Here is a 144,179-nt window from a genome sequence, read left to right as displayed (position 1 = left end):
TTGGGACGTTTGAATTATATTGCCCGATTTATCTCCCACTTGACTGCTACCTGCAAACCCCTCTTCAAACTACTAAGGAAAAATCAAGAGATGAGATGGAATGATGAATGTCAAGAAGCTTTCGACAAAATCAAGGAGTATCTTCAAAAACCTCCCATTCTGATGCCACCAGTTGAAGGAAGACCTTTAATCATGTATTTGACCGTGTTAGAAAATTCAATGGGGTGTGTGTTGGGACAACATGACGAGTCTGGCCGAAAAGAGCATGCCATATACTACCTTAGCAAAAAGTTTACCGACTGTGAAACAAGATACTCACTGCTCGAGAAAACTTGCTGTGCTTTGGCCTGGGCTGCTCGCCGACTAAGACAATACATGTTGAATCATACCACTTTATTGATTTCTAAGATGGATCCTATCAAATACATATTTGAGAAACCTGCCCTCTCCGGAAAAATAGCAAGATGGCAGATGATTTTAACAGAGTATGACATCCAGTATACTACCCAGAAAGCAATCAAAGGAAGCGTGCTAGCCGATCATTTGGCTCATCAAGCGGTGAATGATTACCAATCTATGAATTTTGAGTTCCCGGATGAAGATGTCATGCTTGTTACTGATCAGGAAGAACATGGACCGGATGAAAGACCCGAACTTGGATCCCGATGGACTATGGTTTTCGATGGATCTTCTAATGCATTGGGCAACGGTGTTGGTGTTGTAATTATATCTCCCCGGGGTTGCCATACGCCCTTCACTGCCAGACTATGCTTTGATTGCACCAACAATATGGCTGAGTATGAAGCATGTATTTTGGGACTTAAGGCTGCTATAGACCTGAGAATCAAGTTTTTGAGGGTGTATGGAGACTCGGCCCTAGTAGTCAGTCAGATCAAAGGAGAATGGGACACTAAACATCCGAATCTCATCCCTTATCGAGAGCGGGTGTTAACATTAATCCCATACTTCGAAGAGATTACATTCGAACACATTCCACGAGAAGAGAATCAGTTGGCAGACGCATTGGCTACCATGTCATCTATGTTCAGAGTCAGATGGGGCAGCGAAGCTCCCATGATCACCATTGAACGGTTAGATGAACCAGCGTATTGTTATGAACTTAACGCTGATGAAGTAGAGGAGAAACCTTGGTTCCACGAAGTAAAAAGATATTTGGAAACTCAGGAATACCCTGAAGAGGCATCTATCAATGACAGAAAATTTCTGAGGAAGTTCTCCGCTAAATTCTTTTTGAGTAATGGATTATTATACAAACGTAATCATGATTCGACTTTGCTTCGCTGTGTGGATAAAAAGGAAGCAGAAAAGATTATGGAAGACATGCATGATGGTATTTTTGGGACTCATTCTAGTGGGCATACGATGGCCAAGAAGATTCTGAGATCAGGGTATTATTGGTCTACCATGGAAGTTGATTGCCATCATCACTCCAGAACCTGTCACAAGTGCCAGATATATGCGGATAAAGTACATGTGCCTCCTGCTCCATTGAACGTGTTGACAGCACCTTGGCCCTTTGCAATGTGGGGCATTGATATGATTGGAGAGATTAAACCTACTACTTCTAACGGGCATCGTTTCATCCTTGTTGCTATTGATTACTTTACAAAGTGGGTAGAGGCCGCCTCATTCGCTTCTGTCACCAAGAATGTGGTGGCACGATTCATCAAGAATAATCTCATTTGTCGATATGGTATCCCTGAAAGAATTATTACTGACAATGGTACTAATTTGAACAACAAGATGATTACTGAACTCTGCACGCAGTTCAAAATAAAACACCATAACTCTTCTCCGTACCGGCCAAAGATGAACGGTGCCGTGGAGGCTGCTAATAAGAATATCAAGAAGATCATACAAAAGATGACGGTGACGTACAAAGACTGGCATGAGATGTTACCGTTTGCTCTTCACGGTTATCGCACTTCAGTACGCACTTCGACAAGAGCAACTCCTTTCTCTTTAGTCTACGGAATGGAAGCCGTTTTACCAGTGGAAGTCCAGATTCCCTCTCTAAGAATCATAAAAGAGGCGGGCTTAGATGAAGATGAATGGATTCAGACTCGACTCGACCAGATAAACTTGATCGATGAGAAGAGACTTGCGGCTGTGTGTCATGGACAGATATATCAGAAGCGCATGACCCAGGCATTTAACAAAAGAGTCAAGAGACAGGTATATCGAATTGGCGATTTGGTAATAAAGCGTATCATTCTACCACAGGGTGATCCCAGAGGCAAATGGATTCCCACGTACGAAGGGCCGTTTGTAGTTAAGAAGGTATTCTCTGGTGGAGCCATGATACTTGCTACAATGGATGGCGAAGATTTCCCGCATCCCGTGAACGCAGACATAGTCAAAAAATACTACGCATAAAAGAGACCCGTTAGGTCGATGTACCTAGGCAAAAGTAAGGGCATCCCGGTTGTCGCATCCGCGAAAAAACAACCGGCGGGCTGAAACAAAAACACAACACAGAGCCGCCACTGCGCGTTATTTATCCCAAGATAGGGAAAGGAAACGCTCAGAGAAACCTGGAAAGGAAATGGTCTCGCGACCAAAGAGAAAGGGTAAGGGAGTCGGTTACGCAAGGGGAAGGTATTAGCACCCCTCACGTCCGTCGTACTCGACGGGATCCACGTTCTAAGAAAAGAAAAGGTTGCTAAAACATCACACACACACACCGAAGACAACACAGGTGGGGTTAAGAAGAAGAGAGCTCGATAGGACGTCGCATCCTATGCCTACGTATCTCGTCTGGAACGAGAATCAGAGCTGCCGTAGTTCGGCTCACGCACGCCAAACAAGCAAACGCAAACACAGGCAAACATGGAGCCTGAATGCCAATCACTGGACTTACATCAGCATCCGAACCAGAACACACACAAGGAGGCAAACGTGGAGCCCGACCGCCAATCACTGGACTTACGTCGGCATCCGAACCAAACACACAATCAAGAAGATAACAAGCAAACACACCCAAAAGAAAAAAAAGTGCCCGGAGAGACCTCGCACGGTCTCCTGCCTACATACCTCGTCTGGAACGAGGATCAGGGCGATGTAGTTCCCCTGAAAGGGAAAGAAAATCTAGCCAGAAACCAAGGGAAGACACACTACCAGGGAGCTGTACTCGAGCCTAGTGTTGTCATGCATCATTTCCCTACGTTGAGGTTTCTACCTACTTGCACAATTGCAAGCTAATCCTATCCAGGAAGAAAGCAAGCATACAAGCATACAAGCAAACAAATATTCACAAAGCACACACTATAACCAGTCAAGTGGGCTCAACCAATGGGTTTGACTGCCGAAGCAAGTCATCTGTACATGGGTAGTATTCGCTCTTAACCTTGCCATTGCGAGGCTAAGGTGAAGCAGATGAAGGGTGAGTGAAGGTTAGACTTCACAGCTCTTATCCCTGACCAGGGAGAGCTTCAGACAAAGGAGCGTGGGTCCAGAATGGAGGGACCCTTCTACGCTCAAAGACTCTGACTCGATTGTGCAACAGCACAAGATCTTGGGTTTGTGTCCCAATGCATCAACACACAGCCGTGTGAGCAGAGGGACGACTCACAGAATAGTGGGGGATAGATTTCATATCCCTTTGATCCACCAATTGCCTCATAGAGGTCTTTACCTGCTTGGCACAAATGTAAACAACCACAAACATCGCCTCTTAAGGAGGACTTCAGACAGTTGCCTGGCCAAGTAACAGGCCAGGTCTTCCAGACTACATGGAGAATAGAAGTCCTACCTCAAGTGGTTAAAAAACCAAGCAGCAGCAAGCAAGTTCTTAAAGAACTGTAAGCGACTAAATGTACCTGAAATCAATCAAGTATCATCAGTACTCAGACAAATCAACAGTAAACAGCAAATGTTAATCTATACAGACAACACAAGTTAATGCACATAAGTGCAAGCTATAAGCCCAAGCTCAAGCATCACAACCTACAAAACAAAGTCAAGTTAGTTTATAAACATCAACCAAACTCAATTCAAATTGCCTTGAAGCAATCTCCTTAAGCATTGTGCATTTCATCCTGAAAATCCACACCAAATGTGAGAAACTAGACCACTAGGCCAAGCCTAGGGTCCAAAAGGGAGAAAAAAATCTAAACAGCAAGCCAAACCAATCCAAAATCAAATTAAAACCATTCAAAAGCAAATGCAATTGGTCCCATGCTTATACCATTCACCAATATCAATTCATGTACAATATACCACAAACTAGGTCAAATATAACACCAAAAGTCCAAACAGAATGACTTCAATCAAAGGCATACCAAAACAATTCCAAAAATCCTCAAATAATTCACACCTAAACAGGACACAATCAACAAGTAGCATGTCAATTTTCAGCTCAATTGGACAAAATAAAGTAGGTCAATGAAAATCAAGAAATCCAGACACAATTATTCAAGCCAATTCATAGCATCAACACAAGCATGCACTTCAACAATTCATAAAACAGTGACAACAATTAAGAAATGAATGGTACCAAAATCATGATGTCCCACAATGTGTCTACAATCCACATATCAAATTTCATCTTCATCCAGTACCATATGAGAATTTCACAAGCAAAATGCCAACATGTGTCACACAAGGTTACCAAATGAGCATACATAGAAGAAAATTATCAATCAATTAGAAAATGACATCAAAAATTCCAGCAAAAATCACATGTTATCTTGACATATCAATGATCATTCACACAAAATTTCAGCTCAAACCAACATCCCTAAGCATTTTAAATAAAATCAGAAAGTTGACCTAGCTTGGTGTGACACAAATTGTCACACCTTAATCCAAAAATTCATATCTAATCAACCAAGTATCGAAAATTTACAAACTCTACATGAAAATCACCACCAGCATGTCCAGAATAAGCACACAAATTTTCATCCATTTCTTTGCAAGTATGAGCATCTCATGATGGTTTTGGCAAAACATATACAAATGTGACACATTCCACAAACCCTAAGCCAAATATTTTTCTATACATGCAAAAATTCCACAAAAATCATGATAAAATTCTACACATTTCAAGAAGAACAATGCAAAAAATCTCACCAAAATTGGATAAGAAACGAGTGAGATATGATTTTCCTAAGATCATGTAACAAAATGAAATAACACAAGAAAATAAAAACGAAATAATATAAATTAAATGTAGCAGTGGCAGTTTTGTAAATGTGGAGCAGTACGCCAAAACGACGTAGTACTCATTAATTTGCTGGCAGCGTGTGAGTGGTTAGAAGTGGAGGGAAACACGGATTTGAAAAGCAAGGCGCGGAAAGAAGATCAAACGAAGAAAATTTCCAGAAGCTCGCGTGTTCTTCCTCGTGTTCATGTTCTTCACTACCGGATGCGGTTACGAGATTTCCTCAACGAAATTGCACAAATGATATACCGTTGGAATCGTCTTAACATGTAGATTAAGGATATGTGATCAATTTTTCCTAACACTAAACACACAGCACGGATCGAGCATTTAAAGTTTCACATCCAAACATTCAAAGCATGATTTCTCACTCATCAGTTCACCAATTCAAAAACTACGCCTAGCATGTTGATCTACATTGAATGATCTTTCAAAAGCATGTGATAATTTAAGAAATCGTGAGATTCGAATTTTGGTACCTTGGAGATGGCAGTGATGATTCTTGATGATTCTTCAAGCCAAAACCGAAAACAGATGAAGAAGAAGGTATAGGAAGTTCAATGGAGCGATCAACCAAGCTCAATGCTGCTTTAATTGGAAGAAATTGCAAGATGCCATTGTTGAGCTCCTTATGAACAGTCACGAATCTTCAAGTTTCTTGCCACAAATCTCCAAAACAGTTGGAGAGGAAGGTTGATTGAAGATGAATAAAAAAGAATCGCTCAATTTCATCAAGAATTGATGAAGAAATCTTGAAAAAAAGCTTGATGAAAATTTGGAGAGTTTGAGAGAATTTTATGAATTGGAAGGAAAGTTTGTTATGAATTCTTGAGAATTGTGATTGTGATCAACATTTCAGTTATGATTAAAGCTTTATACTCTTGCTTAATCATCCTCTTAATCACCAATTAGCCAAATGAAATGTAATTAGCATAATGTGCAATTTGAGTGAAAGGGCAAAAATGACATTTCACCCTAGGCCTCATGACAGCTGTATGACAGCTCAGACATCTTCCAATTATCATTTGTGATGTGTTGGCTTTGGTTTCATAGCAATTGGCATTGTATTTCTCATTTTCCATATGTCATGCCAAAAAATGCATTTTAAATGAAGTTCAAAAGTGACCTAGCCAAATTTTGCACCTTGAAAACTTATGACCATTCAAACCATCTCTAATTGGCATATGTGAGGTGTTGCAAAAACTCCCATGCCAAAATTCCAATTATTTCTCCACTTGGACCATTTTGCCCTTGACTTTTTAATTGTACACTTGAAAATTGACCTTTTGCATTGACCATTTTTGATGAATTCCAATTATGCACCATGAAAGTACATGTCAAATGGAGTTTGCTCATAAAAAGATCACTCAATTTGGACACTCCATGTGGAAGTTATGCCACTTTGATTATGGGTCATTTTTGAAATTGAATGGACCATAACTTGTCAACCATACATGGGAATTTCAAGTTCTTGGACTTTTTGGGAAGGTGAGACCAAGATCTACAACTTTCATGTTGAACAAATTTTCATTTGAAGCTTCCTTGGACATGTAAATTTGTGGTCAAAAACTTTCCATTTTTGGAAACTTCCATTATAAGTCACTTTCTATTTTTGGCAATTTTTGTCCTGACTTTATTTTCTCCATTATTGAGCTTTGACATGTCAAATAACACTTGTTCCAACATGAATGAAGTATATCCAACTCTCTCCCACCTCCAAATCCATAAAATCAAGCACAGTTGACCACAGTTGACTTTTCAACTGATAGATGAATATGGTAATGCACTGATCAATCTGAGCCCCAATCTTCTGATGAAATGGCTCAAGGATGAAACCCTAGCCTCCATAAGCTCAATACAAACATGAAATGATCCCCATATCCATCATAGACCCCATCTCCTAGCCATGCCCTGATTGTCCCAATGCAATTGATTAGGGTTGACCAGTGGTCAAAACCCTAATCTCAAAGAATGTGCTCCAACACTTGATGATGACAAACCATGATGATGATGATGAATCATTTCAAACAAGATAAGGACCAATCTCCTTGAGAATCACAAAACCCTAATTCATAGCCCAATCCTCAGATGGCTAATGATCAGTCAATAAAACCCTAGGCTTGCATCTCCACCTCTTATCTTCTGACCAAGACTTATGAGGATGACCTGCACAATGTAACCACATGATATGCCATATGCAATGCCTAATGACCTAAAAATGTATGCAATATGTTAAGCTAGTCCCAAGAGAGGAGGGCAAATTTTGAGGTGTTACAGCTGCCCCTATTCAATCCACTGTGAACCTGTCGATATGAATAGCCTCGGCTTTCAGATGATCAGGATGAAGAGTGATTGAATACCAAGAACAGACGAACAATTTGCACTCTGATGGGAAAATAATTAACAATGCCTGTCCGAATCGGCGAAGAAACAGTCTCGAAAGAAAAATCCGTCTGGAACGGAGAAAGTCGGCCTAATCACCGAAACAACAACGTCGACCTGGATACCAAAATAAATGGTAACGCAGGGATAACCATGGTCTGAACACCCCATCCGCTCGGGATTATTATTCTCTCTTCTTTTTATGCTTTTCTTGAACCCCGAAATTTCTGATGATCGCTCTTTTTTCATTTTCTTGAACCCCGAAATTTTCTCTGCGCAAATGATCCTCAAATCACCGCATTTGAACCCCGTTCTCCTGTTTGCCAAAATAATGAACCCCGTTCTCCAGTTTGAACCCCAGTCGCCTGACGATAACTTGCGATCGCCAATGTGAACCCCATCTCCAAAAAATGCCGCAACATCTCCCTTTCTCCATTTGAACCCCGTCTCCAGAAAATGCCGCAACATCTCCCTTTCTCCGTTTGAACCCCGATCTCCAATCTCTCGTGATAATTCCGCTGGCAACGTCGGAAATAACACCAAACACCACTCTGAGGGCGACATGTCAGAGGGTATACCTTCACAAAAGGAAGGTAGCATGTGTATCTCTTCCTCAGAAGACACCTATAACGACCTCCATTGGTCTCAGCCAGAGTCTAAGGTGACACATGAACAGAAGATAATCCTAAGGACCTCATCCCGGATATAATCTTCAACTCCAATCTCCATTTGAACCCCAGAAAATGCCTCAGCATATACTCTTCTCTGGTTGAACCCCAATCTCCAGAAAATGTCGCAACACTTCCCTTTCTTCACCTGAACCCCATCTCCAGAAAATGCCTCAACATCTCCTTTTCTCCATTTGAACCCCGGAATCGCGCTGATCGCGTAACGTCCTCTGATATTATTTCCATCTCTGTCCGACGGAAACATTTCCTCCAATATCGCACTACTGGGGAACATTGCTGATCTGACGTCGTGATGCTGAACTCCTCGGAGTACCATCTTCACCATCTGATGAAACCAAATCTTCAAGCGGTAACCACGGCTTGAATCGCGCTGATCGCACAACATTTCCCATCTCTGCTCGACGGAAAACAATTACTCCAGTATCGCACTACTGGGGAAAACCTTTGATTCAATCACGATGTTGAACTCCTCGGAGTGACATCTGGCTTTGCGGATAACACCACCTCTCAAACAGTAACCACGGTTTGAGACTAGCTTATGCTTGCAATATGATGCATGATTGATTTTTCTGTGTAATGCTCCATGATTATGGAAATGCTACGCGATTTATTATTTTTCTATGCAACATGCTATGCTATTTTTCATGATGAATGTATAAAAAGTATCCCCTTCAAGGGATTCTGCTGAGGAGCACGAGACACTCTGCTGAGGAACTCGTCAATACTCCGATCTCCACCCTGCTGGGGAATACCACTGCTGCCGGGAAAAGGTAACCCTTGCTGGGGAAGAACCTCCTTTGCACCCAATCCGCTCGGGAAACTGCTGGGGATAAGAACCACCAACATTCTGTGGGGATACAACAGTTTTCTGACTTGCTGGGGATGTCAATCCCGACTCCGCTTGGAGAACCCTCACAGATACCTGCCGACTTCACTGGGGAAATGCTCACAGATAGCTCTGCTGGGAAACAGCCACCTCCAGGCCTGGCAACTGGGGAAGCATCGATCTAACACCTGCTGGGGATAACCATCCTGACCCTGCTAGGGAAAACGAATGCTACTCCGCTAGGGACAACCCATGCAATCCACACGTAGGATACACTCAGCTGGGGATGCAGATATCAGTCTGCTACGGAAAATTATCTGATCCACTGGTAGGATGAACACTGCTGGAGATATATTTCATTGAAACCCGCTCCACTCGGGGATAACAACCTTCGGACCTGACTGCCGAGGAAACACCGTTTTCAACCTGCCGGGGATAACCATCCTGACCCTGCTAGGGGAACCATAGACCTTGGATCTGCTGGGGAGTTAGTCCTCACAACTCTGCTTGGGAATATAGCTGGGGAAATGAGAAAAGTTGGTACAGAACACCCGTTGACTCGTCGAACCACGGTATCCACCCCCCAATCTCGCATCAGCTTTCCACTTTTGAGAACTCCCAGACTCGTCTGGACCTTTTCTGCTCCATCATCTTGTACTCCCAATCGCTTCGTGCTCGACGGAAAGCGAACTCCTGGGATTTATACATACTTTTCAATCTTCCGACTTTGAAGAGTCTTCTTGATTAATTCCAAAGGTCGTCGGACGTCTCTCGTCGTCTTTTCACCGTCTTCCAACTTACTTGTCCCTGATCGGACTCTGCGGGGAACTTCTACAAACTTTCAAGTCTTCCGACTTTGAAGAGTCTTCTTGATATCATTCAAGGATCATCGTACGTCTCAACGTCTCTTCGTCATTCCTTCATATTCATTCGTCCCTGATCGGACTCCATGGGGATTTGTTTTTATCAAAAGCTTCCACATCACAACCTGCAAGTGAGTGAAAATACCTAACAATTCCTGCCAAAGAGATCGTTAGATAAAACCGTGCCCCAGGCGTGTCAAGATTTCAACACTTGGGTCACTCAACTTTCCGAATAAGATTTCAAGCTTTCAATCTTATAGGCATGCATTGGAAGGGACCTGTATGTCTTAAAATGCAAGATTCTTTATCAAAAATATCTGGATGTTTTTGCAATCAAAGCGGTAATGAAAACAAAAAACAAAATTATTTGACTGAATATGCATTTTATTGATTGGAAAAGTGTGGCTCAAATTGAGCAATACAAAGGAAGCAATTCCTGAAAAGAGGTAATTGCGCACAAAAGGAAAAATCTATCCTAATGGCAATGTGAAACCCGCAATCTCATCGAGTTCCAACTCGGTCACACCCCATATGTCCTCAGACTCTCCGTGCTTTCTGCCTTCTGAAAAAGACGATTCCGATTGATCCCTACCGGGTATTATCCATGATGCTTTAACCAAAGCGCGAACGATCATGCTAGACGCAGTTGTTCGTTTCAATCCCTCTTTTGCCTGGACCGCCCTTTCGGGTTTTCAGTCCACCGGGATACCCTTTTTTGCCCAAGTCGCCTTCACAGGTTTTCAACTTGCCGGGTGTACAGTTTTTCATTCTATCCCTAATTTTTGCCCGAACCTTTCTTTCTGTTTTTTTTCGGTTCGCCGGGATGCCCTTTTTTGCCTGGACTCTCTTATTCTTTTTGTCCAGCGGGTCTCTTTTTTCCACGAAGTATCTTTTAACTGCGTCCGCCCTCAGGGGACAGAAAATCCTCACCATCCATGGTCGTTAACAACAAGGCTCTGCCAGAGAAAACCTTCTTGACCACGAATGGACCTTCATAATTCGGTGTCCATTTGCCCCTTCGATCGTTTTGAGGAGGAAGGATCCTTTTCAGCACCATATCACCTACGTGATATACCCGAGGTCGCACCTTCTTGTCAAAAGCACGCTTCATCCTTTGCTGGTATAACTGCCCATGACAGATGGCTGCCAGCCTCTTTTCCTCTATCAGACTCAATTCTTCATATTGGGTCCTTACCCATTCAGCCTCTTGCAACTTCACGTCCATCAGGACTCTCAAAGAGGGAATTTGAACCTCAACCGGTAGCACCGCTTCTATTCATACACCAACGAGAAAGGCGTTGCCCCAGTAGGCGCACCGAGGTTCGATACCCATGTAATGCAAACGGCAACATCTCATGCCAGTCTCTGTAGGTTACCACCATTTTCTGCACAATCGCACCGTCGGTGCATTCAAACGTTATCCGGGCAACAAAAGCTTATTCACCTTAACTTCCCCATCAGACATCAAAATCCGTTCGGATTCGGGGTCAGGCCCCTCCTCCGGGATCAGTTACTCCCAATCTTTCGATCAGAGCACCTCAAGATGTCCTCATCAGGGAACTCAAACTTCTTTGGTTGATGACCCCCAATGGGTTGCGGAGCGATGTAATCAGACAATACACCCCTTGATTGCTTTCTGAGAGTATCCCAAATCAGTCAACATTCTTTTGCTCTTTCGCAACCCGTCCGGTCATAGCTGGCTCTTTCAGAAATCTACCTGATCAGATCCATCTCGAAATCCACAAAGTGGTATGAACCAGCATATACTGTCTCAGTCGGCGAGCAGCCTATGCCAAAGTACATCAAGTTCTCCGAGCAGTGAATGTATTGTTTCACAGTCGGTAAACTTTTTGCTAAGGTAAATTGCATGCTCTTTTCGACAAGACTCGTCATGCTGACCCAATACACCTCGTAGACCCCTCGAAGACTGTCAAGTACCAGATTAACAATCGCTCCTTCCACAGGAGGTATCAGAATCAGAGGTTCCTGCAACTTATTCTTTTATTTTTCAATGCCCCTTGGCAATCATTATTTCACCTGACCGTTTGATCTTTTTTCTCGAATGGTTCCCACGTGGCTGTTAGGTGAGATGTGAACCATGACATGTAGTTCAATCTACCCAGGAGACCACGAACCTCTTTCTTTATTCTCGGTTCAGGCGTTTTTTTTTTTTTAGCAGGATCAACTTCGATTCCTCTCTTACAATGAACCCCCAACATCTTACCGGACTGCACTCTGATAGTGCACTTTACTTGAATTCAACCTCAGTCTGAGTTATCTCCACTGGTCAAACGACTTGCCCTGGTCTGCCAGATGCCCCTCTCCTGCTTGGGACTTTGCTATCATGTCATAGCATTTGATTTCATGACGAATCATATCATGAAACAAAGTCACCATAGCTCTCTGATAAGTAGCACCGGCGTTCCGCTTCTCTAGAGGACAGTCTTCTCTCCATGGTAGCTTGTGCACAACGATATCGGTGTTCAACCCTGGCATAGTCTGACATGACCAGGCGAAAGTATCCACATACTCCTTCAACAAGGCTACCATTCTACTCTCGACTTGCCTCTGAAGCGGCCCTAATTTCACTTCCTTCCTGACCTCGGCGGTGCTTGGAATAACAATCTCAATCCGCTCCGCATGCGGCTGAATCACCCTCTCCTCTTGTTTCAACAACCTGGCTAATTCCAGCAGATCACAATCTTCTTCGTCTTCTTCTTCAGCAAGATAGATTGGATTGTCGAAGTCATATGAGGTGTAACCAAATTGTTATCAACGAGATCCGGAGAATTATTTTTCGACTTTGGGACGAGACAAATCAAAAAAGAAAAATAAAAACAAACATTGCCATTTTATTTGTTTTTAAACTGCAAAAATAAATGAAAAACAGGGAACACCGCTTTTTTGACTGAAAAACATCCATTTATTTATGATGCAGAAATGTTGCAAATTATGAACATGAGATGGCCCTTACAATGAACCATTACGTGTCGGGCAACACGTATGGCTTTCATGCAAATAAAATTGAGAAACAAGAAACATTACTCTTCCGGATGAGTGACAGTGCTGATTTTTTAGCCTTCCAGTTCCCTGGTACGCACGATTTTATCCACGATTCCAGTTCGCGGTCGCTGTCACTCTCTCCACCCATTGCACAGGCGTGATCCGAATCTTCAGCAATTGCACTCACCATCGCCTGACCATGCGCCGGGATGGGATTAGCATTGACATTCGGTGATGGCGCAAAATTGATGGCGCAAAATTGATGGCCTTGGAGTCTACCAGATCCTGGACCACATGCTTAAAAGCTTTGCAATCCTCAACATGATGTCCGGGTGCCCCAGCATGGAACTCACACCTGACATTCTCATCGTAACTGGCAACCCTCTGATCCGGTTTCCCTGGAACCAATATCCTCGGCTGCACCAACCCAAGATCTTTCAACCTTTTAAACAGAGAGGCGTAAGTCACGGGCGGCTTATTGAAATGACGGTCTGTCGTCCTTCTTCTTACTTGGCTCCCAGCTCTTTGTGTCCTCTGTTGAGGTGACTGTTGCCGCTGTGGTGCAGATGAATCACCAACAGGAATGGTTACGGTGGCAGCATAAGGGTGGTAACGATCCTTACCGCATTCTCTTTTAATCTGCGCACCACCTGATTCAACCTTCTTCTTGGGCTGACCACTGTCACGGGATTTCTTCGCTACAAAGCCAGAGGGATTTGTTACTTCGGATGACGGAGCCTTTCCCTGAACTTTCTCTTTGATCATCCAGCCCTCAATCCTTTCCAATCTCTCGGCCATGGCTTTCTGCCCCAAGGCAAGCCCTTGCACAACACTGAACAAATCCCTCACCATCTCTTTCAGTTCGAGGATGTCGGCGTTGGGAGAATCCATCAGTTTGGATTTGTTGCCCCTAGCAGGATATCTGAGCAAACAAGCTATGCGCACCGGTTGACACCTACAAAACAGCAAATGGGTTAATATGCATGAATGCAACGTCTATCCATATGAGGAAGATTCTGTCTTTTGATCCTGGCTTCATCGAGACAGATAACATTTTGACATCCACATTCTGAAATTCAAGATGTCTCTCAACCAGATTCTCAATCAATAATACTCCCCATATGGCTAGACGTAGGTTTAATGCAGATGAATGCAAAATGAGAATGATGCAGATGTATGAATGCACTGGGCCATCCTCCAAGTCCTCTGATCATCAACTGCTCTGAATCACAGCCCTGATTTCTGAACCGATCACAACCATCTGAGGAAATATGTAACCACAAATCCGACTCAAGGGTTCCGAAATAAACGGAAGACAAATACATCATCATCATCATCAAACCATCTCTTGGCAGATACCCATAACCATCTGAATCGGCCCGGGGAATCCTGAAATAAACGGATCCCCACTGATAAAATCGGCCCGGGGAATCCTGAAATAAACGGATCCCCACTGATAAATACCACGGACAGCACTCCGGCGTCACGACAATAAACGACCATAAATCCGACTTATAAATACGGCTCTGATCAACGGAACCAAAAGTCACCATCAAAATCACCATCTGTACCTGTGATAAAGATCATTCCCTCCCCACTCACGGGTGTCATCTAGGCCAGGGTAAGGACGAGAGAAACGCAGCATAAATAACCTTTCGCAGAATACCATCATATACACACCCGAAGTATGTAACGATAATATCCCACCAGGGTCTGAACTGCTCGTGATGTCAATGTTCCGCTAAGTGGCGCATACCACCCGCTTCCCATGAATCACTCTATTCCTAGGTTTCCTAGATTGCACTCATAGCCTGGGTATTGGGCCTTTTACCTCGAGTAACTCCCACCCCAAACAGAGAGATCACAGCACAGCCAGATGAACAGATGAATATAACATGAATGCAAACATAAATGCAAACAATAAATGCAAACAATAAACTATGAATGCAATAAATAACAGCACAAAGCAACCAAAACCCCAACCTAGAGCGCTAGGAGAGACTCGCTTAGGGAAGATGGACCAGCACAGGTCAACATCTTGGAATCTTCCCCAGCAGAGTCGCCAGCTGTCGCATCTGCGAAAAAACAACCGGCGGGCTGAAACAAAAACACAACACAGAGCCGCCACTGCGCGTTATTTATCCCAAGATAGGGAAAGGAAACGCTCAGAGAAACCTGGAAAGGAAATGGTCTCGCGACCAAAGAGAAAGGGTAAGGGAGTCGGTTACGCAAGGGGAAGGTATTAGCACCCCTCACGTCCGTCGTACTCGACAAGATCCACGTTCTAAGAAAAGAAAAGGTTGCTAAAACATCACACACACACACCGAAGACAACACAGGTGGGGTTAAGAAGAAGAGAGCTCGATAGGACGTCGCATCCTATGCCTACGTATCTCGTCTGGAACGAGAATCAGAGCTGCCGTAGTTCGGCTCACGCACGCCAAATAAGCAAACGCAAACACAGGCAAACATGGAGCCTGAATGCCAATCACTGGACTTACATCAGCATCCGAACCAGAACACACACAAGGAGGCAAACGTGGAGCCCGACCGCCAATCACTGGACTTACGTCGGCATCCGAACCAAACACACAATCAAGAAGATAACAAGCAAACACACCCAAAAGAAAAAAAAGTGCCCGGAGAGACCTCGCACGGTCTCCTGCCTACATACCTCGTCTGGAACGAGGATCAGGGCGATGTAGTTCCCCTGAAAGGGAAAGAAAATCTAGCCAGAAACCAAGGGAAGACACACTACCAGGGAGCTGTACTCGAGCCTAGTGTTGTCATGCATCATTTCCCTACGTTGAGGTTTCTACCTACTTGCACAATTGCAAGCTAATCCTATCCAGGAAGAAAGCAAGCATACAAGCATACAAGCAAACAAATATTCACAAAGCACACACTATAACCAGTCAAGTGGGCTCAACCAATGGGTTTGACTGCCGAAGCAAGTCATCTGTACATGGGTAGTATTCGCTCTTAACCTTGCCATTGCGAGGCTAAGGTGAAGCAGATGAAGGGTGAGTGAAGGTTAGACTTCACAGCTCTTATCCCTGACCAGGGAGAGCTTCAGACAAAGGAGCGTGGGTCCAGAATGGAGGGACCCTTCTACGCTCAAAGACTCTGACTCGATTGTGCAACAGCACAAGATCTTGGGTTTGTGTCCCAATGCATCAACACACAGCCGTGTGAGCAGAGGGACGACTCACAGAATAGTGGGGGATAGATTTCATATCCCTTTGATCCACCAATTGCCTCATAGAGGTCTTTACCTGCTTGGCACAAATGTAAACAACCACAAACATCGCCTCTTAAGGAGGACTTCAGACAGTTGCCTGGCCAAGTAACAGGCCAGGTCTTCCAGACTACATGGAGAATAGAAGTCCTACCTCAAGTGGTTAAAAAACCAAGCAGCAGCAAGCAAGTTCTTAAAGAACTGTAAGCGACTAAATGTACCTGAAATCAATCAAGTATCATCAGTACTCAGACAAATCAACAGTAAACAGCAAATGTTAATCTATACAGACAACACAAGTTAATGCACATAAGTGCAAGCTATAAGCCCAAGCTCAAGCATCACAACCTACAAAACAAAGTCAAGTTAGTTTATAAACATCAACCAAACTCAATTCAAATTGCCTTGAAGCAATCTCCTTAAGCATTGTGCATTTCATCCTGAAAATCCACACCAAATGTGAGAAACTTGACCACTAGGCCAAGCCTAGGGTCCAAAAGGGAGAAAAAAATCTAAACAGCAAGCCAAACCAATCCAAAATCAAATTAAAACCATTCAAAAGCAAATGCAATTGGTCCCATGCTTATACCATTCACCAATATCAATTCATGTACAATATACCACAAACTAGGTCAAATACAACACCAAAAGTCCAAACAGAATGACTTCAATCAAAGGAATACCAAAACAATTCCAAAAATCCTCAAATAATTCACACCTAAACAGGACACAATCAATAAGTAGCATGTCAATTTTCAGCTCAATTGGACAAAATAAAGTAGGTCAATGAAAATCAAGAAATCCAGACACAATTATTCAAGCCAATTCATAGCATCAACACAAGCATGCACTTCAACAATTCATAAAACAGTGACAACAATTAATAAATGAATGGGACCAAAAGCATGATGTCCCACAATGTGTCTACAATCCACATATCAAATTTCATCTTCATCCAGTACCATATGAGAATTTCACAAGCAAAATGCCAACATGTGTCACACAAGGTTACCAAATGAGCATACAGAGAAGAAAATTATCAATCAATTAGAAAATGACATCAAAAATTCCAGCAAAAATCACATGTTATCTTGACATATCAATGATCATTCACACAAAATTTCAGCTCAAACCAACAACCCTAAGCATTTTAAATAAAATCAGAAAGTTGACCTAGCTTGGTGTGACACAAATTGTCACACCTTAATCCAAAAATTTATATCTAATCAACCAAGTATCCAAAATTTACAAACTCTACATGAAAATCACCACCAGCATGTCCAGAATAAGCACAAACATTTTCATCCATTTCTTTGCAAGTATGAGCATTTCATGATGGTTTTGGCAAAACATATACAAATGTGACACATTCCACAAACCCTAAGCCAATTATTTTTCTATACATGCAAAAATTCCACAAAAATCATGATAAAGTTCTACACATTTCAAGAAGAACAATGCAAAAAATCTCACCAAAATTGGATAAGAAACGAGTGAGATATGATTTTCCTAAGATCATGTAACAAAATGAAATAACACAAGAAAATAAAAACGAAATAATATAAATTAAATGTAACAGTGGCAGTTTTGTAAATGTGGAGCAGTACGCCAAAACGACGTAGTACTCATTAATTTGCTGGCAGCGTGTGAGTGGTTAGAAGTGGAGGGAAACACGGATTTGAAAAGCAAGGCGCGGAAAGAAGATCAAACGAAGAAAATTTCCAGAAGCTCGCGTGTTCTTCCTCGTGTTCATGTTCTTCACTACCGGATGCGGTTACGAGATTTCCTCAACGAAATTGCACAAATGATATACCGTTGGAATCGTCTTAACATGTAGATTAAGGATATGTGATCAATTTTTCCTAACACTAAACACACAGCACGGATCGAGCATTTAAAGTTTCACATCCAAACATTCAAAGCATGATTTCTCACTCATCAGTTCACCAATTCAAAAACTACGCCTAGCATGTTGATCTACATTGAATGATCTTTCAAAAGCATGTGATAATTTAAGAAATCGTGAGATTCGAATTTTGGTACCTTGGAGATGGCAGTGATGATTCTTGATGATTCTTCAAGCCAAAACCGAAAACAGATGAAGAAGAAGGTATAGGAAGTTCAATGGAGCGATCAACCAAGCTCAATGCTGCTTTAATTGGAAGAAATTGCAAGATGCCATTGTTGAGCTCCTTATGAACAGTCACGAATCTTCAAGTTTCTTGCCACAAATCTCCAAAACAGTTGGAGAGGAAGGTTGATTGAAGATGAATAAAAAAGAATCGCTCAATTTCATCAAGAATTGATGAAGAAATCTTGAAAAAAAGCTTGATGAAAATTTGGAGAGTTTGAGAGAATTTTATGAATTGGAAGGAAAGTTTGTTATGAATTCTTGAGAATTGTGATTGTGATCAACATTTCAGTTATGATTAAAGCTTTATACTCTTGCTTAATCATCCTCTTAATCACCAATTAGCCAAATGAAATGTAATTAGCATAATGTGCAATTTGAGTGAAAGGGCAAAAATGACATTTCACCCTAGGCCTCATGACAGCTGTATGACAGCTCAGACATCTTCCAATTATCATTTGTGATGTGTTGGCTTTGGTTTCATAGCAATTGGCATTGTATTTCTCATTTTCCATATGTCATGCCAAAAAATGCATTTTAAATGAAGTTCAAAAGTGACCTAGCCAAATTTTGCACCTTGAAAACTTATGACCATTCAAACCATCTCTAATTGGCATATGTGAGGTGTTGCAAAAACTCCCATGCCAAAATTCCAATTATTTCTCCACTTGGACCATTTTGCCCTTGACTTTTTAATTGTACACTTGAAAATTGACCTTTTGCATTGACCATTTTTGATGAATTCCAATTATGCACCATGAAAGTACATGTCAAATGGAGTTTGCTCATAAAAAGATCACTCAATTTGGACACTCCATGTGGAAGTTATGCCACTTTGATTATGGGTCATTTTTGAAATTGAATGGACCATAACTTGTCAACCATACATGGGAATTTCAAGTTCTTGGACTTTTTGGGAAGGTGAGACCAAGATCTACAACTTTCATGTTGAACAAATTTTCATTTGAAGCTTCCTTGGACATGTAAATTTGTGGTCAAAAACTTTCCATTTTTGGAAACTTCCATTATAAGTCACTTTCTATTTTTGGTAATTTTTGTCCTGACTTTATTTTCTCCATTATTGAGCTTTGACATGTCAAATAACACTTGTTCCAACATGAATGAAGTATATCCAACTCTCTCCCACCTCCAAATCCATAAAATCAAGCACAGTTGACCACAGTTGACTTTTCAACTGATAGATGAATTTGGCAATGCACTGATCAATCTGAGCCCCAATCTTCTGATGAAATGGCTCAAGGATGAAACCCTAGCCTCCATAAGCTCAATACAAACATGAAATGATCCCCATATCCGTCATAGACCCCATCTCCTAGCCATGCCCTGATTGTCCCAATGCAATTGATTAGGGTTGACCAGTGGTCAAAACCCTAACCTCAAAGAATGTGCTCCAACACTTGATGATGACAAACCATGATGATGATGATGAATCATTTCAAACAAGATAAGGACCAATCTCCTTGAGAATCACAAAACCCTAATTCATAGCCCAATCCTCAGATGGCTAATGATCAGTCAATAAAACCCTAGGCTTGCATCTCCACCTCTTATCTTCTGACCAAGACTTACGAGGATGACCTGCACAATGTAACCACATGATATGCCATATGCAATGCCTAATGACCTAAAAATGTATGCAATATGTTAAGCTAGTCCCAAGAGAGGAGGGCAAATTTTGAGGTGTTACACCGGCGAACCAAAAGGGTTCGGGCAAAAATTAGGGATAAACATAAAAAAATGTGCACCCGGCAAGTCGAAAACCTGAAAAGGCGGCTTGGGCAAAAAGGGGTATCCTGGTGGATTGAAAACCTGAAAAGGCGGTCCAGGCAAAAATTAGGGATCAAAGCGTATGACTATGTCCCGTTCTCAGACAGCTTCATCCAAGTTCAAAGGACTGAACAAGCTAATCACTTCTATCCGACAGCAGGAGATGAGAGGCTTGAAGACATAATGGCAGTAGGGGAATTAAAGTCAATAGGACGTTTTCGGCATAACTTTCTCTTTGTTTTCTTGACAATTTCCTCTTACTAGGATTTCTGTCTCCTTGTACACAAATTGCCTGTTTATAGGCCCTCTTTCGAAATCAATATAATTTTAGTTTCAAAAAAAATGCTTTTGTTTTACTTTCTCTGTTTTGTTTGCATAAGCGTCCATTGATTTAATTCGAATTAATATATGCATTTGGATATGATCGATGTTTACCAAAAATGCGTGCATAAAATAGAAATAGCGATTACTACTAGACTCCAGGATCGAGGAGAAGGTCTAATCATGCTTTCCAATGAATCCGTTGCTAATCCTATCCCCCAGCAAAGCCAGTCATTCCCAGAAGAGAGTGGCATTACTAGACAAATGGGTTATCTCTTCCACCCCCAGCCAGGCTTCTGTTGAACATTTCTACCATCAGACAGAAATCAAGCATCCCCGGCTAAGAAAGGGTCATCGATACCAGTATCTCCTAACCAGAAGATTGAGATTTGTTTTCCCCAGTAGAGTCCTCTGGAAGAACTTTTCAGATGCATAATTCATTCATTACATCATTTCACAGCATACGCATGCATACATCGTTCGCAGTTATTTTCGAAAGCATAAAACATCTCATGCATCATGACATGGCATGAAGCTAACTTTATTTTTCAGGTTAATTATTCCCCTGATACAGTCAAAACAAAGGTCCATTCAGACGGACATCCTCATCAATTACGTTCAGGATTCAACTACATCTTTCAGATATAATCCATGTCAACATTCATTCTGACATCCTCCTAACGATGGCATCTATAAGCCCATCCCAGACATTTATTGCAAATACAACATATACAAATACTATCAGATATAGCCTAGCGTACGGTTCATTCTGATTCAGCTCAACATATGACTCTTTCAACTCAGATGCGATCTAACGTACGATCCATTCCGACCTTCAACAACTCCAATACGGTCTAGCATACGACCCATTTGGACCTTCAAGGCCTCAAATGCTACCTAGCGTACGGTACATTCTGAAGTGTAGTCTGGCGTATGACTACCCCCTTCATCATCAGGTACAGCCTAACGGACGGCTCAGTCTACAACTCAGATACGATCTAGCATACGATCCATTCTGATCCTTCACCCCCAGTAACGATACAGCCTAACGGACGGCTCGTTCCGCAACTCAGATACGATCTAGCGTACGATCCATTCTGATCCTTTATCCCCAGCAGTGTATGACTCATTCGGATTCTTATCTCATTTTGATTCGGCACAACATATTACTCCTCCAACAATACGGTCTAGCGTACGACCCATTCGGATCTTCATTCCTCAGATACTACCTAGCGTACGGTACATCCCGAGGTGTAGTCTAGCGTACGACTACTTTTCGTCAGATACAGCCTAACAGACGGCCCATTCTGCAACTCATATACGATCTAGCGTATGATCCATTCTGATCTGTTATCCCCAGCGGCGTATGACCCATTCTAACTCCCCAGTGAAGTCGACGGCCTAATGAATGGCTCACTATACGGTCTAGCGTATGACCCAGTGACACCCATGACTTCAGATATCTTCTAACGTACGACGTACTCTGAAGCTCTCATCATCAAACTTCCTAGATGGCATCTTTAAACCCATCTCCATCAAGACTAACTAATTGACAAGTGCAAATTTTTGGGGCATCCTAAGTGTTCAATAATCTTCCACCTCCAGACCACGAATGGCGTACATACCATTCTGACTCTCTCGGTTCAAGAATATTGAACAGGGGCAGCTGTCATACCCCAAAATTTGCCCATTAATATTTCAAGACATTTTTCAGGGCACTCCGACTCATTTTTATGACACTGATCTTAAAGGAACAAAGGCCCAGCTCACGAGTGGCCCAATCCAGAAAATGGCCCAAACTGGCCTGCTCGCTAGGCGAGCAAATCCTTCGCCTAGCGAACGTTCGCTGCACGCTCGCCTAGCGAACGTTCGCTACACGCTCGCCTAGCGAAGCTGGCAGATAACAGAAAATTCTGGGCTTCACTCTGAGCCCATTAGGTCATGGAAAAAGGCATTATAAATACCACAACTCCAGTCAGAAAAAGGGAGGACGAAAGGAGGACCCTAACAAGCAAACCCTAGCGCTCACAGACGGAAAATCCTGGAGGTTAACCCTGAGAATTCCGAGTAACCCTAAAGGAAACCCTGAAGGAAAAGCCGGCGGCGGCAAGGTCACTTCCGCTCAATTCGATCCGATCGGCCAATTCAAGGTTACAATTCGATTACAAACAGGTTGGCATTGCTATTACTACCTTATGTTCTTAATTTGCACATGGTATCATGATTGAATTTATGAAACTATCTTAAGTTTTACATATGAATTTAAGTATGCATGAACATCTGAATGTCTAACCACATAATCTCTGTAATGAATGCTATAAGGCGTGAAGCTTGCTGCCATTATATCGTTATTAAAACCGGAATCCGCAGCCGCTCGCTAGCACATCGCTAAGCGAGCATGCAACGAGTGTTCGCTAAGACTTCGCTAGGCGAAGCAGGAGCGAACGCGACAGCAGCCGACTTTTCTGTTCTGACTTTTGCCCACCTGTCATGTTTTTATCATAGCCATGCATTGTTTATCTGACCCTACTGCTGTTCTGGTTTCTTTTGTGGTGTAATTCTCGATTGCACCCTGATTTGGTATGCTGACATGTTTGCTGAGTTTTGCAAAGGTTCACACATCGCCGGGAAAGCTAGCTAGATAGGTATTCCACTTTATTTGTGGGATGCCCTTTGTGGAGTTTCACCCTAAATTACCTAATTAATTTTAATGTATTAATTTTAATGTGGAGATTCACCCTCAATTACTTAGCTGATTTTAATGTATTGATTTTAATGTGGAGATTCATCCTAATTGCCTAATTGATTGTAAAATACGACCTTTAAATATGTGATCTTGGACCTCTCTTTGTTGCCCTACGGTATTACGGTATAACGGTCGTGACCCGCGAATGTAGGGATACACTTAGCAAAGACCCTTCGGTTAAATCATCATAAAATAAATCATGGTCCCTCGGATGTTGCCTTCGAAAATACGATTTTGTCCCTCGATGACCCTTCGGTGTAGCCTACGGTTAAATGATGATTGTCCCTTCGAATGCTAAGGTATCCTTACAACTGTTGCCTTCAATGACCTATCGATGACCCTACAATGACCCTTTTACATCCAAAGGATAAAACTACTTACTTCTCAATAGTAAGGACAGTTTTACCCTCATAAGGATAGGAAATGCCCATAACGACCTTAGGAAGGTATAACTCTCAATTACTGGATCATAACCTAAAACATTTTCCACCCCTCACACTTTGCAAGTCCTAGAAAATCACCACTTGGTATACATTCATACTAGAATCATTACCAAGTTATATTTTTCTAAACTGTTTTTCAAAATCAAACGAGATAAATACTTTGTATACATTCATACGAGAATCATTACAAAGTTAAACTCTCTTTTCGAAACATTTTTAAACAATTCACCAACACTTTTCAGACAAAAATATAAGTGATCCAGCAATTAAGAGCCCATGGATAACCATGGATACAAAGGGTGTTAATACCTTCCCTTTGTATAATGTACCTCCCGAACCCAAAATCTATTGAGGTCTTTCCTGTTCTTTTCCACCTTTCCTTATTGGATAAAAGAAAAGTCGGTGGCGACTCTTGCTATCCGCGACATTGCGATAAAAAGCAAAATACCCCAAGTCAGTTCACCGTATGACAGATCTCCACAACAAGCCTGTGGATCATCACTACACAACAACAAAGCAATAAGTAAAGGGAGGAGCAAAAATCAGGACTCAGCCTCCTGTGTACAAACCATAAGGACTGCTCCTCACTTCAGCCAGCAATGCTACCGTGTCTGGATGATCTGGGAATTCTTTCAAACACCGGATAAGCAGATTCCTCTGGTGAATAACTCCATCCAACTCGTTGATGTGCTCTCTGTAGTAATTCCCATCATCTTCTCCGAATACCTCTTCAAGTCTGGATTTCTTCAAACCTGCCAACACCTTAAGTTCTTCAATTTGTCCTCGAGCCTCATTGAGTTGATCGGTGATGTAACCATTGGTAGAACGGGCGCACAGAAGCTCATTGTTCTTCTCCTTCAGCAAAGTCTTCAATTTCTCCATCTGACCAGTCAGTTCGGTCACCATCTCCTCCTCCTTCGCCTTCCGAGAAGTTGAAAATGCATCCCATTGCGCTTGCCACCCTGCCAATTTACCATGAGCATCCATTAATTGTTGCTTGACTCGCTTCAACTCAGAAATGGATGATCCCAAGGCCTTGTCGGTCTTCCTGAAGAAATCCACCTCCACAGCTAATTTCCTTTCTGCTTCCCCATGCAATCTGACGGCTTCCCCCTTCTGATATTCTGCCTCATGGAATTGATGCATATAGTCTTGCAACTTCACACTTAACTCCGAGTTTTCAATTTGAAGCTCCTCCATGGCTTTCTTCAATTTGTCATACTCCTCTTGGCTCCCCATTGTTGACTGCGCAGGAGTAGGTGGATACAAAGGTTCTTCTATAGGAAACGGCAGACCCAACTCTTCGACTCTTCCTTGAAGCCACTCTCCATACTGAGGGTAAGTTCTACAATCTCCTTTTCCAAGCACAGTTCTTCCTCTCTTGATCACCTTGAGCCAGGCCTCAGCTGCCTTACGGGATACAGTCAAATCAGGCGAAGAATGGAAAAACAGTGATTCTTCCACGTCTTTTTCCAAAGGCGAGGTTCTTAAAGCATATCCAAACTGTCTGACTGCTAGAGAAGGATTATAGTTGATTCCTCCTCTTCTTCCTACCAACGGTACATTTGGGAAGTTCCCACAACTGTGAATAATATCCGCCAGAAGCAAGCTCCGGTCAGACCTCCAAGAAATATCTTCAGCTCTCAACCCCATCAATCTCTTCGACCAACTCAACGAGTCCTCGACATCAATGAACGCTCCTGATTTGGGTAGGTGAGAACTGAACCACTTATAAAACAAAGGCGCACAACAATTCAACAATCCTCCCTTTCTATTCTCATTCCTGTGGTGCACCGAATGAAAGAAATCTCCTAGCAAGGTCGGCACTGGATTTTCCAACACGAAGAGGCGTATTGCGTCCATGTCCACAAATTTGGCAACATTAGGGAACAGGACAATCCCATACACACAAAGAGCCAACACAGCATTGAAACCCCTCTTGTCACCATCTTCGAGTTTCTTCTTTGCTTCTCCCAGTAAGAAACTCAAATGAAAACCACTGACTCCTCCCTTCTGACACATATTAGCCTTCAAGACTGATTTCCCCAAATATGTGGCCGAAGCAACCATGCTGAGATCGGGCAGAAACTCAGAACTATAGAACAACAACTGTGACTTGATAGGAACTCTGAGAAAACTGGCAATCTCCTCCAAAGTAGGGACCAAAATATAATCCGGGAATGTGAAACACCTCAATGGAGGGTCATAGAACTGCAGCAGTGTGAATAGAGCATCATGTTGATCCTTGGAAAGAACCGTGACGAAACTTAGAATCAAACCGTAATCCTTTCGGAATCCTTCTAGAGAATCAGGATCCATTAACTTCATCAATTGTTGAATAGGATCCAGACAGACCACCGGAAACTTGTAGGAGACATGTCTCTTTCTGCCAATATCCATCTCTAGAGAACCAGAAAAACCCGACCAGAATCAAGAAGAAGATGTAAACCCCCTAGAAATGGATAAACATGTGTTAAATGATATGAATGCAGAATGATGTGATGCAATGCAGTGTCATGGGAATCAAGATTGCTGTATCTGCTTGAACATCTGTCGGGTTGCACTGTCTGAAGAGAAACCCACTGAGGAATGTAATACAAGATCAAAACTCTGCTCCAGAAAACCGGGTTGGTTGGAGGTTAAGGTTTCCTGAATTTAGCCCGCCCCTTACTGGTAGGTTCTAAGAACAGAAGTTTGTCAGCTTTAGCCCTTCAGTCGAGAATAATACGTTTACCACTGAAGGTTTGGCATTATTACGGGATAAAAAACCTCTCCTGACTCCCCTCAACAGGATATCCTAAAGCAAGTTCCCAGTCTCGGGGTCCTCGGATTGAGCAGCGAGAATGCGCCCACCGGAGCTAACATAATCACGTCTCGGAGGAGAGGCCTCGACTGAGTTCTCGGGAAATGGTCACCAGAGTCGACGATTTCTAAAGGAATATCTGTCGTTATGGAACACCCATAGGACAAAATATATCCAACAGAAACCTCGTCTGGAATGTGGGTCTCATGAACGACTTAACGTAGCAACATACCACGCAAGCCTCATAACTATCCACTCTAACACCTATGTGTACACTCAAGCCTGGGTAGTGGGCTTATCTCTCATAGAACAGTCCCAACCCAACAAACAAACAACCCACAGATACAGCAAGCATATGTACATGAATGCAATAAGGTAAAGCAGGTAAATGCTGAAAATAAATAACTGTACAAAAGAATAAACACCCAACAAACAAGAAACCTACAAAAGCTAGGAGGGACTCGCTTAGGGAAACCGGGTCCCCAGCAAAGTCGCCAGCTGTCGCAACCTGAAAAATCTAGAGGTGCGAAAAAACAACCGGCGAGAAAGAAATGACAGAAGAGTCGCCACCGTGCGTTATTTATCCCAAAGGAGGGAAAGGAAACGCTCGAAGTAAACCTGAAGAGAGAAAAGGAAAAGACAAGGTCTCGCAACCAAATCTTGGGTTCGGGAGTCGATTATGCGAAGGGAAGGTATTAGCACCCCTACGCATCCGTAGTACTCTACGGGATCCACTCTTGTTGTTCTTGTCTAAAGGGTGTGTGATTATCTAATGTACTATTTACTAAAAGAAAGGGTCAAGAGAAAATGACTCGCACGGATGTCGCATCCATTGCATACGTATCTCATCTGAATATGAGAATCAGAGTCTTCGTAGCTCGGCTACCTAGGGGTTAAGGGTAATTGTGCTCGCTAAGACATCGCGTCTTATGCCTACGTATCTCATCTGGAATGAGAATCAGAGCAAAAACGTAGTTCAGCTAACTACGGGAACAAAGGGTCTCGATTGCAACTAGGGCAAGAGAAAGGGAAGGTCTCGATTGCAACGAGGGCGAGAGAAAGGATCGCAACAAGGGCGAAAGCAAACAAGGATTAGTTGTTAGTCGTTAGTCAAACTCGGCAAGACATCGCATCTTGTGCCTACGTATCTCATCTGAACATGAGAATCAGAGTTTCCGTAGTTCGGCTACATAGGGATTGCCATCTGAATATGGACTTACAAAAGGAGAACACCAGTTGTGTCAAAGGAGAGTGGGCAATGTGTTCACGTCCTAGCAGCAGGTGTCGCAGCTCGCTGAATCGAGTCTTAGGCAGTTACCTCTTTGCAATAGGACGGACTACATGCCACAAGATCGGAGACGCTCTGAAAGGTCTAAAGATGGGGAAGCTCTTCCCTAGAGTTGTCATGCAATATGTACTTAAGTGTTAGGATTTACAAATGGGACTATCTACCTAATGTTAGCATGCAAAGAATATGGGAATCCTACCTATGTTATCATACAAAAGGATATGGGAATCCTACCTATGTTATCATACAAAGGGTTCTATCACTACGCCAAATAAGGGAAAAGAGGGCGCTTTTTTTTGCCTATAACAGCGCTTTAAAGCGCCCTCTAATCTGGCGCTGGCATAGGTAAAGACAGCGCTTTTTTTCCTGGTGAAAGCGCTCTCTAAAGTGGCTCTTTAAGCCCTTTAAGGGCCACTTTAGAGGGCGCTTTTTAAAGAAAGCGCCCTCTAAAGTGGAAACTTTTAAGGGTTTAGAGGGCGTTTTTACTGGAAAGCGCCCTCTAAAGTGGAAACTTTTAAGGGTTTAGAGGGCGCTTTTACTGGAAAGCGCCCTCTAAAGTGGAAATTTAAAGGGTTTAGAGGGCGCTTATTTTGGAAAGCGCCCTCTAAAGTGGGTGGTTATTTAAAAAAAAATTTTAAAAAAACGCTATATTTATTTATTTATTTTAGACAACCTGTATATTGAAACAGTACACCTAAAACTGTATAATTTGAAGCCCTTTTTCACACATTGCATTCAACAAGCCTTATATACAACAATCCATACATATACAACAATCCACTGATATATAATCGTTTAACTTCTAAAGATTCTAAATATACAACCAATTCATAACTTAAAAAGAAATAAAACTAAGTAGCAAAAGCATCTCTGAGATGTATGTTTTTTTTGCTAGCCGCAGTCTTCTTAGCAACAACCTCTTTTTGTTCAATATCAATAGCATGAACCTAAAATATCATAAAATTAGTTAGGTGAAGTATAAGATCAAGAATTAACATTTTCTATGCATAAATATCATATAATTGTGTTTATACCTTTTTTTTTGATGCAACTGACTCGATTTGCTGTAATAAAAGCCATTTTACCTGTAATAAAGAAAACAATTAAAATCATTTGAGCTGTACCTTTTTCACTAAGTTCTCTTTCTTTTCTTGGTTGGAATATGTTCTACATGTCTCTTAACAACACGGACGGTTGGATTGATCCAAATACCCTCATTATGATCATTTCTAATATATGAATCATTTGATATAATATTCCTTCAGACAAACTTATAAATATACATCCTGCAGTAATTTCATAGCAAGGAGAAATACATATAACGAGATAACAACTATGGCAACAACCACAGTGACTCATTCTTATTGTCAGCAGCAGCAGTAAGAACAAATCATATACATAAGTTTATTGAATGAAATCTCCCTAAGAGATGTTGTATTTCTGTGTCTGGTTATTTACCGCAAAGGCGATAACATAGTTCTTCAGCCTGCTCGTCAGGGTTACGGTTTGACAGAGAAAAAATGCCACTTCTTCCATTGTTCAAACATGTCACGTTAAGTTTGTTTTCGATCTGGTAATCCTGCAGCATTACATCACAAAAATGTTAGCATCAGTAACATTTCAAGTTTCATTGTTGAACTTTTCAAGCATTAAATCATCATAAGAAAATTTGTTTGGCAAATAAATTAACCATATATGCAGAATCGAAACTGGTTCTTTTAATATGTGTCAACAGAACTAAAGATTAGTTATATCAGTTGTAATCACTTTTATGCCGGTGCTTCATAGAAGCTGCATAGATCAAGCAAATACATAAGGAAGTAGCATAGCAGCATCACTCACCTCACAAGAAATGTAGCCTGGTTTACAGCTCGGAGGGGCACAGGTTATATAATGGCACCAAGAGCAGTAATCATTCAAGTCCACCCCTTTAAAGAACAAGACGCCGCCGCCGACCAATCTGTAAACAACCACTTTCACATTGGAGACACTAGTACATAACAATGTAATTCACCTAACAGCAACAACAACAAAAAAAGGAGAGAGACACTACCCAACACTAAGTAGCACAAAAGAGATAATCCGAAGCGCATATTGATAAGATTCTTGCTTCTGGGAAGTATTAGACTTGTTTAGATTAAGCCAATGATGCTGACGGCGAGTCAAAATGACAAATCCAAGAAGAAATCCTGATGTAAACCCTCCAATGTTACTAAAATTACTTCCAAATGGAAAAGTTCCAAGAGCTAAGTCCAAAACAATGATCACAACAAGAATCAACATCTCATCAAACTGCAAAAAAATAACAAAAATATATCTATTAGACACCATCATTGAGCTTAATAACTTATAAACCTATTTATTTACCTTATGAGTATGCATTTTCCAATTTGTTAAAAGCTCTGATAGCATCACTCCTAGTAAGCCGAATATTGCACCAGATGCACCAACGTAGATGATTGAATGGAGGAATAAAACACACAGCAAATTTCCTCCCAAACCCGATATCACATACACCAATCCAATTCGAACTAAAAAAAGCAAGTAAAACAGTTATCATATTCAAAATTGGCACATAGAAGAAACCAGACGCCAATAACCAGAACCTTACCAAAACCAAATTTCTTCTCAAGAGGAATTTGAAGATTAGAAAATGAACAATAGCGAACGTCAGAAGAGAAACCAAGTAATATGAAGATTAGAAAAATACCTATGGTGTCAAAATCGAACAGCTAACAACGAATTAATAGAAGGAGGAAACGTCGTAGATCTAACAGAGGTGGAAGGAGAACGCCTTAGAAGTAGCGAAAATCGTAGCAGTGAGAACCCTAACGTGAAAAAGAACGAAAATAACAGAGAGTGAAATAACAAAACGCGCAGTATGTTATAATTTTAATGTTTACTAAAGGGGACCTTAGAGAGCGCTTGTGGAAAAAAAGCGCCCTCTAAAGGGGGCCTAAGAGGGCGATTATGAAAGCGCTCTCTAAGGCTTTCCAAAAGCGCTTTATAAACTGGAAATGCACATGGACTTATAGAGCGCTTTTTTAAAAGCGCCCTCTAAGGGTAACCTTAGAGGGCGCTTTCTAAAAAGCGCCCTGTATTGTTGTCCCTCTATCTCCTCCTTATTTTTTCGCTTCACCTTAGAGGGCGCTTTATTATAAAAGCGCCCTCTAAAGTGCGCTGTCTATTCCAGTTGTTCGCTCCTTATTTTTTCGCTTCACTTTAGAGTGCGCTTTTGTAATAAAGCGCCCTCTAAGGTGCGCTGTCTATTCCAGTTTTTGGCGTAGTGTATCTAATGGGTGCTACCTAAACGGAACAAGAATCGATGAATGGAGCAAGGAGAGGTGTTAGGGATAAGGGTAGATGGCGATGCATGAAGCAATTGACTTACAAGGTTGATGGCGATGCATAAAGCAATCGACTTACAAAAGGGTGGATGAATACATGCTGGTTCTGTTAGGTTTTGAAAAATGATTACTCGACGTTGGATCGAGGTTTTGATCTTGCTTTGAAATGGTTATCGAATGTTCATTTTAATTCTTGTATTAACAGATGAATAAAGAATGAAAGAATAAATATTATACATTTCATGGGAGAGGGATACATTTGTTATGAATGGGGGTTGACATGGCAATCAAGCAATATAAGTATATGCCTCATAAGTATATGCCTCATACACCATACAAGTAGGCCACAGTTAATCACACAAGTAAGATATAAACAAGTATATAATCAAATCAAATAATCAAAGAATGAAATGAATTAGCATTAAATAATGTATGAGAAGTATAAACATGTTAATCAATCAAACCAATAGAAACATGGATGAAAGAAACAAGTATAAAATATATCAAATTAAACAGACAAGTGAAACTATGCACACAAAGAATCAATGAACAATTTAATCGGGAAATGATGCAAGGATCAAACAAAATTGAGGTGAAAGGCCTCTAATACATGGCATATGGGATGGACAAGGGAGGATCAAAAGATCTCTTCAATTGCCTTAAGCAATCCCTAAGTCAAACATCAATCATACAAAAGTCAACCGAAAAATCAAGTCAACTTAAAAAATGTCAAATAAATAGTAAATTAATCACAAAAATTATGAAAAATTAAATTAAGTTAGGTGGGGTCAGGACATCATCATCCCCCAAAAAGATTTCAAAAATAATGAAAATTGGTTATTGAATTAATTGAATCAAAACAAAAGTCAAACCAAAAGTCAAACAACAAGACTAGGTTAGAAATAAATCAAAAATAAATTGAAAATGGGAAATAAAAATTCAATAGAAGGTCAAGTTGACCGTGAGACATTGGTCAACCATCATCCCAAAAGTCAGAAGTTAAAAATGATTCTAAGTCATGAGAATAAAATTAATGAAAAAAAGTGTGTTAAAATGGCCTATTTGAAACAAATAATCAAAATAAAATATTAACATAAAATAAAACGAAAATAAAAATTAAAATAAATTAAATAAGACAATAAGGAAAATAAAAAATATTTTTTTATATTTTTATGAATAAATAAAATATTTTAAAATAATTAAAATCTAAACAGAAAATAATATGGAAATAAAAAAGAGAATGAAAATAAATGTGAATAGAAAGATGTGAGTGGGCCAGCGCAGGGGGTGGGAACAGCAATGTGATACCAAAGCCCAGCCCACGGAATTGCCAGTGTTACAAAATAAAAAAAATGAATAGCAGTAATTTAACAACTTTCGTTTATGCCTTAGCGGATGAAACAAGGTGCTGGTAACGGGACAAACATGGGTTTGAAACATGTCTGTGCTATTTTTATACATAAATAAAATAAAATAAAATAAAAAAAAAATAAGTGTTCACTACGTGACAAAAACAACATGCAGCAAATAAATGCTCACTACAATACATGCAGTATACAACTTCCACTTCCAGCAAGAAAAAAAACAAAACCTCCATGCAAATGGCATGGTGTAAAAAGTAAAACTCAAGTATAAAATGAGTAGAATGCAATGGAGCTTTATTTTATACAAAATAATGACTTTATCATAAAGAAATATGGACCACAAGGTAGGCTCATGCAAAGATTTTCAGAAAAAATAAATGTCAAAAAAACTTAAAGTTTAAAAACAAGGCCTCATGGTGAGGGTTTCATAACAAGTATGGTATATTGTTAACATGGAAAATAAGTATGGTATGGCATGGTATAAATGAAAAAATAGCATGAAGTATATATGGTAGGCATGGAAGAAACAAGTGGTGAACAAGTATAATATTCATGAAATGACCAAGGCCATGGAAGAGAGTAGCAAATTTACCTAGTGGAGAAAGTCCACTGCTTCTTGTTGGAATGAGAGGAATGGAAAGGAATGCGATGCTCTTCAATGGTGCTTCAATGCTTGTGAGAGAGAAAGGAGTGAAACTTGAAATGAAACAAACTTGCCTTCCCCACAAAGTTCTGCAGCCACTAACCTTTTAGCTAGGGTTTAGAAGCTCTTAAATATGTAGGGTTTGAAGTGTGTAAATGGACTTGAAAGATTTGTTTTTGATTATGCGCATAATGAACCAAAAATGTGTAAAAGTGAGGTGTGGAAAGAAATGGCTAAATGTGGCAAAGCTTAAGTGAGTGAACCAAAAGCAAATGACCAAATGAGGTAAAAATCGGTGTGTTGGTCGTTTTTGGGGTTTGGGTTGGTTTTCTAGTGCAGCACAAAAAATGGCCCCAACAGGGTGACTTTAAGACATTGTAACTTGATGAATTCATGACCAAATGACAAGGCAATGCAAACAGTAGAAAGAGGGTAGGGAGCTTAACATCTTTCATGTTGAACACATCTTGAAATGGTGAGTGGAAAGAGGTGAAAAATGGCCATAAAGTTCAGGTCTCATGGCTGCAAAATGGTTGGGCCAGTTTGGCCAAAATGCTGTCAAAAAATTCAGCATATGATACCAACTTTAGATGAGTGTATCTTCCAAACCAATTATCCAAATGGGGTGGTTCCAAAAAGGTGTGAAAGAGGACATAACAAGGTACAATTGTCATGAAGAAAGTGTTTCCAAAAGATGCCTTGAAGTGCAAGAAATCTGGCCCATAAGTCTTGACAAATTTTGCAAATTCTGGACTTAGAAAATTTTCTAAGTGTCCTAAAACAAAGTCCTACTTTGACCAAGCATAACTTTCTCAATTTTAATCCAAATGAAACAAACTTTATATCTCTAGAAAGCTTGGAACAAGAGGATTAACTTTCATGTTGGAGAAATTTTCAAATGGAGCTTGCATCTTGATGGAATATAGGCTTAAAGTGGGTGCAAAAAACCATAAAACTTGCCTTAAATGGAAAGTCAACTATTTCCAAATTTGGTAACTTCTCCAACTCCTGATTAAATGATGAATCCATGATCCAACCTTGATCAAATTTCACATATAGGCTCCCTTAGGTATGAATTTTGATATTCCACTTTCAAAATGTCGGGAGTTGATTTTTCTGGCCCCACAGTTGACTTTTCCCAATCTGTCTGATTTCCGATTCCATTGATCAATTGAAGCACCTCTGACTCAAATAAAGAGCTTATTTTTTGCATGTAGATCCTTGTGGACATGTGGAGGACCATGGAAATGAGTTTCACTCAAGGAATCAGAAATAAACCGATTTTATACCAAATCCTAGTTTTAGGGCAAAAATGACTAGGATCTGATTGCACTGATTGCCAATGGGTCTTTCTGTGATAATTGTGGATCTTCTTAGGCCAAGATGCCTCTATAATCATGACATGAATGAACCCCTTCACTTCCAACCAAACCTTGCCTGTTGCAGGTAGCCATGAAACCCTGATTTTTTGATTAAATCTATATGCACACTCTGAGGGCTCTGAATCTTCCACTGATGAACTGAGACCATAATAGGACATATGGAACCCCTTGAGACCCTTGAGACTTGTATATTTGGAGAATGAAATTCAATTCTCAGTCTTTCTCTCTGTAGGCTCCTTCTGTTAAGGAGTGATCAATAAAACCCTAATTTCCCAAGTCGCTGATGCAATATGCAATGAGTATGACCTAGTATGATGCTAATGCAATGTGAAACACAATCTCATGCTTCCAAGAAAAATGAAGGGTAAATTTTGGGGTATTACAATAATGTCGAGTCTCTCAATACTTCTGATTTTTTCCCTTATGGTATTTTCCCATCTAACCAATGAACCAGCTCCTTCTTCAGTTGATCGAAAGTAGTGATGTTCCAAAAGAGCATCAACATCTGAGGTTTGTCTCTCGCATAAATCACCTTTCCATAGCGGCGACGAACACCAAACATGATTGCCAAATGATGAAATGAGATATGGAAAAATGATTCACACAACACCTCTATTTATAACAAAAAAAGTTGCATAATACACTGAGGTGTCAATCCAATTGGCACCTCCTTTGAAAAAATACACATGGGCGCCAATTGGATTGGCTGCACCGTGAGCCCTAGCCAATCCAATTGGCGCCTGCACTCTATTTTTAAGAGGAGTCACCAATTAGATTGGAGTCTCCTCCTAAAAATTGGTGTTTTTAAGTGTTCGGATTCAAAAATTCAAAGATTTCATATAGTCTATGAATGTTCTCAGTTTTCCTCTCACTCATGCATTTCTCTTTTCATCTTTAAATTCCCAAATTCGAAGCAACTTGAATTGCCTCATTTTCTATCAACTATTGTTTGAATAATCATCATGCAACCAACTATTTAACAACATGTTAGTACATACTTAAATCTTTGATTTATTGGTGCACTTTTTTCTAGTTAGATGCGTGTAATGTTTGGATTGTAGAATTTGAGGATGCGTCATGCCACCTGTTGAATTCTATAATCTAAAATTTAGCAGGTTGATTGTTTTTTTTAAATATATTTTTTATTTGTTGATTTGTCTGTGTGGTAATTTCTTGTGGTTGTGTTTGTCAACTTTCATTGGTGGATAAGAATGATATGTTGAGAAATTATGATAAGGAGAATAGAAACTCAGCCACTTCCTTCACTAGGCAGAAGTACCAACGTAAGACCCAAGCCAATAAAGTTGGAACATATGAGTCATATCATCAACCTTAAGAATATGGATTTCATGTTGAGGAAAATGCATCTTAGGAGGGAAATATAAACTTCATCTTAAGAATATGGATTTTTTTATCTCCCCTAAGAGATTCATTGTCCTCATAAAGTGTCAATATTGACGTGTCATATGGATTTCAAAGGAGATAAAAAATCAAATGAGTGATTTTATGGAAAATGCATCTTATCTCTCAAACACAATAAACTTCATCTTGTGGATGAAGGTCAATTCACCTAGAAAGTGTAACCTTGTTCGTGAGGAATTTATTAGATTTATAATGTGTGATTGAATGTTTCTATTTAAGAATTTGTTTTTGGCATTCTAGATGTGAATCTCCATAGAAGAAAAATAAGTGTCTTCTTCAAGGATCTAAGCATTTTGAGTAGAATTTTGAAGAAATTCATGTTGAAGTGAATGGTGAAGATCTTGAAGTTAAGATTAAGAAGACGAACATGAGTTGAAGCTTGGTTAGTCGAGTTGCAGATTAAAGAAGAACAAAAGAGATGACTAGATTGCTTAAGTGTTACGCATTTTTGAGTAATTTATGTGATATTGTTATTGTAACCAAACAATTGTGTATCAAAATTCAGAAATAGTATAAGAAAATTTATGATGGTTATCCATTAGAGACCGAATTAGATGCCAAGTGAGGACGAAGGCGTTTAATAAGTATAAATCGTGGTGCATTGATTCCCCTATCTCTCCCCCTCCCTCTCTAATTTCTTGTGTAGTTTTTGCATGTGATAGATCTCGTCCTTTTATTAGTTTGCATGTTTTAGGTTCTTTATCTTGTTCATAATGATTTAGTTCTTAAGTGTATGTCTGATTATACCTAATCTAGAAATTTATCTATTTGATGACTACTCAGTAAAATATGAAATATTAGTTTGGTTAATAACTTGATCTAAATTAGAATTTCTCCATTTGAATATAGGTAGATTGATATATAAATTGCTACTTCCTCGTCACTATTTTGAATTATTGTAGACAATACTTTCAATTGAGAAAAACATTATTTAAACGATTTATCGGTTAGCTTCCGTGAAATTAAATTTGTTTTTGAACTTCTAAAAAGGGGAGAAAGTCTATTAAACACCCATTCTAGTATGTTCTACCATCATATTTAACCAACAAGTGACATCATAAATTGGTCTTTTGATCTCGTTCTAACAACCTCAAAAGTTAATGAATATGATGAAGAATGATCCAAAAGGCATATACAACAGAGCTCCATAGGAGAAAATCTAAAGTATTTTCTTGGGTTTGAGATTTATAGGTCATCTCAAGGCATTTATTTATGCCAAATAAAATACACTTTAAATCTTCTTAAAGACTATGGTCTGTTGGCATCTAAACCAACCTCAACTCCCATGGAACCTGGTCACTCCTTGTAGACCAATATTGATAGTTTCCTTCCTCATCCTACAAATTTTCAAATCCTTATTGGTAAGCTTCTTTATTTAACCCACTCATGCCCTGACATAATCTTTTTTTGTTTGTAGATTGAGCCAACACCTATCTAAACCAAATGAATTGCACTTGAAAGCATCCTTCAAAATATCGAGATGCCTCAAAGCAACACCTGCTCTTGGACTTCTATTAAAAATGGACTTCACTCTCACTATAATAGGCTTTAATGACTCTTATTGGGTGCTTGCAAAGAAACCAGGAGATCAAATGTTGGATTTTATTTATATCTGACCCCCTCTATAGTTAGTTGGAAAAGTAATAAATAATAGGTATTTTCAAGATCCTCATTTGAGGCCGAATATATATATATATATATATATATATATATATATATATATATATATATATATATATATATATATATATATATATATATATATATATATATATATATATATATATATATATAAAAGTTGTCAACTCTTCTTGTGAAGCAGATGAGATTCTTTATTTGCTGATAGACTTGGGCATTCCTTAATGATAGCCTATCTCTATCTTTTGTGACATTAGAAGTACAACCTACATCGCAAATAATCACGTTTTCTATGAACCAGTTGATGAAATAAAAATTTTGAGACATGATTGGATCTCTCATTTATCTAACTGCATCTCATCCTGATAGGATGTTTGATGCTTGTATGTGTGCATGCTTTCAAGCATCCCTAAAAAAATCACATCTTAGCACCGACAAGCGCATTATGAGATCTATCACCGACATACAACAAATGGGTCTATGGTACCCCCGAAGGAGTAGATTGTAACTTAGTTGGGTACTTCGACTCCGGTTTTGCTGGGTGCATACTGGATACGAAAAGTACCAGCGATACGTGTCACTTACTTGGGAACTCACTTGTCTCATGGCATAACAAGAAACAAGCAAGTGTGGTACTATCCACAACTGAGGCAGAATATGTTGTTGCGGGAAGTTGTTGTGCTCAAAACATTTGGATGAAACAACAACTCAATGACTACGGTGTCAAACTTGGAGTTGTACCAATTAAATGCAACAACATCAGTGCCATAAACCTCACCAAAAATCCAATACTTCACTCTCAGGATAAACACATTGACGTTAGACACCACTTTATTAGAGATCACATTGAAAAAGGGGAATGTATGCTTGAATTTATAGACTCGTATAATTAACTTGTAGACATTTTTACTAAACCTCTCCCTAAAAGCAACTTATTTTTCAGAAGAACTGAACTAGGAATTTTAAACCAATCATACATGAACTAATATATGTGAATCTATGTGCTTATATTTTCACTTTTTGTCCTTTTTACCTTTTTAATTTCGACAAAGGGGGAGAAGTATACTCTCAGGGGGACTATGGTATACTCTCTAGCTAACTCACTGGGAGTTTAATCACTCTAAAATACTTTTATATGTTTTTACCACCTCCCCTAAGAGATTCATTGTCATCATAAAAAAGGGGGAGAATGTGGATCTATGTGCCTGCAGCTAACAAAGAATAACATTTGGAGTTTTGATGACGACAACACAAGGCAACAACCCTGATGATAACCAGAGATTCTTATAAGATAAATCAAGATCAAGTGATTATACAATCATATACTATCTAGCAAAGTCTTGAAGCTACTCTGATGAAAGGTTTTAAAGTTCGTCAGGTCATGTTTGTCGGTCTGTCTGAGTAAATCGAGTACTGTAAAAGTAAGGTAGTAAATTAAGAGTACTAAGGCAACTCGCACACACACACACACACTTCAAAATATTTTTCTACATTTAAAATGATTTTCTAATTCATAACCAAGATAATGTATGAAGAGTTGGATATAATGCTAGTAAGGCCAAATAGGAAGAATTGGCTATAGTGCTAGTAAGTCCAATTGATTGAATATTTCTTGTCACTTCCCCCTCTCTTCAGAAAAATATTTCTTGTCACTTCGAATTTCCTTAGTGCTAGTAAGTGAACCTTTACTTGTGATGAAGATATTTTTGTAAGTCATCATGATGGTCGTTTATATTCTTAAGGGTGTGATACCTTTAAGATATTGAGTTTGGTTCTTGAGATCAACCTTTATAAAATCCATGTTATTGGTTTATTAAGCTTTACCAAAAAAAGTCTTTGTTTTGATTATTGAGACCAATCATAAATCTCTAAACAACTTGATAGCTTAGCTTGGGTTAAAAGTTATCATTTGGTTGGGGATAATCCTATTAAAATCTGAAGATTATATTGTATTAAAGGTTCGTGGGCATAATCTTAGAAAGCTCAAAATTTATAGTGAAACTCCCAAGAAGGTCTCTTGGGGACAGGACTATGCTAATGTTCCGCCAAAACTGTATAAATCTCTAGTGTAATCTTTGTAACCTTTCTCTTTTATTTTTCTGTAATTTACTTTCAATATTTTATTTTTGCTGTAATTACTCATCTATAAATTTACTAATATGACCTTAAACGAGAAAGGTTTAAATTAATCAAAAAATTTGAATACCATAATTCACCCCTTGCCTCTTGTGCTTGAAGTCACTTGTCAATGGAGCAGTTGTGTGTATCCAAAGCATTACAATGTCATGAGTGGAGACAAGTTATGTTTGAAGAGTTCACCGCTCTCATGGCTAATGTTACTTGGTCTCTAGTTCCTAATCAACCACACCTCATTGTCATTGGTAACAAACGGGTGTTTCGGTTGAAAAGAAACGCAGATGGGTCCATTGCTCGTCACAAAGCAGGACTAGTCTCCAAAGGTGTTCATCAATGACCGGACATTGATTATAAAGACACCTTTAGTCATGTTATTAAACCTCAAACAATTAAAATGGTATTATGTATTTCTTTCTCCAAATGTCGGTCTCTAACTCAAATTGGTGTTAATAATGCATTATTTCATGGTCCGGTCTCTGGAGATGTTTACATGCACCAACCTAAAGGATTTATTCATCAAACATTCCCTAATCATGTATGCAAGCTCCATAAAGCTCTATATGGTTTGAAACAGGAACCTCGAGCTTGGTATCATGAATTGAAATCCTTTGTGGTTTTCTCTTAATTCTTTAACAACAAATTTGATCCTTCACTCTTCATTTATAAGAACGATTTACGATAATGTTATTGTCGTTTTTGTATATGTTGATGGCCTCTTTCTTACAGGAAATAATGAAAAATTCTTAAACAGTTTAAGGATGTTCTAGCTGCAAAATTTTCCCTCAAGAATCTTGGGAGCCCAAACCAATTTCTTGGTGTCGAACTCATCCTTATGTCCAAGGGAATTTTCTTGTCTCAACAATATTATATTTGAGGCACCTTGCAAAAAATAAATATGACTGATGCCAAACCAATAGGGACACTAATGTCCATTACTTACTCACTTGCCACAAATGATGATTCTTAAAGTTGTCACTCTTTTTTATTTCACAGTATCACTGGATCTTTGCATTACTTATCTCTCACGAGATCGGATGTGGCATTTTCTATCAACAAGTTATCTCAATACATGCAAGCATCGTCGACAATTCACATGTAAGATTTCAAGCGCGTCCTCAATCATCTAAAGCACACCATTTCCATGGTTTTCATCTTGTTGCAAAAAGAAAGTTTGAACTCACTGCATTTTATGATGTAGATTGAGGTTGTCATAGTGTTAGTCGAAAGTCCACTAGTGTATACATAGTTTATCTTGGTCCTAATGCAATTTTATGGTCATGCAAGAAATAACCCACAATTTTGTGATCTTCCACTGAAGCAGAATACCACACAATAGGATCCACCATATGTGAACTTTTGTGGCTATAATAACTGCCCATGGAGCTTGGCATTAAGCTAACCAATCCACCAAACATATTTTCAAATAATATTAGTTCTACCTATATTTGTGAAAATCCAATTTCTATTCACAAATGAAGCACTTATCCATTGTTTATCACTTTGTTTGTGACATTATTGCCAATGGTGAACTCAAAGTATCTCATGTCCCTTCAAGTCACCAACTCGCAGACTTACTCATAGAGCCTCTTTCAAGATCACGTCATGAAATCCTTGTCTCTAAGATTGGCGTTGTTTTCCACTCCTCTATCTTGCATGGGTGTATTGGTATATTAAGTGTTGATCCATAGTTATTGGCGTTGTCATTATGTTGATTATATGTATCATTATTGTCTAATTATTCCTTTTTCTAATTGGTGGTTCAGGTGATACGGCAAGTGCAGGGTGGTGCACAGTTTAAGCCATTCGGAAATAGAAGAGGATTCGAAATTTTAAGAGTTTCTACCGAATGAATCCACATGAATTAAGAAGAACCCTGAACCTTTAGTAGCACAAGAATGGATCACTAATAATTCGGCAATGAGGTGGTGGACCGGTGTCTCAGAATAAGTCTTGCAAGTAATTCCATGCAGTGAAAAGGAGAAGTAGTTTTTTCCGCTCATATGCTTCAAAGCTCAGCAGTGAGGTGGTGAACCGGTGTCTCAGAACGTATGGCCACCCAAAACGTCCCGGAGAAGTGGAACTGCTTCAAGAAAGTATGCTCAGAAAGGTACTTTCTTAATGGTTTGAAGGCTAGAAAGATTTTTGAGACTCTGAAACTTCATCAAGGGTCTATGGAGATGGCAGAGTATGTGGAAGGTTCGAAGACTTGACTGCTTACTCCAAGCGAGTCATCTATGCACTAGATGAAGGATAGAAGATAGACCAATTTGTGCTCAATCTTAAAAGGGAGATCGAGTTCAGGGTTGCTCAGTAGAAATCCAGTGTTAATGCGAGACTATTACGGAAATGTTGTATTTCCCAGGGAACAATTGAAGGAGATTCATGTTGGAAGGGAACCAAATGTAGAATGCGGAATCCATGTTACCCCAGTAGTGCAACAATTATAATAGGTTGCATTTTGGAAAATGCATAATGAAATCACGATGATGTTATCAATGCCAAGAGAATGGGTGTGTAGTAAAGTATTGTTCAAATCTGAAGATTCCTCGAGTACATGTGAAGTAGAGATAGTTATACCTTGAGTTCTAGGAAGGCATGTGATAGCAGTATCTTGGTCACAAGTATGTATTCTTAATTATTTTATGTTGTCATAGTTGTGGAGTGTTACACTCCTTTGTTCGAGCAGATATGTTATGTGTTTTTGGATTCCGGGTATGTGATGAGTAACCGAGAGTGAGCCATGCTTAGGTAAGGGAATAAGCATGGATTATGAAAGGGAATATATCGCGTTAACTCATAAGTAGGTGGAAAGGTTTGCAAGTCGTCCAGACATGTATCTCTGTGTGATGACGCGTATAGTGGATGTTAAGTCCAGAAGGGAATCCAAGTCGGATGACAGAATTGACCTTGAAATTCCTATGAGTGTGTTACGTAGCTGATCACCTGTAAAGATACCAAAGGAAGGTAGATGCTTGGTGAGCCATCCTATATGAACAGTACCCAGTGTGAGTAAGTCTCAGACATGTCACTCTTATGACTAATGAAAGCCATAAAAAGTGAAGCTGGAAGAGACTTATCGAGTGGTGATCTCGAGGAGATCAGTTTAGTATCTTGTTGGTGTGTCGATATGGTATGAGTGAGAATAGTCATAGTATGACACTTGGTCAGTTCACTCAGATACATAGCCTCGGAGGTGGACCCCCATGTAAGTAGTGTAACGCCCAGAATTTTCCGTTAATTATTTAATTGAATTTTTAATTGCTTTTATTTATTTATTTTTGAGTTTTGGGAAATTTATATGATTTATTTGGTATTTGTTGGGTTTATTGGGATTTATGAGATTTCTATTTTATTTATTTATTTTAACTATTCTACTGACTCATTATATGATTATATGATAAATTCGTGTGTTTTTGGTATTTTGGTGGGATTATGGGAGGTGGAATATAATTTATACTATTATTCAATATCTTCTTAATTAAAATAAAATAGAGAGAATTGAATTAAATAGAGAAATAAGGAAATAAGGGGATTTGGGGTAAGAAGTGAGATAATGAGAAATTTGGTGGGACAAGGTGAAGAAAATCATAAGATGGGAGGAGGAAATTAGATATATTAAAATAATAGAAAAATATGGTTAAATAAATAGAAAGAAAGAGGGGAGTGTTGTTTTTAGTCAGATACGTGAAAAGTTGAAAAAACTGAGAAATGGGCAAGGAACCCTAAAAAGAGCTCTATGAAGGAGAAGCCATAATCAAAGCATGGATTCTTTGTTGAAAAATTTAGGTAAGGGGGATGATTATTCTATAATGGATGTATGTAATTGTAAAGGATATGAGGGATCCTAACCCTCTTCCTTCATTGTTGAGAAATTTGAACCTTGAAGGGGTTTATGCAAAACCCTTAGGTTGCTATTGTTGATTCAATGTTGTGACTTGTCAATGACTGTTTTTGGATGCGAATTTTGTATTATTGAATTTCATGATAAAATTAGAGATGGTGTAGTTCATATGCTTAGGTTATGCGTTGATGAACAAGCATGATGAAATTATGAGATAATGTCGAATTAATGATTGATGATGATGATAATTATTGTCTTATGAGTGTTAAATTATATACATATGAGTAGGTGTGATCATTCATGTTCAAAATTGAATTTGGATAGGTCTAGGTTGGAGAAATTGAGCTTAGGAGTGGAATTTTAGTGAAAAATTAGTAGAAAAACAATACAGACTGATTTGATTCGAATCATAGGGTTATATTGTGAATTTTAATTCGAATCATAGTCTCTTGATGACCTCTTCTTGATTTTATTCGAATCACATATTACACTTGATTCGAATCATGAAGGCATATTTTTTTTGTTCAAAATATTGCTTTCATCACAACTTGAGTTTCATGACTCTGTTTGATGTGTGGTTTAAAGCATTGCGAAACTAACGTGTAAGACTATCATATGATAAGGGATTGAGAGGTTAAATTGGGGAGTTGAGTCAGTGTACTTTGACGAATTAGTTATCGATGATGTATTGTTTGCATGTTATTAATTATTGGTGAGATAATCTATGGTGTTGCATGTTTATTGGTGAATTTATATGGTATTTCTTAAATACTGATGATATTTCATGTTTATTGCTGAGTTTATATGGTGTTGCTTACATACGGATAGTGTTGCATGTTTATCGGTGAGTTAATATGGTGTTGCTTATATATTGACGGTGTTGCATGTTTATCGGTGAGTTTATATGGTGTTACTTATATACTGATGGTGTTGCATGTTTATTCATGAGTTTATATGGTGTTGCTTATATACTTATGGTATTGCGTTTATTGGTGAGTTTATATGGTGTTGTTTATATAAATTACTCTTATATGTCATGTATTTCTTTGGTAGATAAAAACATGAAGAAAAAAAACTACTCTTGCTCTTAAAGGATCTAAAGTACAGTGATAACCTAATGTTATTCTTACACCATATTCTACACATACACCGTGTTTTACTGTACACCAATACGGTGAACAGTAAAATATTATAATAATATATTATTTAAAAAAAAAAATTAATATCTTTTTTTATTATCTAAATGTTTATTAACCAATTTCAGAATTTTTTTTAATCAATTTCATAACTTGTACTGACGAGTTTTAGTGGCTATTCAAAATTATTTTTAAAGTCCGGACATTTATTAACCAATTTCATAACTTCATTAGCCAATATTTTACTTTTCATTAACCAACTTTGATTTATCACTAAAAATTACTTTTAATATCTGAACGTTTCTTAACCAACCTCGTCACTTCATTAACCAACTTTTTACATTTAATTAACCAACTTTTTTCACTATTTTAAGTTACGGTTCATGTGCACTGTTCATGTACTGTTCATAAATATATTATTTTAGTTTTAAAATACATTGTTCACCGTATAAATACGATGAACAATGTACACGGTGAAAGTATTTGGTGTATGAAATGGTGTAGGAATAGTAATACAGTAACTTAATACAAGGGTAAAGTGTCACAACACAAGTAATTGCTTGGCAGAAGTTAGAAACCAAAGAAGCCAAGTTCACTGGCTCTTTCCTTCTCAAATGTTTCAAAGTACTTATAGATGATTGTTACTGCAAGCAATATCCCTGTCCTTGAACCTATTGCCCCCATAAAATCTGCCAACACTGTTAGGGCACCAATACATATGCCTCCAAATGCTGCAGCAGTCGGGATGTATCGGTTTAGCTCTTTCTGCAAGTTTGACTCGCGGTGTCCAGGCATTACCATTTGTTGTTCCTGCAAATTAAAAGCCATGTTTCAGTTGAAATTTTAAACACCCACTCACTCAATTGAACTTTAATACAAAGATGAAATTCTCATATAATAAAACAGATTTCCCCAACAACAAACTCGGTTACAAAATTATTGCCCCCATAAAATTCTCATATAAAAAAAACTACTCTTGGTCTTAAAGGATCTTAAAGTACAGTGATAACTTAATACAAGGGTAAGTGTGACAACATAAGTAATTGCTTGGCAGAAGTTAGAAACCAAAGAAGCCAAGTTCACTAGCTCTTTCCTTCTCAAATGTTTCAAAGTACTTATAGATGATTGTTACTGCAAGCAATATCCATGTCCCTGAACCTATTGCCCCCATAAAATCTGCCAACACTGTTAGGGCACCAATACATATGCCTCCAAATGCTGCAGCAGTCGGGATGTATCGGTTTAGCTCTTTCTGCAAGTTTGACTCACGGTGTCCAGGCATTACCATTTGTTGTTCCTGCAAATTAAAAGCCATGTTTCAGTTGAAACTTTAAACACCCACTCACTCAATTGAACTTTAATACAAAGATGAAATTCTCATATAATAAAACAGATTTCCCCAACAACAAACTCGGTTACAAAATTATTGCCCCCATAAAATTCTCATATAAAAAAAACTACTCTTGGTCTTAAAGGATCTTAAAGTACAGTGATAACTTAATACAAGGGTAAGTGTGACAACATAAGTAATTGCTTGGCAGAAGTTAGAAACCAAAGAAGCCAAGTTCACTGGCTCTTTCCTTCTCAAATGTTTCAAAGTATTGATAGATGATTGTTACTGCAAGCAATATCCCTGTCCTTGAACCTATTGCCCCCATAAAATCTGCCAACACTGTTAGGGCACCAATACATATGCCTCCAAATGCTGCAGCAGTCGGGATGTATCGGTTTAGCTCTTTCTGCAAGTTTGACTCACGGTGTCCAGGCATTACCATTTGTTGTTCCTGCAAATTAAAAGCCATGTTTCAGTTGAAATTTTAAACACCCACTCACTCAATTGAACTTTAATACAAAGATGAAATTCTCATATAATAAAACAGATTTCCCCAACAACAAACTCGGTTACAAAATTATTGCCCCCATAAAATTCTCATATAAAAAAAACTACTCTTGGTCTTAAAGGATCTTAAAGTACAGTGATAACTTAATACAAGGGTAAGTGTGACAACATAAGTAATTGCTTGGCAGAAGTTAGAAACCAAAGAAGCCAAGTTCACTAGCTCTTTCCTTCTCAAATGTTTCAAAGTACTTATAGATGATTGTTACTGCAAGCAATATCCATGTCACTGAACCTATTGCCCCCATAAAATCTGCCAACACTGTTAGGGCACCAATACATATGCCTCCAAATGTTGCAGTAGTCGGGATTAGGGGTGTGCATGGATACCATTTAATATGAGTCAACCCATTTTTATGGTTATGGTTTATAAACCAAACCACTTCTCACAAAAACTAATTTAAAATTCCGAACCAGTTCCGAATCGGTTCCGAACCGGTTTAAAACCGATTTTAAATGGGTTTTGATTTTAATCAAAATTAGTTAATTCAATTTAAATTTTATTTTCTGTAAATTAATATTAATTTTTAAATTTAAAAACATAAACAAATTTTATGTCGTTTTAAAATATTTTTTCTTTTAAAATATACAAAAAAACAATTTAAAAATAATAATAATAACAAATATTCAGAAAAAAGAAAAAAATATATATCAAAAAAAAGTTGAAAATAATAAAATTATATCCTGAAAATGAAAAGGAAACTTAAAAAATAAATTATTCCAAACAATAAAAATAACTGAAAAAAAATTATTTAAAAAAAATATAAAAATTCTGAAAAAAAAAATATTTTTATTTTTAAAAAAATTCTGAAATTAAAAGTTTTTTTATTCTGAAAATTTGAAAAAATTATCAAAAAAAATCATTTAAAAGTAAATCTAAATTTTTTTACTGAAAAAAATACAAAAAAAATTTGATAAATTTTTTTTTATTTAGAAGGAAATAATAATTTTTTTTGAAATAAAAATATCAAATATAATTTTTTCGTAAAAAAAATCTAAATTTTATTTTTAAAATAATTTTTTTATAAAATTTAAAATATAAAATTAATTTATAATATGATAAAATATAAAAATAGACAAATATAAAAATTTAAGGTATAGTAAAGTTTGGATATCCAATTAAAAAATTAAATTTTTATAATAGATAACTATTTATATTTGTATGACAGAATGAATACCCAAAATTTTTATTATAACATTTGATTTAATTTTTTAAAACTGAAATAATTTGGATATCAATTTGATTATAATAGCTCTATATGCAAGTTTGAGTCAGTGTAGATGAACCGGACACGTCTATCCACATTTTCGACAACAATCCATATGCTTACAGCATAAACACAAGATAGAACACAGCATGGAAGCCATAACTATAACTGTAAGCATGTCCCTTACCTGGACGGCGCAGTGATGTAGTATGCAATACCACCAACAGGAATTGAATGACCACCTCCATATTCAGATTCCTTCCATTTCCCCAGCAGGTTTATAATACCCAATCTATGATAAAACTATTATTACCTGGGAGAAAAAGTAGAGAAAGGAAACAACGGAGGACAGAAGAATAATGGGCATGTTGGAGGTATAAAACAGTCTGTATTTTCTCTCATATTATTTGATCGGATGCATGTATAAATAAAATTATATAAAACAATTCAGAAAATACAAGTTTACAACATATTTTAAATCTTAATCATTTAATTAATTCAATGGTAAAATAACAAAAATGTAGAAATTATGAGAGAAACAGTTTCTAACAATTTCTTTTAAATTTCTTATATATAAAATTAACTGATAATTGGTGAAACTAAGACTTTTTTTTGTTTTGTTTTAAACATAATCAACAATTGAGTATATTAATTCATTAAAAATTTGTTTCATGTCAATATATAAAATACAAATAATCTTTTTTTTCATGAAATGCAATCAACTATTAAGTATAGTAGTTGATTAAAAATGTTAGTTTTTAATATTAAAAAATCTGTTTTTTTCTCTATAAAACAATAAACAATACTAATTGAGTAATATTTTTTCAAATATATAAAGTATACGAGATATAATAATTTTTATTAAATAAAATCAATAATTAAGCATACTAATTGGTTGAAAATTTAATATTTTTTTCAATAAATAAAGCATATTCAAATATATTATTTTTCCCTCTTAAAAAACAATTAAAATACAAATTGATTAATATTTTATTTTATTTTTCAATACAATAAAGCATACTCAAAGATCTGTTTGTTTTTTTCTCAAGAAAAAAATTAACAATACTAATTTATTAAATTATTTTTTCAATATATAAAGCATATTCAAAGATTTATTTTTCGCTAAAAAACAGTAAAAAATAATAATAATTTATTAAAATGTTATTTCTTAAATTTATATATAAAGCATACCTAAAAATATGTTCTCTAATATAATTAACAATACTAATTGATTAAAAATTAGTTTGTTAAAAAATATATTTTTATATATTGGAAGAAAAAACAAAATTTTAATCAATCAGTATTGTTTATTGTTTTTTTTAGATCGTATGCTATATATTTTTTTTTCTATCATTTATATTGAAGTGTGGGTTTTCTTCGTTGCATAGAACTTAATTTCATCTCTAACAAGTTGTTTTATAGAGAATGTCATTTCAAGCTCAAGTCTCACCTAATCACCAAATTTGAACATTTTAAATTTGGGATATTTATGTTCATCACCTTCCTCTTCACTTTCTCAGAGAATGTCAATGTTATATGATTCAACATCTTTCCTTTATTCAAAATCATATATTGTTGTTGGTTCTTGGTTTGAAGAGATTTGGTTTGCACAATTGTCATCTTACATAAATGTATGGCTAGGTACTTGGTGTCCTATCTCAATCATCTTCTTCTAAGTAACTAATTTCCCTATCACCAAAATCATCGTTATCATCATGCACAAAATCTTCATCTTTCTTAATAACATATTCATTTTGCTCAACATGAACTTCTCTCATCTCCTTAATATGGACTTCTTCCCTCCGCTTATCATGGATTTCTTCCCTCTCCTCAATAAGGACTTCTTTCCTCTCATATACATGGACTTCATCATATGAGTCAATATTTATGGTTCATGTACAAGTTCAACATACTCTTTTACTTCATCTTCTCTTATAACAATAGGTTCATCTACTATATGATTAACATAGATATCGGCACTATCATAATCATTTATTTATTCCCTAAATTTGAAAATATTTGTATCATTTTAAAGAGGTTTAAGTTCACACTCAAATGAAAATTTCAAATCATGATACCACGTGCATTTAATTCTTAGATAACTCAATTTGTTCACTACCTTAAATATCTCCATATATGACATAAAATTCACATCTCATTTCCACTTCATTCCATCTACCTTTCCATCTACATAAAACTTGAAAGGATATTGAAGTAAAATACCGTCGGACTTAAGTCTCAATCTAACTGCATTTGTCTAAGTTGGTCTATACAACACCAAAATTTAAATAAAAAAAATTAGTATCATCATCATGGCCCCAACAAGATACTCATAAAAACAACGTCATCATAATGGTTCCTAGTAAAATACTTATAAGAAAACAACATCATTATGATCCCCGCGAAATACCTATACCCTACCTAACTAAATAACATCAACCTACCATAACATACCATTATTCAATTTTGAGTCACAAATCAACATATCTAGAACAAAATTTGGGATCTTCCTTAATCCAAGATGAAGGTGCATTGTGAGAGTATGTCATTCTACCTCTGCTTGACATTGAAATTGAAGTTAGGGTTTCAATTTGAAATCTTCATTCAAGTCAAAGAAAGAGATTATATTTAGGATATTACCAGGAGAAAGATTCATTTAGAATGCGTTTAAGACTTTTTCTTTGTCTTCTCAAACTGTCTTTTAATCTCCAGTTTCGTTCTTACACTATGTTTTTGTTTGCAAAATGGTGGGTTGCATTGTTCATCTTCTCAAATTATTCGTAAAAATGGTGAAAATGGTGAGATATCTTTGATTAAAATAATAATTTTTAAGTATTAATAAACATTATAATTTGTTTTAATTTACTTAGAAAACTACCTAACAAATAAAAAACAATAAGCCTCATGGCACATCATCAAAAAAGTATCACATATTAAAAAAAAAACTAACACTTCTATGTTTTAACATTCGGATTCTAGAACCTGAGCACCCCGGCAAGTTGCTTGTTGAGATTCTATAATCCAAACTTTAACATATTGTCTTCTTTTTTGTTGTTTTATATTTTGTTTATTTATTTGTGTGGTGACTAGTCTTTATGATGATTTTGTTTTGTTGAATTTATGAATTTTCATTAATGGATAAGAATAATACAGCCAGAAAGCCTGTTGAGGTTAACAAATATTCATCCACCTTTTCTCCTAAGTGGGAGCATGAATTAGGGATGACGAATAGTGTTTGTGATTTTCTCTCTTTTTTTTTCTCAAGCATTTTTCTTTTCCTCTCTTTTTTCTGATATCTCTTACTCTTTTCAAAACCTCATTTCTCTCCTTCTTAAAACTGCTCATTCTCATCACACTAGTTAGCTGATATATGCAAATTTTTAATGTTATTTGAAGTTCTTAAGGGGAGAAAGAGACACTTCATGACATGCTGGAAAATGAAGAAAAAATAACATTTGTTGTATTGTGTATTGGATTTAAATCATGCAATTGATAATGGTTCCAAAGAGGACAAGAAAGAGGAAAGAAGAAAACACTTCAAAAGACAAAAATGGGGGAAGAGAGGACTTTGACCCCTGTGTTACCAATTTTTGTTTTTTTTAAACTTCAAATTTTGATACTAACATTAAAAATGCGAGTAAATATAATAATTTTTTTTTTATTTTGGTTAGTTTATCAAAATTAAAATTGAAGGTTTAATATTAAAATGGAGACAAAGATGAGATAAATTAAAATTTAGTATTACATTATTTTTTACATGAGAAAGAAAAATGAAAACCTTTTAAATTATTATTATACTTATTGTTGTTTTGATTTTTATTCATGAGACAGAAAAATGAAAAGCTTTTAGTATTACATTCCTATTGATACTTTTATTCATAAAGAAAAATGCTAATGTTGTTGATTTTGTAAAGTGTAGTAACATTTATATTGTATTTGTAAATATCCATGTTAATTATGTCATTGTATTTATAGAATATATTTACTTTGTATTTATTGTGGTTGAAAGCTTCTTGTTGTTTGTTGTAGTGTTCATGTCAAGTTTTATTTATGCTCGTACAAATGATTATGTTGTGATTGTAAGTTTACTTTTTATCATGAAAAAACATGGTGTCATTATTGTGTTTTCATGTGCTGTTGTTGAGTGAGAAGAAGAGAGAAACATAGAAATGCTGGGGGAAAATTCCAGAAAAATCATAGACGGGAAGTGCTGACAAGTGACGACCGTCGGTCAGTTTTCGGTTTCTTTTCCTTTCTTTTATTTTTATATTTATTTATCTCTTACTTAATGTTGATTTTTATCTTGATTATTGGCAATATTTAGGTCATGAAACGATTAAGCAAATACACAAATTTTGCCGCTGTATTAAAAAGATAATAAATGGATGTTCATCCATTTAAACGAATGTCTTGTTTAATTTCTGATACTTGTCTTCCGCGTCAAAAAAGCGATAGTTTGTATTGAATACTATTTAATAGTGTTAAGCTTTATTTGTTTTTTTATTAAATTAATATGTTAAGTGCAAAGAATTAAATCGATAAATAGATGAACATCTATTTTAATAGTTGAGTATGTGAGACGTGATTTGTACAACTTGGTCACCTCAATACTCATGTTTTTCGTATAAATTGATTAAATATACACGTCTTGTTTAAGTTTGAATACTCGTCTTCCACATAAAAATAACAATCAACAAACTTCTAACATTTTTTCTCATTCACGCGAGCAATTTCTTTTTTCAATCTACGAACTTTTTCCGCCTCTGCGTGATTAAAATATTTTACTTTTAAATCAATCAACCCACAATTTTTTTATAGGAAATAATTGTGTAGATTTGAACTCCCCATAATACCTGAGGATACGTACGAGCAAGATTCAATGTCTTGTCAAACACCCTAATAAAAAATAGTCTTGTCCTTGCATGTGCGTGACTCCTATATCCATTTACTTTAAATTCAAAATAAAAAAAATTGTTCAATTGTTTAGTTATATTTATTAAGGATGTTCGGGGTGCAGTTTGAATCGGTTTTGAGAAACAAATTCAGCAGATTCAAAGATAAATTTACTCGTGATTCGATTCGATTTTTAATAAATTGATTTTTTAAAAAAATCTAATCTAATTTGATCCAATTTTATTTAATTTAGTTTGGATCGCTTTTTGAATATCCAAATTATTAATTATATTTTTTATTAAGATTATAAAAGTATTAATAAATAATAGAGTTGATATAATATATAAAAAGTAATATTACAAAATGAGAATGATTGATTATGGTTGAAACGAATATAATAAAAATAAAATATTAAATTAAATTAATAAATTTTATTAAAAAATTAAATATTTTCGAAAAATAAATTAACACAGCATATCATATTAATAAAAAAATATATAAAAATATATACACGAAATTCGCTTCAAATCGATTTAAAAATAAATCTAAAATTTGGTTCAAACAAAATATTGTTTAAAAAATGACATCCAAACACATCCAATAATATTATATTTTTTGCGATTTTCGATTTTTTTTATTGGTTTGTGATTATTTAAATTGATTTGGATTTAAACACTCTTAATATTTACATACAAACTATTCTAAAAAGTCATTTTTTCTTAAGATTTCCATGTTGAAAATAAAACATCTATTTTAAATTAGCTTTTAAAAAAACGCTATTTAATAGAAGGTTTAAATATGTTTGTATTCTTTTAAAATATCACAAATTTCATTTTAATCCCTTAAAATATTTCTTTTAAAGAATGGTCTTTCTAAAAAATTTCATTCATATTTTTTATCCCTAATACTAAAATCGTCACTAAAATTGTCGCTAATTCAGTCGCTAAGTAATAGATCGTAGCTAAAACCGCCGTTAACTCACTCGTTAAGTTGTAAAAATCGTTACAAAGTTGTAGGAAGGATCAAAAGTGTGGATAAAAATTTTTAAAAAAATTAAAAAATATTTTAAGAGACTAAAAATAAAATTTATAATAGTTAGGAGGATCACAAACATATTTAACACTTAATAGAATTGAAAAAAAAAACATACCTATTGATGTCAATAAGTTTTAAACTATAATGTATTTATGACCATAATTTTTATTTTTTTTATGTATTTAAAAATAATCTTCTTAACCCAAACATGTCCAATTATGGTATTGCAAGATGCAAGCCTAATATTTTTATGTATTTATAAAAAAAATATGTAAATATCAATAATAATTTTTTGACAATTTTTTTTCCTTTCTGATAGGTTCTTCTAAACCTTTAACGAAAAGTCAAAAATACTCTCAATTTTCATAGATGTATTTATGAATGTATCATTTCTTCACTTTTCCAAAATTTAATTTGGAGATTCATGTTCGTACTTTTTTAAGGTTTGTTCGCATATACATCTCCAAAATAATCCTTAATTCCAAATCCAAGGGGATATTCAGAGATGTACCTTTGAACGTGTCTAATATAAATATATATATATATATATATATATATATATATATATATATATATATATATATATATATATATATATATATATATATATATATATATATATATATATATATATATATATATATATATATATATATATATATATATATATATATATATCGCGTCAGACCCTCCCTTTTCTCCTTATTCATTTTCTAAAACTTTTTCTTCCTCAACTTCAAACAACATTGTAGCTTGTAGCAACATACTTTCAGTCCATTTTTCAAGCTTCTTCAAGGATAAGCATTACCTCTACTCCAAGCATTTCAATCTCAACCACTTATTCATCCTTAACACTTATTTGAGTAAGTTTCTCATTTAACTTATTTTGATTTTTGATTAATAAATTAGGTAAAATAGTTTGTTATAAATGCATTAAGTAGTATTCAAATTCGTAATATATAGTTGTTAGAGACATGCACTATAATTTGATTACATTTTTGGGTTGTTAGAGCAAGACTGGTATCAGTTTATGCCATTGATGCAAACCAGAGCTTTTTCGAAGATGCATCTCCGAATTTGTGGTTTACTAGTTTTCGAATATGCATATCTGAAATTGTCCTTGATGTAAACCAATGTCTTTTTCTCATATTGTTTCAGAAAAATGGCTGCAAATAACGACGACAGACTGAGACTCGGTCATGAAACTCAATACCTGTTCGTTTGATGTGAGAGGGCTAGGCTTCAGAATGAGCAGGCCAGAGTTAAGCGGGAAACCGTCCCTAGGCCTCTTGAGGAGGAAGCATCGACTTCTAGGAGCCACATGTCCCATGGGTTCTCATCTCAGGGGCATGTCTCCCCTGACTACGTAGACCGTGAGGAAACTCCTGTTATTACACATGATGGTGTTCCTCCACTTGCAAACCTTTTTCTAATAGGACCCTCTAACACCTCCTTATTGATATGTTATATATATCATGTTGTTGGACATGTCTGGGTTGGAGAGGTATTTTTGTTACGATTGTTATTTATATGCTTTAAACATTTTTCGTGCGACTGATATTTTGTTTTCTTAACATGAGTGTGGTTGTTTGAAGTCTGTTAACCACATCAAAAAGATTTTGAAGCTTTATCAGCCTAAGGATCATTGGTTCCAGAGTGTCCTCTAGTACTCCGGTCTTACAAACATGTGTTGCTCCAGGTACAAGACCATTAGTCATGGCATGCATGAGGCTTTTGTTGATATATGGCATAAGGAAACGTCATATTTCCACTTCCCTAATGGCGAGATGATGATAACATTATATGACGTTGCTTGTCGTATACACCTTCCCATCAGGGGGAAGTTACTTGATCATTTCAGGATCAAACGTGATGAAGTTCAACAGATGATGGTTATTTATTTGGGAGTTGACCCAATGGATGCCCTAATGCAGTGTGAGAGCACCAGAGGTGCACATGCCAAATTTTCTTACTTGGAAACACTATATCAAAACAACTTGGAGTTGGCTGAGAATGTCGATGGCGATGATTTACAAGTTATCTACCACCGGGAGTGTGTTTTCTCATATTCTTGTTTGGCACGTCCATTTTTGTGGACAAAAGTGCAACCTACATCGATGTGGCATACCTTAAGTATTTCATCAACTTGTCGGCCATTCACGAGTGGAACTGGGGCGCTTGTATGATCAGACTCAGCATGATGACATCAACCGAACACCATACAACACTCATTAGGACATTGTTCCCTTCGACCCCATTTCATTTTACTCTAGATGAATGGCATGTGGGACGAATCTGATGTGCAGGTATCTGTCGGAGCGACGCGTGCGTCAGTTTGGGTATGTGCGATTCATTTTGAGATCCCCCTTTGTGTTTGCTCCTAAAAGCATCATCCGCGGACATCTTAATAACATACTGACGGATTACAAGAGTCATCTGGTACCGGGGGAGTATCGGAGTATGTCAGCCACAAGTCAGTGGTCTTATGTGAACGGTTACATGACTTGGTTCTATAGTGTATCACACCCTGTCATGACATTGAACGCTCCTGGACACCTAGGCTTGCTCATTAGGAGATCTTGGAGAATTAGCAGGTCAGGGATGACCATGTCATTTATATGTTGATGATATGTCTGAATATTATGCAGATTACGTGTGATGGCATAGAGTATGGGTTGTTTGAGAAAGGTGGCAATGATGTAGTTGCTCTAGCATGTTACATTCTTACTGAGGCACAGAATATCTTGGGTTAAGATTAGGCATACGCAATACATTATGCTTTTATTTGTACTTTAGGATGTTTTAGTATTTTTTTTTCAATACTTTAAAAGCAACGTTTGGAATATGATTGGATGTTTTTTTTAATTAAGGCATTGTATTGTTCTATGATATTCGTTTTATTAATATTTGAATCAAATAATGGCAATGTTAGTCAAATTAAAATGACATTGGATTCAAAAAACTACAAACTTACGATAATATTTTTGCCCAAGAAACATGCAAAGAAGATTCCAAAGATGCATCTTCGAATTTACCCCAAAAGTATACACAGAGGATCATTTTTTTTGAATAAAATGGAATGGCTACTTGATTTACAAAGAAAAAAATGCTTTCATATTTGCATCTTCTAATTAACCCCAAAAATTTTCACTGATCAATCTCTCCAGATCAATCTCTAGACCAATTTTTTACAACAATATCGTGGTTGTTTGATTTTCGAAGAATTACAAGATTTAAAATATATTTGGAGATGCATCTCTAAATATTTCTCAAGACATTTTTAGATTTAAAGAGATGTGAGCTCCATAGTGGAAAAAACAATTGCCTCATCATTTTGTACTTCAACGGACTTATGAATTGCACAAACTAAAAAATCTCACCAACTTCTACAAAACAAATACAATTAGGAATCTGCGGGTTGACCCATGAACATTGATCCAAACCGAACTAATTCATGTTCCATAAATTACTCGAAAATATTCACTTATGGATATACCAAATTCAATCTATAATTAACTTTAATTTTTTTATATTATTTTTAATAAAATATCTAATAACCATAATTTTTTTAAAATATTTTTATCCTCTACAATAATACTAATATTTCTAGAACACCGGTTGAATGTTACACTATTACAAAATATTATATCATGTTAATAAATTTTATTATATACCATATGATATATTTCATCAAATTTGAATATTATAAACCGATAATGATTATATTGACTTGTGTTATAATTTTTATAAATTGACAAAAAGAATCATAAAAAAAATATTTCTAATTTAAAACACATCCCACAAACCCAATTCAACCCATAACTGAACGGAACGGACAGTTTTGACAACAAAATTGAAAATCCGTCGAAAAAACCCAACCCATTGAAATTTGATAAGGTTGGGTAATGGGTTCTGTAAACTGAGGTTCTATGTTGGATCACATAGACTTGTTTAAAATACTAAACAGTAATTTAGGGGGAATTTTCTGTCCAAAATTCAAAATATTTGAAACTAGTATTCAATAACCAAAACAAGATCATGCCCAGTAAAATAAACATAAATAAAATATCTTTTATCAAATCACAGTACAGAACTTCAAAAGCAAACAAAAATTACCAAAATTGATAAGAACTTCACCATACAGAAATCGGGAATTACTTTCAACATAGATGATAAAATCTCTATACTAAGAGTGCCAACCAAATCTCATATGCCAGAAAACGCCTTCTTTGCACCACTGGATGATCCAGCTGGGATGACTTTCAACACATTGAACCTCACTGTCTTGGAGAGTGGCCTATAGAAGTGGCACAAGTAAAGGCTTAGTCACACACATATATATACCAATATCTATATAATAATATACTAAAATAAAAGTATCTATGGGTTAATACAGAAATGATAGAATTCTGCTAGAGTTTCACCTGCATTGACCAATAATGACATGATCACCTTCCTTAACACGGAAGGCAGGTGACACATGAGCTGGAATGTTGGAATGCCTCTTCTCATACCTAAGTAGAGCACGTAAGGAAAAAGGTATTACAAATTATGTTTATCCAAGCATGCAAATTAAAAATGAAGAGCATGCTATTAAAAGAGAATACCTCTGATATTTCTTAATGAAGTGAAGATAATTCCTCCTGACAATAATAGTCTGATTCATTTTGGCACTGTGACAGGTTCCGGCTATGATACGACCCCGAATGGAAACATTGCCAGTGAATGGACACTTCTTGTCAATAAAGGTTCCTGTAGTTTAAAATTCAAAGGCCATTTATGTATTAGAAGCAGAAATAAAATAACCATACAATCTTAGATATTAAGAATAGTCTGCCTCAATATATTGTGACCATTATTCCATTTGCATTTACACGAAGAAGATAGAAGAACATTTGCCCCACATATATAGACCAATTCTTTCAAAATGGATACCAAAACCATTCATTAAAAAGCCACAAAGCCACAGCTAATAACTTACACAGGTGTTGAGGATTTGTAAGCACATCATAGAGACCTAAGACCTCGATACTTCCAATAGGAATACAATACAAAACACACAACAAAAACAGAGTTGGCAACCTCACAAGTATGAAATCATAGAAAAATATAGAGATGTAATTAAGCATCCACTACACAAATCCAAAATGCTCTAGTAGTATTCTATTGCATTATTTCTATCTTTCTCTAATTTTGATTTGCATCAATTCGCTATCAAAATGTGTGCATCACTCATCTCCTTCAAAAGGCTACATTTATACATTCAAAACCAAACATCAACGCACTCTCGAAGCCACTCCATATATATACAAACATGAGATATATAAATATAGAGAGAAAGGAACCTTCGATGGCTTCTTTGGGGGTCTTGAATCCAAGACCAACAGATTTCCAGAAGCGATTTCCACCTTTGTCGGGCCTCTTCCCCTTACCAGATTTCTTCGAGCTACGAAATTGAGCAAAAACAACAAGCAAATATGGATCAACAATCATCAAAGTTAAAAACAAAACACACATTGAGATATGAAGTGCTGAATATACCATAAAAACACTTTGGGTTGTTTGAGATAAGCCTTCTCAGTCTGTAACAGATTAAAAAATACACATCAATGGAAAATCGAAACATAGCAGAATGAAAAAACGAAAAACGAAGCAAGAAGAAGTTACTTGTTCAGCCATGGTGGAATTGCGGAGGAGGGATTTGGTGAAGCCGCACGCACTGGAAACCTTCTCGCTCAGATTTTTGGTAGAGGATGAGAAACCCTAACCTGATTGTTATATGTCTACCCGGTCAGATGGGCTTAATTAGTCTTAGCCCAAACATGAAAACCCATCCTTCACATACGCCCTTCCTCGTAAATAAAAAACATATGCATAATTTATACGACAATTGTGTAAATATTTTGACAAATATTAAATCGATAATTTATAGTACAAATATATGTGGAGATATTTTATGATTTAATTGATTTATAAAAATAAAACTATGTATGGTTTGATTTTATAAAGGGATACTCGGGTTTTTTTTTGGAAGGGTCATTGATGGCACCGATCCAACCAATCGTGTCTATGGGGCGTGTCGTTCGGCCTATTTTTTGTATTCGTTAGGGATAATGGAATTATTATGTATCAGGTCACGTGTCCTTGAAACGCGAAGAATCTATCATCTCATTCTTACTAAAAGGGATAATCATTATCCTTATTTTTGTGTTAGTCAAATGATCGGGAAGAAACTGTTTTTTCACCCCAAAAATCGTCTTACGAGTTAGGCATATTAATATTTCAACCCTTAGGGTTGAGAGATCATTTGTTATTCACATATCCAACTGACATATATTCTCTTGCGATCAACCTCATAAGTAGAGTCATCTTCGTTGTAACTTTTGCAAGTACAATTGGCGCTCATTGGAGCTCGGTAAGACTAACATATGTCACACTCGCATCCAAATTTCACTCATCTCATTCATCTTCCTCAACATGGTGACAGGATGAGGCACTACAACAGCCAGCAACATTGGCAACAACGACAATAATACCCTAGTAGATATGTGTGCTCATATGAAAGAGTTGTATCATTTCAACCAAGCTTTGCATGAGACCATCATGACCTTTCAAGAGTGGCACCACGAAGAAAACCTGGTTAAACACGGTGTTTTGGACCCCTAGCCTCTCTCCGACGAAATTTGGGGTGATTTGATACCAAAAAACTTCAAACCACCATCATTGATGAAGTTTGATGGAAAAGTGACCCCCGCAAACACATCACCACCATCAATACTCATAAGGCAATAATATGTGCCTCTAACTACTTGAAGTTTAAGTTCTTGTTGAGCATATTCAAGGAGGCACCTCTCCAGTGATTCGTGAACCTTACATGTTTTTAAATGACCAATTATCAAGACTTCACAATGAAACTGGTCCATAATTTTTCGGCGAGTAAACACTGAAAAGTTTCAACAACCACCTTACTCAATGTGCATCAAGGACTTGTTGGGTCACTAAGGGAGTACCTCACAAGGTTCAATGAGATGACTATCAAGGTAATACATCCAAACCAGGAGATGTTTGTAGGAGCATTTTAAAATGACTTAAGGGTTGAACATTTCAACGAGCCTCTCACCATAAAGCCCATTGCTTCCATGGCTGAAATCATGGCACATGTTGAATGCTATCTCAAATGGAAAGAGAGAAACACATAGAAAAATGTCATGGGTGTTAAAGAATGACCCTTTGATGAATTTGATTCATCGTATAATCCATTACACCTTGCACGTGAGGGATAAAGCAACTTTCAAACGCAATAGGAGGCCCACGTCTAGCTTCACGCCCTCAACACTCATCAAGAGTAAACTTGACATTAAGTTACACACACTCACATCATCTTGTCTTCGCCAGCTCCCAAGTCGGGGACCATGGGGCCTAATCCCAATAGGTGGTGCAAATACCACAAGGTAAAGGATTATCACATTAACGATTGCTACCATCTCAATAGAGATATTGAACGGCTTATTCAAGAAGTCCACTTGAAAAGAATGCATTTGGGGAAACTCCTAACAAGCACAAGGAAAGTCCAGAATTTAAGGGTGAGGTCAACCCAAAATCCCCAGGTCCATAAAATACAAAGAGCCAACTCCCAAGTTACCACATTCATATCATCGCGCCTTTACCAACTCCCAAGTCGGGGACCATGGGGCCTCATCCCAATAGGTGGTGAAAATACCATAAGGTAAAAGGTCGTCATGTTAACAACTGCTACCAGTTCAAGAGGGAGATTGAGTGACTTACTCAAGAAGGCCATTTGAAAATAATACATTTGGAGGAACTCCTAGCAAGCAGAAGGCAAGTCCGAGATTTAATGGTGAGATTAACCAAAAAGCCATAGGTTCATAAAAGACAAAGAGCCTGAGAGAAGAGATGGGAACATGTTAGTCCACCACACTCTCGGTACCATAGAAGTGGGTATGCTTGTTAACTAAAGGCGATGGAGGACTCGTTCATCAAGCCCATGTCTGACCAGAAGATGATTCGGACCTTGAGATTACATTCCCTTCTAAAGATGTCGTCGAGTTCTTCCCTTATGAAAATGATATTATGGTGAAAATGCGACAAATGTGAGATCAAGTGAGTACTAGTAGATTTGGGAAGCTCAAATGACATCCTATATTGGAACACCTTTGAGAGATTAAAACTAGATCTCGACGACCTCTATTCATTCAGAGGTCCCTTGGTCGATTTCTATGACGAACAGATATAATTGAAAGGCTATATTACTCTAAAAAAGATGTTTGGATTAAAGGAGACACTGTTATGGATAACACATTTCACACGGTTGTGAAAGAGCTATAATCATGGTTGATGGTCTCTGGTATAGTAGTGTGTATTTGTAAGTAGGCACGGTCTACTGGTTGTGGTAATAAATTGGAAAATGCGCTACATATAACCACTATTGTAATAAACAACCATATTGAAAGACTAAAAGTGCCTTACTTTTCACCAAGGTTGGAAAATCCAACTGTGGTAAAAAGCCAGTCAATCTAATTTTTCATCTTTTCCACATGTTTTTCCTGACTACATTGAGAACTTTCATCACAATGTAGAATATTAAATATTTCTAACACAACAACAAAAAGAAGAACAACAAGAACAATAACAAGAATAACAAAAACAACAACAACAACAATATCAACAATAATAACAACAACAATAAGAATAACAACAAGAATAACTACAACAACAACAATAACAACAAAATAAATAAATATAATTGTTAAACATTAAATCTCAACAAAAACAAAAACAACATCAACATCAAAACAACAACAACAACAACAACAACAAAAAATCAATAAAATCATTAAATATTAAATCTCAACAACAACAATAATAACATTAAATATTTTACCTGACACAACAACAACAACAACCAACGTTGCTAAGTTGAATTCATGATTTCCATTCCTCATTCATTTCGGAGAAGACATGATGGAGTTCTGAAACTCGCTAATGGAATAAATGTTTTTTAGTATCGTTTACGGAATAAATGATGTTTTTAAGTTTGGATCAATGGATGAATAGTGTTTCATAAATGGAAGAAGTTTGAAGGCAAAAGATGAAGTTTGTCTAAGTACGTCTAGGGCAAAAGTGAATAAACTAAAAAGTGTTATATATCTTTAAAAAAAGTAGGAAGGCGTTATTTATTACCACAGTTGGAATTTCAACTGTGGTGAAAAGTGACTTAAAAATAAACAAAAAACAAAATTATTGGTGTTCTGATTCGAACCTAAGACCTAACGCCATTTTTCACCACGGTTGAAATCCCAACCGTGGTAAAAAAGGCTTAAAATTAAGTAAAAAAAATAAAAATGTTGATGTTGGGATTCGAGACCATGACCAAAAGCCACTTTTCATCACGGTTGGAATTCCAATCATGGTGAAAAGTGACGCCTTCTTACTTTTAAGCATGATTGGGCATATTGGTGGAATTCCAAAATGATCTATTTAAGCATGAATTTTTTTTCTTATGAATGGCCATATTTGTGCAATACAAAGTGATCAAGAAAGCACTTATGGTGTTAATTACCACCATATTTATACTACTAAAAAATATTACCGTTATTTTATTGTTGTTGCAATCTTATCATTCCAAAATGAAATCAATATTTTGAAATCAAAATATCTACTTTTAATATATAAAAGTTAATTACCACCATAATTACTTAATTACCCTAATTACAATCCATAATACAGCTACTTTCATGTTCCTATAAGTAATTTCGTACTATACTCTATTTATACTACTAAAAAATATTACCGTTATTTTATTGTTGTTGCAATCTTATCATTCCTAAATGAAATCAATATTCTGAAATCAAAATATCTACTTTTAATATATAAAAGTTAATTACCACCATAAATACTTAATTACCCTAATTACAATCCATAATACAGCTACTTTCATGTTCCTATAAGTAATTTCGTACTATACTCTATTTATACTACTAAAAAATATTACCGTTATTTTATTGTTGTTGCAATCTTATCATTCCAAAATGAAATTAATATTCTGAAATCAAATTAATTATTATTGTAGTTTTTTTGCCAAATATTATCGTTACTTGATTTTCTTTAAATGACAAAATGAATATTTAATTGTATAATTATATGTTATTAAATTATAACTTTAAAATTAAAAATAACTATTTAATATAGTTGATTAATATTAATTGAGTAATTTAATATTATTGTTAATTTACCTACCAATTAATTATTATTATTATTGTTATTATTATTATTGATATTTACCCACCATATATGATAAGAATATTTTTAAAATTTAAATAGTATATTTATTATTTGATTTGATTTGATTTAATTGAGATCCAAACTCTATAAATTAAAATCGGTTACTTATTATGAACAATAATATATGGTCATTCCAATGTCAATCTATTATTAATTGAATTTTACATAGATGTAATTTTGCAATAACACGTTGGCATATTGAATCTTATACCGCTGTTATATTTGCACTAACATATTTTATCCTTTCAACAAAATAATTATAGTAAATACGTACATTCTGTATACCGAATTATAATAAAAATGTATTAAAATCAAAAGCAATAAAACTGTTTACGGTAAATAAAAATATAGAATAACATCTTAAAATTCTATTCTATTTGATTATTCATTTACTTATTACTAATTTATTTATTATATAAAAATATATCAAATAAAATTTTAAATATATGTTGTGTCATTAGCATTTAATTTTAAATATATCAAATAAAATTAAATAAAATAAATTGGTCAAATTTAGACTAGATGTGAGTGAAAAATGTGATAAAATAAATTATCTATTTATACTACTAAAAAATATTACCGTTATTTTATTGTTGTTCAAATCTTATCATTCCAAAATGAAATCAATATCCTGAAATCAAATTAGTTATTATTGTAGTTTTTTAAGGTTGCGGGCAGGTTTTGAATCATCACTTCCTAAAAGGTTGCGGACAGGTTTTGTATAAACTCAGTTTTTTAAGGACCAAAGAATTGTACGAAGTTAAATCATTTTTGTTGCTGGACTTATTTCTCACAATTTTAACTAAAATTGTGAACCTTTTGTTTCAATATCTTTTGTTGCATTAAACCTTACTGTATCAATTGCAGTTAATTTCAACATTTGGTAGTATTCATTACTATATTTTAAAACAAATGAGGTTCTGGTATTTCTTTTACATGGTTTATGTATTTTGGTTAAATAATCATTTATTATGAAGGTTAATATTTGCGCTTTTATACCTCAAATTAGTAACAGACTGGAAAATTTCATCCATTACTAAATAAATATATTTTTATTTCTTATGTCCAAAATCTCAATGATAAATGAAATGTTTATTCATAACATTAACAATGGAATGTTTATTATATATCAATATACCAATAAATTGTAAAAATATTTTGTATTATATTTTTTGATTATTTCCTTAATATAGTATACAAAAAAATTAAGCAAATTATATTACTATAAATTAATAATGTTTTACTTTATTATGTCCCAAACTGGAAAAAGTTATTTGTGGAAATTTTTTGAACCCATTTATTGATCATTTAACATCCATTACATTAAAAAAACTCTTATGCAATAAATTTGTGTACGTTGATCCAACTATATATATATATATATATATATATATATATATATATATATATATATATATATATATATATATATATATATATATATATATATATATATATATAAACAAAAAAATATATTATATTTTAATTTTTTTAAAATAAATTATTGCACTTGCGCGACTCGTGCGAACACACGGGTCTTTTACTAGTATATCTTTAAAAAAAGTAGGAAGGCGTTATTTATTACCACGGTTGGAATTTCAACTGTGGTGAAAAGTGACTTAAAAATAAACAAAAAACAAAATTATTGATGTTCTGATTCGAACCCAAGACCTAACGCCATTTTTCACCACGGTTGAAATCCCAACCGTGGTAAAAAAAGGCTTAAAATTAAGTAAAAAAAATAAAAATGTTGATGTTGGGATTCGAGACCATGACCAAAAGCCACTTTCCATCACGGTTGGAATTCCAATCATGGTGAAAAGTGACGCCTTCTTACTTTTAAGCATGATTGAGCATATTGGTGGAATTCCAAAATGATCTATTTAAGCATGAATTTTTTTTCTTATGAATGGCCATATTTGTGCAATACAAAGTGATCAAGAAAGCACTCATAGGTGTTAACAAGAGAGTTTGAGGATCAGAACAACGACAATGACAATAGTCATTGCACAGTAACTAGACATTTGTGAGGTGAACTTTATGGATTTAAATATTAGAGTAGAAGTTGAATGAGGGATTCTTATGCCTATGGGACACCTTAAGAATGTCCATATTAGGAATTAATATTCCACAACACCAAGTTGGGAACCTCCTCAACAGTATCAAAGAAGGAGGAGTTGGACGCCCTGCTCCGGAAGAATATTGATTTATTCACATAGACTTCTATTGGTATGTCAGGAATGGACATTAGGGTTGTATGTCACCATCTTGCCATCAACTCCATAATGAAGTAGGTGTGGTTAGAGAACATACAAAGTAGGCGAGGAAAAGCGAGCAATCATCGATGAAAATGTTGGGAAACTGAAAGAAGTTGGTTTTATAACCAAAATAAAATACACAACTTTGTTGAAGAATGTGTTGTTGGTTTAGAATTCGTATTAGAAATGGTTAATGTTTGTGGATTTCACCGATTTAAACATGGTGTGCCCTAAAAACCCTCACTTGTTGTCAGGAATTGACATGTTGATTGGTTGCTTATTAGGGTATAAGACTGTGATATTTATGGACGTCTACACCAGATACATCCAAATAGAAACGTGCCCCTGGATGCGCCTAAGATTGCCTTCATATGCAATAATCACAATTATTATTATAATGTCATGTCATTCAAATAATATGCAACTTATCAAAGACTCATTGATGTCGTATTTTCTTATCAGATAAAGTGTAACTTGGAGGTTTACATTAATAATGTGGTCGTAAAAACCCTTGAGGAAAGAAACCACTATGATGATCTATAAGATATTGTGAAGTCAGACATAAGGTATAACATGCTCTTGAACCCTGTCAAATGTTCCTTTGAGGTATGGGCAGGTAAATTCTTGGGTTTCATGTTGACTATAAAAAAGATATAGGAAAATCCTGATAAATATCAAGCCATAATTGGCATGAGGAACCCGACCACAGTTAAGGATGTCCAACAACTAACATGATGCATGGTCGCCCTTTCTAGATGCCTTTTTAGTGTATGGGACAAGGTTTTTCACGTCTTATCCACCTTTAAGAAGAATGGGAAGTTTTATTGTGAAAATAATGTGAAGAGGCACTCACGAGGTTGAAGACTTTTTTTTTTCTGGAAACTCCGCCTATTTTAACATGCACGAAAGAAGGTGTGCCATTAAACCTATATTTGTCGTTGATAGACAAGGTGCCGAGCTATGTACTTGTCAAAGAGAAAGATAAGGTCAAGTAACCAACCTATTTTGTAATCAAAGTGTTAAAATATGGGGAGCTTATATATTAAGAGGTAGATAGGTTGGTGTTGGCACTCTTAATAACGTCGAGAAAACTTAGGCCATACTTCCAGAGGAATCGTGTGATAATAAAGACGAATAACCCAATCCTCTAGATATTAAACAAGCCTTATTTGGCAGAGAGGATAGTATCATGGTCAGTCGAACTATATGAATATGACTAGGGGTGGAAAAACATACATGGCTCATCAAGCATGCTCGTTTTTCCCGCATTTTTTGTGTGGAGCGAGTCAAGTTTTTAGACCAGCAGCCTTTAATATGCATGCATATCCCCCACTGCACTTTTTGTGGGATTTTGTAGGCGTAGGAATTAATAAGAATTTTTTTCAATTTTTTAGCCTTTAAGGGTGTAAGGTTAGCATGCTTGCCCTGCCCTAATTTTTTTGGACGAACCAAGGGTTTAGGCCCACACTCTCAATTATGTGCATCTCGCCCGCCTTGTTTTTGTAAACTTTTGCAGGAAAGGCATAAATAGTGTGTGCATGCTCGTTTTCCACCCGTAAATATGACATCCATTTTGTACGTAGAGGCAATATAAATTCTCAAGTACTTGCAAATTTCTAAGTACAGTTCAGTTCCCTAGTGTGTGAGGAAGTTCCCAATGTTTAGACATTATCAGTAGATAACACCTTAAACTTGAAGCAAAGTAGTGTATGGGTAGTACTAGAAGGCCCAAACAATATTCTCATAGAGTGATCCATGAGGTTTGAGTTCAGATCTAGTAATAACCAAGTTGGATATGAAGTCATCATCGCTGGAATAGACCTCTCCAAAGAAATGGGTGCTTCAATCAAGCCGCTAGTGAATATTGAATGAAGGAGCCCTAACTCATCAAATACCTTCATAAAGTATATGATTTGGATAAGTTATTTAAATTCTTTGAAATAGTTTGTGCAAATATAGAGTAGAACACCCAAGTAGACCTCTTATTAAAGCTCGACAGTCCCAAGAAGCACAACCACAAAAGGGAAGTGATACAGGAGATTACAGTAGCTCACAACATAGAGAAGGAATATGTCAACATCATAGATGTCACACACGCCTCAAAATGGATGGCACTTATAATGTGTTATCAAATAATAGGTGGTCTTCCTTCAGGCGAGGTTGAGGAAAATATCACAAAGTTTGCGAAAAAGTACACTATGGTAGCAAAAAAAACTCTACAAGATATGAAAGTTTTCCCCCGTGCTGAAATGTCTATGCGAGAATGAGATTGCCCCAGTTCTGACAAAGGTCCATGAAGGTGTTTTGCGAAAGCCATATTGATGGGTGAGCCTTCACTAAGAATATATTAAGGGTTGGCTACTATTGACTGGACCAACTAAAGGATAACACATAGTTCATTAGAAAATGTGACAAATGTTATAGGCCCTCCAACCTCTACCACATGCCAGCTGAAATATTATACTTTGTCACATCTCCCTAGCCTTTTTTTATTAACGGGGATGGACATTTTGGGTCTTTTCCCCTTAGGACAAGGTAAACTAAAGTGTTTACTCATAAAAGTGGAATACATGAAAGTAAAGATCGTATCTAAAATCACAGCAGAAAGAATTGACGTTTTTATTATAAGTGAACTATTTAAATGTTTTGTATGCCAAGAAGTATAGTCTCGGATAACGGGACTCAGTTCGCTAGCTCAACTGTGGTGGAGTTCTGCCAATAGTTGGGAATTTAAGTGAAGTTCATTTTTATTGTCCACCCACAAGCCTATAGGCAGGTCGAGTCAGCCAATATAGTGATCCTTTATGGGAGAAACAAGAAGTTAGATGACACCAAAGCTCGTTGGGTTGAACATTTGCACGAGGTTTTGTGATCATATCATAAAACACCCTCATTTCACCACTAAGGAAACACCATTCAATATGATTTATGGTGTAAACGCCAAGCTAGCAGTTGAGATTGACACGCCCACTTGGCAGCGTGAACATTTCAATGAGGAAGGTAAGTAGTGTACGAAGGTGACACATAATTTTTGTATATACTAACAATATATGTAACAAACGTTAAGAAAAAATAATTGAATTATTATGTGTAAAGAGAATGAAGCAGGTCTTAGATGCACGTGTGACTTGATCAATGATGCTAGAAAGATTGCCCACATTAACAAATTTATAGAAAAGTAAAGATTTGTCAAACGATATAATTCTAGGTGGTCCTCAGGGATATGAAGGGAGGAGAACACATGTTTATACAAGTAGTTACACCTACTCGAATTGGAAATTTGCTTCCTATTTGTGAATGCCTGTACTTGGTGCATCATAAGTTACCCCATGGCACGTACGAGCTTAAATAACTGAATGGACGACTCATTCCTAGAATTTAGAACTCAGTGAATATGAGATATTATCATAGTTAACTATGTTATTTTTTATGTCGATTGAATAAACAATGTATGAATAATAAAGACCTTTTAATGAATAAAAAAAGTAACATGACACTACTTTCCCCTACAAGGGGCATGGTTTTGAATTAGGCACCTTATTTTCTTTCTTGTTGGTGTCATGAATTCTTTATATGTTGCAGATATTGATGGGTTCTTACAAAGGATCCTTGTTGAAATTGCCCTCTAATGCAGTAATGAGTATTCTTATTTTGACGTTTTGCCTTTTGTTTTTATCATATTTTTGAGTTTCCTTTTTGTACTAATCACAAAACACATGACAAAACAGATTTTCCATGCATTTTAAAATGTTGACAAGCATTCATGAATGGATTGAATGTTTTTCAAGTGGCTGAATCAATTCAAGGGTGTGTCTCTAAACTCATTTTTGGCCATGTTTGCTTGAATTGAGTCAGAAAGCGTATTAAATTAATTCATCAAAGTACCCAAAACTTCCATTTTGAATTTGTTTGTGTGAATTAATTCAAAACTTTGACTGAATCAATTCTTGATTCTAAAATGATTTGATTCATTGAGGTACATGATCCAATTCAAACATTAATTTTATTTGTTTCAAATTAGCCTTGATCTGATCATTTTTCCAAAAAATAATTGATTGATGGAAATGTTGAATTGATTAATTCAGTTAGTTTTTTACTCTTTTGTGTGCACTATCTCATGCACATATAAATTTGGGTGTCATTTTAAACATTAAAAAACAAGTGAGATTAAAATTTTCAAAGAGAAAGAGTTTTACAAATACATTTTCGCCTCTTTCAAATCATCACCTTCATTATGATCATGGATAATCATTGTAATTATTGTATGTGTAATGGTTGATTGTGAGAAAACATTAGAGATATAATCGTTTATTTGAATTGTGTAGTTCTTGCAAGCAGAAATTTGATCTTGAAGGAATTCAAAGGTTTGATATTCCTTTAAGTAAAAAGAAGAATAAGTTATTCTCCATTGTTGTGGAATTTTTCTATGGATCTCCCAACCCGTTGAAAAGAATGATTCAAGGCTTATAATTTCAAGATTGAGTGAAGATCAATGAATTTATCAAGATTGAAGTCCATCAAATGATGAAAATCAAGATATTGGTGAAGATTAAGGATAATAATGATGGTAGCTAGTTGCAGACAAGTACAACCAAGAAGCAAGAAAGAAGATAGACTGTAGAGTCATAGTTTATCTTTTATTTCATTAAATTGTGAAAGATACAAAATTTTGATGTTTTATAATTAAAGACTGGAGTAGGTGCATGCAATGTCGATAGTACTGAACCAATACATATCCCAGTGCTCTCTCTCTCTCTCTCTCTCTCTCTCTCTCTCTCTCTCTCTCTCTCTCTCTCTCTCTCTCTCTCTCTCTCTCTCTCTCTCTCTCTCTCTCTCTCTCTCTCTCTCTCTCTCTCTCTCTCTCTCTCTCTCTCTCTCTCTCTCTCTCTCTCAATTTATCATTCATCACACATTTACATCATTGCATTTTATTATCTTTTGTTCTATGTTTTGTGAATTTTGAGTTATTCCGGTTTTTGTGACTTTGGTTGTATGTGCCGCATATTTTTGCACTTTGATTGTATAGAAATGTGTTTGTTTGCTTCTTATGTCATTTTCTCTTTCTTCTCGTAATGTATGAAATTCTCATATCGCTTAAGATGCTTTATTTTTGCATTCTGAGTTTTTTTTTGCAGGTTTGTGTTTAGTTAGGGTTTGCTAATCAATTCAGTCTATGTGATGTGCATTTTCTTGTATTTTCGTCCCTCTTCCTTTTTGATTTTGTAAAAGAGGGAGAAAGGATTCCCATTGAAAAAATGTAAATCTGATGATTAATCATTTAATGTTAGGGGAATAGCTCCATACAACTCAAAATTACTCAGGTTTTGCCAAGCATCAAAAAGGGGGAGACTGAAATTGCCCTCTGACGCAATATCGTTTATTCTTGTTATTTTGATGCTTTGCCTTTATTTTTATCGTATTTTTGAGTTTCATCTTCATATTAATCATCAAACACATGACAAAACATATCTCTATGCATTTTGAAATGTTGACTAAAAGTCAAAGTTGCTTGACTCGATTCATAATCATTCATGAATGGATTCATTGTTTTTCAAGTGGCTCAATCGATTTAAGGGTGTCATGAATCGATTCACGTATGTTTCTCTAAACTCATTTTGGCTATGTTTCTTCAATTGAGTCCGAAAGCTTATTTGAATCAATTCAATGATAATTTTTCTTATTTGATTTGATCAGTATATGAATCAAGTCATCAAAATGTCCCAAATTTCCATTTAGAATATAATTGTGGGAACCATTTCAAGGATTTGAATGAATCAATTCACAATTCGAAAATGAATTGATTCATTGAAGTACATGTCCAATTCAAGCGTTAATATGAATTGAGTCAAACTATCAACTATCAGATTATCATCAATCAAATAGAAAAAGGAAAACCCCAATGGAACTTAAGGGAAATCTCACTACCCTTTCATGATTTAAGCACCCTTAGATGAAGAATCCCCCCACTACGTTGTAATTCCATCAAAAGCAGCAAAAGTAAGCTTCAATGACCTTCTTCTCCAAAGCCTAGTTCTCCACTATTGTTTCTCTATTCCACTCTTCTATTTCATGTACTGGCAAAAGGTTCTCACAACCCTAATTTCTCTCATTTTTAGAATATATAATATTCAAATTAATTTACCAACATCATTATTCTGCCCAACTAAAACTTCATTTATCTCCACTCACCACTTACTTTCCTCAAATTACATAACTGACCAAATTCTTCATATTCATTCAAAGTTCTAGTTACTTAATTAACTAATTCCCACCAAACTAATTAAATTAGCACAAAACACCACAAATGTCGTTATCGGCCAAACATATCATAACTCAAATAAAATAATTATTTAAATAATTAAATCGATTAAATCAAATAAATAAATAAATGACGAATAAAAATCGGTGTGTTACAGGATGCATCCAACCACGTGTCAGGTTTCTCAGAATATTTGCATAATTTACAATCTTATCATGATAATCAGAATATTCAAATGGTTGATGATAATACTTTATCTATCACTAATGTTGGCGACATAAACCATGATTTTCGGGATGTGCTTGTATCACCTGAAATTTCTTCCAATTTATTGTTTGTTGGTCATAGTTGTGTTGTGCTGGAGCAGGTGTTGGGGAAGGTGATTGCGAATGGGGCTTAAAGTGGGAAGATTGTTTCCACTCCAGTTTATTTCTTGTCATTTATCTCTTGTCTGTAATAATGTTTTGAGTTCTTATGAGGATTGACATAGAAAATTGGGTCATCTAAACTGTGTCATTTTGTCTCATTTATTTAAACGGGTTTATTGGAAAATAAAAATGGTATTTGTAATGCCTTTGTTTCCTATTCAGTTTGTAAATTGGGTAAAAGTAAAACACTTCCTTTTTTGGGTGGTGCTTGTCGTGCTTCCACTTGTTTTGAGACGATTCATAGTGATGTGATGGGAATGTCTCATGTAGTTTCTCATGCTCATTATAAATATTTTGTCACGTTTATTGATGATTACAATCATTTTACTTAGATATATTTTCTTTGGTTTAAATCTAAAGTGTTTTCTATGTTTAAGAAATTTCTTACATATGTTGAAACTTAATTTCAAAATAGTGTTAAAAAATTTCATTATGACTCTGGTGGTGAATACATGTCTCATGAGTTTCAGGAGTACCTTAAAAAATTCTTTTTGTCTCAAAGATCTTGTCCCAATACTGCTCAACAAAATGGGATGGCAGTACGCAAGATCGTCATTTATTTGATGTAATACACACCTTACTTCTTCAAGCTTTTGCGCCATCCTGATTTTGGGTAGAGGTGTTGTTCAAAACTCTTTTCTTAGTCAAACATCTTTTGTCTACGATTATTGATTTTGATTCTCCTTTATTTCGTCCTTTTAAAATTCAGTCGAATTATAGTAATTACATACTTTTTGGTGTGCGTGTTTTGTACACATGCATGGGTTTGAAAGATATAAGCTTGAAGCACAATCTATTCAATGTGCACTTATGTTATGGGTTATACTCACTCTTATAAGGGTTTTGTGTGTTAAGATCTCTCTAAACACCGCTTTTGCATTTTTAGGAATGTGACATTTTTTATGATCAATTTATGTTTCATTGTCTTTCTCATTCCATGAATGATATTGATATTCTTCCCATTTTTTCTATTATACCTCAATTTACTAAGCGTTATATATCAGGCAAGATATATGTTAAAAAACACAAACAATAAGTTTCCACCCGCTTCCCGACGTTGATCTCATGAAAAAGTAAGAAGCAAGACAAAGTTTCTAAATCCTCATCTGAATCTAAGTATCATGTTATGTCTGATGCTTGTTCATAAATAGTTTGACTTCAGGTCTTTCGACTGAGTTGAGATATCCTCAAACAGAGCCTACATCACTTTATGTTGATAATATAAGTGTCATCCAAATTGTTGCGAATCCAGTTTTTCATGAACTTACCAAGCATATATGTCATTTAATATGTGATGCATACAATGATCAACTAATATCACTTCCTCGTGTTAGTACTCAATTTCAGGTTGCAAATATTTTTACGAAGGTGACTCTTTGTCCACATCATCAGTTTCTTGTTAACAAATTAATGCTCATTGATCGGCCACATCAATTTGAGGGGTTGTTAATATGGGATGATTTGATTCCTCTTAATTGTATATATTTTCTATTATTAGAATAGACTAGAAAATTGAATAGATAATATTTATAATTAATTGTTGTAAATGCTCTTGTAATTAAAAATAGAGACAATACAATGAAGAATTACATTCAATTGGATTTTAATATTTGTAATTAGTTGTCGTAAATGCTCATGTAATTTGAGGGGGGAGGGGTGTTAATATGGGATGATTTGATATGATTTGATTCCTCTTAATTGTATAGATTAACCATTCCTAAAATAGAATAGAAGATCAAATAGATAATATTTGTAATTAATTGTTGTAAATTCTCATGTAATTATAAATACACACGATACAATGAAAAATAAAATTTAACAAAATATAGTGATTTTGAAAGTCATACAATATACGTAATGCATTCGATTGGATTTTGAGGTGGAGCACTTCGAAGTGGAAAAATGTTTTCGAGAAGTCGTATCTTGTTAGATCAATATACGCACACGTGTTATAAGATGACTCATTTCAGAAAAGCGTGTGGATTTTTTCTCCAGTGTCAGACCCCTAACACAAGGAATAAGAGATTCATGAATTGCATCGAAATGTTCTTTTTTTTACTGTATAGCATTGTCTATGATTCCTCCAATACCGTATAACACTGTCAACATGATCAAAATAGGATGGAGACAATACCGTTGAATTGTCACTCTGTGTTGGTTTGACCTTCTTAGGAGCGCCCTTTGTTTTTACGGATTGCGATAGTGGTTACAAATATGTGGTTTTTGGATAGACAATTTTCCTCAATTGCTTTTTGATTTGCAGTTTCATGTTGTCATCCGATTTCAAAAATATCTCTTGAATCACTTCCCATTCGGTCATGATAGATATATTTGATTTACCATTTCTCAGCCAGAGCCTTTTCCAATGAGCCTATCAAGTTTGGTCTTCTTAGAAATTAAACAAGTAAATGGAAGATTATACATCTTCCTATGTGTACAACCACACTTTGAACTATATGAAACAACTTTCTTAGTTCGTTTGACTTTGTAATAAATAAAATTCAATCTCACTCGAGATATATTGTCCACTAATTATGAATAAAAACAGTTGTCTCTAAATTTGTGTTTTAACACTGTAATGTTGCGATCAAATGATGCTTGCATCTAACTATGTTGATTTTGGATCATTTGGTTCACAGACTCCTAATCTCTACATAAATAACATTTACTATTTTCCAACAAATTCTTAAATGTAGCATGAGCATATTCAACTCTGTTAGTTGTTGTATTTTCAAAGTGTCTAATCTGATTGGTCTAAGCACACACAATCTTCTCCTTCATCGGATATAAAATTGTACTTTCAACATATTTTTAAAAATCCAGATATTTCTCACACACCCTCCTAAATATATTACAGATTCGGCAAATAATATTTTCCTAGAAATATTTATTATAACATTCTAGGCATCCATAATACTTTTCAATATCTCAATAGCTTTTCAATAACCGCAAACTTAAATCCACTTCTCACTTTTTTGTTATATAATACCTACAAAATAATGCATATGATGTATGAAACATCTTTGCAATCAAATTCATCTGTGTGGTATCATTGTCCGTGACAGTGACAGTGACATTTAACATGTTTTATTGGTCTTTCAAAAAAAGTCTGACACACTTCTAAAGGCAAAGTAACATTGTCATATTTTTCACTTTCCGAAAACGCAAACCCGATTGAAAAATTCATCTCTGTAGAAGTAACACCAACAATTTCCAGAAGTTGAAGTATGTATTTGTTGGTCTTATATGTTGAATCAATAATGAGAACAGTGGAAAATGTGTTGAATAACTTGATGGAATCAGGATGAGTCCAAAATATATCTCGAACGATTTCTCCATGCCCGCACACTTTTTACCTAGATACATAATGGTTATCACCAAAAGTTTCAACAATTGTTGCATTTCAATTCTTGGACCTCTTATCGACTTGTTGTTTCAGGCACAAACATTGTATATTTGCTCGATATTTAAGACATTTTGAGGTATTTTCCATTTCAAAGTTGCAAGAATGTTTTTAGGTTGCACCATATTCAATGACATGTCATAAACAAGTTCCTTTTGTTCAAGTTTAAGACAACATGCAATGGGATGACCGACTAACTTGTGACACATGTCCTAATTATGTATACCACAAATCACATTAAATACCCATGTATTATTCGTCATAAGGTATTCGCGCAACTTAAAAGAACCCTCACATTTCCTCGAACCGGTGTCATCTTGTTTCAACTTCTGAATAGAGTTTGTGTACTTACTAATTCTTTTGCATCTCAGTGTCACAAATGTTTATCTTCTACCAGCAATTTGACAGTTTCCGTGCAGATCCATTAGAGCATATGTTCACAAACAGCAAACTCGTGTTCATTTGAAAATTAACATCCGTAAACAAAATACTTTTGGGGACAACATCAGGATGCACCATATTTAAGGTCAATCATAATAGAAAAAAATTAAAACTGACCAAATGCAATAAACTAATATGAAAATACAATTCTATATGACATTCAACAACAATCCAAAAATACATTTCCAGACACAACGTTCATTTTTTCTAACTGAAAACCAGATTATAAGAAGTAATGAGGAAGAAAATACATGTACATCATCTTAAATTTCAACTTCTTTTGCTCATTTTGATGTAAAAAAATAAAAAAATATTTTGAAATAGAAAAATTGATTGAGTGTGAAAGAAAGATTTGGTAGGTTTTGAAGAAAAAATAGTGATATGATCATAAGTGAAACAGACATGCAATGTTGTATTTTATTAAATTTAACACTTGAGAATTCTAAAAATACACTTCCGTATTCATTAAGTTAAAATTATTCTAAGGGTGTGTTCAGCGATACACTTCCTGACTAGTTTTTGGAAAAATAGGTGTATAGTTTTTGGTGTGAAATAGGTGCATCCAAAAATGTTCTTCGAGATTTAAGGACATTTTCAAGTTTTCAAATGGTGGTTATTCACCACTTGTAGTAAGATAAGGTAGGAAGAGCAATACCCTTTTTGTTTCGCATATACTTGAATTCGACCTATCATTAACTTCAATTCAGCTGCTAGATTCAAACTACTACAACTATCTCTTCTTTACTTACCTGTAAATAAATCAGACTGAGGTTCTGTTGTATGAATGAGTCAATCCAAATAACATTTGGCATAGAAACAATTCCCATTCTTATAAAATAATGGTACAGAGCAACAACAACAAAATCGGTGGCAGGACCTGTTCAAATGGCCAGGATGCGTTCAAATGGCGCCATATTTTCTCTCTGTTGGTCTCCATGAAGCTTGAGGTTGTGAAGGACCAGGAGGGCGCTCCCAAGAGGTTTCGCCGGAGGCGTACGAGTCTTCTGGCCGTGAGTAACCTTGCCCAGCCCCACTAACCTATTTTTATGATACATTGAACAAATGTTAGTTTAGTATGCAAATTGAGGTAACAACAAATCCTACTACAACTTTTAAAAGACTGAGAGAGAAGAAAAAACGAAGTGCAAATTTTTTGGTAATTTCCATGCCAACAGTTCCAAAGCTCTGAACTTACTGCCTCTAAGCAGGCAGATAGGTATGTCATGCCAGGCAATGCATCAACCCCACGCTGCAAAAGGATAATAACAGATAGTTGAGACGTAATTTTCCGATATGATAATAGGATTGTTACTTAGCAACCATCTTATTATGACTGTAACATTGAAGTGAAAGCAACAATCCCACCTGGCGCTCCACTTTAGTCTTGTAAATGAACCCTCCACAGCAAAAAATTGTTGATGAGACAAAGAATCTGCCATATAACAAGTACCTTATATTTAATACGAATATAAGAAGAACAAGACATGGACGTGAATGAAACTATGTATGACAGGACAATGAACTGCATATAGTATATTTGAGCCTTTATTTATAGGTTTTAGTTCTTTTACTAGGCATGATTAAAGACAAACAAAATATAAGAGAAGGTTTTTATACATGCAAGATATCACTCCAAATATTGCCCATCCTCTTGTGGCACCACCTCCTTGATCTTGTTTGTAGTCTGCAACAATGAATAAACAAAACGACCCGTTCATTCAATTAAAATTATTATTATCGGCATAATACTTGCCTTGTCTTCCAATTAATTTAATATGTAAACATGATGAGGAAGTTGCGTTCGCAATTTTCAGAGTAATTTAGTAGCACTCACCGCACATTTTTGTAAGCACAAATTGAATGGGTTCATATCCTTCTATCGGGATTGTGATGTTAACTTCATATGGCGTGTTACGGGTTACCTCACCTGGAAAAGAGTTGAAACATGAAAGTTCGACAAAGACAACTTTGCATGATATCGATACTTCTTAAATAAATGATACCCTACATCTCCAATCAAGGATCAACATTGTGGGTGACAAAGTTGTCGGAGGCTTCCCACTAGCAGCAGATCCAGACAATTTCACTCTCAAACCATCATTTGGAAGAACCTAATTAGCAGCAGTCAACAATGGTCAAGTTCCAATCACCTAGAATTTGAAAAACGCCAATAACAGCTACCCTGAGGGTTGAGACTAAACCAATTACAAAAGTACCTTCAAAATAGGTTTACGAACCAAGGATGAGAGTGAAGCAATTGCACTTGTAAATAGGACTACTTGAGTTTGTGATGTCTGAAAGCTGTAAAAGCAACCACGACCACACATTATTTGTAACAACCGTATGTGAAGCTCACATACATACTAAAACTGATTGAAATAAAATGTGATTAACGCAAAATGCAGCAGTGGCAGCAGCAATCCTGACCTAAAATCATGATGGGTTTTCTCAAAACCGAACTGAGTCATGCCATTATAAACCTACAATTTCATAAAATAAAAAACAAATTTAGCATATCATATTATCGAAGAAAAAAAAACACCTAAGTTCGGTTTCTTGCAAGAATTTCAAAACATAAGTTTGGTCTTCAAAAGATTGTATACATCAAATTGGACCGTGAACATCAAAACAGTCTAAGATTTCACGCAAAAAAAAAAAAAAAAAATAGTCTAAAGGTTACTACTTCCCGGGGGGGGAGCTAAATTTAAACTGTCCACTGACCAAATAAAATATCATTTTACAACCAATTTGATGTCAATATATCAAGAGCTTAGTTAGGCATTGTTAGTCAAGAGCATGCTTTGATGTTATGAGAATCCTACAAGAACTGAATTGGGAGCTTTTTTTTAATTTGATAATCGGAATTATGCATAGTCTCATCAAGCAAACAAATAAATGGAAAAAAAAAGTGAGAATGATAGAGCTGCTCACAAGTTCCCATGATCGTGGATGAAAACCAACAGTGAAGCCTTGAAATATTTGTGGGCCCGGTTTCTCACATGAAATTGCAAGTTCAATTAAAACTCTGAAAGACAAGAAGATTGACATGATTTTTACTTATTCAAAGGTCACACTTCAAATGCTAACATGGTAAATCAAGAGAAATTATAAGCACCAAAGAAGGGTAAAAACTATGAGAATTGAATTCATATCTAAACCTAAAAGTTACATTCATAAGGGAGTGTGGAAAAGGGAAACCTTCAAATCTACAGTATTATTTCCCACAAAGTTTCAACTTGAAGTAAAGAACAATCTTGGGTTTGACTGACAAACTAACATTCGAAAGATGTAATGGCCAAGGGATGGTTGCACTTTGCATGTTAAAAAGACAGCTGAGAAGAGAGTAAAGTGTAAAAGACCTGCAGTTCGATTCATGTGCGACGTGACATATGCATCCAGGACGACCTGCAAGTCGAAAAAACTAAAAAGTATGTGATATGATACTATGAAACAATATTTAAAATAACATAAGCCATTTCAATGTGGGATTAAGGCAACTGAGGAGGAAAACCATGGAAAAATTTAGATTTACATACATCAATCAGTGATTTATTATAGGCCCCTCAAAAAGTTGTCCCCTCTATTTTCAGTATCTTTTATTATTCAGCAGATTCCAATAAACTGCTAAACAACTCAATATCTCAAAGATAGATAGTCATACCTTTACATTGTCCATTAGGACAGCTCCCACATATGACATTTACCTGAAAGGCGTGAATGTAACATGAGAAATGTACATGTATCACATAGTGACACAATAATTATGATATAGAATACTGCACTTCTTACAGCTAAAACATGTATTAGACTAAAAATACCTAGCATAACGGGAACCTATTGTTTCTCTATGCTTGGAAGTTAATAAAGTCCTAGGGTCCATCACACCATAGTAATACAGTTCCCATCCATGAACTTGTACATCAGATTTTACGTGTTACTAATAGCGGATTGCAGAAAATCTGATATAAGAAATAGCGGATAGTGTAGCGGGCAAATAGCAGAAGCCGCAATAATTGAAATAAATAGTTATATTAAACAGGGGAAGGGGAATATAGTAGAAAGAAAATATTTTGGAAAAAAACTGAGGAAGTCTAATAGATGACAGGTTACCTAAGTTGTGAGGTTTAGAGGTTATATAAGACCCCTTCTCATCACCAACTCAATATTATTTTTTATTTTGTTGTTTTCAGAAATATGTCATGTGCAACTCACATGATATTATTTCGTGTTATTATTAGGGGAAAAAACCATAAAAAAACAATAACTTCCACTATGTAAACCATAATCACTACCACAGATATGCAAAAATCCACCGCTATTGCAGTGGTAGCAAAATTGCAATAGTGTATCGGCTTCCGTTGCGGTTGCTCCAAAACCTGATATGTAGTAGCCACTATACTGGTTATTTAACAACACTATATTCCCACTTCCCCTTCTATGTTCTGGAGTCTAAAGAACAGTTAATAAAATAATTGAAGTTTCAGAGTTGTACAAACCTGAGCTGTTCGTCCCATTTTGTCATAACTTTGTTCACAGCCCATTAGGTCACCATTATAAAATTCCTACATTTGAGAAAATGGCACGGAACGCAGGAGAAAAGGTGTTAAGAAAGATGATGAGAAATGAAAGCAAAATGTGTAATCAAGTTTGCAACATAATGTTTATCGTTTACTCCAAGTGTCATGAGATTTAGTATGTGCACTTATGTAATACTCCCTCCGGTTTTGAATACAAACAAAAAAAGTGATAGTGTTATAAGCAAATATAACTTTTACTCTATTTAATGATGTCTATCCTAAAATACCCTTCAATTAATTTATGTTTTAATTTTTCAATGACTCTTGTATTCTCATGGAACAAATTCTTAATTCTCATGAAGGGAACTTCTGAGAATATATTTAGATTTTTTATGACATCATGGAGATTAATTATACTTAACTAAACTTCTTAATAATTGTGAAGTTAGTTATTTTTGCTTATAATCAAGACCAAAGGGAGAGAGTACTTATTATTCTCTCCAGAGGCCAATGCAGACTCACATTGAGAAACGGGATTGCAACATCTTTGAAACATGGATTTTTTTATGAACAATTACAATACTACTCAAGTGACTAGTACAATGAATAAGCTCCTTGCACCGTCTCTGCATTCAACCATTGATTACTAATTCCGCATATTTAGCATTTTTTTGTGTGTTTGAAACTGTTAAGATTTCTCACTAGCACGGCTAAGATAGAAAGCTTAAAAAAAGAGACAGCAAATTATAGTAATTTTCTTCCAAAACAAGTTTACACTTGAGCAGTATTCTTACTCATGGTTCATATCTTCTCAAAATGGAGAATAGAGAACTTACTTGAACAAAATCATATTGGCCAGAACCAGCAACAAAGTAGTTGAACCTATCAAATCGGCCAAAATCAACATATCCCTAAACAGGTTTGGGCATCAGCTGATGAAGTGAAGAATATATTACATCAAACGAAATAGACACACATTCAAAGGAAAAGTTCAAAAACAATAAGTGCTTAGAAATTTTAGGTGATTTATATAAATGCAAACCCAATTTAAGTGATTTATTTCAGTTATTTAAAATTACATGATAAAGAAGTTCTTAGAAGAATGGTAACATAAACTACCGTTTGCGATCTACTCTCCACATCTTTGCAGAATCTTACAACCACATCAGAACCTTGCTGCATCAACATAAAGTGAAAAGTTTAACAGTATTTCTATATTAAAATTTACACCACCACCATAAAGATAATGCATTACCTTCTCATCATACTCAAAAGGGTCACCAGTCCAGCTACTCTAATTAATCAGTTAAGTAAACACAAGCTTAATGAAGAAAAAAAAAAGCATAACTAATAAAAGCAATAAATTAACCATATCATGATATCAACAACAATTTCCCATTAAAATTAAAATCCATTAATGACCCATTTTCCGTTGGTAACTATTAACAGTAATGCCCAATAAAAGTTCATAACTTGGAGCGTGTGAAACATAAGGATACGAAATCAACGATACGACTTGAATTATTGAAAGCGTAGCAATTGGAACTCGGCATTGAAATTGAAGTGACCCATGATATCTGCAAGAGAACACCTGAAGGAAAAAATTCAAAAATTGAAAAAAATACATCGAAAATTAAGGTTTCGAAGATCAAATCGTTTTGGTAACTAATACGAATGAGAAAAGGGAGAAGGAAATAACGAAACGACAACCAGTTAGGAGTAAAACGGTTAAAGTTGCGGAGTGAAACATTTTGGGAGCGAGGTTAGCTTCGGATTACGATTACAGTGAAATTCTACATCTAGCAGTGGACACCAGTGGGAAGAGTAGAGGAAACATGCAAAGGGACGAACAAAACGACGTTTCCAGCTTCGTTGCAGGTCGTCGTTTTGGACTTTTAGGGATCATTGAATGTTTCGCTTCATTAAATTAAAAAAAGAAAACTACGACATAACTTATTTAATTTTTTGTTTCGGTTTTTTTAAATTATTTTTACGGATTGAATGGAGGCTCCTCTTAAAAATTGAATGGAGGCGCCAATTGGTTTGGTTAGGACAGATGTCTTAGCCAATCCAATTGGCGCCCGTATGTAGGGTTTAAGAGGAGTCGTCAATTCAATTGGAGACTCCTCATAAAATATAATTTTTGTGTTATAAATAGATGTGTTGTGTGAGTAATTGTTTCACATCTCATATAATCATTTGACAATCATGTTTGGTGTTCGTCGCCGATACAGAAAGGTGATTTATGCGAGAGACAAACCTCAGATGCTGATGCTGTTCTGGAACATCACTACGTTCGATCAACTGAAGAGGGAGTTGGTTCGTTGGTTAGATGGGAAAATACCATAAGGGAAAAAAATTAGAAGTATTGAGAGATTTGACAGTATCTTTGGTTAGGTGCGAATGAAGACTGATAAGGATGCTAGGGAAATGATGTTCGGTCGAGACGACATCAATTTGATTGTTGTAATCAGTAAGAAATATTTTTGTTTTCAGATAGCTTATTTTGTACTGATGTTTGTTGTGAACCTCATTGTAACAAAACTTAATGATATATAATGATTGAAGGTTACAAAAATACAATGTTACAAAAAGCTTAAGACCTAGATGATGCTCCTCGATTGGGACAGTTGTTCTTGTTGTGTCCTGGTTGACGACAGATACTACATAATCTTATCATTTTATCTGTGGAATCCATCTTTGTTCTGATACGTGTGTTGTTTGGCCTTCCTTTTTTCTTTCTACGCATCTCGTCATTGTGCCAAACAATATCACCTTCATATAGAGGTCAGTAATCCTCCATTGGTAGTACTGAGAAGCTTTGATTATATACATTCATGATGGTGTTGGCCTTGTACACATCAGATAAATGGTTGTAAGCATCTTGACGAGTATAAGCGCATGCTGCAATGACATGGGAGCAAGGTATGCGGAAGGCCTGGAATTTTCCACAATCGCACCAACTTTTATTTAGTTTAACAGCGTAGGCTAAATTTTATAGGATGTATCAAGGTTCCAAACTCGGGTCCACGAATATGTCCATATGGATCCGATGATTCAACCTTATGTTGAACTCGACAATTTTGGTCATATAAACAAGATTTTGTCTTGGTCCATAGATAACAAATTCATTCTAGCTTTATGCAAAAGATGGAGACCAGAGACACACACATTTTAGTTCCCAACCGGTGAGTGTACTGTGACGTTAGAAGACGTCTACATATTTTTGGGACTACCCATTGAAGGTAAGGCTGTTAATGATAAAACCAACTATGCAAATTCAATTTGCATGGATCTCTTAGAGACTGATTTGTTAGATGATAACGCAAGAGGTCAAGGTATACTACTTTCACGCCTTAAGTCGTACTATATTAGTTTATACTTAGATGAGCATTCCATCGAAGATGCTCGAATAATAAAAATTAGGTGTTACATTATGCTGTTTATTGGCTCGTTTTTATTTCCCAAAGGTAATGGTTCTAGCAGGCATATCATGTATTTACCTCTACTTAGACATGTAGATAGAATAGGAAGTTACAGTTGGGGATCTGCTTGTCTAGCCTATCTCTATAACTCCTTGTGCAAAAACTTACACAAAGACACATCTACATTTTCTGGATGTGTTGTTTTGCTACAAGCATGGGGTTGGTCAAGACTACCGTCTCTAGCACCCGTCAGTAACAACCCTTTCACATTTCCGTATGCACAAAAGTAAGTTGTTTAAATTGCTATATCTTTACTTACTTCTTTAAAGATTATTACCTCTAACTAATATTTTTTGACTTTTTGGTGTAGATGGTATGCACGTGGTATGAGTTACAACAGATGTCCAAGACATTGTATTAATCAGTATCGCAACCAGTTGGATCACCTTCGACCGACAGACGTAAGGAAAATAACTTAATTATTTCATTATATTTTGTTAACTTCTTCTACCTTGACTATAATCCTATCTTCTTTCACATTTCAGTTCATTTGGCGGCCATACCTTAATTTGGATCATGACCATGAGGTCAACGCTGAAGACGCGGCCGTATGAACTACATGCACACCGATAATACGGTTCACAACTGTGGAGATGCACAATAGTCATCGTGTGAAGCTGCAGTTTGGTATGCCCCAAAATATCCCAGATCCCCCAACTAACCTAGGAGAATGGCATATGTGCAAAGTTAACGATCAATGGAACTTCAATCCATGACAAAGCTTCGCAAGATCAGAGTGTCGCAAATGGAAGCACTGTCATGACCATGTGTTAACTGACACAATCATGCCAACTGAAGAAAAACCAAGTCGTACTTATATGGCTTGGTACAGATCGGTTGGTTTTCAGTTCATCGCCGAGGATATGTACTTGTACGACCCACGTCAGATGACTTACACACCTGACACCTCAACATCAAATCCCCAACAACAGTGTCAGACCGGATACACACAACCCCCTGTCCGTCAAACGTTTCGTTCAACCAACACACAAACATACAACCAAAACATTCCATACACCCAACCCCAATACCAAGAGCATACCACATACCACCACCAACAAATTGACCATCATCTTGAGATTCAACATCGCTTCGCACCCACCCTATCACCCTACCAAAGTCGCCTAAGCCAGAACACCCAACGATCATTCAACACCAACCGCCCATCCTCCTACCGTAGCCAAGAAGCCCAAACCTCAAAAAACCAAAACATCCAACAACCCTATCTCTACCAAACACCCAACAACTTTTCCAACCTTTCCTCTACGCATCGTTCACACCCATGTCTCCCTTCAACCGTCCCGGTCTCCCATCAATGAGTCAACCATATTCAAACTTCTCTGGCATGGGTCATGAGCTCAGCTACGGCGGTACACCATCGATGCATACTGAAGACTATGCCGACTTGTCTGACTACCTCAACAGACCTTCTCCTGTAGTTGATAGTGACGCTCCTGACCCATCAGATGCTTAAACACCGGTACAGAATCGTCAACATGGGTTAGGGCCACGGGTTAGGGTAGCTAGAGGATGTGAGACCGGAGGTCGGTTAGGTGATCCTGGTCATCATCATTAGGTTTCTTTGTGTAAACGGTAAATTTTATTAATATCAAGTGGTCCTATATCAAATTTATCTATCACGTATACCATTTATAAAAAAAATTGCATTTTAGGAGGAGTCTCCAATTGAATTGGCGACTCCTCCTAAAAGTGGGGTAGTTTGGGATTTTTTTTTGAAACCAGGGATATTTTGGGAATTTCCTTGAAAAAATGAGTTATTTTCGTAAAAGGATTTTGTTTGAATAATTTTTAAAAAAATCTATTTTTTTATAATTTTATTTGGATACTAATTTTTTTTTAAAAATATTTGAATATAGAACTATTTTTAAATAAAAATTCATAAAAATTATTTTAAAAATATATCTTTTAAAATTACTCATTTAATTTATAAAAAACAAGTAGAAATAAATTTTACTATTTTTATTTAAAAATTGAGATTAATTGTCATTCACTCTTAGTGTAAATTTTTTTACACTATCAATACATCACAATCATCCATTTGTGTTGTTTTTTAAGTGGTTAAAATAAAAGTCAAACATTTTAAATAAATCAACGATTCTGATTAGCTGACAGTGTAAAAAATCTTTACACTGTCAGTGTATATCAATTAAATTCTTAAAAATTATCATAAAACTATGAGAAAAAAGACTGTGCACTGACAGTGTAAAATATTTTTACACTGTCAACCAATCAGAGACGTGCATCCCGCCAAATCACACTTTTAATTTTAAATATTGTATGACATGGCAGAACGTTATAATTCTATTGGATGATGGTGTAAAAAAAATTTACACTGACATTGCAGTATCTTTAATCTCTAAAACTATTTTAACTTTTTTTCAAGTCTTGATATACACAATTTCAATGTTCAAATGCTTGATTTGTAATCCTGGATATTACTTTGTATTTTTCAAGTCTTTTATCTCAACTTATTTCTATAAGAAATTTATAATATTTGAAACATGAGTTCCAATAATATTTATGTCATCAGCATAGATAGAAATTATAACAATTTTCTATATTTTTTATAAAAATACAAGAAAAAATGAATTCATTAGCAAATATTCATTGAGACGATTGTTTTAACACATAAAGAGACTTATTCAATTTAATGGAATAATCTTTTTGTGATCCAAAATTATTTCTTGGGTAAATTTTACTATCAAGTAAGATCTTGATAGAAGCTCAAATTAATTATACTACTACTAAAAAGGAACTGCTAGCTTTTTTCTTTGCTTTTGACAAATTCATATCCTATTTGGTGGACACCAAAGTTCTGGTATACACGGATCATGCTACAATCAAGTATCTTATAGCCAAGAAAGATGCAAATCCAAGATTGATAAGGTGGGTAATGTTATTTTAAGAGTTTGATTTGGAGATAAGAGATGACAAGGGTGTAGAGAATCAAGTGGCAGATAATCAATTAAATAATGTAGGGGTAACCATCTCATATGGTAGATGAAATGTGTTGGTCGACATCTTCCAATGGCAAATAGCAGCGACTAACATATAAGGTTTATACTTAGGGCCAACTCGTGAGAGTTGTATCAGATCAAATATACCATACTATTTCCATGCTTTTTCTTTCTTCTGCTGAACCATATCCAGCTAACTAACATAGGAAGTGTTGTTGATTTAGGGACAAAGCACAATACATGGATTTTCATGAAACTGAAATCAAAATGTTCATCCACAAACACACAGGGTTCATAGGATGAGAGACAAGGAAAAAACTTCAAGTTCTGGGGTTTCTTGTTAGATCTAGGTATTGGATCCATGAAAGCATGAATGGTACATGAATTAGAGTAAGGTATTAATACTTGAGAAAACCAAATTGGGTTTTTTTACTCTTGCATTGGAGGTTCTAGGACGTAGGTGCATCTATCTCTGAAAATAGGAGCTTTGATTGTGGTTACAGAAGGAACTTGAGGTTGACACTTGGTAAGAGAACTAGAAGCCATTGTTGTTCTTGAGAAATTTTGAGTGAAAAAAACTTGTTGAACAAGTGAGAACGAAATTTGCGGAAAGTTAAAGGGTTTCTAGGGCTCTGAAGAAGAAAAAGATAGCGAAAAGAGAAAAGAAATGAGGAACGTGTGTATTGTTAGACGGTGTGGCTAGTGATCGAGAGGGGGGGTGAATAGATCACCTCTTTAAAAAGTTAACGGATTTAACGTTTTATCAGAGTTCTCAAAAATGGCGGAAAAATCGGTCCCGAATCGACTTCCGTCTATTCTGAACCGCTACTAGAAAGCCGGACACGCAAGTGCAGTTGCTGGATTTTAATGAGAATGACAGAAATAATACACACAGAATTCTAACAAATTGAATGCGCTTATCCTTAAATTCTATTTCCAATGAACACAATCAAGTTAACCGTTTTGTCAAACAGTTGGTGTGTATGTGATTGATGATAAACAACAATGGTGTATGACTAAAGGTTTTATTATCACTGCTGTCCAGAAAAATGATCAATCACCACACACTAACAGAAATTGCAAAACAGTTTTGAAACGTAAAGAAGATTAAGGTAAGAATACGATACGCAGAGATTTGGTAAGGAAGTTCCCCACGTCGTCCTCGCGTGTGGGTACGTCTCCCTCTCAATTTCAAATGAAATTGAGAACTTTGATTATCAATTATTGCCGAATCCGTTGATACAAGGTTTTGATACAAAGACAGAATTCTACAATCTAAGAACCTCTTCTTGTATAAACCTTCACTTGATCTGAGCTCGATCAAGATTTTCCTGCACAAAGTTGCAAACAATTCACCGGTTCCACGACCTGCTTGCGAAATCCCCCGATCTCCAAACGCAACGCTGCGGCTGAATATGTTCTGCAAATGTGACTCCCAAACCCTCAAGAACACACCAGTTCTTGAAGGACAAACCAGTAGGTTTTTCCTAGAAACCCCCTTCAATCTTCGACTCAGCTAGATCCTCGATCGTTCCACTGCAACCCACAGCTAGATCCTTGATCGTACCATTGAACGTTATCTCGATGCTTCTTTAATCCAAAGAACAAGAATTGTTATGTGTAAATGTTCTTGAAGAAAAGTGATTGAGAAGATGAAGAAGATGAAGTCTCTTTCAGGTTTCTATGTGCTCACAAACAATTGCTCCAACACTGCTTTTGATCTGTGTTCAATTGTTTTCCCTCAATGAATTCATCCCCTTCATCTGCTGTTGAGACCTGTTCTTATATGTGCTGCAAAAACAGTTGCTGTTATGACTTAAAACAACTTTGTGTATTGATGCATAGGAGTGTGTATCGATACATACTGTAAGTTGTGTGAATATTTGGTGAAATTAATTACTCATGTATCGATGCATAAATCGTGTGTATCGATGCATGTGATTTTTACACTGATATGTATCGATGCTTAATGCTTATGTATTGATGCACAGGCTGTCTCAGGTGGTCATGTATCGATGCCTATTGCGCATGTATTGATGCACAGGCTGTCTCAAGTGGTCATGTATCAATGCAGAATTCGTGTGTATCGATGCATAGAGTTTTTGCCCTTCCATGTATTGATGCGTGGCTCGTATGCATCGATGCATACTGAACAGAAATTGTTTTGTGATTAATCACATGCTACATGTATCGATGCAGAGGCTCATGTATTGATACATACTGATATAAAATGCATTTGAATTGTTATTTGAAGGGAATTTTCAATGTAGATTTGTATGTATGTTTATGCAACAATAAAGTGGGATGATGGACAAAATAAGAACACAAATATATCATGTAATGCAATGCACAATCAATTTGGATGATGATCACACAATTTGCTATCATTAAAAATTAATTCAAGTTAAAGAATTCTTTCACATTTATATATAGCCGCTAGGAGAAAACCTTTCAGTTTTCCTCTTAAAAACTTGACAAGTGGCATTTCAAATTGGACAGTTGACATTTAATTTTTTGGGGGGAAATTAAATGATTTCTTTTAAGTTGATTTAATTTTGTGGCCCAATATTGTCCTAAGAAATTGGAATGATGACAAATCTGCACGCACGTCCTTGATGTAACAGTTTGGTGAAAAGCAATTACGATGACTAAAAATGACTAATTAGTATGACGTGCACATGTGTTAGCCAAGAAATTTCAAAAAAGGAAATTAGATAGAGAAGCCAGTTGGAAATTCTGCAAACATGAGGTAAAGTCAAGATGCCTTTCAACGAAAGACTTGGGAACAAGGAACAACATTTTAATGTCGAAATATCTGGTATGGGACTTAGTAAAATTTCAAGTTTGGTTATTCGTCAAGTTTGACAGGTCGAAGGATTTCAACTGGAGGCAGATTTAAATTTTAAACTAAAGTAATTGTCTTTTGGTCTTATCCAAAATGTTAAAGATACGTGGAAATCAATCGAGTCGAGTCACGCATGCAAGGATGACGTGTCGGACGAAAGGACATTTGAATGTTGGGAGACCGTTAGTTTATAGCATTATAAATAGGAGTTCTAGTGATAGAGTTCAGGGTGGTAAAAAAATTGTAAACTTCAATATATACTCAAAGTACTCTCACACAAGAGAGAAATGAGTTTTTTCTGAAGAAAATATACTTGCCTACCACTTTTACATTTATGAAGATAAATTCATTTTCTATTTAAAGTTGATATTTACTTATTTTCTTTACTTTTCAAAAGACTATAGTTTATTTTTGAAACATAATTTACTAAGACATTTAACATTCATTGCAAGCAATCTGACAGTACTAAATTCATACTTTCTTTTCCTTAAAAATTAGCATAAACTTACCCTGAGATTTACTAGTTTGGTCCTTCAGGCAATTAACCTAAAACTAAGTGATTGTTTACCAAAAACATCGGTGAACAAATTGGCATGCCCAGTGGGACATAATTGTGTAATTTTTTTGAGTTTATTCTTTGAAAAAGTTGTTGTATTTTTTGTCTGTTCTGTTGTGATTTTTCTTGCATTTGAATAATGTTTTCTATATTTGGATTTATATGCGCTTGAGGAGTGGTAAAAATTTAGTCGAAATGGTTCGTCCTAAGAATACTTACTTCTCGAAAATAATGCTCTAGACAATGAACAACCTGGTTCGTCGACAGTTGGAATGACAAAAAATACTAATCCCATAGGGACTACTGAACCGATACCTAACCTAGTAGCGAGTGAAACATCGATGACGGGGGTGACAGTGTTTTCTCTCCTGGAAACAAGTGTTTTGACCACTCCCAGGCTGACACATGCTCCTTTGGTGGACCCTAAGCCTTCTTATATTCCAAGTTTCATGATGCCACTTGTGTCGAGGGACTTCCCATTTGGTATGCCAATTGCAATGATGGTCATACTATAGAGTAACGCTTCGACGTATGCAAATAATATTGCAACAATAACGTCCCCTTTAAATCCATACGTGACTTCAGAGTATGCCAATAGCCACCCTGGTCGAGCAACATAATATGGAGGGACTGCATTTGCTCCCCCAAACGTGTCCGCTCTTACGACAAATTTCATGTTGTCCATAAGACAACAAATGGATTAAAGTAACCACGAGATAATTAATATGCTCACCCAATAAATTGGTACGGTGTTCAACCCCCTAATTCAGAACACTAACCAGAGTTACCAATTATTGGTCAATTAGATGGGTCAAATAGCCGATTTTTCAGCGCCCCTCCGGCCCAGACACAACCAATCCCCCATATTGCGCTAGTCAGGCCGATTGGGATGCCTGACATTGGAGTTGCTCCTTTTAATCAGGGGCAACAACAACAAGAGGTACCCTGGCCTATCGAACCCCCTGTAATCATGGGAAGAGAAGAACAAATAGGTCAGGCTAACCCAATGATAGTTAAGGTGGGTAGGATCCTTATCCATTGCCAAACATTGATAGACTCATTAGTGGGGTATTCGGTTTCCGTATGCTGAGCTTTATGAATGCCTATTCAAGCTATAACCAAATACGTATGAACCCAATGGATGCTCCCAAAACAACATCCATGACCAACATAAGCAGTTATCATTATGAAGTAATGTTATTCGGTCTTAAAAACGCCAATGCTACATATTAAAAGTTGATGGATGTGGTGTTCTCATCACAAATAGGGAGAAAATTAGAAGTATATATTGATGACATGGTGGTCAAGAAATCAGAGAAGATGGATCATGTAAAAGATATGGAAGAGACATTTGAGTCAATAAGGAAATTTGACAAGAGGCTTAACCTAGACAAGTTCACTTTTGGGGTGTAAGCTGGAAACTTTTTGGGTTTCATGATGATACACTATAGGATAGAGGCGAATCCAGACATGTGTCAGACGATCATTAATATGAGAAGCCTGACTTCGATAAAAGAAGTTCAACAGCTGACCAGGAGACTGGATGCCCTATCCTGATTTCTATCTTGTGTGGGCGATAAGTCCATCCACTTATTCGTAGCTATCAAGAAATCAGAAATTTTTTAGTGGACATAAGAATGTGAGAAGGTGTTTATGGAGTTGAAACACTTCTTACCCGCCCCACCGATCTTGGTTCGCTCGAAGGAAAATTCCCCCTTACACTATATTTGGCAGTCTCACACAAGGGTATCAGTTTTGTACCGGTTCAAGATGGTGATGAAGTCAAAATGACGATCTACTTTTCCAGAAGGTTCTCAAAGGAGCAGAGATCTATTATCAAAAGATCGAACAATTAGTTCTGGAAGTAGTGATCACCTCCAGAAAACTTAAACAATATTTTTAGGGCCATCCTACTATTGTCAAGATGAACCACCCCATAAAGCAAATTCCGAAGAAGCTAGACATAGCAGGTAGGATGGTAGTCTAGGTTGTAGAATTATCAGAGTACGACATCATTTTCACACCCAGGAATAGTATCAAATCACAAGTACTGACATAATTTCTAATAGAGATGAGTTCACCCACTCTAGAAGAATCACCTGAGCATTGGATTATATACAACTCGTCCAACCTCAAAGGTAGTGGAGCAGGAATACTACTAAAGAGGCCATGGGAGTTGATGTTAGAACAATATATCTGCTTTAATTTCCAGACTAACAATAATCGGGTAGTATAAAGCCATGATTGTCGGTTTGAGATTAGATAAAGAAGTCAGAGCTACCCATTTGTTGGTTCACATCGATTCACAATTTATTGCTAATTAAATCAAAGGAGACTATTATACAAAAGATCCACGGTTACCCAAATATCTACATAGGGATCTGCAACTAGCCAAAGGGTTCACAAAATTTGAAATATCACATATTCCCGGAGAAGAAAATGTCAGAGCCAATATACTGACCCGTTTAGCCAACACTAAAGGCCCTAGGTTAAACATAACAGTGATCCAGAAAAACTTGGAAGTTCCAAGCACATAATCAGAGGAAATCATGGTACTGAAAAATGCACGGGGCTGGATGGCATGCATCATTCAATATCTGACTCAAGACAAACTACCATACGAGGAGACCGAACCCCAATGCATGAAGAGGATATCTTCTCGATACCTCATTGTAGCCGACTAACTCTACAAAATGGGCAGATCCTCTCCAATGTTGAGATGTGTTTTCGATGAAGAAGTAAGACTGATAATGAAATAGTTGCATGAAGGAGCGTGTGGAAGTCATATTGGGGAAAGGGTATTATTTGGGAAAATACTCAGGGTCGAGTATTATTGCTTGAGTATGCTACAAGACTGCGCGTGATTCATGAACCATTGTGAGAAATGTCAGATTTATGCTCCCTTCATACACTCTCATGTCGATTTATTGCATTCATTAATTTCCCCTTGGACTTTTTACCAGTGGGGATCAGACATTCTCATCCATTTTCTTTTAGTCGTCGGACAATTGAAATTTCTTATAATTGCGGTGGATTATTTCACCAAATGGGTGGAGTATGAGGTCGTACCCTGGATCATGGCAAAAAGGGTAAGGCATTTTTATCGGAGGAATATCACATGTCATTTTGGTCTACTAGGGACCACCGTTTCTTGTAACGACATGCAGTTTGCGAGCTCATCGGTTGTAGAAATTTGTAAGCACTTCGACATATTGAACCAATTCATTTTTGTTAAGTACCCCAGGCTAATGGCCACACAGAAGCAGCGGATAAGATCATCCTATCAGGAATGAATAAAAATATAGATGAAGCAAAAGGGTTTTAAGTTGAGTATTTACACGAGTTTGTATGGTCCTATCATACTACCCCTCACTCAAGCATTAAGGAGACTTCCTTTTGAATGATGTATGAGGATGATGCAATGATACCAGTAGAAGTTAACACTCCAACTTGGCGTCGAATAAATTTTAATAACAATCTTAACAAGGAAGGATTAAGCAACTTAGTCGACCTCGTGGATGAGATCAGAATAATGGCTCAGGTTAGAGAGTTTGCAACAAAACAAAGAACAGACAGAAGGTTCAATACTAGAGTCCGTCCAAAAAGATTTCAAGAGGGAGACCTAGTTTTGAAAAGTGTTACAGATACAAAGAAGAAAGGAAAGCTCGCTCCGAACTAGAAAGGGCCTTATTGAATCCGACAGAGGCTGAATAATGGAGCTTAAAAGCTTGAAAGTCTGGAAGGAGTGGAAATACCAAGGGCTTGGAATGTTGTCAGCCTAAGATTTTATTATAGTTAAAACTATGTAATGTTTTTATTAAATAAAAATTGTGGGTAACACTCTTTTCCCTTACAAGGGCAAGGGTTTTTAATTAGACACCCTCAATGCAAATTAATGCGTGTTACTCTTTTCAGTTTTTACAGGGAATGAATCAGGCTCGTTCTAAGAACGATGGGCATGTCTGATATTGCCGACTTCTAATTAAAAAGGTCAAGTAAATAGAAACCTCTGACCGAGTTATGTTAATTAAAACCTCTAACAAAACAAAAAGTGAAAGTAAATAAGAACCTCTGGAAAAAAGGTCAAGTAAATAGAAACCTCTGACCGGGTTATGCTAATTAAAACCTCTGACCAAACAAAAAGTTCAAGTAAATAAGAACCTCTAGAAAAAAGGTCAAGTAAATAGAAAGCTATGACCAGGTTATGTTAATTAAAACATCTGACCAAATAAAAAGTTCAAGTAAATAAGAACCTCTGGAAAAAAGGTCAAGTAAATAGAAACCTCTGAGCGGGTCGTGTTAATTAAAACCTAGGACCAAACAAAAAGTATAACTAAATAAGAACCTATGGCAAAAAGGTCAAGTGAATAGAAACCTATGACCAGTTTATGTTAATTAAAACCTCTGACCAAACAAAAAGTCCAAGTAAATAAGAACCTCTAGAAAAAAAGGTCAAGTGAATAGAAACCTCTGATCAGGTTATGTTAATTAAAACCTCTGGCCAAACCAAAAGTCCAAATTAATTAAAATCTTTGGTAGGACGATTAATTTACTTAAGATCTCTGACTTAGTTAAAAGGACCAAGTTGACATGCCATTGGCGCAAATCCGGGTACATATCACTAATATATAAGCCTTAATAATCTAAGATGTAACCAGGACTATACATATGATCATGGATTAACGGTGATAAAACTCATGCAAGACATTAACAATACATTTAAAAAAGCCTAAAAGGGGCTTTAAACATTGCACTGAAAAGAAAAAAGAAATCGTCAAAACATTACAAAAGCGCATCAACATGGATGAATAACGGTAAAAATAAATAAGTTCAAGCATTGTGTCGCTCTTCCTCTTGGACATCGAAGATTGAATCACCAGTTACATCATCTTTAGAAACCTCGGCTTCAAGAGAAGCTTCTTCCATATCTACAAGTCGACCATCCACCAATTTACTTTTTTCGTTTCTACCCTTGTAGTTTTTTGTAAATACAAACAATTTTTGTTCTTATCTTACATTTATTTTAAACCTTTCTTTTTCTTTGATTTCATTTTATATTCAATTCACAATTACAAGAGATGAAACAAGTATTTTTTTTAATCCCTACCTAAATTTAGAGTAGTAGCAGGACAAATTTAGATAGATAGTCATCTATAACTAATGAATTTCTACTATGACATATACATGTGTTTGTTCCATACCGTAAACCAATTCATTGTATCTTCGATTCAATCGTATTAGAGAATCATTCTTGGAAATCCCTCAGCTGTCTTATAACGATTTGATTATATATACGCCTAGTTCGACCCCCTCACCCTTTTTTGAATTAAATCTCTATTTTTTGTTTAATTACTTGGTAATTATTTTAATTTTATTTATGCTTTTTTATTGTTATGAAAATTTTTCAAAATTTCTTTGGATTTTTTTCTTTTTGTTCCTTAAGTAGATTATCGCGAGCCACACATACTTTGTTTGTCGTGGTCTAAAATCCTATTTTGATAACTAGTCAATGATGGCCTTCCATGGATTCACTTATATACGCCGCAACTAAAGTAGCGAAAATGGTCTTGAAGAAGTCCATCTCAGACACATTGAGGTCGGGTTGGAGGTGTAACACTTGGGATTTAGCTATCTCAAAAGCTTAATCATCAGCTGAAAGAATATCCACCTTGGTCTCTTGCAAATATTTCTTCATCATTTCGGTATCCTCTCGAGTCTTTTCAATATCTTAGGTCAGATCGGTTATGGTTGCTTCAAGATCCAGACATTTGGACTCCAAAGTTTCTTTCTGTTTCTTCACTTCCGACACTTGTTTATTCAAATCTTCACCTTGTCAGTATGAACCTTCAAAGTACCCTTCAATTGAGTTATCTCATTTGTAAGATGAATTTCATTATGATCATAGGCATCACCAACTTCAAACAGTTCACAGGTCATAACAACACACTTCATTAGGCAAGCCCCAATGTTTTGGGTTAGTTGTTGAGCCCCTATGGTTTTCACCTTCTCAACATCCTTTGTCGTATTCAGATGGTCATAGAGAAACTTCAAGCGATTAAAGTTATTGGACCAAAACTAGAATTCGATTGATGGGTTGGCCTTATGGTTGCCGCCGAAATCTTACGTCAAGGTGGTAACTGCCAAATCGACATGACTTACAGGACCACCCATCAAAGTTTTCATCTTCTTAGGGGAACTCGACTTCGAGTCTCCAAGAGGGGGAAGGGAGAAACCTTAGGGATCCTAAGTTCCTGGGGATGCTTTCCCAGCGTCTACTTTCCTTTTTTTGAGGGCCCTGAGTTTGAATGTCAGACAAGTCGATCTTAGAGGATGATTGTTCTCCCCATCTTGCCCTCACTTCAGCCATCAGCTTCTTCTGGTCCTTCAGCTTAACGCTCGTCATTTTAGCTGAAAAATGAATGCGCAAATAAGTTCAGAGGAGTGACGTAAAGAGATCACTAGAGTATAGTAAGATACATATAATCATTACCCAAGAAGTTAGAGATTTTATACGGATCATCGACAATGTTTATTAAATCTTTTAACCTTTATTACCCTGAAGGCATCTAGAATAGCTAAAGCTCGGATCTCCAAAATATCTAACTTTTCATATTCAAAAACGAATATCGGCAACGGGTTATCCGTTTAGTAGATCGAAAATCGATGGCCCATGGCCAACACATACATAACTTGTGGACATCTTTTCCCACTCTTTACCTGAAGAAACTTGTCTTTGAAGTCTTTATAGTTGGTGGTATAAGCCCGGAGGAAACTTTTCCCTAGGATACCGCTAAGGGAAACCTAACCTCCTTTGTCTTATCCTTTTATCTCAAAGAAAGAAAAGAACAAACCCTAGGCATGAATTATATTCATGGCCTCATAAACGATTTCAAAGGCTCTGATAAATCCCCAACCATTTGGGTGTAATTGAGAAGGGGCGACATTTAGGGTTTTGAAGAGGTTGGATTCGAAATCAGTAAAGGGGATACAAATCTTAAAATCCTCAATCACCCTAGAATAGAAATAAAAATATTTGCCTGCTACTCCCTTTGGTCGGGTAATACAAACTCTTTCACCATCCACACAGGGTTCTAGTATGACATCTTCTTCGTTCCCGATTGAATAAATATGCTTTCTAGATTGGAGTTTAGAAATGTCAGTATCATCAATCGTGTTGTGGTCGTAGCTTATGACTTCTTGATTAATAAAAAAACCTAGTCATCTCCATCACAATGTCCATAGAACTTGACGATGAAGATTTTGAATCAGTTTTACTACAAGATGAAAAAAAGTTGCCATAAACTTCCTTAATGACATGATCAAACTCTACTCGCCCCATATGCCCCTCAATCCTTTCATGCATGCATCCCATAGTTTGCTTCTCTCTCGGGCATTGAGAGGGGAATCAACACATTTCTTGAATCATCGCACTCACGTATTATAACCATGATAAAAGAATTAAATAGAAATAAGTAAGGAAAATGAGTAATATATGAGATTTGTGCATGCAAGCAACTGGCAGAATGCGTAAAAACATGGACAACAATCTTGAAGAAATAGGAAAAAGGGCCGAGAATGATGAGCAAAATAAATAAAGAAAGTTAGAATTTTATTGAAAGAAATTTAAAATGGTTTGGAAACCCTATCAAACTAGAGTCGTGATGGCGACTGGCTTCCCCATAAAAATCATCTTAACAAGGAGATAGAGGAAATCTGACAAGACAGACACCATCATTACTCTTAAAAACCCATTATCACACGTTAGCAGGTCACAAGGTGACCGCTGAATTAAACCAAACCGGATGGAAGTACAACCCATTCAAGAAAGAATTTCGAGATTTTCTATTCGAACACTTCATCCAATTGAGCCTTGTGATCGGGGGGCTTATGCACACCCCACATTTCTCAAGATCGAACTACAAGTCATTAGGGCCGAGAAGAAAAGTCGGGTGTGTCGGGTACTTGTAAAAAATAACGATTACCAAGTTGCTACTTATGATACAAATAGGAGCCCGAATCATATGGTTCCCAGGAGACACGTTTTCATATGGTGTGTACAACCGATGTAATGGATATATGGTAGTTTCATGGTTACATGGGAGTTACGAAAATTGATAGAGAGGACGTTACACGATAATGATGACGATAACGAATGTTATTAGCATCATTTAATCATGAAACTTGAAGAGGCACTTCTTAATGATCTCAAGAGGTGTGATGTGTATAAAAGGCTCCCCGTTAAAGGAGAAAGGAGGAAAAACAATAATAGAAATAATCAAGAACACCTAATTTTTATCACGTTTGTGGTCTCACCTGATTCACTTCAGAAAGATTATCCAAAAGTGTTTATCCAAAACACATATTAAATGGTATTTTGTTTGCTTAGAGGAATTTGAAGACATACTGAAAGACTTTTTTAGATTGTATAATTAAAAAATTATAAACTCAAAAGAGAAAAATAAATAAAGGAGAAGAGACTTCTAAAATTCAAAAAATATTTTTAAATTTAGAAGAGACTTCTAAAAAGTTAGAATGATTGAAAAAGAAATCATCATCATCAATTACAAATTTTGCATATGGGGTTGGAGCAGGTTGTCTAAATCATTATTGATAATGCCCCCTATTTGTCAGGTTGCTGGTTTGATTGTTGAAGGAAATTATCCTAATCTTTTTTAGACATCATGTGTAGTGCACATATTAAATCTAACTCTAAAAAACATATGTTTACTAAAAAAATATATCAAGTAATGAAATTGTTATCTTGAACGTAATCAGCTAATTTTGAAGACTGTTTTTTATTAAAAAAATTATTATGAATCATTCTATGAGATTTGCTAGTTTCAAAAAAATTATGCATTTAATATTCATTTCTATTTCTGAAACAAGATTTACTTCAGTTATTGGTATGCTTAAGAGGTTGAAAACAATTAAAAAATGTCTCTTAACTATGGTAATGATGAACAATGATTTGAATATAGAGACGATGATGTGTACAAGGTTATCTTTGTGAAAGAAACGACTTTAAATGATCAATGATGAAATAAAGTTGATTATATTCTAAAATTTAGAGCTTATCTATGACATTCGTTCTTGTGATATTGATGAGTCAAACTTTCACTTGATTCATGAGAAGTGAAATTCTATGATTGAGCAAATTAAATTAACAATATATAAAAACGAGGAAAATGAATTGAGTTAAAATTCATCCTTTTATGATGTGGTATATAACATCTTAATTGTTAGATGGACTAAAAGTCACACACCTCTTCATTATTGGACTCATTCTCTTAATCTAAGGTTAAAAAAATTATTTTATATTTGATTATAAGTTTTAATTAGCTTACTAACACTTATAATTTTGTTGTGTAATAGACACTATTTCAGACAATGGCATGATCAATCTCCAAATTAAGTTGTTCCACATAAGAACAATGAGATTTCCACACGAAAAAATGCATGAGGAGTTACTTTAAATATGAAAGGCTAAAAGACAATTACAAAATTTGTTAAGTTCTCAAATGGTGGTGAATGAGAGATAGGTCAATTTAATTCATTGCAAGATAGACGGAACTTGAAATCAAAAGAATGTTGGATCACATATGTATAACAATTCCAAAATTTCAGTTGAAACATTTTTTTACAATCATGTTTTTTCTTTGTGTTCAGAAAAACTGTTGCACATATTCATTTATCCACTCAATGAAAAGGAAAAAATTCAATATAAAGAGAGTTGAAGGTTTATTTTTTATTTATATAAATCTTTATCTTCTTTCATAAAATAAAATAAGACTTATAATGAAAAAGAAACAATCGTCTTCTCTCAAGAAAAAATAAAATTTATAATGAAAGAGAAAAAAAATGCGAAATAGTGGTGAAAATGAATAAAATCTCCCTGACGAGTTGGTATTTGAAGTTGCAAGTCGTACTTTTGAAGAACTAGACATGGAAGATATTCGATGAACAACAAAATAGTAACATTGACATTGTTAGAGTGAGTTTTATTCATGAATAGACCTTAAATATTATTTTAAATAAATCACTTTTAAATTTTAATGTTTTGTCATATTTTTTACATTGTTTTATCCTTATTTTGACAATATAATCCTTTCAGATTATATTATTTAAAATAATAAAATAATAATGTTAACATACCCTAGTTTATTTTCTACAATGCTTTGACATAAATTGTATATATATGCATGTGGCCATTGTTTCGGAACTAAATTTAAGAATTGGAAGCACGGAATGAAGTTGTAGAATTAGAAGATCATGTAGAAATTAAGAATAAAATTGTAAAATTTATAGTTTGTAAAAATTATAAAGAAAAAAAATTAGAGGAGAAAATTAAAAATTACAAGTAATCAAACAGTAACCAATACCAGCTTCATGTTTGAACTAGATAATGTATAACCATAGCATTTCTCCTCAGTTATGAAATTGATAGCACAAGAAGGTGGCCAGCCTGTTACAAAACCTGCCCAAACAAACGTAGTACTCTACAAACTCGTAAGAATGGACTATGGGACGGACATTATACTGGCAAAACATATCCCAAAAGTTTTTAACAAAATTTAGCAGGTATTTACGCATATTTAAGAGTGGTAGTTGGAGAAGATAAATTAACACCAGTCCCTCTTATCCAATGTTCAATATCACTATCATCCTGGCTTCTATTCTGTCAGTTAACTCTAGCTATCTATTTCAAAAAATACAGAAAAATAATCATTCATCCTTTGCTCAACCCAATAAGTTACTTTTCTGTCGCTGGATCAGTTGTTGAGTAGTAGATTACTACCGTTGCACATATGACAGCGTTAAACCAGGAAGGGAGGCACATGAAGGAGGATATATATCTTTTGCAGACATCAATGAATTCACCACATCTTGTATTTGATAAGTTAGCATGAAAATGTCTTCAGCTGAGTTTTTAGCTGCCCATTCCTCTATCACCCTGCACAAATGACAAATAGATTAAATTCGTAGGCAGAAAATGTATGCAGAAAATAATAAGATGTGAAAATATTATGTCATAATCCCTGACCTTTCCTTTCTTTTTTGGACAAAATCACTCTCCTTTCCTAATCAAAAGATAATAGATAACTTGGTAACTAACCTTGATTGGGATTCTGTTGCAGCTTCGGAGTCAGAAAAAAGGACCTTGATGACCGGCCGTAGCTGCAATTTAGGATCTGGGTCTTTGTCCTCTGCACTAAAGCAATAACCAGAACAGGACCAAGTATTTAGATTTAAAAGAATGATTTGCAGGACAGGAGATTTGGTTTTCAGATCTCTAACAACGAACCGAAATGTTGACTCGTCATTTGCACACTCCACCAACCGATTCGCAAACATTTTGTCCATTGTGTACTTGCTGGTGACAAAAATGATGCATTAAATTTATTCAGTATCTCTGTGAATCCGTATTTAGAAGTTAAACATAAAATATTTTTAAGAAATCACTATCATGGAATAGACTAGAATTCCTATAACTATTTATTCTTTCGTATAAAAAACACGAAATTCGTTGGTAAAATCTTTGTACATAACTATGAGTCATACTTATTTACTCAAAAGATATTGTTACCGGGCATAGAGACATAACTTTGGCCATCTTTATTTCGCTTCCCTAAAAGCATTCAGAGTACACACACATAAAGAGACCTTAATTGACAACTCACAGTCAATGCCACTTCTTTTCCACCAAGTTTTGTAAGAAACAAAGAATTAACATTTTTTTTTCATGCTACATTTGTACTGCAAAATTATTATTCCCAAATTTTGCAATAAGCTGAACCAAGTTATCTATTGAGACATTAGTTTCACTTATTTAGCTATATTACTTGTTACTATATCTGCTTCTTCACAGTCAGCTACAATTGAGTCATAAGGGTATAAAACTTACTAAGTTGCCATTTCTGTTCTTTGATAAATAATTTCAATAGAATTAAAAAAAATGAATTAAGATATTCTTTGCAAACCTGAAAATGTCCCCTGATCCTAAAACTGGCAGACAGGTTGAAATATAACATTTGAACAGTCGTATTCCTCCATCTACTGGCGCACATCCCTCACAACACGGGTAGGCTCCAAGGAGAGTTGTGCATTGCGGGCATGTAAATTCATGCCAATCAATATTCTTTGAAAGATTTGATGATCTAGCCATGAAAACATCTTCAAGAAAACCATTAAGGAAAGACTTCTGATTTCCCACAATTTCCACAGTTTCAATCTTCCTAGCATTTGAAGATAAATGATGTTCACCGTCTTCATCTCCTAGAGTGCTCGTTATATGAGTACAACAACTAGAAATACTGGACGTGTGTTCAGTGTCACTCAAATCTAGACATATACGGGCAAAATCACTGCAATCAGGTTCATTCTTGGCAACTTCATTAAAATTCAAAGAAACCTTTCCATTCCCAGGATGACCAACCCTTGCATTCTCATCAAAAGCACAGTTCACTTCACAAGCATCACTGCAGGTTGAAGTTCTTTCCACATTAAACCCAAAATTCCCAATGCCTTCACTAACAACATCGATTCCAAAATCATCGGCTACATAACCACACCCATGCAGCTGTCCACAGCGCTCAGGAAAGTCACTTTCCACAAGATCATCCTTGCAAAAAGTGACAGATGTAGAGCTCAACAGGCACATCTCTTGTGCACACGTGTGTGAATTCACATACCTCGTCACCAGCTTCTCGCTTATACCTCCAAAGGAACAACAACAAGCCCCAAACCAATTGTCAGCCACCTCCCTCCAATTCGCTGACGGCATTTCAACAAAATTCCTAAATAATCGTGTAAACCACATAATAATAATGAGAACTTTTATCTACTCTTTTAAAAGCTGAACTTCATACAATGAGAATATATGGAAAGAACAACTCTATTAATCTATAACAATAGACCTAAACAAAGAATAAAGAAAATACCTGATAGGTTTATTGGTCAAATGGTATCTGCAACTTCTACAAACAAATTCAACTTCTCCAGCTGAAGACAGTTTGTCTACATCTGAACCAAAAAATAATAATAATAAACGAAAGCAAGCAAGAAAATCTGAAAGCGGACTATTGAGGTTACTTACCATATTCGATTAGGAGAGGTTGAGGTAACGGCGAGGTTTGATGAAGTGCGGAGAGGGCAGGGTGATCGACGGGGAGTAAGAGGAGGAGTTTGACTTCGATGTGGTCAGTGAATGAGCGGACGGTGGGAGGAAGTTCGGCGTCGAGTAAGACATTGGGAACCGGAACCCTAAGGGAGAGGGAATCGGAAGAAGAAGTGAGGGTGAGGAAAGTGGGTGGAGAATGAAGGTGAACGGTGAAATTGTGGTGTTGGAGAGAGAGGTTTAGGGTTTTGGAGAATGGGAAAAGGAATAAGCGGAGGATTGGTGTGTGAGATTGTGCTTCCCATGTGTAACGCCATTTTTTGTCTACAATTTCAGCTTCAGCCCCCATTTTCCCACCACAACAAACAAAACGGAGACAAGCGCAAGTGATTATTATCGCGTTGTAATGAAAGACGATGTAGTGAAAGATGAATAGAAAAGAAGAGTGAAAAAAAATTGACGTGTGGCTGCTGGGATTCGAGCCCAGGTCTCCACGGCCACAACGTGGAATTCTTACCACTAAACTACAGCCACATTGATGAAAGAAGTTTTCTGAAATTATTTCTTGTATTTGTAGTATATTTTAATTATTGTCACTAACTTATTGTCACTAACTTATTGTCACTCGTACTTGATATTTATTCATTCATAAATTAATAAAGTTTGTTTTAGTTTGTGCCGTGGGATTCGAGAGAGCTAGATAGATAATGTTGTGTTTTAAGTGTTTATAATATTTCAAAATAAAAATAAACAAGCATAGGTTTGTGTATCTTACTTGAGGATCATTTATTAATAGTTCTGCAAATTGATTTAGATTAGATATGATAACCAGATGGATTAAAGATGCATTTTATCTTCTCTAAATTTTGTTTTTCGCTGCAATTTTAGTCCCAAATGAATTTAAATTGGGTTTGAGTATCTCCACCACTCTATTTATTTTTTTAAAATTAAATTATATTACAAATAATAAAATTATATAATTTTAAAAAAAATCATATAAATATTCTAAATATTTTAAATAATAAACAGACATCAAAATATCAAAATATTAACTATTGGTAGCCACGACAAATATTTATTTGACATTGATAGATAACTAAAATTTAATATCTTTTTTATATCTTTAAATTAAAAATTAAAAATTATAATTTATTAATTTGAATCATACACAAAACAAAACAAAAGTCTGTTACTAAAGAGTTTACTAAAATTGATATCTTTTTAATGTCATTCACATAAAATGAGCTATAGTAACTATAATTTTTTATGTTATTTTATTACAAAATAAATCATTAAAATAATTAGTGACACATATAGTTGATACGAGTAACAAATGTTTATTTGTCACTAATCAATTAATTAAATTTAACACATGATTGATGATTGATTTTGTGGTAATAAAAATTATTTTGATGAATTATTATTTTGTAAATTAATTTTGATAAAAGTGAGTAAAATGTAAAATAATTTATTTTTGAATATTTTTATGTAAAAGTGATTGATTTATTTTTATATATTTATCATGTTTAAACACAAAAATTACACGTTAAAATTAATTCTTTAGGGAATATGAATTCTACTTGAAAATAATCAAACATGATAAAAATTAATTTTACACTTCGAAAATCAATTTTTAACGTTTCAAAAGTGAAATTAAACAAAGAATTCCTATTTTTTTTACTAAAACATTAATTAAAATTTATATTTATATTTTATAAATAGAGATAATTACAAAATAATAAATTTAAAGTTTATTATAAAACTATCATACGCTAAAGTCCTAATCTTTTGATTAGGACTTTAACGTATGATAGTTTTATAATAAACTTTAAAAGGGGTCGAAGTCGGCCGAAGAAAATGGTGACAATGGCACCTCCGGCGGTGGTACGAGTGTTTAGAACGCCATCTTATGTTCGAATTGCAGAGTTGAGTAACCAATTAGAAGGAAGGGGAATAATGAAGAATGTATGGTCAAATGACAAATGGATAAGAGTAGAACCATTTAAAGAGACCCTATAACTGATTATGGAAGAACATTCTGAAGGTAAGGAAAATGACACTAATGAAGAGGAGAAAATGCAACAAAAACCTGGGAGGATGTCATCAAAGGCAATCGATTAACAATGAATAAGACTGAAATAGAATACACGACACCAACGATTGTTGATGGGGGAATTGAGGTTATCATCGAGGAACAAGATATGGAATCAGAGATTAAATTTTGGGAGAATGCCTTAATCATGTATGTGCTACGAGAGAATCTAACGATGAATGCGGTTAAAAAGTTCATGATTGATGCATGTAACTTCATCTCTTTACCCGAACTATCTGAAGGAGAAGAGCGATCCAAAACGCAACGGAATTTAAAAATTTCTCCTTTAGTGATCCTTACGAATGGGCATGATCAGTGATAGAATTGTTACCTCTTGTGGCGATTGAAACCTTTGATGCAGATCTACGGAGCGATCACGAACGTTGAATGGTGACAACGCCTTTACTCAATCCACACGAATAGATTTCTTCAATCTCAGTGTTAGTTGCTACGAATAAAGGTTTTGAGTGTGTGTGTGTGTGTGTGTGTGTGTGTGTGAGAGAGAGAGAGAGAGAGAGTGAAAGAGAGAGAGAGAGAGAGAGAGAAACGAAATTACAACTGCGCAAATGCTTATGCACAAGGGTTCTATTTATAGAACCACTTGTGTGGGCTTCAAGCTAAAAATCCCACTTAAGTGTATGTGGCCCATATCTTATGATATGCCAAAATCACTTAAGTGTGTGGTACCTTACCATATTTCGTATTCTACTTAAGTACATCATACCTTACAATATTCTACAACTCACCTAAATGCACCGTACCTTATAGTGTTCCTTAGTTACTCTATCTCTCATCAATCCGTCCTTTTGTGTGTGACCCTGTAGGTTTTCGCGACATTAGCAATTATATTAAATCACGTATTTAACATAATAAATAGTGAGCGGTATCTAGCAACACATCACTGCTACCCAAAACACGAAAATGTGATGTGATCTGACAAACCCTTTTGTGATAATACTTATGTGTATAATTATCCTTTTGCCCCTATGTCTATATTGAACACAAGGCATCGACCGTGTCATCCTTGTCCAGATAAATATTGGGCTCATAGACATTTATCGAGTTATGCAGGATGGGCAAATTCCATCTAGGTCACTCATGTCCCTCAGCATGCTTCGTGGAGTACCCATAAACTGTCTTTATGGTCATTCAGTTACGGAAAACGTTTGATTAACAATAAAGCACTCGACTCTACATCTAGGGTCCATAGTGGTTTCATGTCAAAGGGTGGTATACACCACTATCACCATGAAAATAACTTATGACACTTTGCATAACATTCTATATGGTATTCTCATAGCGGGTCAACCCAGTATAAATATTACTCATAATATTCATACCTATGTTTAAGACTTGATAACTCCTTATCCATGATCCATGATATGTGATCATCAGTCTATATGCATAACAGTCTTAATGCTTTAATATTATCCTACTTTACAACAAAGCTCGACTGCGGATACTTTAAGAATAATGTCCTTATGTTTAATGGGATCTCATTATTAAGTCACACTTGATACATTAGACGGACTATCAATTCTAGGGACTTTATTAAACAAACATAATAAAGAAAAAACCTTTTATTAATAATAAATAATTCGATACAAGTACCAAAAGTATTGGCCTCTAGGGCTTACACCAACAATCTCCCACTAACACTAAAGTCAATCATGCATACCCCTAATGCTCATAGATCTAGTATGGTCATCATGCTTCAGCTGTGCAAAAGGCTTTGTTAGTGGGTCAACAATATTGTCAAGTGTAGGTACTCTGCATATTTTCACATCCCCTCTATCTATTATCTCTCGAATGAGGTGATAATGCATAAGTATGTGTTTGGATCGTTGGTGAGATCTAGGCTCCTTAGTTTGTGCGATAGCACCATTGTTATCACAATAGAGGTCAATGGGATCCACAATGCTAGGAATTATGCCAAGTTCACTAATGAACTTTTTGATCCAAACAACTTCCTTTGCTGCACTTGAGGCAGCAATATACTCGGCCTCGGTTGTAGAATCAGCAACTGTATCTTACTTTGAACTTTTCCAGCTCACAGCTCCACCGTTTAAGCAAAACACATAACCATATTGCGATCTAAAGTCATCCTTATCTGTCTGGAAGCTAGCATCGGTGTATCCAATTACAACAAGCTCTTTCTGACCTCCATATATCAATAATGAGTCATTAGTCCTTCTCAAATACTTAAGGATATTCTTGACACCTATCCAATGAGCATCACCTGGATCATATTGGTACCTACTCGTTGCACTTAAAGCATACGAGACATCCGATCGAGTACATAACATAGCATACATGATATGTCCTATTGCAGATGCATGTGGAATCTTATTCATGCGATCCCTTTCTTCCTTAGTTGAAGGGGATTGTGTTTTTTATAGACATATGCAATGTTGCATAGGTATGAATCCTTTCTTAGAATCATGCATATTAAAGTGTCTCAACACTTTGTCTATGTATGTACTCTGACTTAGGCCAAGCAGTTTTTGCGATCTATCTCTATAAATCTTGATTCCTAATATATAGGCTGCTTCGCCTAGGTCCTTCATAGAAAAGCATTTCCCCAACCATGACTTTACTTGTTATAGGGTATGAACATCGTTTCTAGTGAGTAATATGACATCTACATACAATACCAGGAAGACGACCATGCTCCCATTAACCTTCTTGTAGACACAAGACTCATATTCATTCTTGATGAATCCATATTGTTTTACTGTTTCATCAAAACAAAGATTCCAGCTTCTGGAAGCTTGCTTCAATCCATAGATTGATCTTTGTAACTTACATATCTTTTGGGCTTCTTCTGGTATGTCAAATCCTCCAGGTTGTGTCATGTACACATCCTCAAGAAGATTCCCATTAAGGAAAGCAGTTTTGACATCCATCTGCCATATTTCATAATCATGATATGCAGTGATAACAAGTAAAATCCGAACAGATTTAAGCATTGCAACTGATAAAAAAGTTTCATCATAGTCAACCCTATTAATTTGTTTATATCCTTTTGCAACCAGTCTTGCCTTATAGGTATGTACCTTACCATCCATGTCAGACTTCTTTTTGAAGACCCACTTGCATGAAGGAGAAGAGCGATCCAAAACGCAGCGGAATTTAAAATTTCTCCTTTAGTGATCCTTACAAATGGGCATGATCAGTGATAGAATCGTTACCTCTTGTGGAGATTGTAACCTTTGATGCAGATCTACGGAGCGATCACGAACGTTGAATGATGACAACGCCTCTACTCAGTCCACACGAACGGAATCCTTCAATCTCAGTGCTAGCTGCTACGAATGAAGGCTTTGAGTGTGTGTGTGTGTGTGTGTGTGTGTGTGTGTGTGTGTGTGTGTGTGTGTGTGAGAGAGAGAGAGAGAGAGAGAGAGAGAGAGACGAAATTGCAAATGCACAAATGCTTCTACACAAGGGTTCTATTTATAAAACCACCTGTGTGGGCTGCAAGCTAAAAAGCCCACTCAAGTGTATGTGGCCCATATCTTATAATATGCCAAAATCACTTAAGCGCATGGTACCCTACCATATTTCGTATTCTACTTAAGTACACCGTACCTTACGATGTTCTACAATTCACTTAAGTGCATCGTACATTACGGTATTCCTTAGTTAATCTATCTCTCATCAATCCGTCCTTTTGTGTGTGACCTTGTAGGTTTTCGCGGCATTGGCAATTATATTAAATCACGTATTTAACATAATAAACAGTGAGCGGTATCTAGCAACACATCACTGCTTCCCAAGACACGAAAATATCATGTGTGTCATACCCCAATTTTGGCCCTGAAAATTTTTCTCCATTGATCACTCGTTTGCATTATTTCTTCATTCACCTTCATATCCTTCATTCATGTTCATATTTACTAGTTCATATTTTTATGTTTTTCACATTCAAAATTTGCATTCATATTTTCTCCATTCACATTGAAAATTTTCCATTCATATTCAAGAATAACACTTACATATCCACTGCTGACAAGTTTGAAGTCTTATTCGAATTAATAAAAGGACTTATAATGGTTTTGGATGGAACATCTGAGAATGACACATCGACCAAATTTCTCATTTGAGGGATTTCGCTGGCAGCCAAAAATTTCATTTTATAGGTGATTCATTGGGCCGTCAACAATTTCAATCTCTGATGTGTATGGCCACGGGTGGAAAAAGAGTTCAGGAGTTGAAAACGTGGGGTGGGAATATGGTTTTGTAAACACCGTGGAGCAATACGACCATCCTATATTAATAGACACCTTTGGGAACCGTGGGAAGCTCAATGGAAACTGGTGGATAATGCATGTTAATGGAATGCCAAATGAAAACAAAAGATTGAAGGAATTGCAGATGACAAAAACTTAGCAATCAAGAGCGTAGTCAGATGGCTTGATTTGCAACTTGTTTTGCATCCACTGCTCAAAGTTTTCTTAAGGATTTTATCACCTAGGCATTTCTTCAATGAAGATTGGAATACCGATGGGAGCTGTGATAACATTATCCCATTATCAAATGGCAACGAGGCCTCACAGGTAGGATCCAGTGATCCAGTTATTGAGAGTGCACTTAAAATATACAAGAACCCAATACCTCAGGTATACTGCAGATGAGAAGTACTGATGATTGCACATTAAAAAAAAATCATCATAAGCATAATATAAGCATTGTTTTGAAATTTCCAAACTAGAGAAATTAATGAAGAGTAATGGTGGAGAAATAATTCAAGTTCAAGGAGGATAACAATAATGGTTTACAAAACAATTAAAATGGTTATCACGGCAGAAAATTCAGAATCTTCTGGTTACAATTTGGTTTCACTCAATCAAGTATTGATAATGATGTTATCGTGTTTTTTCCGACAAGTTGATGAATTTTCAAAGCTACTCTTCTGATATAATTTCAAGAACAAACAGCTCAACACAGGATCTTGAATTATGACGATTCAGGTGGTTATGATTTGCTTAGGCATACAAAGGATCAAATTAAGACGACTGAACAAATCAATGCCAGACTTACTGCATACAACAACTTCGAACTTGATGGCCTTGTCATCATTGGAAGTATGACATCAAACACGGATGCTGATTAGCCTGTAGAGACTTTTACCGTTGCAAAATGTCCAATCAAGGGGGTTGGTGCTCATGTGACTTCGAGTGGAGACCTTAAAAACCAGTTTGAGGAAACAAATGTTGGTTTTGATACAAGCTGCAAGGTGAGTTCTTAACTCATCAGTAATGTCTGCACCGACGCTCTTTCCGCAGAGAACTATTATTATTTCATTTGTCGGATGAGACGCAAGGCATCACATGTTGCTTTAGAATGCACTCTTTAGCCCCATACAAACATGGTAATTCTCGGGGAGGAGTTTGCTCAATCAAAGCTTACCTTTTTTGAAATTTCACAGAAGATTTCTGATGTAGTTCAAGCTAGAGCAGAGCAAGACAAATATCACGGAGTAATCCTCCTTCTAGAAGGTCTGGTTGAGAGCATTCCTGAAATCTATGCACTCTTAAAGGAAATTCACGTTTTGCTCCAACAAGGTGTTGCTGCTGATAAGATATTTGTTCATCTTTCACCATGGGCTTCTACTTTATTTGAATTTCTACCACCATTTATCAGGAGGCAACTGCTTCTTTACACTGAACCTGATGACTCAACACAGTCGTCTCAGATTGAGACTGAGAAGTTTCTAGCATACCTTGTGGAAGGAGAGATAAACAAAGTGTCAGAAAGAAGGCACATACAAAGAAAATTACAAGCTCAGCAAGACAAACAAAACCTTAGGTTCCACAAAGAAAAGTGCAAGTTCCGAAAGACAGATACTAGCCCCTCAATAGCAGCTGTTGTTACATTATGTTGTATGTATGGATTTGTCGCAGTACGAGGACCTGTTCATGGACAAAGAGTTAGACAATCTGATGTTGGTTTTAAAATTCATGTTAAGTGCAATCCATTAAGACTTCAGGATGACAAACCTGTCCAGCCAATTGCTATGTTTGATAAAATTCTGAAACTTCTGCTCTTGCTGCTGTTGCAATACAAGCATTAGGTCATATGAGACTGCATATTTCATCTTTTTCTTCATGTTTTATTTAGAAAACGATTTGAATATTAGAGTGTTAAAGAGAAGACGAATATTAACGACTTGCAAGCTCTTACAGCTTGAGCCTAATATCCGGGATTACGACTGGACATTCCATCCAGGTAATCTTTTTCTTCCAACTTTATTAAGAAAATGGTTTAGATATTCATAACTATTTTGGAGAGAAGACGAATATTTATGGCTTACAAGCTCTTACAGCTCGAGCCTAATATTCGGGATTATAACTGGATATTCCCTCCAGGATAATCTTTTTCTTCACGTTTTATTTAGAAAACGATGACTGAGAAGTTTCTAGCATACCTTGTGGAAGGAGAGATAAACAAAGTGTCAGAAAGAAGGCACATACAAAGAAAATTACAAGCTCAACAAGACAAACAAAACCTTAGGTTCCACAAAGAAAAGTGCAAGTTCAGAAAGACAGATACTAGCCCCTCAATAGCAGCTGTTGTTACATTATGTTGTATGTATGGATTTGTCGCAGTACGAGGACCTGTTCATGGACAAAGAGTTAGACAATCTGATGTTGGTTTTAAAATTCATGATAAGTGCAATCCATTAAGACTTCAGGATGACAAACCTGTCCAGCCAATTGCTATGTTTGATAAATTTCTGAAACTTCTGCTTTTGCTGATGTTGCAATACAAGCATTAGGTCATATGAGACTGCGTATTTCTTTACCTCCACTTGAGGATTCTAATTCAGATGGAATTTTCATACTCTTGTATGATAAATTGATAGCAGGAAAGAAGAGTGTTGTGCTGAAACCGTCTGGCTAATATCACTTACAAAGTATTGTGGCAGTCATCCTAATATTCAGAAAATGCTTCCAGAAATTCAGGAGGCTTTCTTTCATCTTCTTGGTGAACAAAATGAGCTCACACAAGAGTTGGCTTCTCAAGGCATGAGTATTGCGTATGACCTTGGTGATGAATCTATGAAATTAAATTTGGTGAACGCACTCGCTGACAACAACTGGGAATGAAGAACTTCTTGGACGAGACTTTGAACTGATTGATAACATCCAAAGTTTGCTGGCGAGGCATGATGCAATTACTCCTGGTACGTCTTTTCCGATTCGCGGTGCAAGCCCCAGGTCTAGTACTCTGGTGTCACCTGAAAGTGTCAATCAAAATGAAGTGAGGAGGAAGATGTTGAATTTTCACATATAGTTGGAAGGCATTCTAAGATACAATCAGTGACTTCTAAAGATTCTACTGTAGTATCTAATGGAAATTTAGGAACATTGAACACTAGCAGCATAACCTCCTATGTGCCAGAGTCCTCAACTTCTGTACTGTCCAATGCCTTAGCTCTTCCCGACCTGTCATCGAGCCGTGCCGCGATTCTTGAAGACGGGGAACAACTGGTGCAATTCGAGCGATTGCACACCACCCCTATGAAAAGACATTCTGATGATTGGCGTTGGTCTTGTTCTTGATGTGTCTGTTGGTGCCGTTGCAGTTACTGCTCGACGATATGATGCAGTTGTCACTACTTTGCTTTGTAATTCTCCTGCAAGCGTCAACAATACAGTCATGAATTAATACCATCCCATTCCCATGATTCCAATAACACATATCCCATTCTTATTCAGGTGTGTCGAGTAAATTTGTAAGAAGTGATTAATTTTTTTTTACAAAGCAGTAAAAAAGTAATAAGGAGTGGAGGAGGGACCACCTGTAAAAAGAGGACAAAATTTCCCCAACATCCTCCGTACGAGAGCCTCCGCTGCACATCAGAGGAAAGAGATTAGTGGCATATAAAAGAAGGACCACTATTCACATAAACCCTAGAAGGGAGCGGCTACTGTTGAAAAGCAAAAAAAGAAACCCTAGAGACTCTAAAACGAGACAGAGGCTAAAGAACCTGGAGGCGGCTCGCTGTGGAGAGAAACCTAGAGCTTCATCTCGTCGGCATTTGGACGAAGCTGAGACAAGGGCCAAGCAGGCGAACGAGAACGCTTCGGAGTTGAGTCGACGGAGGAGACTCATACCAAGTTTCTGTTACGAAGCCACTAGGAATCATTGTGAATTTCTGAACACGCTTTGAGCTCCATCAAAACCGTTTCCTCGCAAACACCACAAACGTCGCGATAACCAAGGGAGCCGTGACTGCGAAGAACAGGAGAGGGTTCGAGAAGCACTCATCCTATTGACTTCCTCCCAAAACTTACCAACCCGGTACATTTCTCCCCTTTTCGTTGTCTCACTTTCAGATTCATAAACATGTGTATGGTTCCTCTTTTCTTTGCTTCATTTATTCCGTGGCAAGATGATTGTCTTTATTTCGTTTGATATCGGAAGTTTAACATCGGTGATTAGGGTTCAGGATTTGGTGAGTGTTCTTTGTATTTGTCGTGTGAGGAGAATAGCCTTTTGACAGAGAGGTTTTGAGCGAGTGTTTCAGAGTGAGGAGAGAGAGTTAAAGATGGAAATGTAACATCTCATTTGTTCATTTTCATTTTATTTTAGGCGAGTTAAGGCCACTGTAAGCGGCGCCTTTTCCGCTGCCTAAGGCCGGCTACCTAGTTTTTCTCCCTCTGCACTAATGGCTTTTCGGTCCCCATGTGACCGTTTAACTGTAGCTTTCCTTTTCCCCACGTGCTCCTGCAGATTGCTGGGGAGAATTTTGGATCAGGGTGGGGTTTGGTTGACCCGCCTGGATTCTGCCCTAATGGGCCTCGTGGGCCTTCAAGACCCCTCTAATTTGTGAAGTTTTTTTGGGTTATATTAGCAGATTTGTTTTTCTTCTTTCCCTTCTTTTAATAAAAAAAATCCAAATTTTATTTGATTTTTGATGAAGTTTTATTTAACAATTAAATCTTTATTATTATTATTATTAATAACTCATATTTAATTATATAGTCTTCTTATTTAATCAATTAACATGTTTCTCTTATCATTTATTTTATTTATTTTTATTTTTTATTTTATTTTTTTAATATTATTTAGGCAATTATTTATTTTTTTGGGATTTATGAGAATTATTATATTTGTGCTTGTCCATTCATTTGTACAAATTATTGATTTTATGTGTGAGGTATGTTACAATCATGATGAATCATCTCATTTTCCTTGATGAAAAGAAAAACCATTCAAAAAATAATAATGATAAATATCACCTGATTCTCGATTCAACGTCAAGCCTATTTCCATACCCTTGTAAGTCGATTACTTTTAAGCATCGCCATCAACCTCACATGGCTTACTCTTGGGCCTTCTTACAATGAGCTCTTAAATAACATCAACTTAACTTTAAATAATTTCAAACCTCTGTACTTTGATTATTTTTAATTTATTATTCAAGACATTTTCTAAATAAAACGTGAAGAAAAAGATTATCCTGGAGGGAATATCCAGTTATAATCCCGAATATTAGGCTCAAGTTGTAAGAGCTTGCAAGTCGTTAATATTCGTCTTCTATTTAACACTCTAATATTCAAATCGTTTTCTAAATAAAACATGAAGAAAAAGATTATCCTGGAGGGAATATCCAGTTATAATCCCGAATATTAGGCTCAAGCTGTAAGAGCTTGTAAGCCATAAGTATTCGTCTTCTCTCCAAAATAATTATGAATATCTAAACCATTTTCTTAATAAAGTTGGAAGAAAAAGATTACCTGGATGGAATGTCCAGTCGTAATCCCGGATATTAGGCTCAAGTTGTAAGAGCTTGCAAGCCATAAATATTCGTCTTTTCTTTAACATTCTAAATATTCAAATCTTTTCCTTAATAAAGTTGGAAGAAAAAGATTACCTGGATGGAATATCCAGTCGTAATCCCGAATATTAGGCTCAAGCTGTAAGAGCTTGCAAGCCATAAATATTCGTCTTCCCTCCAAAACATTCGTAAATATTCGAATCATTTTCTTAGCAATACTGGAAAGAAACAGACTGCCTGGGTGGAATGTCCAAACGTAGTCCCGAGTACTAGACCCAAGCTGTAAGAGCTTGTAAGTCACAAGTACTCGTCTTTCAAACTTCAAAATACCTAATTCCTACCTTAATACGTTTTCAATAAAGATGGAAATGGAACACGGTGTATACCGTGCACTCCTGAGACTAGGATTCAAGATGTATATCTCGCTCATCCAAGTTCTCGCCATTACTCAAAACACCTCAAACCAATCAATTTCTTTTTCTCGCTGCCGTGCGATTAAACCTTCAAACCTTTTCTCAAATGAAAGGTACTTTGTTTCAAAATAATGCAAGGCAATGTTTCTCCACCTGTTTTGGGTAGTCCAACAATGTTTTCGTCGATTTGACACAAAGTAGCTTTTGTTAAAATTGACCAACAAACAAACATTTTTCTACCCAGAACTACGTAAGCCTTGACTTCTCTATTGAGATACGTAGGAGCAGGATTTGTAAATTTTGTCAGGCCCACTAATAAAAAAAAACTTAGGTTTAGTCCTTCGTCAAAAATCCAAAAATATTCTTCTCTCTTATATTCTTTCTTTTCCCACCTAATAAACTGAAAAGCCTAACATTTCAAATTAACACTAACGCACACAACTAACCTAATGGTTCCCGTTGAGTACAACGGACGTGAGGGGTGCTAATACCTTCCCCTTGTGTAATCGACTCCCGAACCCTGATATTGGTTGCGACGACCATATCTTATCCTTTCTTTTAGGGGTTTTATCGATATTTTCCCTTTCCCATTTTGGGAATAAATAAAGTTCGGTGGCGACTCTGTTCAGTCCATCATTGCGAGCGTGCGATCGCGCTTCGCTTTAAAGTCGTATCCCCATTTTTCGAGGTGCGACAGATGGCGACTCTGCTGGGGAGTATCACTAGAATCCCTAAGTGAGTCAAGCCTAGTTAGGTCGTTTGTGTGCCTTTGTTTGTTTACCTATGTGGCTTTTCTTTATTGTTTTTACTATCTCTATTGTCATATTGATATGAATCTGTTGTATTGGTTCGATTATGGTTTGGTACTTGGATACTCTGATTGCAAACCTTGTGGGAAAGACTTTTTACCCGAGTCTCGAGTAAAAACATAAGATAGGACGAGGTTGAGTAGTGTGGGTCCGTGAGATGTATTTCTCGTTGGGTCGGTACGAGAACCTTACTTAGAGTAGATTCTTGAGAGGATGTTGTCGCTCGGCAAGTAAGTTGCCGTAAGCTTCGATATTTTCTTTAGGATCCATGACTCTGAGAACCATTTGTAGAACCTTAGTTCTTTGCCCAACTAGGAAAGATGGTTGCGTAGTGTGGGTCTGCGAGATGTATTTCTCGTTGGATCGATGCGAGAACCTCACTTAGAGTAGATTCTTTAGATGGAGTTGATGCCCGGCAAGTAAGTTGCCGCAGGTAGCAAACAATCTAATGGATCCATGACTCTAGGAACCTTGAAAAGAAAAAACCTTAAATCATACTTGGTGAGAACCTTGTTCTATATAAAGCAATCAGACTTATCCATGCCTTAAGCCTATTGAACCTATACAAAAAAATGCATCACATCCATACATTGCATCAACATCATAAAAAAGCAAGCTCTTACTTGTCTCTTATTTGTTTCAGGAATTGAGAACTTGAAAATGACAACTCCAATAAGACACACTTTCACGCTTAAGTACAAGGAACCTAAGTTGGACAGTCTGAAGGGTTTGATCTCTGATTTGTCTCTCAGCAGACGTGATGAGTTCGGAAAAAACTATGGGAAAATTTTGAGCCTTCAAATTAACAAAGTTGACTATGGAATTATCGGCTCTCTGGCACAATATTATGATCCACCTCTTCGTTGTTTCACATTCGTTGATTTCCAGCTAGCTCCTACTTTGGAAGAAGTTGAGAGGATCGTGGGTCTCAAGTTGAAAGATTTTAATCCGTTTCCAAAGCTCGAAGAAGATATGGGCCCAAAGAAGATAACTTCGGCCCTAAGTATCAATGTCCCTACTGTTCGAGACAATTAGGTTCCTTTTGTGATAATACTTATGTGTACAATTACCCTTTTGCTCTTATGTCTATATTGAACACAATGCATAGACCGTGTCATCCTTGTCCAGTTCAATATTGGGCCCATAGACATTTATCATGTTACGCAGGATGGGCAAATTTCATCTAGGTCACTCATGTCCCTTAGCATGCTTCGTGGAGTACCCATCAACTGTCTTTATGGTCATCCAGTTATGAACAATGTTTGATCAACAATAAGGCACTCGACTCTACATCTAGAGTCCATCGTGGTTTCAGGTTGAAGGGTGGTATACACCATTATCACCATGAGAATAACTTATGATACTTTGCATAACATTTTATATAGTATTCTCATAGCGGGTCAATCCAGTATAAATATTACTCTTAATATTCATACCTATGTTTAAGACTTGATAACTCCTTATCCATGATCCATGAGATGTGATCATCAGTCTATATACATAATAGTCTTAATGCTTTAATGTTATCCCACTTCACAATAAAGCTCGACTATGAATACTTTAAGAATAATGTCCTTATGTTTAATGTGATCTCATGATTAAGTCACACTTGATACATTAAACGGACTATCTATTCTAGGGACTTTATTAGACAAACATAATAAAGAAAAAGCCTTTTATTATTAATAAATAATTCGATACAAGTACCAAAAGTATTGGCCTCTACGACTTACACCAACAATATCCTATAGGGTTAACTCTTACAGGAGGCTCTAGCAAGGTCCAAACCTGGTTTGTGTACATGGAATCCATTTCATATTTCATGGCTTCTATCAATTTCTCAGACTCAGGACCAGTTATGGCCTCTTGGTAGGTCACAAGTTCATCTTGACCCATGAGTAATACATTACCTTAATCAGTTATGAGATATCCATATCTCTCAGATAGGTGACGTATCCTGCTTGACCTACGTCGGTCTTGTTCTGCTTGAGCAGGTTGCTCTTCCAAAACTACTTGTGTTTCCTGCTCTAATTCCTCCATATGTGTAACAATGCTTTGTGATTCTTGAATTTCTGCAAGCTCTACTTTCCTCCCACTGATTCCTTTGGAAATAAAATCCTTTTTTAGAAAAACTCCAGTTCGAGCGACAAACACTTTGTTGTCAGAAGGATTATATAAGTAATACCCTCTTGTTTATTTAGGATACCCCACAAATAAGCATTTGTCAGATTTGGGCTTAAGCTTAGTTGAAATTTGTCGTTTCACATAAACTTCACAACCCCAAATCTTCCTGCGAGACATATGTGGTTTCTTACCTCTCCATATCTCATATGGTGTCTTCTCAACCTTTTTGGATGGAACACGGTTAAGTCTGTAAGTTGATGTCAATAGTGCATGTCCCCAAAAGGAGTTTGGAAGATCAACGTGACTCATCATGGATCGTACCATGTCTAACAAGGTTCGATTTCTTCTCTTAGATACACCGTTCCATTGGGGTATTCCAGGAGGAGTAAGTTGGGATAGGATCCCACACTCTTTCAGATGGTCATCAAACTCTAGGCTTAAATACTCACCACCTCGATCTGATCGAAGAGTTTTAATATTCTTACCTAGTTGGTTTTGTACTTCATTCTTGAATTCCTTGAACTTTTCAAAGGACTCTGACTTGTGTTTCATTAAATACACATAACCATATCTACTGAAATCATCAGTAAATGTGATGAAGTACTGAAAACCTCCTTTGGCTGGTATGTTCAGTGGTCCACATACATCAGTATTTATAAGGGCCAAAAGATCATTAGCTCTTTCACCTTTTCTTGTGAATGAATACTTTGTCATATTTCTAATTAAATAAGATATGCATGTCTCATATGATTCATAATTAAAAGAGTCCAAGAGTTCATCTTTATGGAGTTTGGAAATGCGCTTCTCATTTATGTGACCTAATCGACAATGCCAAAGATAAGTTGGATTTAACTCATTAGGTTTCATCCTTTTAGTATTAATGTTATAAATAGGCATTTCAAGATCAAGGATATATAGTCCAATGTTCATTTGTGCAGTAGCATAGAATATATCATTCAAATAAATGAAGCAACAATTGTTCTTTATTATAAATGAAAAACCAAACTTGTCTAAACAAGAAACAGAAATAATATTCCTGCTAATTGCAGGTACATAATAGCAGTTCTCTAACTGAATTATTAAACCACTAGGTAAAGTCAATACATAAGTTCATACGGCTAAAGCAGCAACCTTTTCTCCATTGCCAACTCGTAGGTCAACTTCACCTTTTACCAAATCTCTACTCCTTTTTAGCCCATGCACATTGGTACAAATGTGAGAACCGCATCCAGTATCTAATACCCATGATGCAGAAGTAGATAAATTAATTTCAATAACAAAAATACCTGAAGTTGAAGTCTCTATTCCATTCTTCTTATCTTCCAGGTACTTTGGGTAGTGTCTCTTCCAGTGTCCAGTCTTACCGCAATGGAAGCAGGTGCCTTCCTTTTCTATGCTTCCACTAGGCGTCAAAGCAGGAGCGGTGGGTTTGGGTTTGACAACTTCCTTGCATTTCCCTTTATCACCCTTCTTGGTGGGTCTTTTGTTCTGTCTCTTTCCATTTCCGATCATCAGAATGGACTTCCCTTTTGACTTTAGATTCTGCTCAGTAGTTCTTAACATGGCTAGTAGTTCAGGAAGAGATTTGTCCATATCATTCATATTGAAATTAAGGACAAATTGACTGAATCTATCTGGCAACGATTGCAAGATCAAATCAGTCGCAAGTTCCTTTCCGAGGGGAAAACCCAACCTCTAAAGGTTCTCCACATACTCAATCATCTTGAGCACATGGGGACCTACATGGGCTCCCTCATCTAACTTGCCTTTAAAACTGGCTTTTGAAACTTCAAACCTTTCATGCCTTGACTTCAGGTGTTCGATCATATCGAACGCTGCCATGTTCTCATGTTGCTTTTGCAACTCTGAGTTCATAGTAGCTAGCATGAGGCAAGCCGTTTCATTGGTATCATTGACATGCTTTTTATAAGTATTCTTTCTGCCTTAGGTGCAGAACTAGGAGGTTCCTCTTTCAGTGTCAATCCAGAAAATTTGTCCCAAATAATTTTTCCTTATCAAGGATTGATCATAAAATTTTGTTAGAGGTGTTTGTTGTCATGGTAATCTACATAAAAATAATGAAAATATAAGTATCAATAACATATTTAATTAGGCCTTTAATTAAATATGCTCCCACTATCTACTCAAAACAAATGACCCTCACCATTTGATTCGGAAAATCCCGTTGGAAGATTTTCTAGTGGATCGAGATCCACATTTCACTTTGTTTTAAGCCCGCGTAGACGGATTACACAAAACTAGGTTATTTAGGTAAGAACTCCTTCCAATTGTATCTAATACAACTCTCAAATATTTTAGTTGAGTGAATAACTCCTTATTTCAATCCATCACATGGATCATTTCCAACTCTTGCTTCTAAACATATGTAATCTTATTATAATTTGTTTAGTTAAGTTTGACCCATTGTTTTAGCAATTGGATATTACAATTATCCCATCGCACCTTACTAATATAGAACATGCACCTCGCGTAGGCGAAACCTACATTATTCGATACTAGTCTTGATGAGTGCTAAAACTTGGAAAGCATAAACTTAATATTTAATTTGAGGGAATTTACAATAATTTTGATCTCACTGACTTATTTATCATATAAATCATCTCTCACATGCATCAACAAAGGAAAACAACCATTACGTGTTTGAATGAATGAAACAGAAACAATATATCATATATACCGTATTTTGCATCAGGATTACTTATATCATATATATAACTTGATTGATCTCAATTGCGTAACCTATGAACGATCGATGTATCGCTGCTTCACCATCCTAACGTCGGATTCCGAAGCATAATCAACAACAATCATCCAAATCGTACAGACATGATGCCGAATTTAATTACTTGTTTATTCTTTGATTCATTCTGTCTTTTAATCGTATTAATATAGAAAATACAGAAAATAAACAACTATCAAATGCATGGTTTCGTAAGTAGCTCTGATACCACTGAAGGAGAAAAGCAATCCAAAATACAACGGAATTTAAAAATTTCTCCTTTAGTGATCCTTACGAATGGGCATGATCAGTGATAGAACCACTTGTGTGGGCTGCAAGATAAAAAGCCCACTTAAGTGTATGTGGCCCATATTTTATGATATGCCAAAATCACTTAAGCGTGTGGTACCTTACCATATTTCGTATTTTACTTAAGTACATTGTACCTTACGATGTTCTACAATTCACCTAAGTGCACCGTACCTTACGGTATTCCTTAGTTACTCTATCTCTCATCAATTCTTCCTTTTGTGTGTGACCCTGTAGGTTTTCGCGACATTAACAATTATATTAAATCACGTATTTAACATAATAAACAGTGAGCGATATCTAGCAACACATCACTGCTACCCAAGATACGAAAATGTCATGTGATCTGACAAATCCTTTTGTGATAATACTTATGTGTATAATTACCATTTTGCCCTTATGTCTATATTGAACACAAAGCATAAATTGTGTCATCCTTTTCCAGTTCATTATTGGGCCCGTAGACATTTATCCTGTTATGCAGGATGGGCAAATTCCATCTAGATCACTCATATCCCTCAGCATGCTTCGTGGAGTACCCATAAACTGTGTTTATGGTCATCTAGTTATGGACAATGTTTGATCAACAATAAAGCACTCGACTATACAACTAGGGTCCATAGTGGTTTCAGATTGAAGGGTGGTATACACCACTATCACCATGAGAATAACTTATGACACTTTGCATAATATTCTATATGGTATTCTCTTAGCGGGTCAATCCAGTATAAATATTACTTCTAATATTCATACCTATGTTTAAGACTTGATAACTCCTTATCCATGATCCATGAGATGTGATCATCAGTCTATATACATAACAGTCTTAATGCTTTAATGTTATCCCACTTCACAACAAAGCTCGATTGCGGATACTTTAAGAATAATGTCCTTATGTTTAACGGAATCTCATGATTAAGTCACACTTGATACATTAAACAGACTATTTATTCTAGGTACTTTATTAAACAAACATTATAAAGAAAAAGCCTTTTAATATTAATAAATAATTCGATACAAGTACCAAAAGTATTGGCCTCTAGGGCTTACACCAACACCATCATACAATGAAAAAGGATATTTCATTGTCCGACCTAGGTCTAAAGAAGATAAAGATGCCGTTCTAATGAGAGGGTTATACACTATCTACCATAAGCCAATGTTGTTATGTGAGTGGACACCAAAGTTTACCCTAAAAGATGTCATGCTAAGAGTACTTCCTATCTGGGTGACATTGCCATAACCTCCCATTGTATACTGTGAAGGTGAGAAAAACAAGAAAGGGGGGGTTTGAATTGTTTGAAAAATAAGCGCTTTTGCAAAATGAAATCACACAATGATTTTATACTGGTTCGCTTATAACACAAAGCTACTCCAGTCCACCCGGCCAAGGTGATTTCGCCTTCAACAAGGACTTAATCCACTAATCTTGAAAGATTACAAACAACCCCTAAGAGAAAAGAAAATCTCTTAGTCCTCTCAAGTCTACAGACTACAAAGAGTCACTTGAGGAAATCAAATAAAAATAGATACAAGATGTGTAATCTAGAGTGCTTCTAAGAAAGCAAATATTACAAACTTAAGAACAAATTTTTCACTTGATAAGCAAAAGCTTAGTGAAAATCTTTGAAGAACAAAGATGTTTTTCTTGAGCGTGATATGATTTCAGTATAGTTTTGGCTAGTGATTTCTTCGTTTTTGTACTGAATGAGATTTCTTCTCTTATTTATAGGAGTTGAAGTAGAGTTGAAGTAGCGTTGAATCTGTTGGATATTTAGATGTAGTTACGCCATTCCATTAATAGCTTCTGCAGTAGACTTTTTCTTTTAGAAGTGACTACTTACCACAATTAGTATCTTCTCTCTTGGAAGTGGAGATTAACGTCTCTTTCTAATTGAGGAAATCCATTTGCAGAACTTTAACTTGGCTTAAACGTTACTTCATCATGATTAACAATTCTGATTAGACTTTGTGTATCTGGAGAAACTGGCTTCTGATGTTATCTCTTGAGAGTTCAGAAATCGCTGATAACTTCAGAATTTACAGAAGGCATTTGTTCAGAGTCAGAGCTTCTAGACTTTACTTCATGTTCAGATGCTTCTGATACTTTGCAGTTTTGTCCAGAGTCAGAGCTTCTTGAATGAGATTCCACTTTAGATGCTTCTGATACTTGAGATTTTGCATCTGATCCTGTTGTGCATCTGATGACATCATCAGATTTATTTCTTATTTCTTTAGAACCCTGCACACTTAGAAACTTTTCGTTAGGGTGCCATTTTTGGTTTCATCCTTTGTTATCATCAAAATCATGGAATCTATTGTAGAACTATTTTTGTTCTTACAATCTCCCCCTTTTTGATGATGACAAAACAAATAAAATTATCAGATGAAACATGAAAAATATTAGATCAGATAAACAAAAGCTCCCCCTGAGTTAGTACTAGGGAGTTCAGAAGTTCTTACCAGAGCTTTCCAAGCAATAAGATTTCTGAAAACTTTCTGCAATTTCTTAATTTAATGTTAGAACTATTTAATCAGAGCTATTATTTAATCAGAGCTAATTTTATCAGAACTATTTCTACAATTGTTGCAGAATGCTTAAGGTTTTAGACATAGTTTTCATCAGAGCTATTTAATAATTTCTCCCCCTTTTTGGCATAATCAAAAAGGCATAAAACATAAAAAAAAATAATAGAGAGAAAAACACTTCATTAAACAAAAGCACAAAGGCAAGCAGCAGTCAAAACATCAGATTCAACAGAAATATCAGAGCTAAAAAAGAAAAGACAGAAGCAAAAACACTGGCAAACAAAAGAAATCCTAAGTGCCTAAGGGTTTGGAGGAGGAGGAAGTCTCTGTAGTAGCATAGCAAACATATTCTGGAGGTTTTCATTCAGAGCGTCTTGCTTGTCCATCCTTGCCCGGAGCTCACTCTGATCTTGCTTGATCTCTTTCTGATCTTGCTTGATCTCCTTCAGAGTGTTAAGAATCAGAGGGATCGCAGAGGAAGACTCCCCCTGAATCAGAGCCTGCTGAGCTTCAGCTTCAGCAGCAGCTTGGGCTTCTGCATCTGCCTTAGCCTTGGCTTCAGCTTCCTGAATTCTCAGAAGTTCTGCTTCCTTTGCCAGGCGTTCTTCTTCCAACCTCTTAGCTTCTTCTTCAGCTTCCCTAGCCAATCTTTCTTCTTCTAATCTCTTGGCCTCAGCTTCTCTAGCCAGTCTCTCTTCCTCTAACCTTCTGGCCTCAGCTTCTCTAGCCAGTCTCTCTTGGAGTCTTTCCTCAGAGTCTCTGATGTAGCCATTTCTGACTTGTTCAGAGATACTCTTCAGCCTATAAGACTCAGAGGTCATCCAACTAATAACTCTGTTCCAGTGTGTCCTAACAGATTTAGGATCATCACTGACTTCAGAATTTTTAGCCAGAGACTTGATCTTCTGGACTGAGGATTCTGCAACCTGTATAATGGCCTCCTCAAGGGTAGGTATGATAATTTTAGGTTCAGGTTCAGGTGAATGAGGTGGAGAGTTTTGAGGGCTGAGATTTAGAGGTTGAGGTTCAGTTTGTTGAGGTTCAGATGGTTGAGGTTCAGATTCTGCTTGAAGTTCAGAATCTGCGTCTGGTTGAAGACTAGGAGAAGAAGCATATAATGGATTTAGGTCTAAAGGGTCAGAGTCTGGTCCAGGTACAGCGGGAATAAGTGGTGGAGTGATATAAGGTTCAGATGGTTGAATCACAGGTGGTTGGGTTTCAGAGGGTGTGGTGGTTGTTTGTGGTGGAAGTGAGGTTTGATTTTCAGAGGAGATGATGGTTGTTTGTTGTGGAAGAGAAGTTCGGAGGGGAGAGGTTACTTCAGTTTGTGTTTGAGTTTGTGGGGCGAAATTTTTAGCATAAATTTCAGCTATTGTTGGGGAGTTTGGGTCAGAGTGTTCTTGATCAGAGGACTCATGATCAGAGAACTCTTGGTCAGAAGAAGGGGAAAGGTAAGGGGGTGATTCATATTCAGAGGATGAGGAGGAGCTGTGGTGGTATAGTTGATTAGGGTCAGAGGTTGTTGTGAAATTTCGAGCAATTTTTAGAACAGGTGGAGGTTGAGAGGTTCTGGTGATTGAAGGAGGTATTTCTGAGGTTGTAAAAATTGGTTGAGAGGAGAGAGGGTTGGAGGAAGCCATTACAGATTCAGAAGAGACAGGAGGAATGGACTTACCAGAAGAGACATTCAGAGGTGCTGAAGCTTTGGTGCCAGAGGTTTCTCCAAGTCTGGCTTTCTTTGCCTTCCTTGCTTCCTCAGCTATCTTCTTCTCAGAAAGGCCTCTTTTGTATCTGACCAGATCTTCTACAGAGTCCAGACAGTCTTCAAGGCGGAAATCAGAGATATCAATGCCTTCATCCAGACGATCCTGAAGGTAGATAGCAATGGCATCTCTGGGTTCGTTTTTGAAAAACCTTTCAAGGCCATGAGGCATCTTCCTCTGATCCTTCAGAGCTTCCCAGGTCACATTCATAGTGGGCTTGACTCTGATGTCTTTGATGATTCCCATACTCCTCAGATTTTTGGCATTCAGAGGCTTTCCAACGTCAATTGCCAGATCATCCATACATCTGGTCTTCTCCAGAGCATCTACCAGCCCGTGCTCAATGAAGATGTCAGAGAGCAATCTCCCCAGAGGAATGTAGGATCTGGGCTTCATATTATTCCTTGTTTCTCTGACTGAATCCCTCAGATATCTGAAGAGGAGAACAGGGAGGTTGATAGGGATACCCTTCTGAATACAGTAGAGGATGCATTTCTGATCAGCATTAATATAATCTGAAGAGTTGGAGGCTGGACGATGATGGATTGTTCCCAGAATAATCTTCAGCCAAACTCGGAGGTTCTGATGAAGCTCCTTGTTCTTAGATGGGTTTCCTTCAACGTTTGCTTTGAAGATTGTAGGGTTAATGACTTCTGTGATGCGCTTGGACCTTGGAGGAATGTTGTAAATCCTTTTACCTCCAGCTTTCTCCATATTCAGCAAAGAAGCAATAGACGCTTCTGTGATAATGATCTTCACTCCCAGAACAAAAGAAACGATGAACTCATCATCAGCATCTGCACATCTCCAGAATTCCTTCACCAGAAGAGGATAGATTGGACCATACAATCTGTTGAAGTAGGTTTCCCAACCTTGCTTGCGAAGATCTTCAGTTAAATCAACGCCATTTCTTTTCAAATTCTCAAAATCCACCAGCGATTCACACAGTACATCCAAACCTTCAAAGGGAGTTGAAAGATGAATGTGTTGTTCACGTTCCAAAATGTGAGGTTCTTTGTAAACTGGGGTCGTGGTAACATCTACAACCATGGGTGTTTGAGTGTTTGAGGTTTGGGGGTTAGAAGCAGCTTCCATTTGTTGGGAGAAGTTAAAAACTGCTTGCTCTTGAGGATTCATGACGAAGATTGATGAAGAAGATGAAGAACTGAGAAGGTTGCAGAGAAAACTTCGAGAGAGGGTTTAAGGTTTAAGAGTGAGTGAGAGTGATAAGTGTGTGAAATGTGAGAAAAGTGTTTATATACTAAGGGTAAAAACACATGCAAAACGACACACATACCAGCGTTAGCACAAAAACCAAAATAGCACGTTTGGGGGAAAAATGATTACAGCTCATTAATGAATGTCTAATCCCAACAGTAAGCACACTGCTCGAGGAGATTTCAAGCGTTCTGACCTTTGATTTCTTTTGACAGCTGTCTAGAAGTTCTAGGGTTAGACGCATGTTCCCCACGTGTTGATGTTTCTGATCTTCAGGAATACCAAAGGATTTCTGAAGATTTCTAACTCAGATATCTTCTTAACTTGGTAGAAGTATCAGAGTCAGAGGCAGAGGTGTATTTGTTTTTATCAGAGTCTTATTTTACATGTTCAGAGCCAAACTTTACTCAGGACAATTTTTAATGTTCAGATTTTCTAAGATGAAACGAAATCTATCTTCAGCTAGAGGCTTAGTAAAGATATCTGCCCATTGATGTTCTGTATCAATGAACTTCAGCGTTACTATCCCTTTCTGAACATAGTCTCTAATAAAATGATGTTTTATTTCTATGTGTTTGGCTCTGGAATGTAGAATGGGATTCTTACTTAAACAAATAGCAGCAGTATTATCACAAAGGATAGGAATGTTACTCTCAAAGATTTGTAGATCTTCTAGCTGATGTTTCATCCAGAGCATCTGAGTTGTGCACAGTGATGCTGAGATGTATTCTGCTTCTGCAGTTGATAGAGCAATTGTTGACTGTCTTTTGCTAGCCCAGGAGATTAAGTTGTTTCCCAGAAGCTGGCAATTTCCAGATGTGCTTTTACGTTCTATTCTATCTCCTGCATAATCTGCATCACAATAACCAGAAAGCCTATACTCTGATGTTTTCTCATACATCAGGCCCAGGTTAGGAGTTCCTTTCAGATACTTAAGAATTCTCTTAACAGCTGTTAAATGAGATTCTCTAGGATCTGATTGGAATCTGGCACAAAGACAGACGCTGAAGAGAATATCAGGACGAGTAGCAGTCAGATAGAGAAGAGAGCCTATCATACCTCGATAGAGCTTCTGACAAACCTTGTTGCTTACCTCTTCCTTCTCCAGAATGCAAGTTGGATGCATGGGAGTCTTTGCAGAATTGCATTCAGTCATGTCAAACTTCTTCAGAACGTCTTTAATGTACTTGCTTTGATGAATGTACGTGACTTCTGGAGTTTGATTTATTTGAATTCCCAGAAAGAACTTTAGTTCTTGCATTAGACTCATTTCAAATTCTGCCTGCATTAACTTAGAAAATTCTTGGCAAACAGAGATATTAGCAGAACCAAAAATAATGTCATCAACATAAATTTGGCATATCATGAGATCATTTTTATGATTTTTACAGAAGAGTGTAGAATCAACTTTCCCTCTGATAAAATTTTGTTCCAGAAGAAAATTACTTAAGCGTTCATACCAAGCTCTGGGAGCTTGTTTAAGTCCATATAAGGATTTCTTAAGTTTGAAAACATGTTCTGGAAAATTTGAGTTTTCAAAACCAGGAGGTTGATTTACATACACTTCTTCTGAAATATAACCATTAAGAAATGCACTTTTGACATCCATTTGGTATAATTTAATAGAATGATTAATAGCAAAAGATACAAGAAGACGAATAGACTCTAACCTTGCGACTGGAGCAAAAGTTTCATTATAATCAATACCTTCCTGTTGACTATAACCTTGAGCTACCAGTCGTGCTTTGTTTCTGACAACTTCTCCTTTCTCGTTCAGTTTGTTTCTGAAAACCCATCTGGTTCCAATGACATGAGTGCCTCTGGGTTTAGGAACGAGATCCCAGACATCATTCTTGGAGAATTGATCTAACTCTTCTTGCATAGCTGCCACCCAATCATTATCTTGAAGAGCTTCATCACAGGACGTAGGCTCAATCAGAGACACTAGTCCCAGAGGAATATCTTCAGAAGTTCTGAAGGTAGATCTGGTTCTAACAGGTTCATCTTTGTTTCCCAAAATCAATTCTTCAGATACGTTGCTACGACTCTTGACTTTCCTTGGAATTTCTGGAGATTTAATTTCTTCAGAGTCTGGAGTGACAGTTGCTTCTGGAGTTTTCTCAGATTCTACCAGAGTGATTTCTAAATCTGCAAACTTTTCAACTAGCTTTGACTTTTCAGGGTCAAGCTTATCATCAAATCTAACATGAATTGATTCCTCCACAATTTTGGTTTCTGTGTTGTATACTCTGTAGCCTTTAGAGCGTTCTGAGTATCCTAACATAATACCTTTCTGTGCTTTGGAATCAAACTTGTTTAGATGTTCTTTAGTATTTAATATAAAGCAAATGCCTCCAAAAGGATGAAAATATGAAATGTTGGGTTTTCTTCCCTTACACAGTTCATAGGGAGTCTTATCCAGAATAGGTCTAATAGAGATTCTATTCTGAATGTAACACGCTGTATTTACAGCTTCTGCCCAGAAGTGCTTTGCTACATTTGTTTCATTGATCATGGTTCTGGCCATTTCTTGGAGTGTCCTATTCTTCCTCTCTACAACTCCATTTTGTTGTGGAGTTCTAGGGCAGGAGAAATCATGGGATATTCCATTAGAATCAAATAATTCTTCAAAATCTTTATTTTCAAATTCTCCACCATGATCACTTCTGACTCTAATAATTTTAGAGTCAAATTCTTTTTGCACTTTAGAACAGAAACTGGTGAATACAGAGTGAGACTCACTCTTGTGCTTTAGGAATTTTACCCATGTCCAGCGGCTGTAATCATCAACGATTACAAGTCCATACTTCTTTCCATTGACTGATGCTGTTTTCACAGGACCAAATAAGTCAATGTGAAGAAGCTCCAGAGGCTTGGAGGTAGAAACAACATTTTTCTTTTTAAAAGATGTTTTTGAAAACTTTCCTTTCTGACAAGCTTCACACAGAGCATCTGAAGAAAACTTCAGTTTAGGTAAGCCTCTGACTAACTCAAGTTTAGTTAGCTGAGAAAGTTTCCTCATGCTAATGTGGCCTAAGCGTCTATGCCATACCCATTGCTCTTTGTGAACTGACATTAAACATTTAACATTTTGATCTTTTAAATCAGAAAGATTTATTTTATAAATGTTGTTTTTCCTCTTGCCTGTGAAAAGGACAGAGCCATCGTTCTGACTAATGGCTTTACACGTTTTTTGATTAAAGATTACATCATAACCGTTATCACTTAATTGACTTATGGATAACAAGTTATGCATTAATCCTTCTACATAAAGAACATCAGATATAGAGGGAAGAGTACCATTACCAATAGTTCCGGAGCCTCTGATCCTTCCTTTCTGATCTCCTCCGAAGCCTACAAAGCCAGCGTCTTTAAGTTCCAGGCTTTGGAACATAGACTTTCTTCCCGTCATATGTCGCGAGCATCCAGAGTCCAGGTACCATGACTGGTGTCTGAACTTTGCTGCATAGGATATCTGCAACATAGATAATCTTATCTTTCGGTACCCAGAATCTCTTGGGTCCTTTCAGATTAGTTTTCCCAGAGTTTCTTACAACTTTGGGTCTTCTAGCATTTTTAAATTTGTGTTCTTGTGTGTGTGTGTAGTGGTATGAGAAAGGCGATTTAATTTGGTTACTGGTAGAAGTTTTATCAGAATCAGAATCATACCCAATTCCCCTTTTATTATTCTGACCTACTCCATAAATCATGGATGCCATAATACTCCTATTTATCCCATTCTTCAGAAATTGTTGAAAGGCTTCTTCATACTTATAAATAATTTCATTTGAAGTTTGTGGTGCTTGAGACAACACTTCTTCTAATTCTAAGCTTTTTGTTTTAGCTCCATCTCTTTCTAACGTTAACGATTTGATTGTATCTTCATGTGCTAGAATTGTTGTCTCAAGTTCACTACATTCTTCAGATTTTGCTTTAAGAAGACCTTTAATGCTTTTAACTTTTTGTTTTAATTTCTGAAGAGAGGTAAGAGTTTCTGATAAACATGATTCTAAGTCAGATCTAGAAAGTTCAGAAAATACCTCTTCAGATTCTTCATCTGAGCTGCTGGATGTGGTAGCCATAAATGCTACGTTGGCTTGTTCATCAGAGTCAGATTCTGATGATCCTGATTCACTATCGTCCCAGGTGGCCATTAATCCTTTCTTTGTTCTGAAGGCATTTTTCTTGAAGCTTTCTTTCTTAGAGTTATCTTTCTTCAGCTTGGGGCATTCATTTCTATAATGACCTGTTTCTTTACATTCAAAACAGGTAATATCTTTATTAGGTTTACCTTTTGAAGTTGACTCTGATCTATCCCCTCTGGGTCTTGATTTTCTGAAGTTGTTGTTGTTCCTTCTTTTCCAGAGTTGCTTAACTCTTCTGGTTAGTAGAGACAGCTCTTCTTCATCATCAGAGTCTTCAGGTTCAGAGTCATCAGTGTCTGCAGTTTCTGCTTGAAGAGCCTTGGTTCTGTCTGACTTCCGTCTTTCAGGTCTGGACTTCAGCGCCACTGACTTGTTCCTTTTCTGAGGCTCATCCTCCTCTAGTTCTATCTCATGACTTCTGAGAGAGCTAACAAGTTCTTCAAGGCTGATGTTGTTCAGATCCTTTGATAGCTTCAGAGCAGTAACCATTGGTCTCCATTTCTTTGGCAGACTTCTGACAATCTTCTTAACATGATCTGCAGTCGTATATCCCTTGTCTAGCACTTTAAGACCTGCAATAAGAGTTTGGAATCTGGAAAACATAGCTTCTATAGCTTCGTCATCTTCCATCTTGAAGGCTTCATATTTCTGGATCAACGCCAGAGCCTTCGTCTCCTTGACTTGGGAGTTTCCTTCATGGGTCATCTTCAGAGAGTCAAGTATATCTTTAGCCGTCTCTCTGTTGGTGATCTTTTCGTATTCGTTGTATGATATAGCATTTAGAAGTATTGTTCTGGCCTTGTGATGATTTTTGAACTCACGTTTCTGATCTTCTGACATTTTGCTTCTGGGAACTTCAGCTCCATTTAAGGTTGGAGGTTTGTATCCATCTGTGACAATGTCCCAGAGGTCAGCATCATAACCCAGAAAGAAACTTTCGATTCTATCTTTCCAGTAATCAAACTTTTCTCCATCAAAAACAGGAGGCTTGGCATTGTAAGAATCTTTCTCATTTGAGTGGGCCATTTGTTTTTCTCGCACTGGATCTCTCTACACGGTTAAGTGTTTGATTTGAAAATCAATAACAGAGCCGGAGCTCTGATACCAATTGAAGGTGAGAAAAACAAGAAAGGGGGGGTTTGAATTGTTTGAAAAATAAGCGCTTTTGCAAAATGAAATCACACAATGATTTTATACTGGTTCGCTTATAACACAAAGCTACTCCAGTCCACCCGGCCAAGGTGATTTCGCCTTCAACAAGGACTTAATCCACTAATCTTGAAAGATTACAAACAACCCCTAAGAGAAAAGAAAATCTCTTAGTCCTCTCAAGTCTACAGACTACAAAGAGTCACTTGAGGAAATCAAATAAAAATAGATACAAGATGTGTAATCTAGAGTGCTTCTAAGAAAGCAAATATTACAAACTTAAGAACAAATTTTTCACTTGATAAGCAAAAGCTTAGTGAAAATCTTTGAAGAACAAAGATGTTTTTCTTGAGCGTGATATGATTTCAGTATAGTTTTGGCTAGTGATTTCTTCGTTTTTGTACTGAATGAGATTTCTTCTCTTATTTATAGGAGTTGAAGTAGAGTTGAAGTAGCGTTGAATCTGTTGGATATTTAGATGTAGTTACGCCATTCCATTAATAGCTTCTGCAGTAGACTTTTTCTTTTAGAAGTGACTACTTACCACAATTAGTATCTTCTCTCTTGGAAGTGGAGATTAACGTCTCTTTCTAATTGAGGAAATCCATTTGCAGAACTTTAACTTGGCTTAAACGTTACTTCATCATGATTAACAATTCTGATTAGACTTTGTGTATCTGGAGAAACTGGCTTCTGATGTTATCTCTTGAGAGTTCAGAAATCGCTGATAACTTCAGAATTTACAGAAGGCATTTGTTCAGAGTCAGAGCTTCTAGACTTTACTTCATGTTCAGATGCTTCTGATACTTTGCAGTTTTGTCCAGAGTCAGAGCTTCTTGAATGAGATTCCACTTTAGATGCTTCTGATACTTGAGATTTTGCATCTGATCCTGTTGTGCATCTGATGACATCATCAGATTTATTTCTTCTTTCTTTAGAACCCTGCACACTTAGAAACTTTTCGTTAGGGTGCCATTTTTGGTTTCATCCTTTGTTATCATCAAAATCATGGAATCTATTGTAGAACTATTTTTGTTCTTACATACTGGGGGAAAAGCATGGGGAAGATTGCTAGTTCCATAGGGAAACTGATGATGATTAATGAATGCATAACCAAAAATCTACGAATCTCATATGGTAGGGTGCTGGTGGAAGTAGATGTAACCACTGAACTAAAAACATCCATAACCATACGAGATCCAAAAGGGAGAAGGTTGGAACAAGTAGTGGAATATGAGTGGACTCCCTCATATTGCAAGAAGTCCAATAAACTAGGGCATGAATGCAAGGATAAACGAAAGCAACAGAATGAGCCACAAGTAACAACAAAACAAGTTTGGATAACAAAGAGTAGAGAAACCAATATTGAGGAGCTGGAACAACAATGCATTGTTGAAGCTGGAGCTAGAAAGCAGAGAACAGAGGAAGAATAACACACTTAGATAATGGTAGGTTCAATAAAAAAGCACAAAGAGAAGGGACCCATAGTGGAAGACCAAAAAAATCAGGCAAATTTAACACATTATAGTAGGATGTAGAAATGATTTTGATGTGCTTAGGACATGGAAATGGGAAGGCCCCTCACAAGTTGAAGAAAAGGTACCATAATCTTGTCATGTAATGTGAGGGGCTTGAATAAAAGATCAAAGCACATTGAGATTGGAGCCCATCTCATGAAAATGAACATGCCTTGTATATCTTTGTTAGAAACTAGAGTGAAAGCCAATAATGTCAATAAAGTAAGGAATTTTTTTTGGCAATAAATAGAAGTGGATGAATAACTACAACAAACATCCTAATGGAAAGATTTGGATAATGTGGGACATTAGTAGTATAACCATGAAAATAATTGATTGCTTTGATCAATTTATACACGGTGAAGTTTACAACCTTGAAGTAAAAATTATGCACTGGTTGTCTATTATATATGCTTATAACCAAATAGTTAATAGAAAAAAATTGTGGATGTATATTAAAGATTGTGCTAGAACAATTCAGGGCCCTTGGATGATTATTGGGGACTACAACAATGTCCTTAGAGTGGAGGATATAATTGGTGGAAATATGGTGCAAGACATAGAATATGTGGACCTAGAGTGCATGATGGAAAGGCTTGAATTGAATGAGCATGATACAATAGGTAATCACTATACCTGGTCAAATAAGCACTCAAATGGTTTGATCTATTCTAGGATTGATAAAGCATTGCGTAATAAGGAGTGATTCTTACAATATCCTAGTTATGAAATTGAGATTTTACCTACCCATATATCTGAATATGCCCCCCTTAAAGTCAGATTATTGGGAGATAACAACATCATGAAGAGATATCACACTAGTTTCAAGTTTCTGAACTGCATCAATGAATACCCAGATTACTTAGAAACTGTAGCAGACAACTGGAAGATTAGAGAAACTGGGAAACCTATGTATGTCATATGGAAAAAACTCAAGAGATTGCAACTTGTTCTAAACAATTTAATGAAGGGAATCACTACACGGGGTTAACAAGATCCAGGCTAGTAGAGAGAAGTTAGAGAAGGCCCATAATCTTTTGAATGAAGACATATTCAACATTAGTTACATAGAGGAGGTGAAGTACTGAACATAGGAAGTTACTAGAGCAGCTGAACTAGAGGAAAAACTTCTATAACAAAAATCTAAGGTTAATTGGCTCAAGCTTAGGGATGGGAACATTTCCTTCTTCCATGCCAAAATTCGAGGGAAAAATAAGAGGACATGTATTTACAAATTGGAGGATGGATGATGCGAATAAACTGCAAGCGCACAAATATATCGCGGTAGTAATAAAAGATATTGATTCCATATAGACTTTGTAGTCAACTAAACCGCTATCCACTATTGCTATGTAAATCTAAGGCTAACTAAAAAGGGATTTTCAAAAGAAACTTTAAAATTTTATATTTGAAAGATTGAATAAAACGGGGTCAGGATGTGATTTCCTATGTACCTTGGGACTTAGATGAATTGCGACACTTTATTTTGGTTTTAAATATTTTTGGAGAAAGAATTAGTTTAAAAACACTAGTCTCACACCACCGTGCTGTTGACCTGTGTTATATTTTGAAACCGTAAATGGCATGTTGTCGCTCCACACGTACGATTTTGAAACATTTTTTAAAAACTAATAAGTCCTAATTAATGTCTGAAGCGTTATCGTTGTATTTAGAAATTAAAGATCTGATTTTTATTGATCGGGTATTGGTCTCACACTGTCGCGTTATTGACCAGTACCCGCGTGTTTTGAAATTGCAAATGCAGAAAATAGATGAGACACCGGTCTCATATTGTCGTGTTGTTGACCGGTACCTGAACGATTCAAAATTACAGATGCAAAAAATTTATCAAATACTGGTCTCACATTGTCGTGTTGTTGACCAGTATCTAAATGTTTTCATCGTGACGTAAAACATTTTGAATATTAAATCTTAAAAACCAAAACCCGAAAAATAATTCAAGACTTAAATCGGTGCCAAATAATTCATCGAGTCCCGTCAGAACGACGGTCCTCACATCCCGGACTCTAGAAATTTAGCCAGACATGGATGCAGGAATAAATAAATAATTATAGGTTTTCAAATTAAATAAAGACATAATAAACAGTTTAAAATAATTCAACGCGATGGCTGCGGATGAATTTAAAAGAGAGCAACAAAAACTCAGAATAGTAACAACAATGGCAGAATTTATAAGGTGAATTGTAAATGGCGGAAAATAAATGTTTCAAAATTATAAAGGGTAGAAATAAAGGCAGAAAAATAAATTGCAATAACTTAAATGAACCTGAAAATAAACTGGAAAGGAAAACTAAATTGAAAAACTTCAAATGATGGTAAGATTGTTTGATCCAAGCGTTATACAATGAATGCCTAAAAATACTAAGGTGTAGTAGTTCCTCGATGTGAGAAAGTTATTACTTTACAAAAGTGATTTATGTTTAAAACTAAAACTCTCTAAACATTGCACTAAACTTGGATACCCGAATTTACAAAGTGAAGTCCTATTTATAAAGTCCAAAACATGGTACAACTACTCCCAAAATCGTGTAGCAACTGATGGAAAAAATCACTTAAGGATGGAGAAAACTCAACAACTGTGGAAGGCTGGGCGTTACCTACTGACGCTGACGGTCGTCATCTTGATGACGACCCATCTGTCAGGCAGGGTGAAAAGGCTGACGGACGGAAGCCCTCCGACGGTTGGACCGTCAGGCACTTCATGCTTTTCTTTTCTTACTTATTGACCGGTAACAATATCTTTTATCCATTTTTCTTCCTGATAACACGGTCTTGCACTGATTTCTCACACGATGAGTCTTGGGGCTTAAAAATACCTATAAAACACAAAGAATATCAACATAATACTACTAAAATAGATGAAAACTATATTAATAATGAATTTGAATAAAGTCAAAATATACTACGTTTTTACGCGTTATCAAACTCCCATACACTTGAACCATTGCTTGTCATCAAGCAATTTAGCTAGCATGTAATCAATGAAATGCAGCAACATGACTATAAACACATAAGGAATAGCAAGGCATGAAAACTACTCATATGCGACTGATGAGAATTGGCTTGGCTAGGAGTGACTCAATAGGTAGTAATGTAACACTAAGGGTATTGCAACAACACAAACCATTCACATGGACACAAGTTTCCCTCCTATGTAAATCAATTTCAATCATACATATTAAACTAAAGTCTAATTTCTCTACTTGTTTCAATCCTCTTTCATTCATGATAGTCACATTAAGGACATTTATCTCTCATACAACATGGTAGGCGGTCTGTTAGTGATCATGGTAAAAACATCTTCATATTTTAACAATTTTATTTCTTTTTCAAAGATGCATTTTTTATATTTCTTTTAAAAGTTTAACCATATTTCTTTGGATTAAGTGATCGGGTGAGAGTCACCTAACTTAGTAAAACGCGACTTCTCCTTTTTATTCATTTTTTTTTATTCTGCCTAAAGACCATTCACTTATTATTCGTCGACCGAACCACTTAGTGACTATTGATGGTGCCTGAATGGATAAAGAAACTACTTTAAGGATTTTTAACAAATAGGGACTTAAGACTAAAATTCAATGGGGAATTAAACTAATGTGCATAATTTTGGACTCTTTGAGGTATTAGGGTAATACCAATTTTGTCATATTTTCCCAAGTCTCCTCGTCCTAGCCTCTCCTCTTATCACAAACTATGTACTTTCGAATCGAACCGAGCTTCCTAAGTCTTTTCAAAATTTTCGGTATGGCTTAAGAAATCAGGATATTTAATCAAGCGAAAAATCACGCATAAATGACTCGACAACACATGTAATGACTCAACTAACAATTAAACAAATAGTTAAACTGAAATCCTAACAACATGAAATAAATAACAAAAATATAAAACTAACTAGAAAGTGATGAATGAATTCTATTAAAGTTCCTCCCCCACACTTAAATCAAACTTTGTCCTCAATGTTTCGATATAAGGTGAAGAAGGAAAGAGAAAAGTTGTGCGTAGTGCTCAGTAACGACCACGACCTCGACCTCTAAATCCACCCCTACCATGCTAAGGGTGTGGCATGCCTACATGATACATGTACTCTAGCAAATCATCCATCCTAAGCCGCACTTTTGCCATCTGCTCGATCAGGTCTGCCATGTTATCCTTGGTACGTTCCGCGTAATCAAACTAATGTGTTCGTATCTGCTTGATAGTGGACATCATCTTGATATGTTGCCTCTGCAATTCAGTCAGATGCACCTACATATACCTAAGTTGCTCGTCATGTTTGAAATCTGCATTGTGATTGTCGCGCAACTGGCAGAGGATGTTGTCTAGTGAGGTCTTGATACCCACATAGTCATACTTCTCGTGGGACTGATGTCCAGAGGAGATACCTGCAAAATGGTCAGCAACAAAACGTGTGGTGTGTGCAGGTGATACATGAATATGGGGTGAGTGAGGTGGTGGTGGTGATGGTGGTTCATTCCCAATCGTTTCCATATCAATATTTACACCACCTTCAAGAGGAAGCAGGTTAGCATCCTCATCCTCGTTGTCTTCTATATCAAAGGCCTAATTGCGGTTATCGTGCATATCAATGTGCCTAGGTTCAGACAACACAATGCTAGTAATCTCACGATGAGCAATCATGAGGGTATATATATCGGAGCTCTTGGCTCTAACAATGTACTGCGAATGACACACAATGATGTCGAGGACAGATGAGCTCAAAAGAGTGGGAAAGGGGTCAAGCTCGACCTCTAAGTCCAAAGCAATAACAATGGAGGTGATTAAATCTCCAATAACTATGGTCCCTGAGGAGGCTCTAGATACCATCCTCAGATGGGCGAGCATAAATGTTGCCACATTAACCTGACAAGGCTGAAAAGCACAGTAAATGAAAAACAATTCTCTTTTATTCACATTGCCACTATCTCCACGATCGACAACTGTATTACATAGAATCTTTTGAAAATAACGGATCACAGGGTTATGGATATGTGAATTTTCTTACCATCCATATCATAGATGATCTCATTTGTTATGTGATGCCAAAAGTCACATAAATCTCTATGGAATTCGTCTTCTTGATCATCGCAAGGGATCTCAGGACCGTGCATACATTATAATAGTTCTTCTACTTCATCCAAAGTTTTAGAGTACTCTTGGTTAAACATATGGAATATGATAGTCGAAACAAAGTATCTAGTGCACGGAACCAATGAATATTCATAAGAGCACAAAAATTCAAGTGTCAACCTTTCATAATTGTTGTGCCTAAGGGACGTGAAACAACGTAAACCAACTTTATCTATCATGTAATACACATTTTCATATAAGCCTAAGGTTGTAAGACACAAGTTATCGACGTACCTTATCGGTACCATGGCTCGTTGAAACATTTTGTCGTAACATCACTGCTGAACGCCATCATCATTGGTTCTTAACTAGATGTCAAAATAATTAATATCGAACCTGTCTTGATGCAGCATTTTGGGGAAAATGATAGATACCCCAAATTCGGATTCCGGGAGGAGGGTGAAAAGTTTGGATTTTGTTAAGTGGAGGTTAAAGAGGGTGGAATGGGGATTTCGAAACAGTTTACGGTTTGTAATTTGAGTGAGAAATGAGGAAGTTATGGGAGTTTTTGTGGGAGCTCTAATGGAGCTTTTATGGAAGAAAGTGGTGGAAGAAAGAAGGAGATGAAGTTTGAAAAAGTGGAAGGAGAGTAGTAATGGTATGGTTTCAATGATTAGTGGGAATGTTTTTTTGTCATAAATAGGTGGAAATTCTAATTTCGGTGTATTAGTGGGTATTAAGTTTTCACAAAATGGTCAAAATTATCAAAATGTGCTCACTGTAAATGGTCAAAATGGTGTATTAGTGGGAAGGATGAGTGGGAATGCTCGTCAATAAACACCACCAATAACTGATCTAGATAAGTATTGAAGATTCTATTCATATATTCCATAAACATACCTGGCGCATTCGACACTCTAAACGGCATTAATGTATACTTATAATGACCATACCTCGTTCTGAAAGTGGTCTTCAGAATGTCTTCTGGTTTAACACGATTCAGATGGTAACCAGACCTCAAATTTATATTTCTAAACACACAAGCGCCTACCAACTGATCCATCAAATTATTAATCATTAGAATTGGATACTTGTCCTTGATAGTCACCTTATTCAGTTGTCGGTAGTCCATATATAGCCTCATACAATCATCCTTCTTTTTCACTAACAATATTGGCACACCCCAAGGTGAAAGACTCGGACGAACAAACTTATTCTCAAACAACTCTTTTAACTATTTTCTTCAGTTCACTCAACTCTACAACATACATTCTATAAGGAGCCATTGACACCAGACCCGTACCTGGTACTAAGTCGATGGCAAACTCAACTTCGTCCTCCGGCGGTAAATCATTAATGTCCTTTAGAAAACATATGTGTCATACGGTGAACTGACTTTGTGTGTTTTTGCTTTGGAAAGCAAATGTCGCGGTTAGCAAGAGTCGCCACCGACTTTTCTTTTATCCAATAAGGAAAGGTGGAAAAGAACAGGAAAGACCTTAATTAGATTTTGGGTTCGGGAGGTACATTATACAAAGGGAAGGTGTTAGCACCCTTTGTATCCATGGTTATCCATGGGCTCTTAATTGCTTGATCACTTATGTTTGTCTGGAAAAAGTGGTTGTGAATTGTTTAGAAAATGTTTTGAAAAGAGAATTTAACTTTGTAATGATTCTTGTATGAATATATACAAAGTGGTTATCTCGTTTAGTTTTGAAAGTTGTTTAGAAAAATATAACTCGGTAATGATTCTAGTATGAATGTATACCAAGTGGTGATTTCCTAAAAGATGTTTTGAAAGGTGTAGGGTGTGAAAAATATTTTAGGTTGTGAGCCAGCAATTAAGAGTTATGCCTACCCGAGGTCTTTATGGGCATTTTCTATCCTTATGAGGGTAAAACTGTCCTTACTATTGAGAAGTAAGTAGTCTTGTCCTTTTGGATTTAAGGGTCATCGTAGGGTCATCGATTGGTCATTGAAGGCAACAGTTGTAAGGATACCTTAGCATTCGAAGGGGCACTCATCATTTAACCGTAGGCTACACCGAAGGGTCATCGAGGGACAAAATCATATATTCGAAGGCAACATCCGAGGGACTATGATTTATTTTATGATGATTTAATCGAAGGGTCTTGGCTAAGTATATCCCCACATTCGCGGGACATAACCGTAATACCGTAATGCCGTAAAGCAACAAAGAGAGGTCCAAGATCACATATTCATAGGCCGTATTTTACAATCAATTAGGTAATTAGGAGGAATCCCCACATTAAAATTAATACATTAAGATCAATTAAGCAATTTAGGGTGGATCTTTGCCATAAAATTAATACATTAAAATCAGTTGAGTAATTCAGGGTGAATCTCCACAAGGGTATCCCACAAATAAAGTGGAATACCTAACAAGTAATCTTTTCCTGGGATATGTGAACCTTTACAAAACTCAACAAAACATGTCAGAACACCAAATCAGGGTGTAATCGAGGATTACACCAAAAAAAAAGATCACGACAGTAAATAGGGCCGGGTAAATGATGCATGGCTATGATAAAACATGAGTGAAAAATCAGAACAGAAAAGTCAGCTACTGTCACGTTCGCTCCTGCCTCGCCTAGCGAAGGCTTAGCGAATACTCGCTGCATGCTCACTTAGCGATGTGCTAGCGAGCGGCTGCGGATTCTGGTTTTGATATCAGCACAATTTCAACCAATTTTATGCCTTATGGCTTTCATTACAGCAATTATATGGTTAATCATTTAAGGTATTCAGGTACATACCAAAATTCACATGCCAAACTTAAGATATTTTCAGAAATTTAATCATAAGGCCATATGCAAATTAAGAACATAAGGCAGTAATAGCAATGTAAACCTGTTTGCAATTGAATGGCGACTTTGAACCGGCAAATCGGATTGAATTGGGCAGAGGTAAACCTTGATGCCGCCGAGTTCCTTCAGGGTTTGCCTCCCGTGAGTGTTAGGGTTTGCTTGCTAGGGTTCTCCTTTTTTCCGTTTTCGTCCTCCCCCTTTTCGTGACTGAAGTGTCGGTATTTATAATGATTGTGCTGACCTAATGGGCTCAGAATGAAGCCCAAAAATTCTGATATTCGCAAGCTTCGCTAGGCGAGCGTGTAGCGAAGGGTTCGCTAGACGAAGGAGTTGCTCGCCTAGCGAGCAGGCCAGTTTGGGCCATTTTCTAGATTGGGTCTGTCGTGAGCTGGGCTTTTGTTCCTTTAAGGTCAGTGCCCTACAGAATAAGTTGGAGTGCTTTCGAGAAATGTTTTGCAAGATTAATGGGCAAATTTTGGGGTATGACAGCTGCCCCTGTTCAATATTCTTGAACCGAGAGAGTTAGGATGGCAAGTATGCCATTCGTGGTCTGGCGGTGGAAGATTATTGAACACTAGAATGCCCCAAAAATTTGCACTTGTCAATTAGTCTCGATGGAGATGGGCTTAAAGATGCCATCCAGGAAGTTTGATGAGGAGAGCTTCAGATTGTGTCGTACGTTAGACGATATCTGAAGACATGGGTGTCATACCGGGTCATTCGCTAGACCGTATCGTGAGCCCTCCCTCGTCGACTTCGCTGGGGAGTCAGAGTGTGTTATACGCTACTGGGGATAAGGGATCAGAATAGATCATACGCTAGACCCTATCAGAATAGCAGAGTGAGGTGTTCATTAGGCGGATGACTTCGCTGGGGATGAAAAATCAGAATGGATCGTACGCTAGATCGTATCTAAGTTGCGGAATGAGCCGTTCGTTAGGCTGTATCTGACGAAGGTAGAATCAGAATGGATCGTACGCTAGATCGTATCTGAGTTGAAGATCCAAATGGGTCGTACGTTAGGCCGTATTGGAGTTGCAGAATGAGTTGTCCATCAGGCTGCATCTGGGGATGACAGGATAGTCGTACACTAGACCACATTCCAGAATGTACCGTACGCCAGGTAGTATCTGACGGTTTGAAGGTCCGACTGGGTCGTACATTAGACCGTATTGGAGTAGTTGAAGGTCAGAATGGATCGCACGTTAGATCGTATCTGAGTTGAAGGCGTCATATGTTGAGCTGAATCAGAATGAACCGTATGCCAGGCTATATCTGATGGTATTTGCATATGTTGTATTTGCAACGAATATCTGAGATGTAGTCGAATCTTGATTGTAATTGATAAAGACGTCCGTCTGAATGGACCTTTGTTTTGACTATATCGGGAGGATAATTAACCTGAAAAATAAGGTTAGCTTCATGCCATGTCATGAT

The 144,179-nt window shown here is 36.3% G+C and overlaps 4 protein-coding genes and 1 non-coding gene across 7 annotated transcripts; all 5 read right to left on the bottom strand.

Annotated features, from left to right (window-relative positions):
- Positions 1–29,022: 29,022 nt before the first annotated feature.
- On the bottom strand, positions 29,023–30,340 carry LOC127135363 (RHOMBOID-like protein 1). The gene is made up of 5 exons (XM_051062094.1): positions 30,315–30,340; positions 30,071–30,234; positions 29,757–29,995; positions 29,546–29,663; positions 29,023–29,282 (listed from the first exon to the last, which is right to left on the bottom strand). The coding sequence occupies exons 2-5, from the start codon at positions 30,113–30,115 to the stop codon at positions 29,154–29,156; spliced, it is 531 nt and encodes a 176-aa protein (XP_050918051.1). The 5' UTR covers positions 30,116–30,234; positions 30,315–30,340; the 3' UTR covers positions 29,023–29,153.
- A 27,511-nt stretch (positions 30,341–57,851) lies between these two features.
- Positions 57,852–59,324, bottom strand: LOC127135362 (40S ribosomal protein S11). Its single transcript, XM_051062093.1, has 6 exons — positions 59,313–59,324; positions 59,187–59,227; positions 58,991–59,091; positions 58,253–58,397; positions 58,070–58,159; positions 57,852–57,942 (listed from the first exon to the last, which is right to left on the bottom strand). Exons 1-6 carry the CDS (start codon positions 59,322–59,324, stop codon positions 57,852–57,854), a joined length of 480 nt encoding a protein of 159 aa, XP_050918050.1.
- A 16,574-nt stretch (positions 59,325–75,898) lies between these two features.
- LOC127074622 (uncharacterized) lies at positions 75,899–83,183 on the bottom strand. Of its 3 annotated transcripts, XR_007786072.1 has the most exons (19): positions 82,964–83,183; positions 82,753–82,844; positions 82,509–82,547; positions 82,373–82,429; positions 82,090–82,164; positions 81,233–81,298; positions 80,398–80,440; positions 80,096–80,141; positions 79,668–79,761; positions 79,164–79,216; positions 78,953–79,037; positions 78,745–78,847; positions 78,571–78,663; positions 78,354–78,420; positions 78,102–78,168; positions 77,932–77,985; positions 77,614–77,774; positions 77,392–77,485; positions 75,899–76,682 (listed from the first exon to the last, which is right to left on the bottom strand). XR_007786072.1 is itself a non-coding variant. In XM_051015955.1 (18 exons), the coding sequence occupies exons 1-17, from the start codon at positions 83,001–83,003 to the stop codon at positions 77,637–77,639; spliced, it is 1,212 nt and encodes a 403-aa protein (XP_050871912.1). In that variant the 5' UTR covers positions 83,004–83,183; the 3' UTR covers positions 77,125–77,485; positions 77,614–77,636. The 3 variants fall into 3 exon arrangements, 2 of the variants coding, with proteins under 2 accessions (XP_050871912.1, XP_050871911.1); XM_051015955.1 differs by lacking the exon at positions 75,899–76,682 and having other exon boundaries at positions 77,125–77,485; XM_051015954.1 differs by lacking the exon at positions 75,899–76,682 and having other exon boundaries at positions 77,125–77,774; positions 82,964–83,182.
- An 18,294-nt stretch (positions 83,184–101,477) lies between these two features.
- Positions 101,478–104,659, bottom strand: LOC127074620 (uncharacterized). The gene is made up of 5 exons (XM_051015953.1): positions 104,211–104,659; positions 104,056–104,137; positions 103,096–103,911; positions 102,231–102,488; positions 101,478–102,068 (listed from the first exon to the last, which is right to left on the bottom strand). Exons 1-5 carry the CDS (start codon positions 104,578–104,580, stop codon positions 101,909–101,911), a joined length of 1,686 nt encoding a protein of 561 aa, XP_050871910.1. The 5' UTR covers positions 104,581–104,659; the 3' UTR covers positions 101,478–101,908.
- A 34-nt stretch (positions 104,660–104,693) lies between these two features.
- On the bottom strand, positions 104,694–104,765 carry TRNAH-GUG (transfer RNA histidin (anticodon GUG)). The gene has a single exon. It is a non-coding gene; the product is annotated as a tRNA-His (tRNA).
- Positions 104,766–144,179: the final 39,414 nt, after the last annotated feature.

This window comes from Lathyrus oleraceus, chromosome 4, assembly GCF_024323335.1.
Source record: "Lathyrus oleraceus cultivar Zhongwan6 chromosome 4, CAAS_Psat_ZW6_1.0, whole genome shotgun sequence".
Taxonomy (NCBI): domain Eukaryota; kingdom Viridiplantae; phylum Streptophyta; class Magnoliopsida; order Fabales; family Fabaceae; genus Lathyrus; species Lathyrus oleraceus.
Note: the sequence above shows the minus strand (reverse complement) of the source record. Positions and strands in the feature narration are given on the sequence as shown.

Coding starts and splice junctions, on each gene's coding strand:
- LOC127135363 (XM_051062094.1), bottom strand. CDS start 30,115: ATGCTATCAGAGCTTTTAACAAATTGGAAAATGCATACTCATAAG. Junction 29,996..30,070: donor GGAAAATGCATACTCATAAG/GTAAATAAATAG, acceptor ATTTTTTTGCAG/TTTGATGAGATGTTGATTCT. Junction 29,283..29,545: donor CAGGCTACATTTCTTGTGAG/GTGAGTGATGCT, acceptor GTAATGCTGCAG/GATTACCAGATCGAAAACAA.
- LOC127135362 (XM_051062093.1), bottom strand. Junction 59,092..59,186: donor CAACCCAAAGTGTTTTTATG/GTATATTCAGCA, acceptor TCAATTTCGTAG/CTCGAAGAAATCTGGTAAGG. Junction 58,160..58,252: donor TTCATTAAGAAATATCAGAG/GTATTCTCTTTT, acceptor TGCTCTACTTAG/GTATGAGAAGAGGCATTCCA.
- LOC127074622 (XM_051015955.1), bottom strand. CDS start 83,003: ATGTTTCACTCCGCAACTTTAACCGTTTTACTCCTAACTG. Junction 79,217..79,667: donor ATCCACGATCATGGGAACTT/GTGAGCAGCTCT, acceptor ATGAAATTGTAG/GTTTATAATGGCATGACTCA. Junction 78,848..78,952: donor TTCGTAAACCTATTTTGAAG/GTACTTTTGTAA, acceptor GCTGCTAATTAG/GTTCTTCCAAATGATGGTTT.
- LOC127074620 (XM_051015953.1), bottom strand. CDS start 104,580: ATGGGGGCTGAAGCTGAAATTGTAGACAAAAAATGGCGTTACACATGG. Junction 104,138..104,210: donor ACCTCTCCTAATCGAATATG/GTAAGTAACCTC, acceptor TTTTTGGTTCAG/ATGTAGACAAACTGTCTTCA. Junction 102,069..102,230: donor GCAACAGAATCCCAATCAAG/GTTAGTTACCAA, acceptor TCATTTGTGCAG/GGTGATAGAGGAATGGGCAG.